General features: G+C 41.0%; 1 protein-coding gene across 5 annotated transcripts; it reads left to right on the top strand.

Annotated features, from left to right (window-relative positions):
- The first annotated feature begins 51248 nt into the window (after positions 1–51248).
- Positions 51249–114982, top strand: PXYLP1 (2-phosphoxylose phosphatase 1). Of its 5 annotated transcripts, XM_041126826.1 has the most exons (7): positions 52009–52052; positions 61766–61825; positions 69242–69373; positions 98384–98545; positions 99465–99591; positions 109952–110091; positions 112632–114982. In XM_041126826.1, exons 3-7 carry the CDS (start codon positions 69295–69297, stop codon positions 113561–113563), a joined length of 1440 nt encoding a protein of 479 aa, XP_040982760.1. In that variant the 5' UTR covers positions 52009–52052; positions 61766–61825; positions 69242–69294; the 3' UTR covers positions 113564–114982. The 5 variants fall into 5 exon arrangements, with proteins under 5 accessions (XP_029884571.1, XP_029884572.1, XP_040982760.1 ...); XM_030028711.2 differs by lacking the exons at positions 52009–52052; positions 61766–61825 and adding an exon at positions 51249–51348; XM_030028712.2 differs by lacking the exon at positions 61766–61825 and having other exon boundaries at positions 51946–52052.
- The last annotated feature ends 17994 nt before the right edge of the window (positions 114983–132976 follow it).

Raw genomic sequence — 132976 nt, 5'->3', positions numbered from 1 at the left:
GCTAGGCTGGACTGCATATCCCATAATGTTTGATGGATATGGATTCTTGCAGAGCATTTCCCCTTTCATCCATCAGGGAGAGGTAAGTGTGGAGAGGAAATGCCATGTGGGATCACACTTGACAGCCCAGAACATAAATAAAAGCATCCGGGTTGCATGAGGTCCCATTTTCAAAAGATCTTATTCATCTGAGTCTTTGTAAGATTCTATTTTTTCCATAATTTTATTGCAAGACCTGCATATGTCTTCTGCTGAATCCTCTGTCATTTTTACCTCTTGTTTCTTCAGAAATAATAAAATAAAAACCCAAACATTCTGTTGGGTTTTGGACTTACTTTTCCTACCTGCTTGGTGTAACTAAGGCGTGTAATAGGACTCAACAAAGTTGCAATAAGGAGAAAAATGCATGACAAAAAATGAAGCCCTTGTTTCTATGTTTTCTAGCTCTGAATTTTTCTCAGGATACTATCCACATAGCATGTACTGCACTTTTCCTCTTGTAGTCTTTGAACAGAAAACACCCTCTCTTAAATTTCATCAATAGCTTTCTGTGTAAAAAAGAGCAATACAGAAACTTCTCTACCTTTCATGATATAGCTATTTTTTCCTGTTCTTTTATGGTAGCTTAAGGTGGGTTAATATATTTTTTCCATGCAGCAGAATTTCTGCTGCTATTTTTCAATTAGGTTTCTAAAAATTGCATTTGTCTTTCTATTTGGGACTACTGTGTTGCATTCTTCCTCTTATTATTATGGTTGTAATGACCCCCTGTTTTTCTAATATTTATATGACAACATCACACAAGCTTAAAATACACAGGAAATGAGATCATAACTCCACATTTGAAACATAGATTTAGTGTAGTCATGGCTCTGTTTACCCTTTAGTGTACTTTAAACAAGCACTTGCTATCTTTTGCCAGTGCCAAGGTTAGCCCTCGTAAACCAATAGAAAACAATTCCCCTGTGAAATAGTATTTGTACTAAGCAACTTATTTTAAAATATTTAACATTCTTAGACACTCTGTTTATCTAAGTGATACATTATTCCCTTTCCTAACCAAGCTCACAGAAATCTATTTTCTCCCTTCAAGAAATGTGAAAACAAGGTTCTTTTAGTTGGGAGTTTTGATTCTGAACCATTTTAATGCACTTCTTTCTCCTTCTACAACATTTTCCTGCTGTGAGATAAAATTATTTATTTATATCATGCTGTAATGGATGTATGTATTACATGGTCATGTGGAGAAAGGGAAATTTGTATCCCTGGGGGACTTGAAAAGTAGGAAGGATCCTTCAGTCTGACAAATTCCTGAAGTTGGTGTGAATGAAAAAAACCAAACAAAACCAAAACAAAATAAAAAAACCAAACTCAAAACCCCTTTCATGTTGATGAATGGAGAACTGAGGTTGGGGAACAGAAGACAGTGACACAGAGCTCACCTAAGGCCCTGGCTCAGGCAATAACATATGAATAAAGCATACTGTCTGTGGCCTGTGGTGCTCCCGAGAGCTGGAGGCAGAGGTCAGCCATGCTTTCAGGGCCTCATGAGGCACAACGTATGTTAGCAACTTGCCAGCCCTGAGATGCTGAGTAGTGAGATGGAAGAAACCAACTTCCCTTGACCAAGGCAATCTATGGAAGTTGCTCAAAACACAGTAAGAGGCACAGTTGTGGTATGCTGCTTTTCCTCTTCGTAGGAACTACTGTTTCCTAATCTCTTTTATGCCTTCTTCAAATGACCATTCCATCCACCATGCTCTGTTTCTCTCCAATCATGTTGAAAAGCTAGAGGAGATTTCTTAAGGTATTCCATCTAAATGCATGTATTCAGGAATTATAAGATGTGTAGAATTAAAAATTACAAATACTCAGAATTCAAGCCTGTGAAGTTAAGTTTTTATTCACTTCCTTTAGTCTTCCTAATACTTCAAGAGCATGTAGAAGAATGAATGAATGTAGACTATTCACAGAATTGTGGCCACTAACTTAATTTTCTTCTTTTAAATTATTTTTTATTTCTAAGAACTCAACCCATATGATTTGAGACATTTTCAGAGCACTTTTCATTTGGTAGAATACACCATATTTTCTTTAAATTTCACAAAGTAATACTTTGTGTACTCGCACTTGGTGTGGGCTATCCTGAGGATGTGAGAGGTTCTCCTTTGTTTCTTTCAGCAGGAATAAGACTGAGCGTATCATGTACTGCACAGGGAATGAGGTGGGAGTGGAGAAGGAATATGCCTGCTGAAAGGCAGGGTTTTCCAGGGCTTGAACCCATAGGTACCCTGTTGCAGGGCCAGAGTCAGTACAGAGTTACAAAGTGTCTATGCCTAAAGTGTTACCACAGATGATTGTGTTTGGGGTTTCCAGGGGATTAAGTACTGGGAAGCTATCCCATTAGGGAATCCTCGCATTTGAACTTTTGTAATGTTCCCCTCTCATGGATGTCATTACAGAAGGAGGCTATGCCTGCAATTCCCACTGCTTTCAGCAGTAATATTATTAGGAATGTTGTTTCTGATGTATTTGTTCTTCATCTGAATACAATAGATTTTCATTTCAGTCAGTCATGTATAGCATTTCTGGGCCCAGAGTTATTCTCCTTCCTTTCATTATAGCATACATAGCACAGAGCAGGCATGTCCAAAAGGTATTCCCCAGCAGCATTCTTAGCTACTTGCCTCCTCCAACTACTCTTTAGATCAGCTAGGCAAAGCAAAATGCCTGCATCCTGGAGGGTGAGAGTAGGTATCGGTGGGAACTAAGATGGGCTTGAAGGTTCATATGTGTTCAAGTCTATTTTCACTGCCTTGTTGGTGAAAATAACAGAGAACTTGTCTTCTTGCACAGTCTTTGTGCAAGTTAGTGGGCCCTTGAGCTGATGAGGTCCCTTCATGTTTATCACCTGTGTGTTTAACAACTACCTTTCTGCTTCAGTATCAATTCATTTACAGTGAATAGTGGTCAGTTGTGAAGTGAAGAATTGCAAAGAACAAGGTAAGGATTACAAGCTAGATTAATTATAAGAAGATGAAAGACAAGAATTGTGTTCAAGAGTTTTCCATTGAGGTTTTTTTGAGCAGTAGGCATGTTTTCATCAACTTCTACAGATTTATCAGTTTTGTATCAGAATTTAAATACTGAGTAGTTCCTTTGTGGAGGAAGGGTCTAAACTAAGCTAAGTATAAACTTGGAGCCTTAGAGTGCAAGAGTCCTAGGTTAAAGAGAAGAGGGAGATGCAGGTGACAGTTTAGCAAGTAAGGTGTCAGAGACTGCAGATGGTTCTGTGTGGTAAAAACACTAAACAGCAGAAGTTACTGAAGAACCTAATGAGGAAATTGGTAGGATAAACAAAGTGGGAATGGCTAAAGGTAGCTGGTACTGCAGGGTGAGCTGCAGGTCAGATGAGGTACACACAAGTATGCTAAGTGAGATAAAGCCTGAGGACTTGGTGGCAAGGAAGTGTGAGTGGGGTGTTACTCCAACGGGGAAAACAGTGAGCTGCTCTCACTAGGAAGTTAGAAATGAGACTTTAAATTACAACTTTTGTGCTTTGGAAAAGGAGTAGTGGGTGACTAGGGCTTCCTGTTTTCATACTGTTTTCTCTGTTCCATTAAATGCATTTTTAAAAGTAATTGATTCAAGATTTGTGAATGGATGAAGTACAGCTCATTAAACAGCCAGCATCAATTTCCCTATGTGTCTGGCTAAGAAATGAGACTTGACCTAGTGTTTATTAATGACACTGAGAAATTGAACTGCTTCATTACTGCTAATGAAGACCTAGCAGAAGGGTTAAATTTAGATGTAAAGTAAGCCTCTGGGAAGAAACTGGATGGGTTTCTTTAGTAGATGGTATATGAGATTAAGGGAGTTTGTTGTTTGGGTTTTTTTCATTTAAATACCATTTTCCTGATGGTTTTTGTTTCCATAAACTGTTCAAAATGGGGGAAAATGATGGTTATGCTTTCACATACAGTGTTCTTTTTCTCTACTAATATGTTCAGAGAGCTTTTCAATGAAGGGAACTTTAGTCATATAAAACCCAAAATCTTAAGATTGTACCATAAATAACTCATTTTCTGACTTGTGCAACTCAGACTTGAGTGATAAATACCATCAACATAAATGATGAGATTAGTTTTTTTGTTGCCAGGAATTGGGCATATTTTAAGTTGTGGATCTGGAATCATAGCAAGACTTTACAAGAAATGTTTTTTAGCTCATAAAGTGTACTGATTCTGAAAGTGAATAAAAGGAGTGTGTTTGTACTGCTCTTGAAATGATAGGAGTGAATTTGTGTAATGGTGTAAAGTTGGAGGACCTCTACTCCATTCTACCTAAAGCTGACCACTTAACTCTGAGAAATTAAAGAAGTGCTCTGATTTTATTAATACTCTTCTATCAATCTGTATATGAATATATTTTTAAGTCCATTTCACAAGTTAGTACTTGCAGAATGAGACAAATCGGATGTTTAACTGAAACCATTGAATAGATCACTGATGGGTTTAGAAATAACCTTTTGACCAAGAAAGCCAGTATGGATACTGTGGTAAACAGCTTCCTCTATACTTTGTGTAGGCCTTCTTTTTCTTGAGAATGGAGCAGCCTTTGTTCCTTGAGGACACATATATTTGTATGTCTATTGCTCGGTGGCTTGTTTGTCTGAAGTTTGTAGCTTACAGAATCTCTTTAGAACTATCCAGAAGATAAAGCACAAGAGGACAGGGTAAAGGATAATAAGTAGGGAAAAAAGAAGAGAGGAGCAGCTGATCTTCAAAAAAAAAAAAAAAGGGGTGGGGATATCAATGGCATGAAAATGAGGACTGGGAGAGTGGTATATGTAAGACTGAGAAAGAATAGAAGGCAGGATGGTTTGCAAACAAAGAGTGAAGGCAGGATAGGTCATATCAATACCTGAAGGTGCTTGTTACGGAAAGTATAAGCCCTATGTGTTGAAAATGGGATTTTAGATTTGGGAACATCCAGGTACTTACTGGAGAGACAAGGAAGCAGTTAATTCTATTGTACTTGGCCCTTGTGAGAGCTGTGGAGAACACGTTGCATGACTTAGGCTGTCAGTTTTCAAGACAGGTGTATTCAAACTGCATCAGGTGTACAGAAGAGCAATTCAGGTTATCTGAAAAATGGATGGCTTATCATATCAGAAAACACTTAAGAGATTTGTTTTGTTTAGGCTGGGCAAATAAAGGCTAAGACAAGATATGATTGCTGCCTATAAATACGTCAAGGGAATAAACTACAGGGACCAGAAAAGTAAAATACTACATAAGCTAAAGGTCAATATTAGCAGAGTTACCAGAGGTCATGAATAAATCCAGGTTGAAAAGAAGTGAGTGGTTTTCTACAGCATTTGGAGTCTACAGTGGAAGATTTAAAGTGCTGTATGCACCCTATGCTCAGATGAGTCTCAAACTGTGACAAGACAGGTAGGTTACCATGTGAAGGCATCCTTCTTTTGAAAGATGCAAATCTGTTGGGGATTTCTTGGCTGAGTGAGAACGAAGCATAAACATACAAAGTGCTGAAATGGACAAGGACGCTGTGTCCTTGTACGCTGGGAAAAGGAAGATAAGAAGGGCCTGACAAGCAACTCCTGGATGCCGAAGAATGAGATAAGCAACCGCGGGACGCCTCGTGAAGAGGCTTGAGCAGCCAACAGAAGGATGAGCCGGGAGCGTGATAGAAAGACATTAACCAGTGGTGTTTTAGCTTATGGCGCGTGGACAGCTGATGCTCAGCTTAATAAAGTATATAAGCACGCTATTTGGGCAATAAAGGGAGAACAACCTTAACCGTATCGGTGTCCAGTTGTTATTCAGCTCACGTCTCCGGGTGGCTCCTTGCAACACAAATCCATCATGCAATTCTGCTTCAGCCCATCTCTAAAACATGGACTTCTGTCCTTACCTTACTTTGAGAGTGGTGCATAAACCATGTCCGATGGATCAGAAATTAGCTTCCTGATGTCAAAAGTTTAAAAGATTTGAGAAATTTACTCACTCCTGAATAGAATGAAGCAGAACCTCTGCAGTTTTTCATGAAAAGGCAGAAGGAAGACCAACTCATTTAGAAAAGGTGTATGTGTGACTGCATAGGTTTTGCACAGCTGGAGTAACCAAAACCAAGGAACTTAGTAGTACTGTGGTTACTAACTGCATCTCACTGTTGTATTTGTTGGAAAAGGCTGGGTATAAGTGGAGAGGAGGGATCACAGCAGCACATGTTGGTCTCTGTGGTGTGTTGGCCTTTAAGGTTTAATGTAAGCAGCGTGATTTGGACAACTGAGCAAATCCAACCATCTTGGACATGCATGAAGGCTATAGAAATGTTTTCAGGCCACTAGCAGTTGCCTAGCGAGTCAGCCACCTTGCTGCCCTCACTTGATAAATGTGGCTTAATAATTAATTTCCATCTGGAGATGTTATTTCTCTAGCTTGTCTAAGCCTGGACAAGGAATTTGCTGACTCAGGTGTACATTAGGGAGCTAAGCTTCATTATTGGTAATGAACCAATTAAGGAAGTATTGCAAGGAGGCTTTGCTTTTTTCAAGAGATAGTACATTTAAAGTTTTGGTTCACAGTTGTACAGTATAGTCTTTTTTTCCTGGGTTGTACCCTGGATATTAAGCATATGACACAAAGCTCAGAGCCCCAGTTTTGAAGTGTAGCAACTATAACTAAAACAAAAACTGGTACATTAGCTGCTGCTACAAATGGAGGATGTTGAGCATTGTTGATAGGTTGTTTATCCTAATGAGGCACATATTGTTTCAAATTTTATTTTCAACATATGAAGTCTTCATTATTTTCTGCAGGCTATGGAAATAGCTTGTCATGTTCCAAATTCTTCTGACAGTCTCTTCATTTACTTCCAGGAAGCAGGGGGCAACAAAGTTTGTTGTGTTGTTTTGTTTTGTTTTTTCTATAGGATGATAGATTATCACATTGTAGTTGATTTTCGGCCCCCAAAACAACCTGTGGGAGTGATTCTTTGCCTAGAAAAGGCACTTGTAAGAAATTGAGATAACCTACTTACAGTGTAAGCAATGCCAGTTTAAAAGATGTTTAACAGTGCAAAAAAATGAATTTTATACGTTGATCTGTTTTATTCAAGACTTTATGGAATACTGATTTACTTGATCTTTGAGAGCAGCTCAACAAGATTATGATGAGCAATTAATGGTAGCTCTAGGACAGGGCATCAGGTCAAACAGATGAAATCCTCACTTGTTCTGGAGTTTATGTAGCAGACGTAGGCTCATGTAATTTTGTGGGGATACATCACGGCCCCAGATACAAAGCCCCAGTAACTCTTCCTTTCTCAGAGCTGTTATTTCCTCTCCTGTGAAGCACAAACTCACCTTTTTCTTTTTTTTTTTTTTAACCTGTTCTCTAATCAAACACAATCCAATCAAATTACATTTCTTCCCCTATTTCTTTGAAAATACTCTGGAAAATCTTTTGCACACTTTTTTGTAAGTTTAGACACAATGAGCCTCAAGTAGTTGCATTCATATCATGCTGTGAGTCCCTTAGCTTTGGTGAAACTGCAGCTTGCATGAATTTGGCCTTGTGGAAACAGCAGTGGTTTTTGTGATGCGATAGCAGTGAGGTCTAATGGAGATGGTTTTAACAAGTTACTCTTTCAAGTCTTGACTGGACTTGGAGTTAGGTTGTTAGTAACTGTGGTTGGACGAACTATATTTAATTTTTATCTATGAAAAAGTGATGAGGAAATTTCATTGATTATCTTGATTTCATGATAAAAACATATGTCTAACAGGATGTACTTCTCCCCATAAATGAAGTAGAAATTCTGTATAACTGTCGTGGTTTCAGCCCAGCCGGTAGCAAAGGACCACGCAGCCGCTCGCTCACTCCTCCCGCCCCCCTCCGGTGGGATGGGGAGGAGAATCAGAAAGGAGAAAAGACAAAAAAAACGGAACCTCGAGGGTTGATATAAGGACAATTTACTGGGACAACACAAAAAGAGAAGTTACAATAACAACAACAGTACTAATAAAAGAATGTACAAAACAAGCGATGCACAGTGCAACTGCTCACCGCCCGGAACCCAACGCTCCACCACTTCCCCCACCGAAAGCCGAGCGAGAGAGAACCCCCCCAGCCCGCTCCCAGTTATATACTGAGCATGATGGCACATGGTATGGAATAGCCTCTGGGCTAGTTCAGGTCAGCTGTCCTGGCTGTGCCCCCTCCCATGTTCCTGTGAAAATTAACTCTATCCCAGCTGAACCCAGGACAATAACCCACCATGATTGGTGACCTATATTTCAAACCCCGTATTTTTAATCATACTATGAAAGTTTCCATCTTTCTTTTTAAAAAGAATCTTTTCAATTTCCATCTGTCAAGAGACAAGAATTTCTGCCTAAGAATATACTCTTTATTCTTTCCCACAATGTTCTTCCAGTTATATTTGAATGTTACCTTAATTCTAGTTTGCCATGTGAGTGAAGCAGCAGTCAATTACACATTCACAAAGCCATCTGTGTGTGATTGTATAATATACATGTGCTTCAAGTATCTCCAAACAATACAAATGTTCCCAAATCCAGCTGTGTAGTACAGTACTGACTTTATTTCTTGTTGTCCTTCATGTTCTGAGGATAGATCAGTAGAAGTTTGATTCCTTGTCTGTTACTGTTTTATCCAGACTAGAGCACAAGGTTGAAGTTCTGAGATATTTAGCCACATTTTCACATGAAGTGGAGTCTAATGGGAGGTATGCTCTGTAACTTGAGGTTTATGTCTTTCTTCCATTAGAGTAGATGTTTTGAATTATTTTTTATATAATTTACTAACAGTTACTATAAATCAAGTTCTAGTTACTAACAACCACCTGTTGTTGCAAAGAAAGGAAGGAACAGCCCAACTGTAATAATGGTACAGACTTTTAATTAAGAGAGTGGTTGAGAAGAGCCTCTGTATTTGAACTTTATTTTCTTTAGAGGTGGGAAAGTGTAGTGGGGTTGACGCTGGCTGGACACCAGGTGCCCACCAAAGCCATTCTATCACTCCCCCCTCCTCAGCTGGACAGGAGAGAGAAAATATAACAAAGGGCTTGTAGGTTGAGATAAGGACAGGAGAGAGATCACTCACCAATTACCATCAAGGGCAAAACAGACTCAACTTGGGGAAAATTAACTCAATTTATTACCAATCAACCAGAGTAGGGTAATGAGAAATAAAACCAAATCTCAAAACACCTTCCCTCCACTCCTCTCTTCTTCCTGGGTACAACTTCACTCCTGGATTCTCTACATACCCCCGCCCAGTGGTGCAGGGGGATGGGGAATGGGGTTTACAGTCAGTTTATCACACATTATTTCTGCCGCTTCATCCTCCTCAGGGGCAGGACTCCTCACACTCTTCCCCTGTTACAGCATGGGGTCCTCCCACGGGAGACAGTCCTCCACGAACTGCTCCAACATGGGTCCTTCCCATGGGCTGCAGTTCTTCACGAACTGCTCCAGCATGGGTCCCCTTCCACAGCGTGCAGTCCTTCATGAGCACACTGCTCCAGCGTGGGTCCCCCACGGGATCACAAGTCCTGCCAGAAAACCTGCTCTGTGGGCTCCTCTCTCCACAGATCCACAGGTCCTGCCAGGAGCCTGCTCCAGTGTGGGCTTCCCACGGGGTCACAGCCTCCTTCAGGCACCCACCTGCTCCAGCATGGGGTCCTCCATGGGCTGCAGGTGGATATCTGCTCCACCGTGGACCTCCCTGGGCTGCAGGGGGACAGCCTGCCTCACCATGGTCTTCCCCACGGGCTGCAGGGGAATCTCTGCTCCGGCACCTGGAGCATCTCCTCCCCCTCCTTCTTCACTGACCTGGGGGTCTGCAGGGCTGTTTCTCTCACATGTTCTCACTCTCTCTCCGGCTGCCATTTCTGTGTGCCCTGCAACTTTTTTTCCCCTTCTTAAATCTGTTATCACAGAGGTGCTACCACTATCGCTGATTGGCTCAGCCTTGGCAGGTGGCAGGTCCATCTCAGAGCCGGCTGGTACTGGCTCTGTCAGACATAGGGGAGGCTTCCAGCAGCTTCTTACTGAAATCACCCCTGTAAACCCCCCCGCTACCAAAATCTTGCCACACAAACCCAATACAGAAAGGCACTGAGGCAAAGATGGCATTAAGTACCTCAGCCTTTTCCTCATTTCTGGTGGCAATGTTCCCTTCTGTATCCATTAAAGGATAGATATTCTCCCTGGCTTTCTTTTTATGGTTAACATATTTGTAAAAACATTTTCTGTTGTCTCTTACAATAGTGGCCAGACTGAGTTCTCGCTGAGCTTTTGCCTTTCTAATTTCCTCTCTGCATGACCTAACAAGATCCCTGTACTCCTCCTGAGTTGCATGCCCTTTCTTCCAGAGATGATAAACTCTCCTTTTTTTCTTGAGCCCTAGCAAAAGTTCCCTGTTCAGCCAGGTCGGTCGTCTTCCTCAGCGGTTCATCTTGTGGCGCGTGGGAATAGCCTGGTCCTGAGCCATTAAGGTTTCCTTCTTAAAGAATGTCCACCCCTCCTGGACCCCTTTGCCCTTCAGGACTGTCTCCCAAGGGACTCTCTCAACCAGTGTCCTGGAGAGGCCAAAATTTGCCCTCCGGAAGTCCATAGTGGTGGTTTTGCTGACCACCTTCCTTGCCTCACCAAAAATTGAGAATTCTATCATTTCATGGTCACTAAGCCCAAGATTGCCTCCGACCATCACACCTCCCACCAGTCCTTCCCTGTTCATAAACAGTAGATCTAGCAAGGCTCCTCCCCTGGTTGGCTCACCTACCAGCTGTGTCAGGAAGTTATCTTCCACAAGCTCCAGGAACCTCCTAGACTGCTTACTCTCTGCCATGTTGTACTTCCAGCAGACGTCTGGAAAGTTGAAGTCCCCCATGAGAACAAGGGCACACGATTCTGAGACTACTGCCAGCTGCATGTAGAACGATTCATCCGTCTCTTCAACCTGGTTGGGCGGTCTATAACAGACTCCCAGCACAATACCTGCCTTGTTGGCCTTCCCTCTCATCCTCACCCATAAGCACTCCACTTTGTCATCACAGTCGTGTAGCTCTGTACAGTCAAAACATTCCCTAACATAGAGAGCCACCCCACCACGTCTTCTACCTTGCCTATCCCTTCTGAAGAGCTTATAGCCATCCACTGCAGCACTGCAGTCATGGGAGCCGTCCCACCATGTTTCTGTGATGACAACTAAGTCATATCTATCCTGCTGCACGATGGCTTCCAGCTCCTCCTGTTTATTGCCCATGCTGCGTGCATTGGCGTAGATGCATTTGAGCTGGGCTATCGAAACTACCCCCAACATTGGCATGCCGCCCCCAGGCTCATCTCTGTTGCACCTAGGTTTATCCCCTCCCCCCTCCAAACCTAGTTTAAAGCCCTGTCTATGAGCCCTGCCATCTCATGAGCGAGGAACCTTTTCCCCCTTTGAGACAGCTGGACAGCATCTGTCACCAGCAAGCCCAGTGCCATGTAAACCTCCCCATGATCGAAAAACCCCAAATTCCACCAATGGCACCAGCCTCTGAGCCACGTATTAACCAGGTGTGCTTTCCTGTTCCTTTCAGTATATTTCCCTGCCACTGAAGGGATTGAGGAAAACACTGCCTGTGCTCCCGATCCTTCCACTAATCGCCCCAGTGCCCTGAAGTCCCTTTTGATTGCCTTTGGATTTCTCCCTGCAATTTCATCACTGCCAACCTGCACAACTAATAGTGGGTAATAATCAGAAGGCTGAACCAGACCAGGGAATCTTCTAGTAATGTCTTTTACCTGGACCCCAGGGAGGCAGCAGACTTCCCTGTAGGATGGGTCAGGTCTGCATATTGGGCTGTCCGTCCCCGTCAGAAGGGAACTGGCTACGACAATTACCCTCCTTTTTCTTTTTTCAGAGGCTGTGAGAATGCGTGGGGCTGCCTGACTGAGCCTAGGCACCCCCCCAGATAGGCCCTCACCTACACCCTGATCTTCATTGACCTGGTCCTCAAGTTCCAGAGCCCCATACCTGTTGTGTAGGGGCAACTGGGAAGGTGAGGGAGACCGGGAGGGGATTCGCCTGCCTCCCCGAGCAGGGACCTGTATCCATTCCCCTCCATCTCTCAGGTCCCCTCCTGCCTGGTGGCAAGAGGGCAGGGGGTCCTCTGCTTCTTGCGGAGCCTCCATCTGCTGCCTCTGCCTCAGGGATGTTAGGGTGTGGGTCCACCAATCTATCTCCCTCTCACACTCCCTGATGCTCCTCAACCTTTCCACCTCCTCCTTCAGCTCTGCCACCAGGCTGAGCAGATCATCCACCTGGTCACACCTCACACAGGAGGTGTCCCTGCTGCCCTCCAGCACTGGTGATAGACTCAGGCACTCCCCGCAGCCAGAGACCTGGACAGCTGCATGTTTACACGGGAGCTCTGTCTCCGTCGCCACATTTTTCCTAGCAGTGGCTTTTGCCCAAGTGGCAACCATACCTGGGTCTCCCTCTGGGCCAATGCCCACCGCTTGAGTAGCCTTCTTAAACTGGGAAGAAGAGGGGCTGCGCCCCACCCGCGCAAACTGCCGCGCCACGCCCCTTCTTTCTGAAGCGCCACGCCCTGCTCGCCGGCGCTCCTCAGGGCCGTTTAAATCTCCCGCGGTTCCCCCGTAACGCCCACGCCACATCAGCCTGTCTCGCGAGAGCCGCTGTCTCTGGACGGGTCCCTCCGCTCTTCCCCGGGAACCTCCCGGTCCGCCTCAATCTAACACTTATCCGCTGGCTGAGCGCTGCCGCTGCTGGCCTCGCCATCGACATATGTTTGAAAGAAATACTTAAATTTGAATAAATCTGAGCTAACCTAAAACAATGTGCCACTTCTAGTTCATGAGGCTCAAAATTGAACATAATTTTGCTATCTCCTACATGGCTTTGTCAACAATGATAATTTCTCCTGTGGGGTGGAACTACAGTATTTATCCACTGATCTTTATTATCCAGGCTGTTTCATATAAATATCCTTTTCTCCTCCACTGCCTTGTAATCCAATAGACTTGGGAAATACCATGGTTTAATCTCCTCAGATGCAGTTTTGTTCTGTGTATCTCTTTCCAGGGCAAAGGGGATCTTTTTGTTCCCAGCCTTGTTTTTTAGGCCCCAAATAATGATGCCTCCAGTAGTCAGAAGTGCCATCATTGAGGCTGTTGTTTAACAGGTAAAGTATATGCTGAATCAGAACATCTGTTAAGAAGTGGTTTGGCAGTAGATAGCAGGTTGGTTGCTCTGATTATAAGAGCCTATAGTGTTGGGCTTGCAGAGGAGGAGGACGTACATAAGGGGGTTTATGGGGTCGTGTTCTGCTCCACAAGAGAAGCGGTCATTTGGTTGCAGCTCAGAAAATTTACAGATATCTTATTAGAAAAGTGAGCCAAAATGCAACGCACTCTGGTAGTTGATGGTGATTTCTTTGTTTTTGATACTGCACAGTTATGGTGCAAGAAGGCATAGCCGGCTGTGAGACAGATGGAGCCACATACGTTTCCTAGTTCAAGAGGGAGGTTTGTGTAGGGAGCTACAGTCAGGAATAATGCTGACCGAATGATACCAAAGGGTATTCATACAGAGATGTCTGGATTTGTAGATAAATTCACTTGGATTGTGTGGGTGATTGGTTGTTTTTTGTGTTAACTTTCTGACTACAACAGAGGTTTTTCTTGCATTGAATTCTACAAAGCACTAAATAGTGAACAATTACTTGGAGATTATTGCAGTCAGCAGTCTATTCAAGAATACTGTATGACGTGCTTTTCTCCCTGGGTGGGAGTGGCTGTGGCACCTTCCTCCTCCTCCTCCAGTAGCTTGTCACCACCTAGAACAGTCTAGTGTGAAAAGAGATACCATGTTCTTTTCCTCTCGCTGCAGCACTGAAAAGCTGCAAAATGAGACTAGAGCTGCTGTGCTGAGCCTTCAGGTGAATGTGAGGATCAATCATTGTTTACTTGCGGGGCCGCCTTTTCTCCCCTAGATCAATAAGAGCACAGAAGAATTACAGAGGCAGAAAAGCAGAGAACACTCACCAGCCAGGTTCCTGCTTGCTTGCAGTACGCTTGGGCACTGGTCAGGGCTATAAGCAGGCAGATCAGGGCTGTGCCAGTATTACCCAGGACGGCCGGAGTACACACCATATCCCAGCCAACATGTGTAAAAGCAGTGCTTACTTCAGTGTGAGTTAGATAAAGCAGATTTTTTAAAAATAAGTGTTCAGATTGTTATTAGCAGTTATAACTGCCCTCTTTAATCTTTTGCCTTTTTGGAGAGAATGGGACTAAGAAGATTTGTCCATGTTTCAGCCTTATTAACAGCCTCTTATACCAACATAAAATTAGAAGAGTGCTGTGGAGAACTGAGCTCCCAGAATGCGTACAGTTAGGCACTGTCAAGGGCTGAGTGAATGCACCAAAGTTAATTTGCAGATAGATATCTGGATCTTCCTTACAAATCCCCCTCCCCTTTAACAGTCAGTCTAAGGCGCCAGACTACTATTTCTGCCTTTTGTAAGTAAGAAAAATCACTGCTGGGATTAAAGCAAGCACAGAGAATTTCAGATGAGGGTGAAGACAGTAAAGTTTATGAAGCCAAATGTTCTCAGTAATCATAACTGTAAAGATTCCATTCCTAGGCTATTCAGTCATTTCCAAAGTGACTTTTAAAAAGAATAAAACATTTGAGGACTTTTGTTTTTTATCTTTTCTAATTCATCCTAGAACAAATCACACACATATGATCTAAAATTTGTTTTTATTTCTCTATTATGTATCACACGCAGCTCCTTGAAGAGCTGTTAGTCTTCAGAAATACTAAACATATCTTCAGTTCAACATGAAATCAAAGCTGCCGATAACTGTCACTAGAAAAAAAAGCAGGCTGTATTGTCTTGGCTAAGACTAGTCTGCAACGAATAGATATTAATGCTATCAACAAAAGTAATTCTTGAAAGTAGGGAATCCTATAGGCTTGTATGGTAAAACATCTTCAAGAAAAGTTACTAGCCGGGTAAGAGGTTGAAAATTATTTGGGTGGGTTGTAAATATTAGCATACCTAGGCTATTAGTAAGTCACTGTTGAAAAGTGGCGGCACAATTCGAGAGGATGAATTAGGTAATGGTGTCCCAGTTTTTCTGTGCACTTCCTTCCAGCCACAGCCCCACTAGAAACAAAAACCAATGAAATACAACAATACAAGAATACAGATTCTGCTATGTGATGTTACGCACTGGGTCTCTTAGATGATTTGGGAGGAGCAGGGGTCCTTCCTTCTGTTGCAGTGTTGTGCTAGCCATCTAATTGTGCTTTTTTTCACTATATCCTGTAAAATGATTTATTAAGTGCTTCTGGGCATAAGAGACCAGCTATAATGCTGCATTACTGCTGTGGTGATTAGCTCACTTGATTTTTAATCAGGATGTGTTGAGCATTCTTTAAATTGCCTAATATTAAATAGACACTATACTATAAGTTCTCTAGATACATGGAGTTCTGCCTCCTTCAGAAAGAGCTGGTTGAAAGGTACTTAAGCAAAAGATACAATTCCCTTTACTCCAGCCTATAACCGAAAAATAGGGGGCGGAACATCTGCTATTTTGGCTTCTATCGCTATTGTTGCATAGACCTTTTTTTGGTAGACCCTTTTGGCTTCCTTTTTTTACTGCTGTGGTCCTGCAGTGACAGTAGGAGGTAGAAGAGCTGTCATATTTGTTCCCACTTAGCCTTCCTGGTGGCTGAGCAGAGTAGCTGTTGCACCAGCAGCAAGTCCCCCAGCTTGCAGCCTGTCCAGACAATGGAAAAGGCAAATCAACTAGAGCTATTAGGCGCAGGGTAAGAAACATCTTCAACATACTAAGCAATATATTTCAGCCTAAATGTATTGTAACATATTTACCACAATGTAATGGGAGTTTTTAATTGGGTTTAAGGATATACTTGAATTAGAGAGTTGCAGTCAGGAGTTATGTCATCTGCAGTACTCTTTGAATGCTTCAACAGAAATATGTTTGACAAAGCTATACCCTGAAGGCCAACTAAGTGATCAACCTTCATAGGGGCAGTGGGAGAAGCTAGCTCTTTACTTTGGAAATTACTCTGTCCTTTGAGCATACAGACACTGACAGCAGAGAATTCCAGTAACACCAATGTAACATGCTCCTGCATAACACTGCTCCTTAGGCTGGCTGCTTGGTTTGTTGCCACCCTCAGCTTCCAAGGTGTGGGCACTATCAGCCCTCATAAAGTGTGAGGCAGCTCTTCAGTTTTTAATCACAGATAACGGGCAAGGCCCAGAACAGAAACAAGGCCTTGCTCTCTGCATGTTATATATGGAGGGAAAGAGGCACTGTGAATAGTTAGTAGAGTCTAGTAGCTAAGGGAATACCACTGTGATTCTTGTTAGAGCTTTCATTACAACAAAAATGTGCCTCCAGCTCAACTGAGCTGAACCTTAGCTACCTTTCTGCCTGTCCTAACATGTACTGGTGATATGCTACACCATCTGTATTCAGTTAGAGGGACCTACATGAAACTGATGTTGGCATTGCCACAAAAATGTTGCTCAGCACCTTAAACCCAGAGTCTTCAAAAGCTGTAGTGTCATCAGTCAAGTGTGGCATTCAGCACAGTACAAGTCAGTAACACCATTAGCGGTGAAGTATTCAAGGCTGATGAGACACTTTTGAGTCATCACCAGAATGCGCAGTTATTTATCTTCAGTTACTGAGGGGACGGTCAAGATTACAAGGCCAAAACGGCCTTTTTACAATACTGTTGTAGCAGTTCATTGTGGGCATCAGGGAATGCCTATAGAGGTAAAACTCGCTTCTCACTAGCATTGCTTCGGACTAGCAGGTTAGAATGACATTGCTAGTGCTGTCAAATATTTAACATGAACGTCAGAAGGAAATGAGTGGTAACCTTTGCAATGACTAAATTATCACCCAAAAATGCATTTGGGATTTCTATATGAAAAAAACATTTGGCAAGGTGTTCAAATACTTATGGTGCCATACTACAGGTTAGCTGAGCCATCCATGGCAAGACCTGTTCTGCTGGACAAGACTTTGTGTCTGGTATTGCCAAAAGCTTCTTCCTCCTACAGGAATCACAGTGCAGGAAATTAAAAGCTACACTTGGTTCAAGACAGACTGCAGTGGCTGCCATAAACATTTTGTATCATTTTCAGGCACTGTAACGTTAAAAAAATGGGAACATGATAGAATTAGATGTATGCAGGGAGTCTAACCAGTTAACTTCCAGTTTTGCCACACAGAAGAGCAAAGAAGTTACTAAATCTCATACAAGAAGAGAAGGACAGCTTTTAGGAAGTTCTAAATTTACAGAGATTTCAGGGAAAAGTGGGACAGCTAAGCTCAGGCCTGACACACTGCCTGTCCTCCTTCCTTGGCATTTAGGCTCAGATAAAGCCCGATGGATTAAAAAAGTCATTCAGTCCTGAATGCTTCCATGACCCAGAACTGGAGCAGTTATAATTGGTAATAGTTCGCTTTCTTGTATTTGCCTTGATAAGCAAAATCCATTTCCTTCCAATGATGTTTTCAACTTATCTAGGTATATTGCTCTCATCAATATGAGCGACTGGTTTGTCTGCTGGAGCCCTTTGGACTCTGCACCACTCCTATTCCATGATGCTTTCACATTCCTCCTGGAGGCAAAAATGCATTGTTATGCTGCTAGAGAGTGGAAACTTGCTGATTGTACAGAGGTTAGCAGAAATGCTTGTTTCTACCTCCTGACAGGAGCAAAGAGACAGGCTGCATTTCTGCTAAGCCAATAAAAGCCTTCCTATCTCTGCACTAATGTGTCTTCTCTTCCTGCCTGTCTGTTCCTCCAAACACACGACAAGTATGCAAAGAAAGAAGACTTCTTCTTCCTGCGTCCAGTCAGTGATGGAGGCAAGGCTTGGAGCAAATGGAGTCCCGGTATAACAATGTTTCTTTTAGTGCCCTGCAAGTGGAAGTGCCTACAGCAAGTGTGCAGATTATGTTTAATGTCTGACACATCCATTTATATTAACGTATTATAGCAGAAGATGGAACTGTTCCTGCAGAGTCCCCAGGTGAATTAGCACTGCAAACTGGATTTCTGGTGTTTGGAGCTCTCTGCACACTCCTTGTTTTAACTCTGTGGTAGCCACAATCGAGACTGTGGAGAAAATGGCAGTGAAACTGTGAAGTGGCTGCTCTGTGCTATTATAACTCAATAAATGCATGAACTTTTGTTTTAACTGTAATATTGATCTACTTAAGTTATTGCTTGTAGTGGAAGTAGATACCTGTATATTGCAAAAGCAGTATGAAGTTGTGGCTACATTGGACGAGACTAGCTCAGTGCATAGGATATTTTTCCCATTTTCCTTTTTAAAACATTCCTACTAGTAAGCTTTAAGAAAGTGGTTCAAACACACCTGCTGACTCCAAAGCCGTAACTATGTAGGTGCTTTTGGAAAAGGCTTTTTGAGTTATTCCTGAAGGTTCAGTGCAGAGGAAGCCAGTTGCTACCTTTCTTTCTATTGCTTGATGCCCTTTTTATGACATCCTGTAAAACATGCATTTTTAAAGGCAACATACTTTGGGCACTTACATAGTCAGATATGCACATTCATCAGCATTAAAGGTATGGCTCCAAATTTTTGTCAAAATATCAAAGACTAGATTGTGATAATCTTATTTTTTTGCAGGCATGCATTTACATGCAGTATGCCTGAATTTATGCTACATATAAACGTAGCAGAACAAAGTCTTAATGACATGCAATTTTGCTATTAAAACTGCCAGTCTGATATTTGGAAATTTAAATCTAAAAGCAGATATTCTTATAATTCCTACAGGACAGTAAGGAACAGTAGAGAGCTAAGTCCACGTTTGGCTAAGTTGTAGTGCAGTACTGAATACACTGCTGTACCATTAGCTATGTTGAGATGTACTTTGAAGAATTAAGAATGTGAAAAACTATTTCTGTTATCAGCAAAATCTGTAAGGCTTAGGTTCAGTTAAAACCTTCTGCTTTTCCTAGAAATATTTAAAACCTTATTTAACACAGGGACCCATCCTGTGCTTCCAGGAAGATAGGGCAGATAAGCTAAGACTTTTCCCCTCCCTGTCTCTTTGTTCTCCTCCCTGGCTGCTGATGATGGCCATACTATGACTTACTAGCCATTCTGCATGAGGTGGAAGTGAGCAGCGGACAAGTGTGTGGTTGGAGACTGTCCCCAAACTTGCCAGTCAGTTTCTTCCTCACTTTGGCGCAACAGTACACAGCAAAAAAAGACCATGTGACTTCTGACCAAGGTTATTTGAGTCATCAGGAAGGAAAACAAGGCAGCAGTTCATAAGCTAGCAATACTTCAGACAAATACAGATTTTTATGCTAGGTGTGTACAATGCTTCCTGTTTGCCTTGTTCTTTTGCCTTGGTGAATTGATGCCTTGCTCAGGTGAATTTCTCAAGTAGCCTTCATGAAATGAGGGATGCAGGCACTAGTTGACCAGTAATGCTGGGTGTAACCTCAGTTGCTATTCTTTATCACCTCATCTCATTTGAAAAGTCTGTAAGATAACTCTTCGGGCAGGGAGGGATTGTGCTTTCTCAGTGAAACAGGACAAATGATTAAACCTGTCTGAATGTGAAACAGGTGAAATGCTCTAGATCTTGCATTCAGATCCCAAAGCAATAGTGCTTATTTGGTCATGAGAGCTTCACACATTTAGCTGCAAATGTTAAAAGGGCATGCATCAACGTTAAACATGACGCATTTGCATGAGAGATGGAAATTCATAATCAGTTTTAAAACAGCATTACACTGGTGATAGAGAGCAGAATCATTTATAATTTGGAGTGCAGAAGACTCCTTAGTCTTTGGAAAGTGTGGACTGAGCAAAAATCACGCTGCTAGCATTTGGGAGAATGCCAATATTAATGTAGATGTTTGGACCTCAGGAGGAAATAGGGTTGAAGCTTATGAGGCTCTGTCACCAGAGGCAGCTGCACACAATGGCAGGAATAGGTGAAATAAATAGAGAAATATGTGTGCCCACATCGTGCATGACCTCATGGTGCAGCTTTATGCTACTGTATGTGATACTAGATCTAAGGAGATCAGCCATGCTCACAGTTAAATAGACCAAGAGTACTTTAGGACAGACGTAATTTGTAAGAGTAAGTAGGCTCAACCTACTTATACATCCTGTCATAGAGGATGAATAAATATTTGCAAGTATATAAACGGAATTACTTTCAGCTGCTCACAACTTAGGTTTGACCCTCCCCTTTCTGTAAAACAGACAGTCTAGAAGAGACATTTGACATCATGCATTCATATTCACAGAGCTTGCATTGACCAATTTCTGACTCAAAAACATGCCTCACAGCATGTCTCCAAGTAACCAAGAAGATAAAACAATATTACATAAATTTTTTGCCTTCACTGGGATTAGCACCAGCATTTACAAGACAGGTGTTATTGCAGGTGTGTAACTGGAGGCAAATGAACTAAGGCAGCTGCACTACTTATTGAAAACTTCCCTGACTCAGCCTGAGATCTGCTTGACTTGCTCAGTTCTTGGAATGAATTAATAGCAAGGCAAGGAAAAAGATGCATTTTTGGTAAATCAAGGATTAGCAACTTGTCCTATTTCCCTTCAGTTCTATGGGAATAGACAGAGCGGAATAGGTTGGTAATGTTGATGTATGTAGGCAGCGTATTTGGTGGTACTGCTTGCCTGCCGAAAAGAGAGGGAAATGTAATACTGTAGCTGGTTCTCAAAGTGTTAACAAAATGAGACCCCTACTTCACAAATCCCAAGGGCACACTTAAGTTGCTGTGACAAGAGCGGTTTTGCTTTCTGGTATAATCTACTCTCACTGATACTGGTTATATTTATATTACAAACATACTTTGTGCACAAAATGTGCTGCTGTGACGGCATTACCAGGCCACCAGAACGGGAAAGCAAGCAACCCTTGTTAGAAATTAGTATGGGAAGAATGGCATTACTTCAGTTACATTTTTAAGAGTTTTTTGTCGCCCTAGTTCCCTGCTCTCTTCAGCTAGAAATCAGAAAGTATGTTTAGTTTTGGGATAGGTTCTCTTTTTACTTGTCTGATCACCAACACCGGTTACAGAATATATAGAGTGGCATAAATCCTATGAAGGAAAACAACTACCAAACTTTGGACTTTGAAACAAACAACGTGTGTCTGCAACCCCTGAACCTTCTTCACTTTGCCTGCAATAGTTTCCAGCATGCCCAGATGCTGATGTTATGATGTTCAGCTACAGTGTTACTGAAATTGGCCTCACAGTTCCAACACCACACCAGAGTGGCCAGTGTGCGTTTAGCACTCTGTGCAGCAATCCTCATTTAAGTACCTTGCCTAATTCAGGTGTGATGCCTGGTTCTTTGTATTGAAACACTTTCATCTCAGAGTAGGACCAGTGTTGGTCGGCTTCCCATGAGGTAGAGAAAGCTAACACATTATAAAAAAGCCACAAAACAAATAAACAGTAAAAATGAAGATCCTTTTTCAATATTGTCATATCTGTTCTATAACTTTACTTTACATTAATGGAGGATATTAGTGAGCCACATTCTGAGTAGTTGCAGATCTCTACTTTGGAAGTTTTGTCCAGTTCACAGTGATGAAATAGGCCTACCTGTATAACAAATAGTTGTGCATATGAATTTTTGTATTGTTGAAGGCGGGCTTAAAAATGACATCACTGACATTAAATCCAGTTACAAGCATGTCTACTCAGAAAAGGCAGGATAATTTTATACAATTTTATGGCTGATGCTATGGGCCCTGCAAGCATTGGGTTATTACATTTCACAGTTCACTTTTTACACCTGAGCTGCTGGCTAACAGACAGTAGAATTTCCTCTAGTGTTCATAAATCCAGTCCTCACTGGAGAATCTCTGAACAATTCACTTGACAGCTTTCCAGCATTTTTTTTTTCTCCATCTGTGGTGGGTTGACCCTGGCTGAACACCCAGTACCCACCAAAGCCATTCTATCACTCCCCCCTCCTCAACTGGACAAGGGAGAGAAAATATAACAAGGGGCTTGTGGGTCGAGATAAGGACAGGAGAGATCACTCACCAATTACCATCAAGGGCAAAACAGACTCAGCTTGGGGAAAATTAACTCAATTTATTACCAATCAACCAGAGTAGGGTAATGAGAAATAAACCCAAATCTCAGAACACCTTCCCTCCACTCCTCCCTTCTTCCCGGGCACAGCCTCACTCCTGGATTCTCTACATACCCCCGCCCAGTGGTGCAGGGGGATGGGGAATGGGGAATGGGGTTTACGGTCAGTTTATCACACATTATTTCTGCTGCTTCATCCTCCTCAGGGGCAGGACTCCTCACACTCTTCCCCTGTTACAGCATGGGGTCCTCCCACGGGAGACAGTCCTCCACGAACTGCTCCAACATGGGTCCTTCCCACGGGCTGCAGTTCTTCACGAACTGCTCCAGCATGGGTCCCCTTCCACAGCGTGCAGTCCTTCAGGAGCACACTGCTCCAGCGTGGGTCCCCCACGGGGTCACAAGTCCTGCCAGAAAACCTGCTCCAGCGTGGGCTCCTCTCTCCACAGATCCACAGGTCCTGCCAGGAGCCTGCTCCATTGCAGGCTTCCTACGGAGTCACAGCCTTCTTTGGGCATCCCCCTGCTCCAGCATGGGGTCCTCCCCAGGCTGCAGGTGGATATCTGCTCCACCGTAGACCTCCCTGGGCTGCAGGGGGACAGCCTGCCTCACCATGGTCTTCCCCAGGGGCTGCAGGGGAATCTCTGCTCCGGCACCTGGAGCATCTCCTCCTCCTCCTTCTTCACTGACCTGGGGGTCTGCAGGGTTGTTTCTCTTACATGTTCTCACTCCTCTCTCTGGCTGCCATTTCTGTGTGCCCTGCAACTTTTTTTTCCTTCTTAAATACGTTATCACAGAGGTGCTACCACTATCGCTGATTGGCTCGGCCTTGGCCGGCGGTGGGTCCATCGTAGAGCCGGCTGGTATTGGCTCTGTTGGACACAGGGGAAGCTTCAGAGCAGCTTCTTACAGAAGCCACCCCTGTAACCCCCCCACTACCAAAATCTTGCCACACAAAGCCAATACACCATCATTGACACACAGCCTAAAACGTTACACATAATTTATTGTAGCCACCAATTTTGGCTCAAGAAAATCAGTTATGAGACTTTTAGAAGCAAGCACACCTATCTTGGATCTCAGAAAATCTCCTGTAATTTTTTCTCAAAGTAAAATAGATGTCACTTCAAGAAAGTTAATAACTTTAGCAGAACAGGTACTTTTTGTGGAAAACATTCATCACTGAAGGATTCATGCCAGCTCGGAGGAAAGTCATACACGCAGGTTCAGTATGGAAGAATGGAAATAGCAGCTGATAGTCCTGAAAGTGCGAGGCACTGAGAAAGTGTTGGAACAGGATATCACAGGTATCTAGACACTATCCACTTCTGTGCATGTGAACCTTTGATTTCTTATATCCACCTTCCTGAAAGCAGAATCAGATTTCCCCAAAAATGTGGAAACATGCAAAAATACATGTTGTAAAAATAAAGTGAGAGCAAGTCTATTTAACAATCAGATTAGTGATAGTATTACTTCCATGGGAGTGGCTGTCAACCCAATCACTTGTATTCTTCTCTTTTTTTTTTTGATCTGAGTCATTAATGTTAAATACTGTAATTTATTTGGAATTAGAAACAAAAGGGACACTGTTGGTTCAGGGAAAAAAAAATCACTTTACTCCAACATTTCTTGTTACCGCCCATGAAGGTAGAGTAGATTATATGGATTAGAACAAAAAATCCAAGATTTCTATTTAGTTTGCGTGTTTGGAAGAATTCTGTGTAGACACCTTCCATTAATTTTGCTTACAGTTCCCCACAAAGAAACATGGAGGAATTAAAGTTTGAGTCATGTAGTCCTCAACTTTCCCCAAAGAGAAAATACACTCAGAGTGGTTGAATGGGAAGAGTTTTAGAACACCCTGCTCTTCTTAATTGATTTAAGCTAATAAGATGATCTAATTTTCAGGAAGCAACCACAATAGTTTGAGTCACTCACAGGCAGATATTTGTCAGTCACCGTTCTTGCAGATACACTGCATAAGGAAAACCACATAGAAACAAAGAGGACATGGAAAAAGAAGGAATTGGGAAAGTTAAAATATAAACTCAGTCTTATGCTCGAGGGAATATTTTCCTTTTGTGAAGTAGTAAGCAATCCTTCCTGCCTTGTTTAAAGAACAGAGGGCTGTGGTGCTGCTTGTAAAAAACTATATGTGAAAAGTAGCTCTATGAAATCATGCACATCTAGGAAGCAGTAGCGCACATCCTTCTGATCTAGTTTGTCTTTTATTTACGTTCTCTTAATTCATCTATGGCTTTAGGATGCAGATACAATAACTGCGTACTGTACTTCTTAAGACTTGGGCAAAGGAAGGATTTATATAGCAGCAAAATAATACTTTCAATATCTTAGGGTTTTTTCAGAACAAAATACTTTGCACCTTATTTCTCTTTATATTCCACTCATAAATCCGAGTCCTAGAAAAGCAGTTGTTCACACATGTTTATTTCCTCTGATTCAGATCTAGGAAAAAAAAAGCATCTAAATATATCGTCAGATTGAATTCGTCAGCAGTTATGCCTCCTGTATCGTAGGCTATTACATCAGTAATTGGCAGGAAGAGCTGAAACAGCAGGTGCATTGTTGCTGTTCTTGAAGTGACTGGTTCCTCAGGAGGGCCAGTGGTGCAACGCATTTTCTACCTCAGTATATCCCTGCAAGACAGTCCATCTGATGAGGTATCTGGAACATAATAGATCGGTTTTAGTATCCTACATAAATAGGACATCTAGGTTTATGGCTGTTTTGTGTTGTTGAAATAGCATCCAGCACTCTCAGTGTAAATTACCGGACCCTGGATAACTGAAGCTGGAAGTCTTTGTTTGCACAGGCTGTCTTGATGGAGCTGTGGCTCAATTATCTCTCTGCTCTAGCTATAAGTAATATACTAGAAAAGGGCTTAGTACCAGCAGTTCCTGAGAAATCTGCCAATGAATTATAAAAGCAAGTGTTTAATTAAAAGATTCGTTCAATCTCATGCCCAGAGAAGCTCAGAGAATGAGCAGGAACCCGTTAAGACCAGTTTGCTCAGCCCACTACTCACAAAAGCATTCGTAGGGGAATTATTCTAGCAACACAGCTTTGTAAAGAGAAAGAAATACCATCTGTTCTTATCAACGCAGGGCCTGTTGTTTAGCAACTTTTGAAAACTGTTTGACCATTTCATGGAACTAATATACATCATGGCACAGATATGGTTTATTTTTCCTTTTCCATTACTACAGGAAAACACTTTAAGTGGAAAACTTTACTGAGTTGGACTAAAGAGTACTTCATCTCTGTCCAATCCTCCACCTACCTATATTGCCCACATCTGAAACTTCATTGTAACTCATCATTCTAACTCATTCTTTTACACAAGTTGACTGCCCAGTGAGACATGACGGACCATCTGTTTCAGTTCCAGGCCACTTTCTACTGAGCAGAGATCAATGCATATCTTTGTTAAATAAACTCTTGCTTCACATCCTAATTCTTGATACAAATCTGGAAGATCAGTCATTGCTTCGCTTCCTACATTCCTAAGCTACATGTTCCACATGATATTAGTCATGGCGAACTTAATCCTTCAGGATTTGAGCTACATTTCTATTTTGCCTACACAGATTCCAGTATAGATTTCAAAATTAGAGACCAGTGATTTACTGAGACACAGTCTTCTGCAGCAACGTTTCCTCTGAAAGCATATTGGAAGTTTTGCTTGAAAAACTGATGATACAGTTTGACTGAGTAAAAACTGGTAGTTTCGTTATCTTTGGCCCTAAGGTACTCCTTCCAATGACTACGATACACAGTTTTTTGTTATGTGTTCACAATTCTTCTACGATTTTTTCATATGCGGTACATTTAGTTATGTTAGAAGCCTTCCTGCTGTCTTTTTTCCAGTTTTTAGGATGGAAAAAGGAGGAAGATTGCACTTAATCTGCAGCTCTGGATTTACTTTTATATGTTCAAAGTCTATGTAGAACTTCAGGTATAGATACAGAGAAACTAAAAAGTTTAAGAAAGGAAATTCAGTCTAATGGCTAAAATCCCTGTATTGTTTTTTACATTGATTATAGAAAAGGAATGAAGCAATTATTCAATGAGGACTCAAGCCTTAAGATCATGAAAAATATTTTTAGGTAGCATTGGAGGAAAAATTTCCAGGATAGGTGATATGTACTGAGTTACTATTTGTGTCAGTGGTTTCTCACTACTTCTAGCCATAAATATTTATTGGCTTACCTTCATCTGGGGGGAATCTCTTTTTTTGAGGTGAAAATATAGGCGAATTCACATTTTCATTCATTCATTCGTCAACCTTTTGATACTGCCAAAATGCCACACATTAATGCTAATTGCAGTGGAGGCAATTTGTCTCCTGAAAATTGGGTTTGGAACATGAATGAGTTTATCAAGGTTTCAACATCAGCACCAAATTTCGTAACTCTGATTTTCAAGTAAGATAAGCAACAACCTTTTCTCAAAGTAGCTGAGTGCTTACCAAAATCTGAAAAGGCCCACTACCTCATTGTGATGCATTTTAAAAACCTGCTTTACAGACCAGTGAACTGAAGCACGACAAGTTAAATCAAGGCCAGAGTAAACCACAGCCATAAATAAAGCAAGACTAGAAAGCAAGAGATGTTTACGTTGCATAAACAAATTTTAGAAATCTGGATGCTTAATCTGCCTCTATGGTAATTTCTGTAACACTCTTCCTTTTACTCTGTTAGGTTCCTTCAATGACAATATTTGCAGCAGTAATTCCGAGTGGTGTGAATTCACTCCAGTGCACCAGAATTAAGGGGAGGAAGTGAGCTCCTCAGAAGCCCAGTGCCTTATGGTGATTTAGGTGGCTTTGTCCCAAGTCTCTTATGGTTTGTGTGCCTTTAGAAAATCTGGGACTGGCCTTTTGCAATATAATGTGAGAAGAGCTCCTGCTATTCTCTTTCTGAGTTAAGCATAGAAAGAACAAGAACGTTCTGGCCTTCATCATGAGATGTTGTCTGAACATTATTCACTGTGTGTGCCTTTTATAATTTAAAGCTTGCTTTTAGATAGGATGGTTTAGCATCTCTCTTATGAACTACGCAATATATCTACTTACATGTGCATAGCTGCTCGGTGGATATAGAGCATAGAAACAAGATGTTGCATATTTCTTTCCTCTTGCATACGCTCAAAACTTTCACTGAAGAGGTACGTTTCCTCATTGCCAGTGGTGTGTGCATGGGGAGAAGAGAGCTCTAAAAAAGGACAATTTGATATTTGCAGAGGAAATATTTGAAATCGCTACTCTTTATGTTCCCAGTTCCATATGGAATACAAAAAGCTAATCGTTTTGCTCATCTAGGATAACCTTTTAGTTATAAAAGCTTCACAAGATTTTGCCATATCTGCGTCTATAAATATGGATGTGTATTTAAAGTTTCTATTACATGAATTCAAAAAGCAAATCTATTTGAAAAAAAGACAATACGTTTGCAAGAATTTCATCTGCCTTCAGGGGTGTCCTGGGTTCAGCTGGGATAGAGTTAATTTTTACAGGAACCTGGGAGGTGGGGGGGCATAGCCGGGGCAGCTGACCTGAACTAGCCCAGGAGCTATTCCATACCATGTGACATCATGCCCAGTATATAAATGGGGAGTGGGCCGGGGGGAGGGTGCTCCTGCTCTCGGCTTTCGGTGGGGGAAGTGGCGGAGCGTCGGGTCCTGAGTGGTGAGCAGTTGCACTGTGCACCACTCTTTTCTGTATACTCTTTCATTAGTACCGTCGTCGTTGTTGTTGTAACTTTTTTTTGCGTTGTCCCAGTAAACTGCCCTTATCTCGACCCTCGAGGTTCCAGGTTTTTTTTCTTTTCTCTCCTCCGTCTCCCCCCTATCCCACCGGAGGGGGGGCGGGAGGAGTGAGCGAGCGGCTGCGTGGGCCTTTGTTACCGGCTGGGCTGAAACCACGACAGGGGGTTATTACTGAACAAATAAAATAAACTTCCCACTCCTCGTTTCTTTTTATGCTTTTCCTGTAACGCAGTGTCTGCTTCCAGTTGCACCATCCATATTGTTGGTAAAGCTAGTCCTAACTAGAAAGACTTTTGTTTTATTTTTCTACTACCTACATAAATGGAATATATACAGATATTTTAATGTCTTTAGTGCATCCTCAAGCATTTAGAGAGAACACTAAAAAAGTCCCTTAATCTTTTTTGGTAACTAGGTAGACTCTGATTATGAACTGCTTGACGGTGGCACTTTTAACTGTTCTCATTTATTTTGAATTGTGTTATTTGAAAACACATTCTTAGCTCCTTATACATCACTTCTCAGTCTTCATTCACATTTTCTGCTTCAACGTTCTGGTTAACACATGAAAATTTAGGTGAAATATGTAAACAACTAGTAGGAAGCAGGTGCTTTGCTTCTAGGTAAAAGAGGTTCGTACTTTAGCTAGAAAGTAGTTTTGCCACTTGACTTGTCAGTATTGTTAAGTGTTTCAGAATTCCTTGTTTCATTGCTTCTCTCAGACTGTGCTCCTTGCTGTGACGCCTATGCCCTCTCATTCTCTGGCAATCAGTCAGTTTCTAGGAAATTACTATAAAGTCCTAAATTGTCATTTTATATTTGTTTTTAATCGAAAACAAACTCAAAACCAGTCAGTGCCGGAGATAATATAGTGTAAAAAATGCTATGTTTCATTCATTTCCTATTAAATTGTAGAAGAGCTGTTCAGTAAGGATATTACTGTGCGAGCTAATAGTTCTTTGATTTTAAAAAGTATCTGCAACTTGTAATTTTTTGCACTAATGTATGATTAATTCTGGGAATTAATATTAAATTATATCTCTGGAAGTGAGATAATAGTCCTTTAAAACATTTCTATCTGGGAAGGATCATCAGTGCAAGAGAAAGACATGACCAATAACAGAATGCAGCCCCCAGTGCTAAGCGTACCTCTAAGCTCCACGTTGCACTTTGGGCCTGATGGTGCTTTAGACCTTTTGTGACACAGTCTTCCTCCGTGCCTTTCCTCTGGGGGTTCTGCTGGAAGAGTTGTGCTTTAACTGCCATTTAAAATGGCAATCCACTGGAAAATGGTCTCTAGGAAAGACCTGAAAATGGAGATGCTAATGACACCTGTATCTCACAGCAAGTAGCTGGCTGATAGCTCTTACGTGGGAAAGACTGCACTGTACAATAAGCAAGCTGGTGCCAGAGCAAGTCCATCAAAGTATGCTCAAATATAAAAACCAATATAACATTCACAAACCGTTAGAACCTTAATGTGCTTGTTCAGAGGACAATCATTCTCAGACTGTAGTTGTGAGAGAAACTTGAAAGTGCTACTTGTTGAAAGTCAGGCTGTCTAAATATCTGAGAGGCAGGGAATACCATCTGGAAGGACAAACCCCCTTTTTTATTTATTGTGGCCTTTAAGCAAATACTTAATAAACACATGGGGGGGAAATCTCCTTACATCTGTGCAAATCTGATTTACACTCATTACACTGCTTTAACACTTAGGAGATTGTGCATAGAAGATCTGTTTATTCATGACCTATTGCTATTTGGGGCATTAATTCATTAGCAAAACCAAAAAATAGTTTACTAAAACTGTTTTCTTGATGTTGAGACACAGACATACATCTCACAGGGCATTGCTAGTTATTTGTAGTTATAGAAGAATTTTGTTCTAGTTTGATAATTCTAGGATAATCGAAAAATGCAGACAGGATATCAGGCTAAAGAAGAGATTATATGGTTTCCCAAGATAATGTTTGGTTTTTTTCTGTACCACTGTTAACTATTTAGTATTGTCTAAGTTTTGGGGACTATATTTATTCTTTCATTTTCTTATTTGTGTAATCCTCTTTTTTTCAGGAACGTTTAGGTACTGTTAAAATTAATGACCTGTGTACTTCCCCCCCCCCCCCTTTTGTTAAACTATTCTATGAGAACATCTTGCCCTCTAGTGGCGGAGGGAAGTAAGACTAGGCTCAGACCTTGCAAGAGCGGTTAAAAATTTTAAAAGCCATATCTGCACTATTTAAACACTGAAAAAATCAGCTGCATAGATGATCACCCCCTGTGACCTGTGCTTCAATGGTCAGTCAGCAAACAGAATTAATAAGTTTTGAAAATGGTCTAAATACAAGTGATTATTTTATGCAAATAATTAAAATTTTTCTAAAGTGTCGAAGGAAAGTGTTTCAGCATTCATACTTTTTTCATTGAAGTGTTCTTTGTTGTAAAACAAAAGGAAAGGCTAATAATAACAAATGCCCTTTAATCTATTCTGGAAATCAAACAAGTATACTACAGCAGTGTCATAATCAGCCTTTAGGCTGCAAAAAGGTTTTAACCAAATTCTAACCAAGAGATTTAGAAAACTTTCCTTTTAAAAGCCTCACTCTATGAGATTAATACGTTGAACTGAATTAAAATTATTCTAAATTGTTGAACTCAGAGTTCAGCTAATTTACAGTAGAGTGTGTTTTATTTGGTATTTTGTAATATGTCTTCATAATCAGAGAGGCATTAGAGAAACTCCAGGATGACTGACTTGCTAGTTTGCCACTGATGATGCTTTTGGCTTCCACAGTACACAGAATTCCCTTTTGCTTAATCCAAAATATTTTCAGGCTTAAAGAAGTCAGAGAAATGAGTTGCTGAGCTCCTGGAAAGCTATCCACTACTGTCCTAGTTTCAGCTGGGATAGAGTTAACTGTCTTCCTAGTAGCTGGTACAGTGCTATGTTTTGAGTTCAGTATGAGAAGAATGTTGATATCGCTGATGTTTTCAGTTGCTGCTAGTAGTGTTTAGACTAATGTCAAGGATTTTTCAGCTTCTCATGCCCAGCCAGCGAGAAAGCTGGAGGGGCACAAGAAGTTGGCACAGGACACAGCCAGGGCACCTGACCTAAACTGGCCAACAGGGTATTCCATACCATGGGACGTCCCATCCAGTATAGGAACTGGGAAGTGGGGGCGGGGAATCGCTGCTCGGGGGACTTGCTGGGTGTCGATCTGCGGGTGGTGAGCAATTGCACTACGCATCATTTGTACATTCCAATCCTTTCATTATTGCTGTTGTCATTTTATTAGTGTTATCATTATCATTATTCGTTTCTTCTTTTCTGTTCTATTAAACCGTTCTTATCTCAACCCGTGAGTTCTGCTTCTTTTTTCCGATTTTCTCCCCCATCCCACTGGGTGGGGGGGGGAGTGAGTGAGCAGCTGCGTGGTGCTTAGCTGCTGGCCGGGGTTAAACCACGACAACTACTCAGCCCCTCGGCAAGCCATGCAGCACAGAGAGAGGAGCTGAGTGTCTAGAGAGCTCTTTACAAATTGGGGGTGGTGGTGTGTGTTTCTTTTATGCAAAGCTGAGCAGTAGCTAGTGTATAAAGGAAAGGGCTCAGATGGCGCATTGACCACGCGTGAAGCGGTTGCAGGAGACCACATATGCAGTCACATAAGTAATTTCTATTTACAGGCCTGGCAGCCTGTTTGCCGTGCTAGGTGTCTGCCTTTTCATGAGGTGTACAGGCCATGACTTCAGTAGAAGTTCTCTCTATCCAGCACCAGATCCTGCTAAGCCAGCCCTCCCTAAAGAGAATCCACGAAGAAATCATGGGCTGTCTGCAAAGAGCAGATAAAACTGCAGTCTTTAAAAAAAAGCTGGCCAGGCAACCCTTGCAAGAGGGGTTTTTCTTTCAACCTGGCAGGGAGTTTTAGGATGCGTTTCGCTCTTCAGCCCTGCGATGGGCTATGGAGGACACTAACCACAGGGAGGCAGGGCAGGCAATATTTAGTTATCGCGAAAATTTTTCAAAATGCCAAGTGTTTCTGGGCTTACCATACCCTGAAGGCGCAAAAGGTTGCCCCTGTTCCTATTAACGGTGTATTTTGCTTGTGCATGTAAGAAAGACACAGAAAAAAAGATATAAACAAATTGTCAGTTGTCTACTGAAACAGTGAGAGATGGGGCAAGGCTGCTTGATTTCTTTTTTTTAGCATAGCTGAACAGTAGCTGGTGTGCAAAGGAAATGACACACATGAAACAATGGTGATGTGCGCTGTGTTTTTTAGGAGACCACATAAGCAGCCCCATTTATTAATTTCCATGCCATGACTTTCAAAAGGCATTTAAAGTTTACATGCAACGATAGGCAATTAAAAGGGAGCTCGAGACTGGGGGAGTTCCTCTCCATGCACTTCCTTCATTTTTTAAAGTCTGTTCTCTGTAGGGTTGAAGCAAACAGCAAGGTCCCCCTCATACAAACAACTGCTTTTAGAAGTTACAGTTCATTGTAGCGTCCTCTTAGCTAAATTAGCTATAGTCCTTGTGTTTCCAATTTTAAATTGCACACAATCCAAGATCTGCAACACATTCCTCTCATGACACTAAATCAGATGCCATAAATCTGACAGCTTCTTCCAGAGCAGCCTCCTTCAATATATTGTGAAATGACACCCCCATCTGTGGACAGTTCTGTGCCATACTGCAACAAGGGTTTTCACTTGTAACCAAGTAAGAGACAGAATTTGGAGTGGTCTTCAGCTGATTCAGCCTACACTTGCTGTAGACAGCAAAGTTTAAAACAAATTAGACAGGCAGTCTGAATGGACTGAGCCATATAAACACATTTTGTCCTTTGTTATTTTTCTAGAAGAAGTAAAATGAAGGCAATTTGGGGATAAAAAACTAAACAGCTGCATCTGGCAATTAGGAGAATTAGAGGAATGGTGGAGAGTCTGAAAGAAAGCCAGTTTGATGGTCATATTCATTACCACTTTCATTATGTTGCTGTTATGGAGATGGGAGGACAGGTGTGCTTAGCCCTTGGTTACCAACTCAGATCCAGCTGGGAAAATGCAATCAGTGCTTCCATGAATGAGAGGTAAATTTTCTGGGTTTGGTACCTCTTCTTTGCAGAGCGCTGAAGTTCTAAAATGCATCTCTCGGAGTTATTTTCTGCTTTTCAGGTGAATTACACCGAAGAGTTCTGAAATCCTTTTGAGGGTTTCCTGCAGGAAAGATGACATTTCAAACCTGTATGTTACCTGGACCTTGATCACATCTTGTCTGCTATTGAAATATATGACCCAAAAGTGCAGCCTGATGAATTAGGCACTCATCATGCATTTTAACCTCCTTGGAGAAAATTATGCAGACCTCTGAGTTGCCTGCATAAGTTATCTTTTATTCATTAGAATCCTAAATGTTATTGAAATATATTCTTAATTATTCCGTGCTGAAAACAAGTATTTTGCATTTGTTATGTCCTGCTGCTAGCATAGTTAATAATGTACATAATAATAAAATAAGGAACTATCAGAGCATAATAAGAAAACTTACTAATATGATTCAATTTAAGAAAATTGTTACTTTTGGCTTTCACAGCCTGTGAACAACACTGTCTGAATACTTCAAGCATGCAGGATCTTTGCTATAGGTCTAGCACAGAAATAACAACATTGCCGAAAGAGAAGTTAGTAAGACATCACCTGCTATCCCTGCATTCATACCCTCTAAAAATCACTTATTGCAGTAGTACTTTACTTAGTGGAACTGATGTTACGAAAGCTTTCAAAAGCTGTCTTTGGACGTATTTCTGGAATTAATGGCTGATTAATCAAACAGAAAATCACAAGCCCTAAAAATTATATTTTTGCTTCAGTGTTTCCCCATCTTCTTTTTCGATAGGTCTCCCTCTGTGCACACACACGTAGTTTTCATTTGCAGTTCTCTGTTTGGGAAACCAAAAGGTTTCTAAAAATTCAAAAGCTAGTTCTGAAAAACTGTACAATATTCAGGGTCACTCTCTGGTAGGAAGTCCAGAAGCATCAAAAGAGTCAGTAAAAAATTACAGCCTTTTGTTGAGTTGTATTTCTTGTGCAGCTGCATCATACCCGTTTGACTCACCATGCAGAGTGTGGGTGATTTGCCTGCATGTCCAGATCCTTTTCCGTAGTCATTTCCAGCTGGCTGCAATTCCTTAAATGCATGGCTTTGCATTCTGTGCAATTACATATCATCCAGGTCCTATGCTGTCATCCCCAAGATCATTCATTTCATTCTGTAGGTTATTTCAGTCCTCTCTGATACTGATAATATGGCTGACCTTTGACATTGACAAATATTACCTCCTGCATCTTTTTAATGGCAATGGCAAAATTAAGTATTAAAGAGAGAGTTAGTCCCAATTTCAGACCTTGAAAAGACCAGCTAGGAACCAATTTTCAGCCTTCTCTTTTTGGCACAAATTATCAGTTCCGTAGTTTTATCAGATCTCTCACTGGTTTATACTTTCTGCACTAAATGTTTTCCTCAGAGTGAAAAACTTAAAGTGCTATTTAAATACAGCGTGTCTAAACTATGTGGAATTTCTTATCAAAGAAGATACTAGGATGATGTGAATGATGGGCTGCTGGTAATCTGATATGGGATATTATCTCAGTGTCCATTCACCACTTGGTCTTCATTTGTCCTTGTCTTTAAAATGTACCATAAAGTCTTAAAACCTGTTGAAGATAGACCAACAGGCTTAGATTGCTTTTCTTCCTGTTATTTTCCAGCCATGTGCAGGTTAGCTGTCAACAGCTCCCTGTAGCATTTCTTTCTACATCTAGGAATCATAGTGTCATAGAATAATTTGGGATGGACAGGACCTCCAGAGGTCATCTAGTCCAACTTCCTGCTCAAAGCAGGTCTAATGAGATCAGGTTGTGCCACCATGTATCCAGTTGAGTCTTAAAACGCTTCCAAGGAGGGAGGGAGATTCTACAACCTCCTGGGCAGCCTGCACCAGCAGTTGACCACTGTCATGGTAAAAAATGTTTTCTTTATAACTATTCACTTTGCCATGTTCCAACTTGGGTCTGTTGCCTATCGTCCTACCATTGTGCACCTCCAAGAAGAATCTGGCTCCATCTTCTGCATACCCTCCAATCAGATAGCTGTAGACAGCAGTAAAGACTCTCTGCAAGTGTCTTCTGGGCTGAACAGGCCCACTTCTCTCTGCCTCTCCTCTTATATCATGTTCTCCAGCCCCGTAACCATCTTGGTGGCCACCACTGGACTCACTCCAGTATGTCAATGTCTTTCTTGGACTGGAGAGCCCAATACTGGACATCATATCCCAGAGAGGTCTCTCAAGTGCCAAATAGAGGGAATAATCACTTTCCTCAACCTGCTGGCTACACTAATACAGCCCAGGTTGAAGCTAGCCTTCTTTGATCCAAGGGCACACTGCAGATTCATGTGAATGTGTCTGCTTGGACCTTCAGCTCTTCTTCTGCAGACCTGCTTCCCAATCAGGTGGCCCCAGTCTGTCTGGGTTGCAAGGAGCCATTCCGTTCTAGATGCAGGAATTTGCCTTTGCTTTTGTTGTACTCCCCAAAGTTCCCGTCAGCCCATTTCTCTAACCTGTTCAGGTCCCTCTGAGAAGCAGCCCTGCTATCCACCATGTTGACAGCTCCTCCCAATTCTGTGTTGTTTGCAAAGCTGCTGAGAGTTCAAATCATTAATGAAGACATTAGACAGTACTGATCCCAGCACTGATCCCTGACGGACACCAGTAGTTGCCGATTGCCAGGTAGACTTTGCATAAATAGGTATTATTGAAGCCCTGCATGTGCTTTGAGCAATTTAAGTTTTGATTCTGCCAGAAATGTGTAAACTGGCAGTCACCAGGGAAGACTTCTACGTGATCCTACCTTTTCCTCTGTGTCCTTTATTATAGACATTACCAAAAGCTGAGGTAATATTCACGTGTTTTTTCAGATAATATTCAAAGCACTCAGTTTGGTTTTTTGGCACATCAAGTCCAGGGCAGTATTCTTTGCATAGGGGCTGTTTGTACTGGGTTATTTCACTCTGCACATGCTCTCAGAGTGTAATAAAACATATTACAGTGGTCACAGCACGATTGCTGTATTCGTGATAACTTTAATTTAGCTAGCAGCAGTAGGAGTGCAGCAGAGATTTGGTGGCATGCTCTCCAGCACAGAATAGCAGCCATATTAGAGCTTGCTATTGTCATAGCTGGCTGCCACATCTTCATGGTAAGCTTTAACAGAGTCAGCAAGGTAAGTGCCAGTGTAATGATATCCCTATTTTGCTGTATAGACATATCTCGGCTGCTTATGTCTGTTGCTATTAAACTGTTCAACTGCAGCTCGCCTACACATGACATGCCTGATATTAGCGAGTTTTACCTTGTCTTTTGCCACTTTTGGGAAGTAGGACACAGCAGTTCCTCTATTTTTCCCAGAAGCAAAACAGAAAACACAGTGCCTGCTGAAACCTGACAGCAGCTGATCAAGTTACCAATTTCTTTTAATGGCTATTATATCCATAATTGATAAAGACTGACAGTATAAGATGTTTAAATCAATCAGCAGAAAACAAACAAAATCAACTGATGGAAGCAGTGGAAAAGATCTTTGGTGTGGTTGTGTTTTTGATCTGCTTGCTTGAAGTTGTGAGCAGAACTTCTACCATATACCTCACTTATTTACATCACAGAACAGTCCATTTTATTACCTCAAGTATTACTTGGCTCCTATGATTTCTCTCTCAACATGCCAGAAGCCAGCAGATTTGACAGAGATTCGTGTATCGTATTCAGCCTTGTAATGAGATCACCTGTGGACAAGACAGATACAGTCTACAAAAAGGATTGATTACTTTACTAGCAGTTTCCCAGTGGAGCTTAGTTTGAGTACAAAGTTCGGGGAATACCATTCAGGTTATACAATTTAAGTATGCTGGAACTGTAAATCATTGGCTAAAACTGAAGAACTTAATACTGAAGAGCTCTTTCCAATAATGATTTCTCATATTCCACATATAAGTGTTTTTTTCAAACAAAATATGTACAATTAAAAACATTTTAACAGAATCCATCTGGAGATAATTGAAAAGGTCATCAAAATAAAATGCAGCAGTGGACTGAAAAAATATTTTTGTAATTGGTAATACTAAATGATCCTTTCAACCGTTGTCTCATGAAGGAAAACCAAAAGATAAAAAGCAATAAGCAAAACTGAAAGCGCAAAATATTATACCATTGTAGACACTTAGGGAAGTTTTGAGAGTTATTCTCACAGCCACAATAACTGGCTGGTGGTGAAATATTTGCTGGCAAGAGTAACAAGAATCACTAGCCTAAAAAAATTTTTTTTACAGCACACATTAATATCAGCATTATTGGGTATGAGACTTGTGTTCTGTCACTAGTTTTGACAAAGAAGAGAAAGCAATTACAGACCTGAAACATGTTTGCTATCACTTGCATTTAAAAAACCTTTAAGATAAAAGTCTGTATGGCACCAGACCAGGTAATGTGTTAAAAGATGTTTAAAATGTACAGGAATAAAGACTGAGTTCAATTCTTTTCTTATAATACTCTTTAACTTCAAGAAGTAGTTAAGCTAATCCATATTTGATGTTAAGTAATATTTCTGCTCTTCATCCATTCACAAATTACCTGAAGATAAAATTCTGCAAGATGACATAGGTATAGGGAGTTTGTTAACCTTATAGGATTCTGGGTTAACAAAATAATTTCTCAGCTATACCTGTAACATGTATCAGAAGAGAGAAACACACGAAGAGAAACTGAAGTAATTAGAGGCAAGGCTGAGATACTAAGTGCAGTCTTTTGTTACACTGCCTTTTTGGAGAGAAAATTTGTAGAACAGCTGTTTCAGAGGCACTACCTGGGATCATATAAGATAAAACAATAATCCTGTGGGCAGCTCTGTCTGACCTGATAATTTTCAGATTTTTAGAGCAGACAGACAATGAAGTTGTCTATTCCTCTTCAGGCAAGAAATTCCTCAATATACAACTGCTGTTTCAGCTGATTTGAGTCTGATGTTTCATTGGTGTTTTATCAAGGGTGCTCACTAATGAATGCCTCTGTGCCCACATTCTGTTGACTTTGAAGGTGAGAACAGTACATAAACACATGTGACATATGGGCTGCAAGTTCAACAGGAGTTTTTCCTGTAATAACAATGATATGCTGAGGAAACGCAGAGGCATCAAAATTCAGACTGTTTATACTTGGTGGACTGAAGTCTGATCCTTCTTCCATTTCTCTTAGGATGGTTTTTTTTTTAGGAGGGGGATGCTGGTTTACACTAAACTGTACAACTTTAAACCTGCTTTGCTAGACTGCTTTTGTAATCTTTGTGCGCTGCTGCCAACTGACACATAGCAAAGTCTTTCAGGGGATGAGATAAAACACATCATGCATCTCCAGTTCTAATGAAAGCTCCATGGGCACACCATTAGGATCCCTGCTACTTTGCTGCAGTCAAAGTTGTGTGAGGCCACGTACCATCCCTTTGTGCATTAGGGAGACAGCAGTATCATAGATACAATGCAGAGTATTCTGCTTTCACGCTTTAGAGCATTCATTGCAAAGAATAGTGATGTTTTCCTCCTGTCCTCAAAGCCACTTGTTTACCCACCTCTTTTGTTCAGAACTGAAATGTTTAGCTTTAAAACCAGAGAGGAAAACTTCCATTTTTTATCAGCGGTAGGAAACCCACACGAAATCACTGTCTCTTTTAGCAAGCTTATTTTTTAAGCATCCAGGGTGTTAAATTAGCTGTCTCATCTATATGTGCTTTAATAACCCACCCATCTATCAGCTGAGAACAAAACAGGCCTTAACACAGTATTGCCTGCTGTGACAAGTTATGCGATGAGTTAGATCTTAAAAGATTGTTTTATGAGACCCAGTATCACAATGGCCTAAAGTCTATCGAACACTATACTGATTGGACTATGAACTGCGTATTTGTTACAAGAGTAAATAATTATATGCATGAGAGAGAGGGAAAAAATATGCCCAAGACTGCTGATGCTAAATTTTTTGGGAAAAGATACATTTTACCAATTCTGCTGCCTCTTTACCATTTTCAGTGAGAAAGCTGTTAAGAGGCTGCAGGCTACTACATTTAATCAACAAATTATTCAGTGTAAGAGTGTGAATTTGTTACTGAAAGTCTACAGTTAAGTATTTTCCCCCCTGCAGGGGACTTCTAATTTGCCAGAGTAGAAAAATCCAAAAGAAAACATACTTTCAATGCATTATAAACAGAGGCCTCTAAACATTAGGCAGTACCCTTAGAGAAACAAAGGTTGTTGTATAATCTGTTAAGAAACAAGCATTTGCTCCTCATGTGCAAGATAACAAATAAACACACACATACAAACAGTACAATGTCACTTTACTCACAGAAGGTTTAACCCATAAACCCGACTGAGATTTATACACTGGTTTTACTTTTTTAAGTACAGGCAGCCAGAAAAAAGCCATTTAAGTTTCATAGCACAGCCTGTGTAGGTCTGGTTTTAGTTGTCCTCTTTCCCAATTGCACATGGTCCCTTCTAAAGGGCTATACAACCTTAAAAGGATTTACCTGAGTTACCTGGCATAGTTGGCCTGTCTGGTTTTGATTGTTCCTTTGAGACACCTCAGCTCATCTTCATAATTCCCATCTGGCTTTGTTTTACAGCTCATGCAGGGAGGTGAAGTAAATCTGACACCAGCATTGCTGAGAGCAGAATGTAAGAGGCAGTTTGCTTTGTATCTGTGCCAATTTAAAGAAAATTTTTAAAAAAATATTCTTTAAACCTGTACCTAATATTAGCAGCAGTTCAGTGGAACTCAAATATGTATTAAATCTAAGAATGCTTTCCTCATTCAGAACTTGTACTTGACTGTGGGCAAGAGGCATTCATTCCTATCTGACTTTTAAGAAGGGCTAATTCTCCTCCTCTTAGTCATGCTGATGTAAATGTGAAATAACCCAACTGAGGTCACTGGGGAGATGGCAGAGTCCTCTTTGTGTGTCTGAAATCAGCCTACAAAATAAGCACAACCAATATAGGCTACTTTAAAAGCTCTAAGAATCTACTAAGACTGCCATTGCATACAGGGAAAAAAATTACTGAAATGCTGTTTCAATTTCAACTTCAATTTTAGAACATCAGTTTTTGAGAAAAAAAGACAAATTTCAGTGGCTAATATTATTTTCAAGCTTCTGGAAAGGAATATCAAACTATTGGAAGAGGGGGAGGGTAATGAAAGTCTCAAAATAGAAAACTCTTTTCACTTGAAGGCTGTCAGGAAAATAGCCCCCTGATTTCCTGCAGCTGTGAAAGCAGTGAGAGCTCACTTTAATAATTATCAGTGAGAGAGAGGCAAGTTGCTCTATTTTCTCCACACTTGGGCTACAGCTTAGTGCTCAGATACAGATCCAAACCCCAGTTCTTCCATAGCACAGATGTGGAGATAAGGTTCCAAATTGGGAGATGATTGTAGACCTTTGAACAAGTGACAGACTGAGAGTATTCACGCTCTGCCTGTCTGGTTGGTTGATAAGGTCCGTGGCATGTATTCCTTACCATGTTATACATCAATAAGTAGTTTGATGGGTCCCTCAGGCCTTGATCCCTAAATAGGACCTGTGCTCCGTCAGGTATGATCCCTAATTCATATTTAAGGGGGCCTGCAGCTTTTTCTGGGTAGCAGTAGTAAAATTCTTCCTGTCTCTCCTATATCTGAAAATGAAGGTCTTAAGACTGCTGCAGCTGGGTCACTCTTCATTTGGGATCGTGGGATTAATCAGGTTCTTACTGACAGCTGCATTCATATGAATATGTTTGTTTTCAGACACGTACTTGCGCTAATAAGCATTTGGGCCTTTGCTTGGTTGATTCTTTTCATTATGGACAATATGATGCTCATGCATACAATTTGTGTTATTTAGCTATTCTCTGCAGTGCCTATTATCAAATGGTCTTTTTTTATCATCACAGAGTGCACAACTCATTTGTCTCTCTCACATTCCTGACTCAATACCCTCCCATCTTTTCTTGATCTTGTCCTGCCCTTGAAACATGCTAGTTAGCTGTATGCAAAAACTAACAATACAAAGAAGTCGCAGTTTTTCTGAAAAAAACCCCCAAGCCCATGAGTTCTCACAGTGACAATGACAAATGATTTATACTGGCAGGCACTCTTCATGAACACTGAATGCTGAGAGCCTGTATTCATGCAAGATAGGGGTGACCTCTAAGGTGATCATTTGGCCTGTTTTTTGTTCGTTTAAGCTAAAAAAATTATGCTGTCTTTAACACTCTAAAAATAAAAGTATTACATTTCCCCTTACAACATATGCAATAAAGGGTAATCTCCAAGTAGCCTTTTTAGCACCTATCATTTTACAGAGCACTTCAAAAGTTACAGTTTTTTCCAAGCAATCATCAGACTCAGTGAAGTAGATTTTGTTGCCATCCCATTGCTTGTACTGGATCTTCAGCTGTGGGAAGGCATCATTCTCCTGACCTACTATCACATTTCAGCTTCGCATCCTGGCCCTTTGCCTCTGTTGTTTGTGTTTGCCACACTTCACACATATCTGAACTGATAGTGGAAATCTCCTAAGAGCCAATTGTTGAGAGCCAGTGATGCTATTTGTAGAATACTAAAAGAACTGATTAATACACAACACAGTTCACTGAGGAAGGTGTCACTAGGCATGGCTGTAAACAAGAAACGCTGTCAGAGGCTCATATGGGAAGGAAATACGTGTTATGGCCCTGAGGGTGCTAACGGGTCTTAATGGTCCTGACCATCCTCACCCACTGCCCCCAGCCAAACCCCTGCCTGTGGCCACAGGAGCCCATTTAAGCTCAGTCTGGGCCCTCTAGTCCTGGTGTGTACTATGCTGTTGGGGTGCTAGTGTCTAGTTCAGCTATAGGTCTGCCTTGCCATGGACCACATTGATCTGGACCCTGAATTGACTTTGGGCATGTCTTGTCGCTGTGGACCTGCCTGTCAATCACTTGGTCTGATTCTGACCTAGGGATTTACTTCCTGGCTTGACGTGGGACCTGCTTCCTCACCATGAACTCACCCGAGGATCTGGGCTCTTGCTCAAACGTGGCCCCCACCTGCGGGTCCGCCCTGCTCCCCTTGCTGGAGTAGTGTGGGGCTGGCCCCGGGTGGCGAGGCCCCTGCCTGCTGGCTGTGTTATTGCTCCCTGCCCCATAGGGAGCAGCTGGCCCTTTCAGTTCCCCAGTACGCAGCTGAGGTTTAGAAGCAGTGTGAATGGGGTGTGCGCCAAATGGAGTCGTCAGCATCAAAGGTACTTGACTCTAGGATTTCAAAAGCCTGAGGTAAGTACATCTTTTTCTGACATCATTTATACAGTTTTAAATCAGCAGTAACTCTACTGATGGCAGTGGAACTATCCCCCTATGTAAGAAGTGCTACTAAATTGTATTTTCAGAGGAAAGAAGGAGACCCTTAAAAAAAGGAGCATGGGGACAGCTTTAAGAAATAGCCCCAGAGTTCAGGAAAGTAAGGACACTTACGATCTATGAGGCTGTAGTAATGTATTACTAATTCATTAACAAAACTTGAATGGCAAGAAAGTGTAAACGCCTTTCCAAATCATGATTCTGGGACCTGCCAATTCTGCTTCATGTTCTAGCAAAAATAAAGATCTGTCTAGGGCTTTACTAGCAGGATTGGACCTAATACACTTTTTCTGCTAGGAAAAATGATGTCAGAAATGGGCGCAGAAATTAACATCTGGGAGAGAGTGTTTGATGGTTTCTCAGCTGTTCTGAGCTGCCTAAGCAGTGCAGAATACTCTGGCCCATCACTTCAGTATTTAAGTAAGCTTATTGTGATCTAGAAATTCTTTCTTAAAAGTCCATGCATCTGACTGTGTGCATGTTTATTTTCAGCTGCTATTTATTTCCCAGCTTCTGTTCTATTTCAGTTATATTGTCAAAACCTAATTCTGATGAAGCTCTGGCTTTGATCTGTGAAGCTTCAGCTGTGCAGTATCTGAAAACTGTAAGTGGAAAAGCAAAGTATTCTAGTCCCTTAAAAAAGGCAAGGGAAGGATTAGGAATTAACTGGCTAAAGAGTCCATAGGTATAGAGTAGAATGGGGATTTTTTTTTTTTTTCCTTCCCACAATGTACTAGGGAAAGATCTGCAAGACTAAAAGGAGCTTAAATGACCTGAAAGGAATTGGGCAGTGCTACAGTTGCAGTTTGCTTATCTAGATCTTCTCAGAATACTGTCTCTTGCCTGGTCATCACTGGTGTTCATGGTGGGCTCATCCAGGCTGACTCAAATATTAAAATATGGCTTTTTCTCTTCCCTGTCTGAAAACAAGCTATCCTAGGGTTGGAGCTACTCTTGTTCATTTGACAAACCTTGAAGTAGTGAGGACGAAATGAATACTTGAAATACACACCCTGTGTGGGCGTAGAAACAGAGAAGCCTGGCTTAGCCACACTGCTTTTCCTCTGTCATGCTGAGAAAATGCTACACAACTCATTCACTCTCTACATTCTACCCACTTTCTTATTTACTCCTACAACACTGGCGAAGTGCCTTCTGTATGTTAATGCATAAGAATTGAGCCCTAAACATGAGGTGTATTCCTGACATGAATATTAAATAAAGTTGGAAGTAAATGATATTGAAGTGTCTGGCTTTATATCTGCTTAGTAGGTTACTATTCCTGCCTTGAAGCAATTACATGTGTTCATACTGGAAGTTCATCTGATACAGTAGTATGTGCGTGTACGTGTGTAGAAGATGCCTTCTGCTGATTCTCAATATATCAGTCAGTGTTAATTTTAAGCAGTAAGAATTAAAAGTTTGGAAGGTGGGTCTTGCAGTACTATTTTTACTCAGACTACGATATGGGTCCAGACTACACGTCTCGCATTCTCAGCCAATAGATTTGTTCACAGAAATAGGAAGCTAAGATACTCAGCCACTTAAATTGTTTGGTGTTATTCGTATTTCAAGTAGCAATGACTTAATATTCTTCTTTGAATGTTGTTTCTGCTGCACCCACCCATGTTATCTGTATTCATGTACATTCTTTCCTGATGGAACATCAGGTCAGTATGCCAAATGCAGCTGTACCTGCCAGCATTACTAACTATAGAGACTGAGATGTTCTGTTCCATATGAATTTTTTGACTCTCTGGTGACAAAGGGTACAGTATGAATAATATTTGTATGTCAACATGAGCTTCTGTGTATGTCTCCATTAACTATTTCAAGGCTCTTCCCATCTCCAGATTTTGGACAGCAGTGTGGGACATATATTTGCTATATGGGTGCCCTTGGTATTGGTTTTAATAGAAGGCCAGTGACTAAGGAGACACAGCCATCCCTTTTCATGTCTGGCTGAGGTCCTGCATGAGCAGGTTTGAAGCGTATCAGAGAATGGGGGTAATAAGGAAGGTGGCAGTGATAATGTCAGTGCCGAGGGCTTTTTTTCTAGGTAGATTTCCCTTATTAGGCTTTTAAAGTTGGCAGTTTCCCTGAGAACTAAATATAACAGGGAAATAATACAATGTGCTTAAAATTCACCTAGCTTCATGGACAACTCTTTAGTTCTGCCCACCAGAAGGGTCAGAAATCTTCCCCAACAAGGTACCTGGGCAATCCTGAGGCACCAGGAAGCCTTCAGATACTCTAAAGCCAGTTTTGCTGCCATCTAACCATCTGGTCCCAACTCACCCAGCAACAGAAGGGCTGTCACTCTGAATAACTTTACTGCCTACCACTTTGGCAAGTCGAGTCTGAATTTAACTAAAATCACACCTTGCAGCAAGAATATTTATGAACTAGGAAACCCTCCTGTGAGCGTAAAAGGGCAATTATATGTGTGTATATATATATTTCCACACCCCCTCCCCTTCCTCCTATCTACATGTAAGCAGCGCAGCAATGCGGCCACCCTGGTTGCCTAGGAAGCCAATTGCTGCTCCTAAGGGATCTGTTTAAAATTCCAATCCAAATTCTAGTCAGGTTTCTGAGACCCTGGGAATGGAGCTCTTGAAGTGGTGGGTACTTTCCATTTTTTTCCCCCTCTCCTCAGCTCCTCTGGACTGAGAAAAGGCAGCTGTGCTGCTTTGCTAAACAGAGCAGCTGGACTTGGTTACCCCTAGAACCAATTAAGTGCTATAAGAATGGCTTGCCTTATTCCAGGGAGACAGAAGGAGCTGTTTGGGATCATGAATGATACTGGAGAATAGTTGTGTATGTATGCAGTTTTTTTAAGGGTTGTTTTTGAGGCTTTTTCTAAGCACCTGCTGCCTTTTTGGGCATTTGTACTTTCATTGAAGTTGTTTGAAATGCAAATAAAAGCAATGATACATATTCAGATAATCTGAGACCTGTGTTTTGGAGGATTATGCTAAACCCTTTGTGGAGTTTCTTTTCAGAAGCTAATCCTAGTGGAAAATTACCAAATGGAGTTTTAAATAGGTGAAATAATAAGCTAGGCAAATAGTGCACCTACTAGAGTGGCAAAGGTGGGTGCTTTCTCCAAGTCTGTTTCCATCTCACAACCCTACACTGCTGACTACCACTGGGAGAGGCAAAGCAGGGTGATTTAAAAGCAAAGTTCCTTAACATTTAATTTTGGTTCAAGGCTGTTGTTCAAGAAGTTGTCACTTCTCATTATATGTGCTACTTAAACTTAAATAGGTGTTCAGAATAACACCTGGATAAAAATCTATGAATAGGATAACTGATTATCAATGTAAGCAATACTCATTAAAAGAGATCTTATAAGGTAACAAAAGCTAGAGTTTGTTTATGCTCTCAGATGAGTGTAGGATCTTATTTAAAACTGCTTTGCAGTGTGAATTATGAACAGGAGCTCTTTGATCTCCTGAATGAACTGATGTATGATGTGTCATAAAGCACTATGCCAAAAAAAAAAAAAAAAAAAAAAAGCCACTTAAGCTTCCTTTCCAGTGGCACTGAGTGAAATGGGGGCTATGGTTCTCATATTCTGTCTTATGCTAGCATGTTCATACTGAAGAAATTTGGCTACAAAGACTACTGCTGAACCTCTGCAAAGTGGAAACAGGTGTCTGGTTTTCTGTTGGGGAGAAATCAGCAATGCATGATATGGGTATTATCTTAGCATACTTATAATGTCTATTTATATTGCACAGATTCCTCCATGAGCGTGGTCCCACACAGACTTCCTCTTTCGAAAACTTTAGCCCCAAACTTGGTTCGTGGTTTCTGCTGCTTGCAGTAATTTCTCCATAAAGAAGTGACACAAGGTCTTTTCTTCAGAATATGACCCCCTGTTTCCACATTTAGGAAAAGCACAACTGGAATGTGATGTGCAATACTGCCATTTGGTGATACCTATCCCATGAATATTAAAACTACCTTTGTAGGTAGCTGATGGCATTGCTGTTCAATGACTTGGTTAAGTGGTCTTTGTTATTCTGATATGCACTGGCAATGCTCTTGTGACCAGGTAGGGTCCTGCTGGGATAAAATGTGGACCTGCTGGGATGAGATGCCTGTATTTTACTACCATGGTTGGTACGCATCCAGCTGCATGATAGTGGGCCTTGGAAAAGAAAGGAGAAGGAAGTTATATTTGTTCAGATGTCCTAATTTATTTTTGAAAAGCCTGCAACTAAATTAGATGATTTTCCAAATGAAGGAATATTAGATACCTGTTTATACTCCAGGACATAGAGTCATGTGCAAACAGCAATCTTTTGTTCACTCTGGAAAATAAACAGGGTTTTTTTTCTGATGCTAGCCATAAGAAAGGGGAATATCGGCAAGTACAACCAGATAAGGCATCTTCTGCTGTGTCTGTTTTAATACCACCTAGAAACAATGTAGAATTTGTAATTATTATTTGGGGTTTAATCAACCAGTGAAAGTAGAGGAAAATTATGTGGTAATATTCCTAGTATCTACTTTAATTGCTGATTGCTTGATTACTGCTGAAACTGATGAGGCTGAGTGTGATGATATTATCAGGAAGTTAAGCCTGAGAGCAAGAGATGAAAACATAATATTTAACATGAACACGATACACTGCAAAATAGCATGTCTGAGGGTTGAACTGAGTGACTCCCTGCAGAGATAATTTAAATGCTGTAAAGCCATATACGTAGAAATGCTGACGAATAAGATAACAGACAGCTGTCACGGTTTAAGCCACCCGGTAACAAAGCACCACGCAGCCGCTCGCTCACTCGCCCCCCCCGCCCCGGCCCCGGCGGGGTGAGGAGAAAACCCAAAGGCAGGCTCGCGGGCCGAGATGAGGACCGGGAGGGATCACTCGCCGCTTACGGTCACGGGCAAAAGACAGGCCCAGCGCGGGGAAGAAACAAGATCAATTTACTTTGCTACCGATCGAAGCAAAACGAGGGCGCCGGGAAGTGCGCCCGCCCCTCGGAACACCTTCCCCCCGGCCCTCCCTCCTTCCCGCCTCAGCTCCGCTCCCGGTTCTCTCCGCCTCCTCCCCCCGGCGGCGCAGGGCAGCAGGGGATGGGGGTCGGGGTCAGCTCGCCACACCGGGTCTCTGCCGCTCCTTCCTCCTCAGGGGGAGGAGGACTCCTCGCTCCTCCCCTGCTCCGCCGGGGGGTCCCCCCGTGTTCTCCCAGAGGCGCTACCGCCGTCACCGACGGGCTCGGCCTGGGCCGGAGGCGGCTCCGGCTTGGAGCCGGGGGAGCTCCGAGCAGCTCCGAGCAGGAGCCGGCCCGGCCGCCCCTCCCCCGATGACAAAAAAAAACCCCGAACCACACAAACCCGTAACAGCAGCCTCTGGAGAAAACAGAAACTGCTGTAATGCAATAGAAGAGTTACAGAAATCTGGGTGAGTGGCTGTGGCGCGATATCCAGACCAGTGGTTATGACATTATTAAAAGATTCCAAAAGGTCCACGAGACTTGGAGTGAGGTAATTTAATGGTAACTGTCCCAGGACGTTATAGGAATATAATGCTGAAATACACACAAGTCATCAAAGCTATAAAACCAGGGCTAACTTTGTCAGGCATTGGATAGAAACACCACATGACACTTGGAATGACGCAGGAACATGCACAAAGCAACTGAAAGAGGTGGCACCAGACTTCAGGTATGTGGTGGCAAAAAGCAGGCATGAATAACTTTTTAAAGGGGTTTCCTTCCAGAACTGTCAGCAGTTTCTTTAAATACTTAAGAGCAGTAGACTGAGACAGAAAACATCTCAGTCAGTAATTAGCAAACTGAAGACAGTGCTTGCTAAGCACTGGGGTATTGTCAGAAGGGACCTTTTGCTAGATGAAGAGTAAGGATTCTCTAAGGCATTCAGGCATGTAGCTGAGAAATCCGGCCAACATCAAACAATGGAACTGAAAGAATGATTCAGACCGCTGAAACTCTTGTGTTCTTAAAAGAAGAAAAAACCCTGCAAATGTACAGGGACTGAAACTGTTAGAGTGAAGAAGTAACCCTAGAACTGAAACACCTTATTCAAATATTACCTTGTATAAAATACTCCCATAGTTCAAATGTATAATAGCTTAGAAGTGCCTGAAACCCTCCTTTATGAGCAAAACTGACTGCAAACTTGTCTGTAGAGCAGTGACTTACCTCTTTCTCTACCCGCTCACTTGTGCTTATGTACTGTGCTCCATTGCTGTCATGGCTTTTGGGAGCGGTAGCTGGGATATGGCTGGTATTTTCAGTAAAGTCTTTGGGCTAACTTCCTGATTCTCATTTCTTGTGAAAGTATTACCTGTCGGATTAAACAGAAAATTGAATTAATTTATTCAGTAAAACGTAACTGATTGTGTATTATGTGTGTTAGAATTTGCCTGCAGGAGAGCCCCGATCCAACCCTTACCTTCTCCAGAGAATCTCCTATTCAAAAACTCTGGCAAACAGAAGGATGTGTAGTTGCTCCGACTCTGTGTGACTAGAAGTGAAGGAAGGGGAGGGGAAAAAAAAGCAACAACCCACCACCCAGTTGGAAACTGTTTGGGTTTTTTCGGAAAAAAAAAAAAAAAAAAAAAAAAAAAGTGGGAGGGAGGAGGAAAAAAAAAGCCAGGATGAGGATCAGGAGCTTGGAAATCTGAGTAAACTATAAAATTAGAACTGTCCTCCCTGGGTGACGAGGCTGTGTTTCACCATGACCTGTCCTCTAGAATTCAGGTTGTCAGTTTACCGCTTGGGGTTGAGGTCAGGCAGAGGACACTACACTGTTTTGACTACATATAATCATGGATTGTCTCAGTACCACCACACAGCTGGTGGATGCTAGTGAGCAAGCTCAGTTTTAGCGTCCATAGATGCTCGGTTACCATTTGGTTAAAGCAACAGAATTTTTGTTAGTTCATAGCTCATTCACTCTACTGTAAGGACATCCTTACAATACTTGCTGGAAAAGCAAATTCTGATGATACAAAGTAGTATTTACACGATGAGAAGTTCATTGGATGCATAATGGTATGTATAGGAGAAGGTAGATCCAATTGACGAGAATATGAACCGAGGCGATATGGTGGGACTGTGGGTAGCTCCAAGCCTCCTCCAAAGACAGTAGCTGCAGTTGCTCTGCCCTGCAAGTACTCAGTTTGTCTCCTCTAATTTAATCTTTAAAATCCAAGTGTATGGGGTTTCTGCAGAGAAGTTTTCAGGCTATTAACAACTTTTGAGTACATAGTCTTTTGTATTATAAATATCATAATGACTTTATCTCTAATGAAGTTGATTTCTTTTGTGTGTATAGACAACTGTTTTTTATTCTCCAAAGGAAAAACATTCTGTGAAGAAAACCAAATCCTTTTATTACATGGAGAACAGATTGACAATTCCTGAATCCTGACTCCTTTGTGAATTGCACTTTGTTCTGGATGGAGGTGGAAATGTAACTCCCCTGGCAAGCATTTGCTATCATGGTAAATCATTGTCTCCATACGGAGATTATTTTTCTGTAAAGTATGTATTCTGTTTTCTGGGTAGGGAAGGGCCAGATTTCTCTGTGTTGATGTTGGGCATTATGCGATCCTAACGTGCCCTAAAGTGATCTAGTGAACGACAGTCTCAGAAGTCTCACTGTTCCACATCTGGGGTCCCATAATTTGTCTTCTACTCTTCTGCAAACCATTCTTTTTCAAATGGCTGGTACTGGTTTTCTAAAAAGTAGGAAAATCATTATGATCGATTAGCTCTAATCTGATGTGATGCTGGTAGCTGGGAAGAACAGCAGCTTCTGTGTATTTGATGTGTAGCCGTCAGCTGGCAGGCCAACCACCGTGCTGCTGAGCATCTCTGGGTATGGTTTTTTAAAGAGCAGCAGTTGGTAAAGGCTCCAGTCTTCTGATCTGCAGCTGGATGACCACATCCCACATCACTGTGCAGTCTCAGTTAAAACTAGATTAATTCCTACTTCTTATGCCAAAAGGAAAGAAGATGGAGAACCTCAGTACTCTTCTAGGTGAAATCATACCAGTTAGGCAAAAGTACTAGTCTAGCTAGAAAAACGTGCCCACTCTTTTTGTGCTAGGTGTGTTACCTCTGTGGATGTGCAGTATCAAAGCAAGCAAATCTGGCTCCATGCTGCTATTTACGGGGCAGTGACCACCAGTCACCATGACCGAAGAGCAGAGGCCACACAGATAAGTAGCTTGGCGGGCAGAGCAGCATGACAACACAGTCAGAAGCTGGCTGAAGTATCCAGGGTTTCAAGTGGAACTGTGGGACTATGTGAACCACACATACTCTTTGAGGTGACTCCAGACTGCAACAAAAAGAACCTGCAGCCATTTGTCCATAAACCCTGCTGCCAAATGTTTCGTGTCAGCACCTCTACTTTGATCACCCAGTATTTGCTTAGGTTCTGTATAGACATGTCAAAGGAGGTGTCTGTAAAGGGAATTAAGGCATTCCCCAAATCTGCAGAATTAATTTTGGCATCTGTTTTAGGGATACGTGAAAAACTGATGTATTTGCAAGACGATCAGTTTGTAGGATTAAACAACTGCTCCTGCTGGTAGAGCAGAATGAGCCCCTATGACAGGAAAGGCTGATTAGCTGGGAGCTTCTTTGCTGGCAGCAAATCCAGGCGAATACTTCGCAAGTTATGAAATGACTTCACTTGGATAAGCTATACAACGGAACATGTTTGCTTTATCTTTTTATTGAGATTTGTGGAATTCTCCTTTGACAAGGACTTGAAATCGGCTTTTCTTACAAAGGGCTATGAGAACGTCCAGCTGTGCTTCCTGGTAAGTTAAGCACAAGAAGAATTTGCGAGCGGAGTCGCTAGCAGTAACCATTTTGCTTAGCTGCGTTAGATGTTTCTGCTATGCCTCCAGGGAACTAACCGGTGGCCGTCTACTCAAACGCTGGAAGCAGCACGAAGTTGGAAACACAGGGCTCTGATGCGGGGGAACTCGGACTAGCTGCCCGCTGCTGGTCCCGGAGCCTCTCGCTGCTCTCCCGCAACGGTGGTCAGGAAAGAAGCCGTCCTCAGAGGCCTGAAACCGCCCAGCCCCTCGGCGGGCGGCCCGAGGACCGCAAGTACGGCGGGCAGCAACGGGCGTCCCCTCCCCGCGCCCAGCTGTGGGAACGGCGGACGGGCCGTCCCCGCCGCGCTGAGCGCCGTCCCGTCCCGTGCCGTCCCGTCCCCTCCAGTCCCGCGCCGGGGAACCCGAGGGCAGGCAGCGGGGGAGCGCGGCCCGGGCAGGTTCCGGCCCAAGCTCCGCCGCCGCGCCCTCATGTCGCGGGCGGCACGGCACGGCACGGCACGGCACGGCGGGGCGGGCCCCGCTCCGCTCCGGGGCGGGCGGCAGGGGGCGCCGGCGGGCGGCGCGGCCGCTCGGGGGCGGCGCTCGCAGGAGTCGAGGCGCTCGGCGGGCTGCCGAGCCGGAGCCGTGGCGTGGCGGCGGGCAGCGGCTCCAGCTCTGGCACCGGCGGAGGCGCCGAGCAGGTGAGGGGGCGCTGCGGGCGGGGTGTCCCCGCGGGCGGGACGGCGCCCTGGGTGCGCTGCCGGGGAGCGCTCGGGCCGGTGCCCCGGTACGACCCGGCTGTATCTGCGGTGCTTCCTTCCCCCTCGTTAAATATTCGGCGGCTCCGGCGGGAGGCCGCTGCCGACGCCGGGGGAGAGAGGGGGCGCGGCGCGGCGCGGGCGTTTACGGCGCGGCTGGACCGGCTGCCCCGCGCCCGGCTGCGAGGGCCGGGAAGGGTCCGCCTCGGTCCCGCTCTGCGCCGCGCACCGGGGAGACCCGGAGCGGCAGAAGTGCTGCGGGCGGCGGCGGTCTCGGCCGCGCGGGCTGGCGGTCTGCGGCCGGCGGCGAGCTGCCCCCCGCGCCCGGCCTGGCCGCCTGCGCGGGGCCTCGGCGGCATGAACTTTGCCTCCGGGTTGGTACCCGCGGGCAGCCAGCCGGCTCTCGGCGCTCACGGGCTCCGTTCCGGGTGTGTGTGTGCGAGCGGTCCGCGCAGCTTAGCGCCTTCAGACCGCGTGTGCGTGCGTGCGTGAGCGCACACACGTCGTGCGAGGCAGGAGCCCGAGGGGGGCTCCTCAGTCCCTCTGCGGTGACCGGCTCCGTGTCTGGCAGCCTTGGCTGGCGAACCCAAGGGTGCTGTCGCAGAGGTGCTGTGCTTCTCCAGCGGGCTGCTACTTTGTCATCTCTTGTTGGTTGATACGCTGTGGCTGGAGTGGAGTAACTTACTTGAATTTGCCTTTTTTTGATGCCTGTTGTCTTTGGTGTGTCTGATAGCAGTCCCTTTCGTTGTATCTACTTTAACCTAAATATTTTTAGAGCCTTGAACGGGCTTCTTAGTGTATTTCTGCGCTGCAGGTTCCTGAAGATAATCGTGAACCTTTTGACAAGCATGGACTTTTCATCGGAAATGTGTTCTGACAAGGAGATCGTCTTGGCCTTCATGCAGAATGTTGCACTTAACCCCCCGCCCCCCAAAAAAAAATATCTGTGAAAGTCTTTTTAAAAATGCTAGGAAGTAAGGGGTTAAACAATGTATTTGTAAATACCATAACCTGATGACTTTACATAAAGGCTGGGACAATGGAAATGACGGGGTGGGAAGAGTGCATGTGATGACCTTATAAGCCTTTTATTTTGTCTGGCATTATAGTGTGAGATGAGCACCTAGTTCAGACCTTAAATTTTCTCTTCTACAAATATAGTTTCATGAGGATGAATAAACTACAGCGTAAGTGGCTCTATCCTTGACTAACTGCAAAAGCTGTCACATATAATAAGTTATTGTGCCAGTATTACAATAGTAATGGGATATTAAACCAACACATTTTGGCAGTAAGTAGCTGTAATACTTATGCCCTGTTTTGACGTCTGTAGAGGGAGGATTAGCTCAGACAGAATTTGTAGTGGGAGGGTGTGAGTGGGATGAAAAGCAAAAGCTGCTTAATTTTAATCTTCTCAGAAAGGTAACTAAAAGTAGCGCATGTGGTTAAAACACATATGCTCCTCTTTCTAATGGCTTTTAATTGTAGTCTCTTAAATATTTTGTCAATTCAGTAGTGCTGAAACATTAATTTTTATAAGATTCAACACATACTAACCAAGCTCCCTGTTCTGCAAAAAAGGAAGTATTGAGGAATAGCAGGGTCTCACGTGAAGGTCTGACAACAACAGAGCTATAAAACTGCATTGGTGTAACTAAACCTATGTATCTGTACCTATGTGCCTAAACAGAGGTGTACCTCTAATATTTAGTTATATTGTTTCAGTTTCATAATGGTGAACTTGCTTTTCTCTAACAGCCCTCATTAGTCTTTTGGGCTTTTTTTAGTTTAAAAAGCAGGCGTCTTGGAATGAATGCACACAAAAAGGAATGCTTCAGGATGTGGAAATCTACTGTCCCCCATGAAGTTTGCTTTCTCCAGTGGTTTTACAATGGGGTGTATATTTTTACATACTTCCCTCGCAACCTCCTTAGATGAAAGAAACCTTAAGTGTCCTGTGAGGTTTCTTCTGTAGGTGGTTGTTAATTTTCATAATCTCACAGGAGACCTTTGAAAACTAGACTTTGGTTGAATTTTTCTGCATGCCTTTTCTGCTGAAGTTGCAGATTTTTTTATTTTTTAATGTTTTTTTTTTGTTATAAAAGGCTTGTATCTTACGTGTATTTGCATATTATTGCCCGAAAGATGAATGACGCCTTCTTGTGATCCTAAGTGTGGCTTTTATCTGGATTTATGGTCAGTTCTAGTTGCATATTCTCTTCCTCTCCCCAAGTTTTTTATTTTCTTTTAACTAATAAACCCCCCCCGGTAATTAATATGCAAAAAACCACCGTGAGGTGTGTGTTGCTCAGAAACATACATCAAATGAGCCTAGGAATTAAATGTTAAGTCACCTGATAACATATGCTTTATGATCTAGATATGATTAGATTTATGGTTTATGGTGGCTGCTACAAAGGAGGTGGTGGTACCTTAATTGTTCAGGTGGGTGGAGTCTTCAAGGCTGCCTCTACCAAAACGATGAAGGTGCTCTCTCAAGGAGTATTGGGAGGCACACACAAAACATGCAGCTATGGCTTTAGGTGTTGAAGGAATAATTTGGTAAAGGTAGTATGAGAGGATTAAAGAAGATGGAGTTTGTTACAGGTAATACAGGAAGGTTTTGGGAGTTACTGGTAGATACACAAGATAGTTACTGGTAAGATGGCCAAAAAGACAGCATGGCAGCTCTACTGTGCTGGTAAGCACTTGACTAGCGCACACAAATGCTGCTAGGCAGCAGCCTCAAGGGTGAGGAAAGATTTGCTTAAAAAGAACCTCAGTGGTCCAAAAGTTGGACAAGCAGCACGGTTTGGGTCAAAACTGTTCAAGCAGTGCGTTGCATTTGGGAAGTGTTTGAATGTAGCCTTTAATCTTGACTTGCTGGGAGAGGGAGTCAGGAAGCGAGCTGTGCATTGATTCACATTCAGAAGGTTATATTTAAAAATATTCTAGCTTGGGTGGTAAATTATTTATAAAAATGAAAACTTAAATTGTGTAACAAAAAGGGAAGAAATGCCAAATGCCTGGCAGGAGACTTTAGATATAGATTTCATGCAAGATTTCTACTTGCATGGGTTTTAGTGTCGTCATAATTTTGCTGGAATTGTACTAACATATTGCAGTACTGATAAAAAGATTGTGCTTGAAAAGAATTTTTTTTCTTCTTTGAAATGCTTTCCAGAATGCTTTCCGTAAGGAATGCAGGCCAATGTATGGTATAAATTACACAGAAATAGAAATGGAAACAGTTGATCATAAAGCTACATATAGGATGCTGATGACTAAAGGTTTATGTAGCAGCTTTCCAGAAAGATACTAGAAATGTCATACAGACTGTGGAACACTTTATGTTCTGTTAAAATCAGGCTGTGCTTTGGTGAAACCCAAATGGAGTCCTTTAGGGCAGAAAGTTTTGGAAATTTGATTGTCTAAAAATTGTAGCAGAGGATACCTGAGGGTTGACTTATGTCTGTGCAGGAGCATGTGAACTTTGCCCATGTGGCTTGCTTTGTGGCATTGGGTTAGGTTAGAATTCAAAATTAACGTTCTTGTTTGTTTTGAAAGTGTTAGGTGGTCTCTGATTACAGCTGGATGAGGCATTTTCTTGCTCAGTGAAGAAATAAAGAGTGGGAAGGTGTACTGTGAGAATCGGTGTTTACGATTCTTTTTAAAAAATCAGATAATGTCGTTTTACTGTGTTCAGATAATGCCTGAATCATAAATGTAATAGTTCCTCCTAAGCAGCAAAAAAAGAGCATTTTTTTTTCATTGTGCAAAATGATAACAGGAACATTTGCCAGGAGGGCTGCAAAGGTGGATGGTAAGTGTGTTTCTGATGACAGGCAAAGGATTCAGAGCAAGATTGACAGGCTATTTTGTATTGATTAGGTAAACTGGGCATTGAACAGCTAGATAGCTGGCATATTTCTTAAAAATAACTGATTTTTGGAAACTGAAATAATCAGGCTTATGTGTTTGTCCCACATGGTAAAGACGTTGTTCAGAAACGCTGTTTGGAAATACTAGACAGTGACTGTTACCCAGCTGTTTCATCCATAGTTTCTACAGCAACCTTAAACTTTTTCAGGTACCAAGAATGAAGTCAGTTTCCCCTGGAAAGTTGTCATGTGATTTGTGGCTTCCCTTGTGAAAATAAAAAAATAAACACCATAACTTTGTCTCAATGTCCACTATGATAAATTCCACAATTACTTACATAGTGGAAGGTACCGTACTATGTTTTCCTAATGCTGATAGTCTCTGGTGATAAAAAGGGAGGCCCTGTGAATACCTGGTACACTCTGTTGTTGATTATTTTAAAAGGACGAGGCAATGCTGACACTGGATCTTGCACTTTGCCATATTTTTCATGCTTTGTTCATTTTCCTCTCATCTGTGGTTATGGCATTGGTTTACTGATTGCCGCTGAAGTAGAAGTCTGAACACAGGCTTGCATTTCTATCTGTGAAGACTTTTGGGTGCCTTCATAAGGAGCTTCTGTTGGGCCAGTAAATTGTGAAAACAACTTTGTGGAACTAAGCAACAAAAATGTGGGCAATGGGCCTTTCAAGTTAAATGCTAGGGCATCGTGTTTAATGCCAGTGCTGTTTACCTAAACCTATTTTTATTTTTCCTTTTGAAGAAATAACTTGCCTGCTTGCACCTTTGTGTTTGGGTTGTCTCTAACTGTACGATGGTGTGTTTCTAGAGGTTAGCTTGTGCCACTGCCATGAGGATCAAGGAAAAAAAAAGGCATGCCCTTTTGCCAGCAGCATGGCAGTTTTTCCAGTATGTTGCCCGTGTTATTCCCCATTCAGCTATCCAGGAGCCAGGCAAGTTGGCAGTTGTACGAAGTGTTGTGGGGAAGAAAGGGCAGCAGAAAATGCTGTCTACTGATGCACCTGCGTAATCACCATTCTAGGGTTAGATTGCAGGAAGATGACAAAATCGCTGAATAAAGTCTGTTTAGTCTTTTTTTTTTTTCTTTTTTCTTTTTCTCTCCAGTATGAGCTGCCAGCTGTTGGTGCTGCAACAGGTAATAGCATACCTGTGGAAAGAAACAAAAGTTTTTCATTTGGAAGACAGGAAACATAAGTGTGTACCTACCCCATAATTTTGAAGCCTTGTGATTGTATAGAGGTGGTTGAAGATGGAAGTGTTGGGTGACCTGGCATATGATGATAGGTTGGAACAGATCTCATAGCAGGGCCGTAGTCAGGAGAAAAAATATTTTGGGATGACGGTCAAAATATAGCTTGAGCGCAAGGATAGAATAGAAATGTAATCAGTAGTGAAATAAATGTCAGCCCTTCCATCCCCCTTGCACAAATACTTCCAACATCACGTTGTTGCACTGCCGTTTTTCATATGTATAATTTAGATAATTTAGTAAAATTGTGTTTTACTTCATGGAAAGCTGTCAGTAATGGCTAAATCACCAGATGTGAAGTTTTAGGGTAAGCTGAAGGCGTGACTAGCTAATTGTTACGGGTGGGGTTGTGGGTGAGTTGCCAGGGGAATTTAGTGGATTCAGATTCTGGCAGTTTTTCAGAGGGTGAGGGATAAAGGACCAGCTGAAGAGGGGATACAAGGTGGGATGGTAAGTAGGCTGAAGAGCTTGGAGTAATTAAGTCAGCGAGCTCTTATGACTTACCTAGAATCTCCCCAAATCCATTCAGTTTGAATACTGCAAGCAAATCAACCTAACTGTGTGAACCCCTGAGAACTGTGGCTGTGTGACCTTTCAGCATTAGAATATATACATGTACAGGCAGGTTATAAATGGACCCAGCATAAGGTCATCTGGAATTAAAAGAATAAGGACAGATTTGGGAGCTCAGGTCCTATTCTCAAATCCATCTAACCTGAGTGGAAGGGCAGACATGCAGAGGAAAATATTGTCCTTCATACTACCATAATCTCAAACGTCGGACAGGATAACTTCGAGCTGGTGTGGGAAAGTAAACATTTTCCTACATTTATGAGCTTTCTTCACTGATCTATTTATTCAAATTGACTTCACTGGTTGATCACTACTAGGTTTGAGTGCATCCCTGCAATGTTTGCTTTAAAAGTTAGTGCCAGAAGAACGTATTTGCAGCAGAATACAACCCCTGACACTGGAGCAGAGGGAGGCACGTTCCTGTTCAGAGGCATGTTCAAAGGTCTGTATTGGAAATGCATGCAGAGGCGGGTGTTATAGTAGGGGAGGGAGTTGTTCAAAGAATTAAAACTAAAAAGTAAAAGCTTAACTAAAAAAAAAGTAACAATTCAAGCACATTAACTGCTTTGCCTTTGCGTGCTTTTTGGAGGTGTGTTGTTATCTGATCAGGCAACTGACTGTGATCTGTGTGCGATTAGGATCTATGCTCATACAATTATGAGCATGTGGTATATCGTTTTAAAATGGTAAGTTTAAAATAATTACATTCTGGTGCTGTTTTTTAAGAATTATTTAATTGTCTGTATGTTCTGGAATGGTTTTGCTGCCAATTAAGACTCAGTTCTGGCCTGGAGCCATCAAAATCATAAGGTTTCTTTCAAGTTTCATAATAATGTTAACAAAGAGTTGCTCAGTTTCCTTTAAGGAAGTAAAAGTACTTCCTTTGCTTTTGTTTTTACTTTCCCTGCAGTTCAGAGACGTGTATGACCTATCATTGCATAGGAAAAGGAGTAGGAATATGGTGACATTCCTGAAGTGGATGACGAAGAGTTGGGCTTGTGACAGATTTTCCTAGGTACTAAAATTTTGTTTCCACAGGGCCTCTAAAGTGACTTGCTGGACTGGTGGGTTGTTACTGACTTTGACTCTTTTCAGATTTCTGCAGAGTAACGTGTACAGCTGTAGGACACTGACCTTATTTTCAACCAAAAAGACGTAGTCAAGCCCAGATCAAAGCACTTACTGAGAAGTTTGTCTGAATGGAAGGATCTCTTGAACTAAAGGTTTAAGTGGACCAAAAGAAACCTAAGTTAAGGACACCTTACTCTTTGAAATATTTCGTGCTCTCATACATTTGCTGTTTCAAACAAATAAACCAAGTGAGACCTTTAAAATCATCGTAGTTGGAAAATGGAAGCCCAAAGCATGGAAACTTCCAACAATTCCTAAAAGGAATATGAAAATGAGAGAAGAGGTATTAAGCTAGCAAAGGAATTGCAGTAGTCTTTTCAGTACTTATGGTTTGGGTATGCCATGAAGTCTGACTTTTTAAAAAGGGGAATGGTTTGTGATCCAAAGTTATTTAAAGACTGTTTAAAGCTTTGTAATTGACAGTTTTTATTATAGACTGGATTTTATTGATAGACTTAACACAACAGTAAAGCTTCTCTTTGGTTTGAAAGGAAGTAGTCAATGCTATATCATGTTCTGTTCAAAATGCAGCTTCAAATTCAAAACCACATCCATCTTCAGAGTGTCTGCTGCACTCTGAGAGACCTTACAGCAGTGGTAGGTCTGCGGGTTTCTCTCTGTTGAATGAAGTGGCCTTTCTCAGTCTTCATTTTGGTAATCTAAAACGTGTAGGTTCCTTAGAGCTGGGGACTTCTTTTTTTGCTTTTTGATTCATCTGAGCAGGTTTGTAGCAGGTGTAGTATAAAATGAATAGTCCTGATAGGCTGAGATGAGAGAAAGGAGGTTTAGGAACAGAACAGCAAGAGAAACTTTGATTCTTGGAAATGTTATAAAAATGCACATGGCAGCAGCATGTGCTTGTTTTTAATGCTCTTGGTAGCAGAACTTTCATGGGGCTTTTTTTTCTTATCTTAGTGAGGTGCAAGGACACGTTCTAAAATCTTTTATCTGTAGCAGAGAATCAATCTGCAGCAAATATGTTTCTGTATAAACCCTGTCCTCAAAAAAGTGGTCAAAGGCAGACTAGTGTGTGACCTAGAAGATGTAAAGTTTTATATTTACCTGCAGTTTCTCTGTATTGTCAGATGGGAAACAAATATTTGTCAAAGCATTCCAATTTGTTTCCACGTTTTTTTCTTTGGTACCGAAGGGGATGCCATTAATCAGCTTTCAATGATGCTTTTTCCTGTTATTTGGTAGGCTTTGTGTTCTTTCTTTTACCTAACAGGAGTGTAACAAATCTTCATTATGTATTCATAATTAGAAAAACTGAAAAGTACTGCATACTGAGTTTAGATTTTTGTTTCTGTTAAAGTGCATAGGTGTGAAACCCAAGGGTGTATGAAGGCCCATGTTTTGCTCTCATGTTTGTAGAAATTGATTATGCATCCATTACAACTTAGAAAATGCAGCGGTGTAAAATGATTGTAACAACAGCTGTAGTGAGGGCATATTTGGGCTTAGCACCTGATCTCTGTAAACTCTGAAGCAGGAAAACCCGATGGAAATCTGCTCTAGCATGCTTTCATTCCTATGTTTTGGTGGCTTGCTTGGCAGCATACTGGTTTAGAAACAAGCATAACCCAGATATATTGTGTGGTATGATAGCATCTGTCGCCATTCCTTCCCTGGATGCCATCCTATGGATCCTATGCTGGATGCAACCAGCAATAGGAAAACTAAAACTTGGTCATATTTATTGCTTGCAAGCAGTGACATAAATACAGACTTAAATAAAAACATTTTGCTGGCCAAAAAATATTTAAGACTTGTTTCCAACTTGTGCACCTACAGCAATTTTGGCAAATAACCAAGGAAAGAGAAATACTGTGTGTGTTGTATATACCTTTGGTATAGGGACATGTTGTATATGTGATTATGTAGGTTTTGGGGTTTGTTTTTTTTGTGGTGTGGAGTTTTTTTTGTTTGTTTGTTTTTTAAATATACAGGTACTGACAGAATTAAGATAATCCAAAACCTACTACGGAGGGTGAGAAAAAGTAATCTGTTGGGTAGGTGGGACTTGAAAATATGTAGAGGAACAGAGTCTGTAAAGGGGACCGGATTAAAGGGTGGAGATGATTTGCAGTGGTAGATGACAGAGTAAGTCATCATGTTTTCCTCTGGGGAAAAGGGAGGGAAAGAACTGTGTGGCACCTATTAAAAGTAAAGGAATACTTTTTTACAGCTGATGGAAAGCAGGATCAGCATGACACCTGTAATTTGGAACCCAGAAGCCTTGTAGAAGGGCAGACATTCCTAGCTGGAGAAGTCAGTACTCGGACAGTTGTTGCCAACATGCATCTCTACTGAAGGACTGGAGTTCACAGGTTCCTGTGGGTGCAGCGTGGAGCTTTACCTGTGTGTTTCGCTTAATGTCGAGTAGAATTCAGCAGAGAGGTTCTTGTCTTGGCTCTGAGCCACCCAGAGTAAAGTGATATGGCAGAACATCAGTGACTAACAAGTATGATTAAAAGTACTAATCAGAAGAGAGAATGCCTGAGTTGGCAAGCATGAATTTTGATGCTGACCATCACTTTGTCCTCTGATCTAAACAGATGTCTGAATCTGGCACAAAGTAGAACATAAAGGAGACTACAGACAGGTTGCAATAAATGTTCTGTAATTGTTTCTGTGTGCAATCCTGCTTTTCCTCTTTGTTTACAGTCAGAGCTAAGTTAGACTCTTGTAAGTTCCTCCAGGCAGGGGCATGTCATCTTTGTGGCAGATGGGAACACTTGATGTACTTTATAAATAGGCTAGTGAAGCCGGTAGGAGGAAAAATGCCTCTGTCTTCCAGATGCTGCCAGAGCCTGGGCAGGAAGGCAGCAAACTGTCTCCAAGTTGAATCTCTAAAGGGGTAAGTGTTCTGGGGAGAAGGGGAAAGGAGACTAAATTTAAAGTGTTTATTTATTTTTAAGGGAAGTATGCGCAGGACATAGAAATTATATTTGCATTGCAGCTGTTCAGAACTTCTCTCACATACTGATAATTTTAGTAATAGCAGAGAGACTGGAGAAGAAGAGTGGTCTAGGGCAATGGCATCATCCCAAAGGAATTAGTTGTTTACAGTACCTTATATTTTGGCACTGTAGTTCTCTTCATCTCTAAGTTAGTTCATGCATTTACTTTTTTTTTTTTTTTTTTTCTTATTAATAGTCCTAGGAACTATTGATTATGTAGAAATAACTGGAGTACTCATACCCTTTAGCACCTACATGTCAAAAATTATTGTGCTTGGTCTTAAAAAAAAAATACTGTTTTGGTATTCAGGTGTTTTTAAGTGTGATTTTGAAATGTTATGGAATAAAAAGGATACTTACAGGTCACAATTACGGTATGTCTTCCAAAAATTCTTGTTTGAATTGTCAGAAGCATTTGGTTTTAGAAGTGGTTCCTTGCAAGGTGATTACTGGTCAGAGTACAGGGGAGGTAAGCTGATATGCCTAAATGGCATTCTGTGGAAGTGTGAAAAAGATAAAAGAATCAAACATTTAATGATCTTTTCATGCTTTTTAACATTTCCCACACTTCTTATTTTTCCCCAGTTTGTTCAAGAAAACATGGGTATAATTTCATCAGAAAACTGGTGTAAGTCTAAGGAAATTCCAGAAACTGGGAGATCTCTGGGTACAAAATAAGTCAACTTTCAATATTGGGAAACCCATAAAGGGTAGTTGTAATGTTTTAACGTTACATTACATTAACTACAACATTAATGCACTAAACATAACTTGAATATAGATGTCTCCACATGACTTGTCTTTATTGCCCAATTTTAAGGGATTCATAGACTTGTAGATTCTAATTTAAATAAAAGAAATACATTCTAAAGGACTTGGACTGACAAAAATCAAATGCAGACCTAAACTTTGTAAAAACTTTTTCTGCTTGCATCTCTTAGCTGCTGATCTCTGAAAGAAGGCAACTCATAATGGTGATTTGAGTAGGACAGCATGGAAAAGCTGGAAACTGTCCTTCGGAGGATATAAGCTGAAGTTGTAAGCTGAAGACTGCTTTCCCAGAATTTCCAGTATAAAACTGTATGACAGTCCTGCTCAAACCTGAAAGCTGGTTAGGAGAAAGATGTTTAAAATGTTCACCATGTTAGCTGCCTGCGCACCTTGAGATTTAAAAGCTAAGATCTCAGAGTCAAGTGGACCTTTTATTTTGAGAACAGCGGATTATCTTCAAGGTGTGGTCAAATTTCAGTATGGCTAATGGTCCCTTCATCACTTCTGAATGCTAAGCAACTCTTCACCTTTACTTATTAAATCCAGCAGTAAATTTGCTGCACAGTGAGAATAATGAGTGCTGTAGAGAGGGACAGAATTGTTTGAGGAAGAGCTCTGTTTGATCCCTTGGCTTTAATGAAGTGAGAGCTTGTGATGGTTGCCTTGACAGGCTGGGCAATACTGCTGTGCCATTTTCAATAGCTTTTGCACATCTCAAGACCAGCTGTGCCAGTATGAGGATTTTAGAACTGACTAGATAAGGAAGAAACTTGGAATAAGAAAAAAGAGAAATTTAGATGTAGATATTTTAATGTTCTAAATACTAAAATGTATTAAACTTTTGCAACTTAGCTGTTAGTTTTGGTTTTTTTAATCAGATGCTTGCTGCTAAAATGTTAAGTACTTTCAAAATAAAATTATCTTGTAAGTAGCTATTAGTTTTTACATATCAACATGTAGCTATGCTTTGTTGGATAGGCGCTGCTTCCTGCTGTTTCTGTGCATGATTACCATGGAGTGGTACATGTTGCCTTTTCTTACCATGGCTTTCCTTATCTTAACTTCTTTTTTTTTTTTTTATGAGGCTGCTGACCTGTTTGTACTTTCAGTCAAGTTCTATGTTTCTTGTGGTTTCTCACTTCCAGCTTAAGTCATGGGGTGGGCTAACATAAGTAACATTACTGAGCAGGTTTTATTTAATTTTTTCAATGATGAGCCGATTTTACTTTTTTAGAAATGTATTTTCTTACGGCAAGTGATGTGACCTATTTCTCATAAATGCTTTTTAAAAAAAAAAAAAAAAAACCGGAATGCTTGCTGCTTTCTGATGGGAAAATGAAGAATTATGATTAACAATATTGCAGATGCTAGCTTTGTTACTTTGTGATGCTATGCAAATGCAACTTCAGTGTTGCAGGAATTGTATGTCCAGTTTAAATTGCTGATGTTACAGTCGGCTACAGGGGGTTTGTGAGGGTTTCCTCAATGTGATGATTACAAGCACGAGTAACTAAGCAGGTCATGCTGATGGGATAATTGGTTCTGCTGAGTGTTCCCGTTTCCTCTCTGTTCTGGTGCTTGCTGTAGATCTTTGTAGCACTGGTCAACTTGGTCATAACCACAAGATCCCAGACGCTATTTTTCGTTCCTGCAGGAAAAAAATCAAATCCTTTGAAGCGCCAAAGAAAAGGTTTGGCTTGCGCCACTTGCTGACACAACTATTTTCTGCAGTTTCCAATTCAAGAGTATTAAGTTCTTCAGCTGTCTGAGAATGTCTGGATGCTGGACTTGCAGGTTTTAGTAGGTGAAAAATGTACTGCCTGGTAGTCTGCTGCCAAATGGCTGGGGAGTAATTGATGGAGCATCACAAAGTAAAGTGAAAGTAAAGGCAGGAGTCTTCATTATAATTGTATCAGGAGCTGTCACCTTCATTTCAGATGTCTTCAAAACAGGTTTTGTCAGAAAATAAGCCTGCAGATGTAGATGAAAGATAAAAGATGCATCAAAAAGCAATTACAATTAAAAACTCTCTTCTGCAGCGTGGAGACATCAGACTAGTAAGTGGCTCCCTGTGTTCTTCCATGACTTTTTCTAAAACTATCTATGAATGTTACTCCAAATCAACCTTATGTTGTCTGCATGCTTTTTGCTCTCCCTCCTAGGATCTATAAGCTTGTTGCAAAATATACCTCTGGACATCTTTGGCATATAGTTAGGTACAGACTTAATGCTCCCTTCCTTTTTGGGCAAAGTCACCATTTCTCTTTCCTGTTTCATTGTGACCACTTTCGCTTGCTTGTATTTCAGTAGACAATGTCATTTTGATGTACCAGATCAGATAAATAGAGTAATTTTATTGAGGCAGACTTTGAAGAGTACTATTGATTATTTATGGAGACATGCTATTTTAATCAAGTAAATTCATTTAAGCTGTCATGGTGAGTCAATGTAATAATGTGCTTATGCTTCATGCTAGATAGTAGGTTTGTATTCTAGATGGATATGGGTGATGTGGAGGATGTAACAGTACCAGTCAATTGGAATTGGCACAGAAATTTAGCAGTGGTGGTTCAGTGTCATCTCTAACCTCACAAGTGCTTTGAAAGCATCAATATCAAGTTATTTTCAGGGCCTGATTTAAAATAATCAAAAGAAATAGTTTAGCTAGTCAACCCTGCAAAAAATGTCGTCTTTGTATCTTGCACAGGAGGAGGGGTTTCCGGGGGCGAGGTTCCATGTGGAGCGCTAGCTAGCAATACCCAGCTAGTGCTGAACAAAAAGTAGGTTAGTCACGCCAGCTGGTCTGCTGGGAGCTGTGTGCTTAGTCTAGGCTCTTAGCAGACATGCCGCTCTCCCAGCATTTCTAGGCAGTTACTAACTTTTCCAGTGAAATGACCTAAAACAGAGAATGTGACTTTACCACATTTTTTCCAGAAGCCTAGCAGAGGCTTGGCTACTCTCCTGACTCCCTGTTCTGGCCTTCAATCATAAGACTGTTTTTACCCTTGTGTGAGCATGCAATAGCCTAGCGCCTTACGCTAGCACGTTGGCACTGTTTTGTGAGATTAGGTAAGAGCTGAGGGTGCTCTAAATGCTGTGAGTCATTCTGGCAGCTTTTGATGAGTTGAGACTTTTGGATCATGTTTGAAAGAAAAAGATAAATTCTGTGGGTAGGTAGGTATGCTTCAAAAAGTGGCTCGGAAGTAGGCTTTTAATTATCTGCATTTCGATATAGGATGCTTTATCAATGACTATCCTTCTGAACATCTAGACTGCTTATGTGTGTCACGCTTATAATTAGTGTTACTGAAATAAGTGTGGGGTTCTGTAGGTCATCTTTATCAAGTCCTGCATTCGTAGAAATACAGAGTCATAGAATCATTTAGGTTGGAAAAGACCTTTAAGATCATCGAGTCTGACCAGTAACCTAACACTGTCAAGTCCACGACTAAACCATGTTCCTAAGCGCCACCTCTATTAAATACCTCCAGGGATGGTGACTCAACCACTTCCCTGGACAGCCTGTTCCAATGCTTGATAACCCTTTCAGTGAAGAAATTTTTCCTAATAATCCAATCTAAACCTCCCCTGGCGCAAAAGACCTGTTCTCAGGGATAAGCATAAATCACTGGTTTTCTGGCACGCGTCAGAAGCTGCTGCCAGGACACTGCTGCTCCCAGTGCCGAGTTCCACCTCTTCTGCAGCTGTATGGTGCTTACTCGCCTTTAAAAGCAATAAGTACTTATCTCTGAGGCAAAGAACCAAGGTCCATACCTGGAGACTAGTGAGGTAGTGTTGTCAGTTGTTGATAGAATTGACCCTTGAGTACTGAGAGCTTACAGTGTGTGGAGATGGTGAGGCTGGGGCATGACCTGCACTCTGGCCTGTGGACAGAGTAAATAGATAAAGATCAATATTCTCTAAATCTCATGTTAGCAGCAAATGCTCTGCGATGTGCAGCCTCTTGCTATGTGGTAGGATATTCTGAAGACCCAAAATGACGTTTTGCTGTGTGGTTTGTTTTTTGATCTATCTGCATATAAAAATAGTTTTGTGGTGGGGAGATAAGGTTGGTTAGCTTTTTATTCCACACACCCCCCGCCACCCCAGGCTCAGTTTTCTCTTTTTTAGCTTACAAACCCTTGCTTCAGTGAGTGCTCACAATGCCGATTGTACTACCTTCACTTCATATGTGCTGGCTAAGTGCTGCGTTTCCCTCGGAGTACTTTGTGTGCCAGCACGGAGGAGCAGAGGCTTCAGTGTTCATTCGTACGTACGTTCACCTGATTCTCGGCAGCTTGACATCAAGTAGGAGCTGATGACAAATCATATTGACAAGCTTTTATTTAACAGCTACTCAACAGGAGCTGTTCCTACTCCTCATAAATTGTAACATAGCAACTTTTAATTTGGTAACAGACCAAAGTATATTTAAAAGAAAAATCTTTCTACCTTGTTTATAATTTCTTGAATATTGCATTTAAAACTAAATATAAAAACTTCTGATCTTGCAATTAAGGTTTAAAGCTAATTAAGCTTTTTCTCTAAAACATTTTGCTAATGAGATGTGTATGATCTCCTTTTTTTCCTTTTTTGTGGCAACTTTTTTTTTATGCATCAACAGTATTAATGAATGTAGACTGTGCACAAGACCTCTTGGTCCTAGAGCTTTTTAATAGATTTTACCTTCTCCTCCCTGCTAAGTCTAATTTTGCTTTTTCCTGTGGTTCCCTTCTGTTCTTCCATCTGTTTGGTTTAACTGCTTTATTCTCTCCTGGTGTTTTGTATACACTAATCCTTATACCTTCTACCCTTCACAGCTTTGTTTAGTTGATTTTGTGAAATTGAGACTGTTAAAATCGTCCCTTCTGTCTCTCTTTTTTTTTTTTTTTTTAAACTATTTTTATTACTGCTTGCACACGCCATTTATGGTGCTACTGGCATTTTGGAAAAATACTGTAATAGCTCTGGTTTCTTGCTTCTCAGAATCTCCAGTTCTTTCCATTTTTCCACAGTTTCCAAAAACTGTAAAGGTAGTTCTCCAAGTAAAATGAGCTGGAGAGACCCCCCCCCATCCTGCAAAATGTACATGCCTAATACTTTTCGCTTACTGCAAGCCCCACTGCCTTCATTTCTGGAAGAACACCACTTAAGCTCTGGGTCCCATTGCTTTGTACTATGGAAATCACCTTGGGCCAACTCGTAGATCCCACAACTCTTCTTAAGTCTAACCACAATAGATAAAATAAGTTCAGTGATTCATGAGACATTTTCAAATACTAATGAGAAAATTAATTGGGGAAAAAAAAAATTCTGAATTTTGAGATTGTGATTTTTACATGGTTTATCAGTGCTCAGAGACAGATTAAAATCTTGCTAAGATGGTTAGGTTTTGGAGTGCAGAAGAGATTTGACAAACAAATATGTATTAATTACATGTAATTGTAAGCCTATTCATTCTCGAAAGCAGGAAAGAAGCAAGAGAGATCTCCTTCCATGAGCAAATAAGTGCGGGGGCAAAAAGAAACAGTGGTGGGGGAAGGAAGTTATTTTCTGTCACCATGTTTGAATGTGCCATCATAAACAGAGCTCAGTTCAAAGGATCTGGGAATCTCAAAAGATTTCTTTCAAGACTAACCAATTTCCTGCAACACGCTGTCAGTGTTAGGAAAAGCCATCTCTTGCACATAAGAGCAGCTGGTTGTTTAAAAGAAGGAAAAAAAAAAAAAAAGTGTGTGTGTGTGAGAGCAACCTCCCTCCCATCCCTTATATAGAGCCATTTTCCAAGGGAAAATGGACATCTGTGAAAACAGGGCACTTCAGCAAATTCTGTGCACTCTGGGATGTCCTTTTGCTAGGAGAAGTGTGGTTTTTTACTAATGGTGCATGCTTCTTGTTTGGGTATTTTCAGGAGAGGGCTGGGTGGTTTTGTGGTTTTTAAAAATATTGTTACACAGAATTATTCCAGGTGTTAATCTTAAGTCAATATACTCTTCCGTTTTCTGTGTAGTCATATTGGTAATTTTTCTCACTCTTTATTCTCTTAAGAATTGTGAACTTGGTATCAGTAAAAGGGCTACCAGTTAGAGAAACTAATTTTTAACCTGTGTTTAAAAGTGTGTGTATATGTTTTTAACATGTTACAAGATTATTTCATTTCTAGGGATGTTTTACCAAATTGCTCTTGAGAGCCCTTAAATAATAATATTATTGTTGTGATTTACTTTGCACAGGGGTGAGAGACTTTTGTTAAAGGACTGTTGACCCATGAGCATTAACCCTGTGTTGGCAGGAGAAAACTTAATTTTATGGGAAATGGCAATTTTTTTTACTTACTTGGAAGTTCTGTCTTGTGGAAATACAGTTAATCTCATAACTAGGGTGAAGACAACTTATCAATACTGTTTTTGCCAATTTCAATTGCCTCATGTGCTTGCCTTTATGAGGTAACTTGACACTGTCAAAGAGATATTTGAATTTTCTTTGTTATAGCTGATGCTTCCACATCTGAAATATATTTGCCAATGTTTTGTTGTTTGCAGGAATCATTGATATACGAAGATGAAACAATGAAGAGAAAGCAGAACGAATAATAATGCTTTTCCGAAACCGTTTTCTGTTCTTGCTGGCTTTGGCAGCCTTATTAGCCTTTTTGAGTCTCAGTCTACAATTCTGTAAGTGTCCTCCCCTTTTGTTTTCTATATATAGTGGTCTGTAGGTGTGTTTAAAAATGGCAATGCTTACATGTTGTTTAAACATTCTTTCTGTATTTAAATATTTGTTGGGTTTTTTGTTTTGTTTTGTTTTTTGTTTTTTTTTCAAAAATAGGAAAATAAATGTAAGAATAAAAATAGTTTTGTGTGCCATCTAGGAAACTATACAATCTAGAGACTTTTCAAATCAAGCTATCTCAGAAAAAAAAAAAAATCTTAATTTTGTAGTGCAATTAAGTAATTGAATGTGATTGAATCCTTCCATGAAAGTTGACAAAACACATGTGAGTAAAAACTGCTGCAATTCCTATTTTACATTGCATCAGACCAGACGGGATTGAGAAAACTGCTGTGAGAGGATTGAGTGTTGGAAATTCTCCTTACTTGTACCCTCACATTAGGAAACTTTAAACAGTTGAATTGGCTCATCACAAGTGGCTGGTTTGTTTAAGAAAAGATAAATTATGCTGTGCTTCAGATCAATTAATGATGGGTCAATCCAGAGGGCGGTCATTTACTGGTGACTAAGCAGGAGGGTGGTGCTGAATGCAGGTTAGTGTACGTTAACAAATGAGCACTGTGCTGTATGACTGCTTATCACCTGGTTCATGAATGATAACATTTGCTAGGTGAAATGATGTTGTGTGTAAATCTACTATGTACTAATACACGTCGGTGTGATCAGTTGCTGTTAGCAGGCAAGGAAAAACACTAATCTGTAGTATAGGATAATATTATTTGTTGTTATTGTCTTGCATCATGTTTTAATGTAAAATTGTGGTCTTTCTGGTCTGTGCTTTCTTTGCATAGTGTAAACCCCCACCCCTCTCCCCCGCCCAAACCCAGAGGATTACTTTAGGTTTAGAATGTGTCTTTTGCATGTGATGGACAACATAAAAAAAAAAAAAGGGTGGGGGGAAGGGGAAAGAAACTTTGTGGTTTTATGTTATTTTTTTGTGTGTTTAAACAAAGCACGCTTTGTGATTTTATGTAATTATTTTTTGTGGGGTTTTGTGCGCATGTAATACAAGGACCTGTGGCTCCAAATTGCTTTTTCAGCCTCCTATGGGCACATGCCAGTGGGTCTGATTGCAGCTTGTTTTGCCCATTCAGCTCTTTATCTGCCCTTGACCTTATATGGTTGGTTATGAATTGTGTATAGGGTGGAGGTCCTAGAGGAACTTCAGCTGAAATATGAAACTGAATTGTTAACAAAAATGAGCTTTATTTAGAGATGAGGAGGTAGGCATACAGGAGAGTGAATCACATTTCATCAAAAGAGGAAGTTATTTTCCACTTAATTAGAAGATAACATTTGTGCAAGAGGAATTCCAGGAGATGAAGATGTTTGAGGGGTACTTTAAAAAGCAGCCATCATGAAGCTTAGTGCCAATACCAGAATACATATAGAAATTTTTACATAATGAGAACTGCAATACAAGGTAACAAGAACCAAGTAGTTTATGACATACAGGTAGCCTGATATTTTAGCTTCTGCCAGCTTCAGCTTGTAGAGAGACTAGTTCAAACTCACATCAAAGACCATCTTCAAAGTAAAGACAGAACTCTCTTCTTCTATCACCATATAAAACTATTATGGAAACCAGCTGGCATTTGGCGAATTTAAAAACCAAACCAAAGTCTTAAAGTCAAAAACAATTTTTCCTCTCCAACCACAAAGCAATCCACTACCTGCAAAATTGTATTATAGTCTACAAGTGCTTGGTGAGCTGCTTTCAAATTAAAGATAGCTGTAAATTTTTAGTCTTCTCCAAATTATAGTTTCTGACTAGTTTAACATTAAACTAAGAAAACACTTGATTCTGAACTTGAGCTTTTAATGAAATGGGCATGCAAATATTTAAGGAAATACTTGCAGTGCAATGTTAATGGAAGTGTAGTTTCAATGCTGTCTTACAGCAGAATCTTTGGTCAGTGTCCATGACTAATATAAATACATAAAATTGCTGTTTTGATAAAACTGGACCAAGTATTAGCACATGGTGACCCACAAGCTGACTCAATAAGGCAGTAACACCCACCTGAAAAATTTCAGAACATCCTTTGGAACACATCTGTCAGCCCCCTGATACTGCATGATATGGAGCACTTTACTGCGATAGAGCATTGGAGGACAGAAAATTTTAAGTGTCCAGCTCCATGGGACATAGACACTATGTACTTAAGTAGATCTCTATTTACTATCTGTTTCCTATTGCCGTGTTGAAGGTCCTTCCTTGCCCTGAATCTGTTCCTCTTAACACGTGACATAGTTCAGAGGCATGCATCCCTTGCAATTTAATTCTCACTATTGCACAAAGTGGTAGTAATGTAGTCTTGTTTCATGTATAAAGCTTTTTTCTGAAAGCAATATGCTTCTTTTCTTTGTCTTCAGACTGTAAAATTGAGTTTTCAAATTTTGATCCCTTCTGAGCTGCCTGGAGAAAAATTTTGGTTATACTGCTTTATAATTTGTGTCAGGTCATGGAATGAAAATGGGAGTTTATATGTTTAGACTCAGGAAAATGCCCAAGCCACTGACTTTTTGTTTTGGTTTTGTTTTGTTTGAAGGGAGTTACCTCCTGAAGCATTTGGAGTGGAAATGGATGGTTTATGATGTTGCGAGATTGATTCTCTGTTAGTAAGCAGTGTGCAGCTTTGTGGAGGAGGGCTGGTCCTTTTAAAACATCCTACTGCTTTTCTGAGCAGTGAATATTGAAAATGTCTCTTCCTTTCTGTGCTAAATTTGTTTAGAAAAGTGAAACAGTAACATGAAATGCATAATTATATAAATGGTACATATCTTCCTTTTTTAACTTATGCCTTAGGGCAGAGCATCACTTCCGTAAATGCTTCATATTTTATCCCCTCTTGTCCACACGTGGAACTGCAGTGATTTGAAGCCAGACTTGTGAGTTGTAGCTGACTCTGAAGCGAAGAGAGCAGTGAAGGCCAAGTTCAGCTGGTTTTCTGTAGGTTCTGACTCAATGTTACAAACAACCCACACTGGCATGGCTGACAAGATTACGGTCTGTCCTGTGCTTGAGCTGTGAGGGTTCAGGAATCGCTTGCGGCAGTTTGCAGCCCAGTCAAGCAGAAATTGATGCTGGTTTACTTTAATAGACTGTGCTGCAAAGGGTCTGGAACTGCTTTATAAGCAGTGATTTCTGCAGCCACGATGAAGCGGAGGTGATGGGTGTCATGTCAGCAGTCCTAATATAAGTCCGTCCTTCCTTGTAAGACAAGGTCCCAGGGCAATTGTTTTGGAGCCAATAGTTGTCACATCTTGGGTTTGGACACTAGCAGAGGAATGCTGGGGGAAACAACCAGTATTGGACCTCAGAGTCTTCAGTATTGGTAGGCTGGGGATGGACCCAGGACTGATAGAAAACTTTGCGTCCTGTTTTGATGTTTGTTCTTGGTCCCTTTCTCTTCTATTGCGGTTTTTGAGTTCCAATCTAAGCTAGTCTGCTTTCCTGTGTTGTTTTTTCCCCCCAAGGCTGGTGCTTTACATGGATACTAACACTGTTTAACTTACAGGGTAAATCATTGAGAAAGTTTCCCCCGAAATCTCTCTTGACAGCAGCCAACAGCTCTGAGTGCTGAAAGTATTTGGTCCCAACAGTTGCAGTGGATGGACATGGACAGGTTGGCGAGGATCACTTTTACTGGAGCAGAAGCTAACCTCTGCCTTGCGTCTGCAGTGCCACGGTACCACAGATACAGAAGGCAGCTCTGTGGACCAGTCAGTTCATGTTTGTCAAACGTTGTGTGCTGGATTAGCTTGCTGGATCAAATGCCAGCTGAATCTTCTTCATTTCCTTATCCTGAGAAGAGGGAGACATACAAGCAGACTGCACTTTGCCAAACAGTTGGAGAAAGGACTTTCTTTTTAACTGTAATAGTCATTCTTCAAGGTGTGTAGTTGTTGTGGATGCCATAAGATACCTTCCTTCCTGCTGCCAAGAGTCCTCTGTCATGTAGGTTTTGGGCAATGGGGGACTTGACCAGTTATGCTCTTTATGCCCTTGTACAGGAGCAAAAGGCACAGGATCTGAATACAGTCTTTTCGTATGCTGCTTCCCGCTGCATCAGGTGCCAGGCTTGTCTGCCTGCGGTGCTAGCCAGCTCCCTGGGTATTTCACTTAGAGCAGTAGGGGAAGGGTATTTCACTAGAGAGAACTTTCCTCAGTAAGTCTTACTGTTTTCATGCTATGGGTATATATTTACATAAATAATGCCTCAGGTTTTGTTTCTGAACGTAGATTTGAGACATGTTTCAAAACTTACCAGAATATTCCAAAACCTATTCATAGTTCTCCTGGGGTTGTTTACCATTTCTAGTAGGCACATAGAAGACTTTTAAAAAGAAGTTTATAATTGATGAAGAAGTGCAAGTCTTAATGGTTTTAGGCATCTTTTATATAATTCTGTGCCCTGGACTTTGAAGCAAAATACTGGGAGCCAGATGTGTTCCTCAAATTCAGTTTGGCTATTAATAAATTGTGGAGTGTGAAACCTGGACCAAATCAGCAATAGAGGGAAACACTCTTCAATGGCAAATGCCTCCAAATTTTCTAAGTGTTCTAATTTTTAAATAGTGTAGAAAAATGACAGTGTTAAAAGTTAAAACTCCAAAAATGTTCCACTGCTGACTGAAAGCATACTATGATGTCTCTGGTTGATAATTATAGCAATGAGAGGTTTTGTTTGGGAAAGCCATTGAATAGGGTGACTGGTTGACTTCCAAACCAAATATGACTGGCAGCTTAAACTTTTAGTAAGAACTGTCATTGTTGCCCTCCTGTTTTATGTTTGGGGCCAGATCTATGGAAAAGAGTGGAGAAGTATTTTCGTTATGGTATTTATCACTCCACATATGCTTTTATTTCCCCTGCTCTTTATGTAAATGGTCATGGTTCTAAAATGATTTAAAACTTCAGTACTAGAGACAAAAGGAGAACTGGTTTTGATAGACTTTTCAGTTAGACTGTTCTAAAATGGAATTTTGTTGTTTTTCTCTTCAGTGTTTTGCTTTGTTAGAAAAAAAACTGCAGAATGGAAAAAAGACCTGTGCTAGGTTGTGGACTGTATTTTTGTCTCTGTAAATATTATCTGTAATGCTGTTGACTAAAACAGGGCAGTTTACTTCTGTACAGAGCGAATGTAGGTTGGGATACTTTATTCTTTTTTGCCGGAGGAAAAGGTTGCAGTGGTTGGGGTCTTCCTTCCTACTCTGTGCTATGTAAAACACCCAGAGCAGTGCAAATGGATTGTAAGGGCAGTGGTTGGGGGAGTTCCTATAGTATAGAGACAGAAGATGGCAGTGCAGCTGGATTCAAGCGTGTTGTAAGGCATGTGTCAGAATCCGGCTGTGGTCCTGCAGCCTCACACTGAGGGGAGAAGGCATAATTTAGGACCCTGTCAATGTTAATTACACTTGTTAGCCCTTGGGTCAGCTCAGGAACAGGAGATTGCAAGTATGCCTGAAGAGCTGCTTTCTTTTTTCCCCTTAAGATTGGTGTAATACATAAGAACCCAATTACTGGGCAAGCACAGACCTTCCAGTGTATTAGAACATCTGTGACTGACTGCAGAAGCCTGAAGGTGGGTTTCCTCAGGATGTCTCAACTATTTATCTTTGAAACTACCTTGAATAGACCAAACTGAAAGGAAATTTAAAAGTTAGCTGTTAGGATGCCATTTGTAATCTCCATAAAGTTTACTTGACAAGGAGTAAACATTTTTTTTAATCAAATGCATGTAAATAATTTTTTTTTCGACAACATATATACCTTTGTTTACTTTGTTTTTTATTCTTGTTTCTGTTTCCTGACAGCCCAAGGAAAGAAACAGTCAACAGAACTAAAACTATAGTGGGAAAGCAGCTCTTTCTACTAGCTATTTAACCCTGTGGCAAGCATAAATTACAGACTTTCCTTTTGAGCCTGCCTGTTTCAGGCACTTGCAGAATCGTGAAGTCCCTGGCTCTCAGGCAGATCCAGCATATGGAGCTTCTCTTCTGGTTTGAAGTTTGTTTCCCTAAGTACTTTCATACTTTGGTCAGCACCTCAGACTTGTCTTTCAATAAAAAGAATTTTGGTATCTGCCACTGCTTTTTAGGATGTTGGCCGCTACCCTGGCAGGGTGCTGGTTCCCGTGTGAAGTGTGGGATTTTTTTTTTTCCTTTTAAATACTTTCTCTGCTGTGATGGTTCAGGCTTGAGTATTGGTGTTTCAGCCTGTCTGGAGATGACATTTTTCTTTGCCGGTAATAATTTCCCTCTACTTTCTGTCATCTTGTTTTGCACTGGAGGTTTTGGTTTTACAGATGAGTCATGGGAAACAGAAATCGGGATTCTCCACAAGGAAAAGCAGTAAAGTGTTATTTTATTGGCTTGAGTGCTGCGGGCAGCTCTTATTTTACGAGGATGGTGAGAGCACCATGTGCAAACCCGCCAGGAACGTTGACCGAAGGAGGTCATTGCTGTGTTGCTGCACAGCCCCTCTTGGAAGCCTGTTTGCTTTAATAACCCAGCCCCTCTGGTGTGATTGCTGCTGTTTGCACCCCTGCTTGATGGCCCAATACAGTTGCACGAGAGCATCACCGAAGCATTCCGGGCTTAGCTTGGTGCCCTTGCCACTGCTCGCTTCAGCTCCTGGCTCCAGACCAGCCGTGGCGCAGCGGGTGCTCCGATGGGCTGGTAAGCGTGTGCTAGTGCCAAACGCTCTGCAGGGACTTGCAGGTGGGAATAGAGGTGGAAGCCGAGGGGGTGTAGCATCCCTCTTCAGCCTTTCTGTTTGCAAAGCAGGATGCGCTTCCTCAACTTGCGAAGCTGTAGCTGTGGCACTGCAGAGCTGCCACCGTCCCCCTATCCCTACCCTGAACCGGAATGGGGGTGTGAGCTGCGCCCCCAGCCCCTTGCCCAGAGACTGCCAGTGGGATGCTGAGAGGAGCTGGGATATGCGAAGTCTGTGGAAAAAAAAAAATGGGTGAGTCAGGTTTTTCCAGAACTTAATTTCTGAAGGAGAAGGGTGGAGAAAATGCCAAGGTATTCAGTAAAAAGATAATACAAGCTTCTGGCTGTTCCTGGACAGAATACATATCCTTACCATCTCTAGAAGGTGAATTCCTTGCCATCTCTTACTGTTCTTTATGAACAAACAGTAACTACTCATGTTTTGTGTTTTAAGAATATAATTTCTTCAGTGGAAAAAAACCCCACGACCTAGATTTATACAACTATATTTAAAAAGCTGCAACTTTAGAATTCTTGATGCAGATAACTTGTTTTGTCATGTCTTAACCAGCATACAAAATTAAAAGGAGACCAGATATCTCCCTTCCTGAATTTTCCCTTCAAGCTCATAAGCATGGCAGATTTTCCACTAATGAGAAGTCTCTCTGGGTTTTTTGAAAGTACTAATTTAATCTGAATTTAAGATTAAAGGGAAAAACAACCCACAAATAATATATCCAAGGATGTGTACATTTTAGTAGTGAATGAAGAAAATTAACTGTAAATATACAGATTTTCATTAAAGATGCTTTTTGTGTTGTAACTGGAGATTTAAATAACTTTTTTGTGATTCTCCAAAGTGGTGGTATAATGTACCAGTCCAGAAATTAACCCTTGAAGGGGGAGGAGACACAATGAATACTTGAGAATGATACTATGTGACAGTCTTTTCTCCAACGAAAATAGAGCAATAATTTTAAAATATCTGCTATAGGTCAGGTGAAGTTGCTTCAGACAAGATTTGACTAGTAGAAGTTACTTGGCAGGCTACAGGACTTCATAAATCTTCTTTTGGTTTCATCCATGATGGTTAGTTGAACTGTATTAAGCAGAGATTAGTATGAGCTGTTAAAACATATGGTTGAAGGCTACTGTAAATAAAGCCTAATACTTTGCAAAAACTAACAGCAAGTTATTAGTTAGGCTTCTGCAAATCCTTACTACAGTGTTGGGTTAAATTCTAGAAGGAAGGAAACAAAACTGGAATATAATAAGCATTTTAACATAATTTCTCTCAAAATCCAACTCAAATCTTGGTCCTAATACCTGCAGGAAAGTTTGAAAGTATTGAAATTGTGCTTCAGTCTTTTAATAATTATAGTGATACATATTGCAATTATTTTAAACATGTGAAAGGGTCGGTGACTTTTTGTAGGGACAGTCTCATAGGTACATACCTGTCCTTAATTGTTTGAGTTTTGAATGGATAGTAAACAACAAAGGAAGATGAATATACTGAGTAGGAGAAAAAATGTTATGCTTACAGTAATGTTTCTGTCAGTCTCTACCTAGACTAATGCATTGATCTTAATTCCCTCTCTGTATATTTAACCTGGGAGTGAACTCTGTTGCTAATAGTTAAGCTTCCTGCCAAACTGGGCTCCTGCACTAATTGCAAATAATGCCACAAATAGATTCTACCAGAAGATGACTTGTTGTCCTAGTTTCAGCTGGGATAGAGTTAACTGTCTTCCTAGTAGCTGGTACGGTGCTATGTTTTGAGTTCAGTATGAGAAGAATGTTGATATCGCTGATGTTTTCAGTTGCTGCTAGTAGTGTTTAGACTAATGTCAAGGATTTTTCAGCTTCTCATGCCCAGCCAGCGAGAAAGCTGGAGGGGCACAAGAAGTTGGCACAGGACACAGCCAGGGCAGCTGACCCAAACTGGCCAACAGGGTATTCCATACCATATGACGTCCCATCTAGTATAGGAACTGGGAAGTGGGGGCGGGGAATCGCCGCTCGGGGACTAGCTGGGTGCCGGTCGGCGGGTGGTGAGCAATTGCACTGCGCATCATTTGTACATTCCAATCCTTTCATTATTGCTGTTGTCATTTTATTAGTGTTATCATTATCATTATCCGTTTCTTCTTTTCTGTTCTATTAAACTGTTCTTATCTCAACCCGTGGGTTTTGCTTCTTTTTCCCGATTTTTCTCCCCCATCCCACTGGGTGGGGGGGGGGAGTGAGTGAGCGGCTGCGTGGTGCTTAGTTGCTGGCTGGGGTTAAACCACGACAGTCCATTTGGCGCCCAACGTGGGGCCCAAAGGGTTGAGATAACGACAAACCTGACCAGAGCTCGTTAAACAAATCTGTTATAAGCATTCATTATATTGGTCTTATAGTCGCTGGTCATTATGTTGATTTATGTGTTCTTAGAGTTGTTGCTCTGGTTTTTTAAAGTTCTGTTATGTATCACCTCGCTTGCTGTATGTAGTCCCTCTTCTCCTGCTTATCATCCGTGGGAGGTGGATTAAGGTTTTTGCTTTGATGTATTGTATAACACTGGTTTATGGTATGATAAAGTCATCAGTTGTGGAATTAATCCGGTATTTGCACTCAGCATTGTCACCTTTATACTGCGGGAGCCATCTGTGGGAAACTATTAATAATTATACCATTTACCTTTCCTCCTTGGAAAACCAGTCTATGAGTGGGATACCTTCTTCCCCTCTCCTTTCTCCTTCAGTCCAGTTACAATGGTGTTTGGGAATTTTGAAAAATTTGAATACTCTTGGGATGTTGATACCAGCACGGTCCTAGCCCTACTGCTGGGAATTAGCATGCTTCTGAATGTGGTTCAGCTCTTGTTTAAGGTTAAACAACTATTTAAGAAGATCACCCAGAGGTCTGCCCCGAGGCTGGATAATTATGAGTGGCAGGGTGTGTGGGGTAGTATGGGCAAGTACCTAGAAAAGTGGGCACCTCCAGTGTTTTGGAAATTCACCCCTGAACAAATGCAGAATCCAGAAGAACTAGTAAAATATTTGGAAAAGGTATGCTGTCACCCCGGCAGCTCCAGAGAGATACAAATCACTGCAACGTGCTGGGGCCTGGCCCATGCCTATCGAGCCCTGTTCGACACAACTCAGCACCCCCAAGGGGAAGAGAAGGTCTCTGGACCTAACAACAAAGCAATGAGCACTGCGGTCACCCAAACCCCGGCAATGGGCGCTGCGGCCCCTCCAGCCCCGGCGACGAGCATTGCGGCCACCCAGACCTTGGTGACAGGTACCGTGACCCCTCCAGCCCTGGCAATGAGAACTGTGGCTACCCAAACCGCAGCAACGAGCACAGCAGCTACCCAAACCTTGGCAACAGGCACTGCGGTCCCTCCAGCCCCAGCGACGAGCACTGCTGCTACCCAAACCTTGGCGACAGATGCTGCTACCCAAACCTTGGCGACAGACGCTGCGGATATCCAAAACCCGGCGAGTGATACTGCAACTGAACCAGCGGATCAACCTGCACCAGTATCAGTTGCCCCCGTACAGAAAAAAGAAATATAAAAAATCAGCTCGCTTAGCAAGGATGAAGGTGAACCAGGGCCATCACGGGAACAGGAGGAAGAGGCAGAACCAGAGGTAATAACCCGGTCCCTATCCTTGAGTGAGCTGCGAGATATGCGAAAAGATTTTGGCCGCCGTATAGGTGAGCATATTATCACCTGGCTTCTCCGATGCTGGGACAATGGGGCTAATAGCTTGGAATTAGAAGGTAGGGAAGCCAAGCAGCTGGGATCGCTTGCCAGGGAAGGTGGCATTGACAAGGCAATTGGAAGAGGAACACAAGCCATCAGCCTCTGGAGGCGACTCTTGTCAAGTGTGAAGGAAAGGTACCCCTTTAAGGAAGATGTTATATGTCAATCAAGCAAGTGGACCACCATGGAAAAAGGTATCCAATATCTGAGGGAATTAGCTGTGCTAGAGACGATTCATCATGACCCGGACAACCCACAATTACCCAAAGATCCAGACGAAGTCCAATGCACACGACCCATGTGGCGGAAATTTGTACGGAGCGCACCATCGTCCTATGCCAACTCACTGGCAATAATGACCTGGAAAGACGAAGAGGCACCGACAGTGGATGAAGTGGCTCGCCAACTCCGTCAATACGAAGAAAATCTCTCCTCCTCCCTACAAGCCTGCATTTCGGCTGTGGAGAAGCTGTCCGAGGATTTCCAACAATTCAAAGAGGATATGTCCTATTGCCCACCTGTAAGGACCAATGTCTCAGCTATTAGGAGTGAGCGCTCCTCTGCCCAAGAGAGAGAATATAGAAGGTACACACCGCGAGGTGCCCTGTGGTTTTACCTATGTGATCATGGAGAGGACATGAGGAAATGGGATGGAAAACCTACCTCGGTCCTAAATGCACGGGTACGTGAGCTGCGAGGAAAAAACCACCACAAAAGGGGATTCTACTAGGAAAAATGCCGCTCCAGTTTCCAAACAGAGCAGAAGGGCTGATCTTATTTCTGATCCTCTTGAAGGGACTTCTGAGCCAATTTTACGAGAAGTGAATACCGGATACTCTGGCCAGAATTAGAGGGGCCCTGCCTCCAGCCAGGTGGAGGAAAGGGATAACCGGGTCTATTGGACTGTGTGGATTCGATGGCCTGGCACGTTAGACCCACAGGAGTATAAGGCTCTAGTAGACACCGGCGCACAGTGCACTCTAATGCCATCAAGTTATAAAGGGGCAGAACCCATCTGTATTTCTGGTGTGACAGGGGGATCCCAAGAGTTAACTGTATTGGAAGCTGAAGTAAGCCTAACTGGGAATGAATGGCAGAAACACCCCATTGTGACTGGTCCGGAGGCTCCGTGTATCCTTGGCATAGACTATCTCAGGAGAGGGTATTTTAAGGACCCGAAGGGGTATCGATGGGCTTTTGGTATAGCTGCCTTGGAGACGGAGGGCACTGAACAGCTGTCTACCCTGCCTGGTCTCTCTCAAGACCCTTCGATTGTGGGGTTGCTGAGGGTTGAAGAACAACAAGTGCCAATTGCTACCACGACGGTGCACCGGCGGCAATATCGCACCAACCGAGACTCTCTGATTCCCATCCACAAGTTGATTCGCCAACTGGAGAGCCAAGGAGTGATCAGCAAAACTCGCTCACCCTTTAATAGTCCCATATGGCCAGTGCGAAAGTCTAATGGGGAGTGGAGACTAACAGTTGACTATCGTGGCCTGAATGAAGTTACGCCACCGCTGAGTGCTGCCGTTCCAGATATGCTAGAACTTCAATACGAACTAGAGTCAAAGGCAGCCAAGTGGTATGCTACAATTGACATTGCTAATGCGTTTTTCTCAATCCCTCTGGCAGCAGAGTGTCGTCCACAGTTTGCCTTTACTTGGAGGGGTGTCCAGTACACTTGGAATCGATTGCCCCAGGGGTGGAAACACAGCCCCACCATTTGCCATGGACTAATCCAGACTGCACTGGAAAAAGGTGAAGCTCCGGAACACCTGCAATACATTGATGACATCATTGTATGGGGCAACACGGCAGAAGAAGTCTTTGAGAAAGGGAAGAAGATAATCCAAATCCTTCTGAAAGCCGGTTTTGCCATAAAAGAAAGTAAGGTCAAGGGACCTGCACAGGAGATCCAGTTTTTAGGAATAAAATGGCAAGATGGACGTCGTCAGATCCCAATGGATGTGATCAACAAAATAGCAGCTATGTCTCCACCGACTAATAAAAAGGAAACACAGGCTTTCTTAGGTGTTGTGGGTTTTTGGAGAATGCATATTCCAAATTACAGTCTGATTGTAAGCCCTCTCTATCAAGTGACCCGGAAGAAGAATGATTTTAAATGGGGCCCTGAGCAACAGCAAGCCTTTGAACAAATTAAACGGGAGATTGTTCATGCAGTAGCCCTTGGACCAGTCCGGGCAGGACAAGATGTTAAAAATGTGCTTTATACTGCAGCCGGGGAGAATGGCCCTACCTGGAGCCTCTGGCAGAAAGCACCCGGGGAGACCCGAGGTCGACCCCTGGGGTTTTGGAGTCGAGGATACAGAGGATCCGAGGCTCGCTATACTCCAACTGAAAAAGAGATATTGGCAGCATATGAAGGAGTTCGAGCTGCCTCAGAAGTGGTTGGTACTGAAACACAGCTCCTCTTAGCACCCCGACTGCCAGTGCTGGGCTGGATGTTCAAAGGGAGGGTCTCCTCTACACATCACGCGACTGATGCCACGTGGAGTAAGTGGATTGCACTGATCACACAACGGGCTCGCATAGGAAACCCCAGTCGCCCAGGGATTTTAGAAGTGATCACGGACTGGCCAGAAGGCAAAGATTTTGGAATGTCGCCAGAGGAGGAGGTAACGCGTGCTGAAGAAGCCCCGCTGTATAATAAACTGCCAGAAAATGAGAGGCAATATGCTCTGTTCACTGATGGTCCTGTCGCATTGTGGGGAAAGCATCGGAGGTGGAAGGCTGCTGTATGGAGTCCTACACGACAAGTCGCAGAAACTGCTGAAGGAGAAGGTGAATCGAGTCAGTTTGCAGAGGTGAAAGCCATCCAGCTAGCGTTAGACATTGCTGAAAGAGAAAAGTGGCCAGTGCTCTATCTCTATACTGACTCATGGATGGTGGCAAATGCCCTGTGGGGGTGGTTACAGCAGTGGAAGCAGAGCAACTGGCAGCGCAGAGGTAAACCCATTTGGGCTGCCGCACTGTGGCAAGATATCGCATCCCGGCTAGAGAATCTGGTTGTAAAAGTACGTCACGTAGATGCTCACGTACCCAAGAGTCGGGCCACTGAAGAACATGAAAATAACCAACAGGTGGATCAGGCTGCCAAGATTGAAGTGGCTCAGGTGGACTTGGACTGGCAACATAAGGGTGAGCTATTTATGGCTCGATGGGCCCATGATGCTTCAGGCCATCAGGGAAGAGATGCAACATATAGATGGGCTCGTGACCGAGGGGTGGACTTGAGCATGGACACTATTGCACAGGTTATCCATGAATGTGAAACATGTGCTGCGTGGTGCTTAGTTGCTGGCTGGGGTTAAACCACGACACTTGTATATTACATGTAGTTGTATGTTGTTGAAACAAATTTGACCTACATTTCTTTGAAGGATGTGGGTAATACCTTTGTTTTTCTGCATACCATGGAGTCCTGCTATCTCTAGATACTTGGGTTTATCACTAGAATGGGGCTGTAAAAGTAAATGAGGGTAAAATATGAAATGAGGAAGGATATAAATGCTGTACATCGTGACTGTGTGAGAGAGACCTATAGGTTTGTTCTGTGAAGATGCGAGTCAGGCCTTTGCTTCTCCTAAAGCACTCTTCAGACAGCGGCCCTCCTCTTGTATCTTGTACTTGTGGAGGCCCAAAAGGTGGGATTATCTCTAGACCAAGAGGCTTCCTGAGGAGTGGGTGTATTCCTCAGTGACCCGGACTACTTGGGTTTTCGCAAATCAGTGATGTGCCAATGTAACTGCTAGAAGCTCTGTTGCAGTTGAACTCTTACAACCACGTGCATAGCTAGTTTCCTTGCACAAAAGCCTGTGGAGGTGTAGTAGACTTTGGGGGGAGCTAATAGAAGATGTTCTGACCCAAATCTCCCTCCCCTCCTTGTTCAGAGTGCATATGCAGAGTCTCAACTGGAGAGTACCAGGAAAACTCTATTAACATCAGTGGGTATAATGCAGTTGTATTCCCCCTGTTTATAGGCCATGTGCAGTCTTCAGGAAAGCATGGACGACTACTTAAACTTTAGATTTGATGATAGTTTTGTTTTTCTGAGCTGTGCTTTGTGCCTGCCTTAATCCCCACTGTGCTGCTGCAAATTGAGTTGCAAACCATTGGTTTTATGGATGTGCTAGTTCTCCTGTATGCATCTGTTTCAGATATACTTAATATTCTTCAGATAGTTGTTCACATTTCTTCTTAGTCCTCTTAATTTTCCTCTTGCAATCTATCTTCCAGGCAGTTTTGTTTTTATCTATGCTTTCGTGGGGCTTTCATTGCTAAAATGATACAGTGATTTACTCAATCCAAAGTGTCTCATCATTTGACTGTGAAGATTTTTGAAAAATTTATTATGTGTTCTTGGGCTTGTGTGTCTTCTGTGATTAATAAGGTTTCTTAAGCTGTACTGATTTTGAAGATTTTAATGCCTGTGGGCAGTTTTTTATTGCTTTATTTTAAAAATAGGAGTAATCTCTGTTCCCAAAGTTACTTCGCTTTTAAATTTTCAAAGCTCGCTCACTGAGAGAAAATCAGTGCTTGCACTTACTAAATGGCATTGTGGTTTATTTGTTAATGGCGTGGGGTGTAAGTAGTTTGTATTTAAAAGACTGAGGCTTTTGTGGACTTGCTGCAGTGAAATATGAAGTCTTGGAAAGTGGAAGTGATCTCCCTTTATGATTTTTGTGAGATGGTTGGATTAAAAGAGCTGGAAACCCTAGGTACGTGGTGTAATTTTGGGTTTACCAACTGTGCGCATTAATACTGGATGAAGACAAGAAATAAGAATCACCATCTTCCTCTAAGCTGTTTTACAGCAAGTGTCCTAAAGATACCAATAATTCTCTGATCCAGAGAACGCTGCTTGGAATTTGAGATTAACGACTACGTCTGTCATTACAGGCTTCCCCAGCACAAAAATCTGCCAGGCTTTGCTGTATTAAATATGTTGTTTTGGCGTTTGCTGCTAGCAAATCCATGGCAGCTTTCTGTGCCCTGGTGTTGACAAGGACAAACAAGTGAACTGGCTTGGCTTGGGTAAGCAGTAGCATATGGTGTTGAGATCACTTCTCTGAGCAGGTCAGTTTGTGGACAGAAAGCAGTTGGGATTAGATGTGAAACAGAGAGGTGCTAATTTAATGCAGTAGTTAAAATATTGATTTGAATTTGTAAGGCTTTTTATCTTGGAAGGACACTGATGTAGAGAAGTGCCAGATGTCTGTGGATAGGGTTTGACTGATGACATTAACATATGAAACAGTTTGTGTCCTGTGCCTTTGCAGAGGCTATGGCTGAACTGTAGACATGGTGGGGTTTCCTGCCTTTTGGGTGGTGGCCCTTTCAGAGAAAGAGAGATTACTGTATCTGACCCAGGTGTGCAGACACAGAGATTCTGCTGAGAAGTGCAGAAAGCAGCTCTGTTGAGAGGTGATGGAAAGATGCTTTTACCAGTAAGTGGATGTACAGAATTTGTTGCAGCCCAAAAAGCTGCTGACTTGGTGTTCTGAAACCAGGGGAGCAACGCTTGTAAAGATGTAGCGGGCAGAGCAAAGCTGTGCTTTTAAGTCCTTTTATTTCTTTGTTTTTACCTATGTATTTTTTGATTTCTATTTCAATAGCTGGATGTTGTACTATGTGCCCTAATAAAAGTTGACTTGAATTTCAAAAGCCATTCTGCCTATTTTGGGATGCTGTCGAAGGAGAGCCCTAAGGAAAAGAGGCAACAACATGTACTTGAAGCTCTAGATGACTATATGCTCCTATCATTTGGTCATTTAAGGGGGGGAGGGGGAAGCCATTTTATCTGGGATGATAGAAAACAATTGTGCATACTTCCTCTTCATATCCATTTGAGGAGCGAGAGCTTAGTAGCAAGAGTTAGTGAATCCTTAAAAGAGTAAGTGCAGGGGAGCATGTGTGTTTTAGCAGCAGAGGGCCCTTGTCAAAGATGTGGAGTGTTTGTGACAGATTGCTAGATAACAGAACAGCAGCAACTGTTGAACTATCTTGAACTCTACTGTATGGGGCGTATTTTCGTATCGTTCTCAGCTGCCATGGATGAAGAGATCACTGAAGCCAGAGGATTTGCAGTCCATGTTCCTGAAAAAACACTTTCTGCCATGTTTTCTTCTGCTATGTTGAACACTGAGTGTAGTTGGCCTCTATGTTTGTGTTCAGTTCATGTGTGAAACCTGCCAAGCATCTTTTTTTCAGTCATGATGTAATCACTGCTGCACCACTCCAGTATTAGTGAGAACCAGAAAACATACAGGACAAAAAGAAAAAACAAAGGTCAGCACCACAGGCAAAATATGGCAGTAGCATTCAGTATGTTGTGTCCTGCAGCTATGTTTTTATGTTGACCTTTGTTTTGAGACAATACTATGGAAATGGGAAGAGTTGCCAACAGTTTGTGAACACTGCTGATAAAAGCTGTTTTGAAAATCTGTTCCAGGACAATTCAGCTGGATTAGTTCCTTTAGCAGTTGCTGAGTTCTGTAGACAGAAGTAGGAGAGAGCTTTAAAATCTTATTGTAATGCTCATGAATCTTGTTAGATAAGTAACAGTGGCTGGATCTACTGTATTTACAAAAATCATGCTTTCAGGCCATAAAAAACCCCTACTTAGTCTTTGTATACTTAAGCCTTGTTTGGTGGCCCTCAGGTCACTGATTTGATGTAGTCGAAGTCATCTCCCAGCCTGATGAGATGTGGCAGCTATGCAGAAACATCGATAGGAATGACTTGATCTATAGCATTGTGGTCCAGTTTATGTAACACTTCTCATTTGTGAATCCTAACGAGCCTGTGGTAGGCAAGAGACCAACGTAACTGCTTTTTCATAAGCAGTGGTGGGGGCTTTTTTTTGCATCTTGTCACTTAATAACCTGGAGCATGATCAATATCTGACCTGAGTAATGTGTTTATAGAGCAGGAAATCTGTCTGCCTGGCTAGATGTTTAGTAGGAACCTTCCCCATACCCTTCAAATGGACTGGAGAGGCAAGCAGTGAGGTAATTAGCGAGAAGCTGGTAAGGAAAAGCTTTATTATGCATATATATTTAATTTAAAGATAGGAGTGCATTTAATTAATGAAAATATAAATCTTTTCCATGTTAAACAATTGAGAGTTTCAGTGTAGTAGGAAAATAGAATAAAATATAGAGAGTAATTTTTCATTTTGGGAGAAGTGGAAAATGACTGTCTTCTCTAAAACTTGAAAAGGCTCGCACTTGCGGTCAGCATTGCTGTGTTATTGTTGTCAAGCTGAAAATCCTGGAAGCTATTTAAGCAGTGCCATATGCCCTTCTGAATTGTCAATTGAAAAACAACTCGGGGGGGAACCCTAATGTATAAAGCTCTTTTCAGAGCTACATCTGGACTCAATATATGCAAGCACCCATTGTATAATTTAACGTGTCTGATTAGATTTGGTTTCAAAAATGTAGCACTACAAGGCCTGCCATCTTGTGCTTTGGTGCAAAAAAGATTTTCTTAACCTGTTTATTTTCCCTGTGTAAGTCAGATGACCCTGTAAAAAATCAGCAAAGCCTGCAGCTAATGCAGCTGGAAATAAGAAACCTGTTCTCAGAAATCCTGGTGTGAGTTGATTAAAGCTGGTAGAGCTACCGTGCATGGCGATCATGTGTAGTTGTTCTATTTATTTTTGAACATGAGTACACAGACAAGGCCTGAGTCTGATAAGGAGTAAGGTCCTGGGTCAGTAACTGCGAGCTATGGCTCTGTGGGCAGAAGGCTACTTTTGGCAATTGCCCCAAGACAAGGAAAAGCTTTAAAGAACTTCCCAACTTGTGATCCAGAAAATAGGCAGACAAATAGGCCTTGACCCACTCCTGGAAGGGGGTAGGGAATTTGGCTATTTCTGTCCAGGTCTGTGAAAAACAGCTAAGAAAAGCAGCCAATTTATAGTAGTTCTCAATTGTCCACAGGGAGATTTGCATCTCCAGTAGAAAACTTTAGGAATGTGAAAACCAAGAAAGCTGAAAATTCAGCTAGTGTTTGACTGAAGAATAAGCTTTTGGTTGCCTTTCATGCAGTAAAATTACATCAATAATGATTAGTAAATTTAAGATGCACTTACAAGTTGCAGGTACAATCATATTGTGGTTGTTCCAAGGAGAAAGAAGGGACTGTTGTGAAAGCTCGTACTGGGGCGTATGTATAGGCTTCCATTTTGTTCAACTAAAATTTAGCTTATCTTGTATTTGAGCTTGTGCATGGCAGGAGACCATTGTGAAGTCTTTCGGTTTTTTCATCATAGCCTAGTATAAATTAGTTTTTTTAAAAAACACTCACATTAAAAAACCAAACACTTCAGTGCTCACACTCATTCCCCCTCAATCAGATCTGACTTCTACTAGATTAGCTGATGTACATCTGCAATCTCCTAGCCTTCCTGAGTTTCCATTTTCTGTCAGTAAACCTGTGATATACAGGATGCTTCTGAAATACTTGTTTTTCCTACACTTAAAACAGAGAAATAGCATTTTTATTTACGTAATTAAAAGTGGCTCAGACTTCCAAGTGGAAAATGGCCCTGTAGTACAGAGAAGTTATTGCAAAAAAATCAATCAAAGCTTAAGGATCCAGAAAAAAATAATGGAAAATAGAAAACTGTAGGTACCATTTCTTTAAATTTCTTATTTCCAGTAGATAATGTCCATCTCAGCCTTGGACAGGTGATTTTCCTGGGGTTACAAATGAAAATGTAGCAGGAAAACCAAAAAGAGCATTTGTTTTATTTTCACTGTGAGCTGAATAATAGTGAGTTGCTATAGCTGTTGGTCTTGTTAGTTGTATTGTCTGCTGCAATTTTTCCTCTAATGATGTCTTTGACAGTCTTTAAAAGATAGCTGAAATGCCTTTACTTTTAAGTATTTATTGACAGCAAATGTGGCTTGGGCTGATGTTTTCTAGCGGTCAGCTTGATGATGATAACTTAATGCTGAAGTTGAGTAAAGTTAGCACAGTAATAATGCGCTCACTCCAGTGGGCAGTGCAGAATTGTGCAAGCTGCTGTCTAGGTTTTGCTGTTCCTGGGATGCATACAGTGCTTCCGTAGTGGGACTCTGCCCAAGTGGGGACTGTGATTGACTGCAGCTTGTGTCTTGGGTAATTAAAATAAGTGAGGCTTCAGGTGAAGTTTTGGGGAACAGTCATTACCTATGTACCTAACTTGAATGGCACTGCTCCTCTCACAGACAAAACGTATACCAATATGTATGTCAGTTGTAAAAACTGTCATGCAGCATGTGTGACAGTGGGCTGAGCTTCCCTGCTGGAGGCTGCAGAATGCTTGTGTGCTGAAGAACAGTTGAGGCAATGCTGAAGTTCTCTCTTTGGCCATGAAAAAACAGTATCTGTTTATCCTAAATCTTAATTCAAATTTCCCATGAGTATTTTTCCAGTTGGAGGAGAGAGGTTCCTCACGTTGCCTGCCCTGCTCCCATCCCCACTGTGTTCGGGGCTGAAGACTGACTGTGGCTGAACTCTCCAGGTGGAGGGAGGGCGGCGAGGGAACTGGTGCTTCAGGCTCTGTGATGGCTGGGTCTGGAAAAGCAAAAGAAAAGGGAAGTCCACCTCTTGTCTTTACTAAATTGCAAGAAGTAATTTGGGAAGAAATGGGACTATAACTTCTGTGTCGTCACTTTGAAACAGAAGATGTAGTTTAAGGAACATAAGGAATTATAAACATAGCACTAAATAACAGGATTTTGAAAGCAGCACTTCTCTAATATTGACCCAGGTAATGCAGAAATTTACCATACAAGTATCAGTGCAACAAAATGGAAAAAAAAAAACAAACCAAAAAACTTTGTGAATTTAATCAATTTCTCTTGGCAGATTAATGTTTATATATAAGAATTCAAAATACGATGTTCTGTTCCACATGTCTGCTGCAGCATTTCTCATTGTCTTCAAAAGTAATTGATATTTTTGCTGTAGGAAGGGAGATATCTATGTTTACCTGATAGGATCAACGGAACTATTCTAGTGGGCTTTAACTTCTGGTGTCAGAATGCGCTGTAATGAAGGCTATTGCAGAAATCTGTAGCTCTGCAGTATGAAGTGCTTGTATTCAAGGCTGCCATAGCAAGCATTTTTCAGCTCTTTTTATTAGAACCACTGACTTGAAAAGAACTTTTATTCAATGATATCTGCTACTTGGTTACTACACTTATAAATACTTTTAATGAATATTTTTTAAAGTCTGTCTTAGAATTTGAAACATAGGATTGTGCTGTAAGTCAACAGACTCCTTGAAAGTTCTCTAAATTACTATGATCTGTCTTACGGAAGGCAGAACAGCAGCAGCAATCCAGAAACTGAATGTATGTCAAATAGGTATATGTGCCTGGGAATGTCTCGGTCCATAACTCACCACTAGTGCTGAATGTTTGCAAATTCTTGGAAAGTCAGAGGAAGGGATCTGTAGTCTCTGTTCACTCTTTGCTCCCATTTGACTGCTCAGTTGATACCATGAGGTTGGAAATTCCTGCCTGCTTCTGTAATGAGGTTGATGAATCTGTACTTTGGGTGATCCATTTTCAGACCTTTGGTTTGATAGCATTTGTAAGTATGTAAGAAGAGAAGTGCTTTACCTCTGCTGCCCAGCTACAATTGCGATCTGAAAGCTGTACCTATGTGACCTTGAAACACATACTATTGCTAGGTTGAAGTATTGTGGAGAAATTACACTCCAAGGAACCTTCCTGAGCTTGCTTGTCAGGGATTTGTCAAGGCAGAGCTTTTTCTTGTTGCTATTCTAGGTTAAATTTAGGTATGTCCCACCCAGCCCTGTACTGTTCTTCTCTCTGTTACCCACCTCCTCCCTAGCTCCCTTCACTCTTTTTTTTTTTTTTTTTTTTTTTTTTTCTTTTTTTCCCTTCGGTGTGGTGCTCAGAGAAGTAAGCAGCACTGTGGGAAGAAAACGTTAAACCTTGGAGCCTGCTCTGCAGTAGAAAGGGCAGCAGTTGCACAGGGAGCTGTCTGCGGAGAATACATCTGTGCTTCAGGGGCCCCCTGCTCCCCGTGCTCCCGGACAGGCAGAAGACACAGCAGAAGTGGAGAAAATGGAAGGGCAAATGCTAGGGGAAGCAGGGATGTGGTGAAAGAAGTAGGTTCAGATGTAGATGGTTGAGGGATAGAGACTGCAGAAGTACTGAGGACTGTCACTTTGTAAGTTCAGTGTGGACAGATTTTATATAAATATAAAATTTGTCATCAGGTTCTGTATGGCAAGTGGTTTGATTTAAAAAAAAATTACTGGAGGTTTTTTGTTTAATTAAACTGCACATTCTTAATAAATTAACAGACTGAAAATTTAAGGCAAATGTAAAAGTTTAGTAGCTCCATTTATATGCTATATAAATATAAAATCTGAAGCTTAGAAGCTTATGTTCACAGCCTTAGAAAGCCTTTTTAGGGATTTTTATGGTGGTTTTTCGTAACAGTACTTGATAGTTTGACCAGTGTGAGGCTAATAAGCCTTTTTTGTTTGTGTGATTACTCAGCATTCAAACACAGCACATTAGTGATTGTGGCATTGTGTGTTATGGATGAAGGCCCTCAGTGTTAATACAGATCTTACCTTTGAGACTTGCAAAGCCTTTATTTAGCTGTACAAAAGAATAAAATGAGAAAGGTGGATCGTACCTCACACAGGTATATTTGAACTTCATTGGTGTCTAAATATGCGTTTGTAATCCAGCAGAGCTCCAGGAGTGACCCCAGGGATGTGCTGCTCAGGTGTGAGCGCAGGCGGCCGGGATGAAGCCGGCAGGGTGTCGGAGCTCGCACAGCGCTGTGCCCAGGCTGCCTCGCTTCCACACCCACGGAGGCGTTGCGCTGTGTGCTTTTCAGCCCACGCGTGCCTTGCCTTACCTACTTTTTCCAGATTGTTTTTCTTGCTGCACACATCTTCACCTTTTTTCCGCCATCTTAGTTGTTTTGAAGCATTCCTGCCTCTTCCCGGTTGTTCTTCCCTACACTTCTCCTTTTCTAGCTTCCATTTTTTTTCAGAGAGAGAGCAACTAGAAGAGAAGTCTACATTCATCATCAGAATTTCAGAAGCCTGGGTGTTCTCCTCAGTGCTAGGCAGCCTTGTTAGTGCCTTGCTAGGAGCAGAAAGGGGAGGGGAAAAAAAAGGTGGAAGAGGGATAAATAACTTTTTGTGCTGACGTGCGCATTTGATTTTTCTTTACCCATTAGCATAAGGTTACTTACAGTGGTTTGCGTTGGTGGTTTTTTGGGGTTTTTTTTTGCATTTCTGCTGTGTGGCTTCATTTCCATGTGACTGTTTTAAATAGCATGTTTGCATGTGGCTGAAAGAACCTTCTGTTTTATAAAAGATTAAAACTTCAGGTCTCTGTTTAGTCAGAAAATTGAGACTAACGTGGCTACTTGTGCTGCTGCTTCTCAGGCTGGTTGGAGCTACATGGGAAAACAGAAGTGGAAAATGGTTTTATTGCCTATCTTTCTGGTTTTAGGTAATTTTTTTTCATGGATAAATCTTTTTCTTCTTGATAAACGGTGGTGATACCTTTTGCTTTTCAAGCTGAAACTAGAACTGCAGGAGGGAGAGAAACTGGTGATGGAGTGATTTAGCTTTTAATTTGGTGTTCTTCATGAACTACACTTTGCTTTGTGTTTGTTTTTCTGGTGTACTGAATTCTGTTAAATTCATGTCAGTTTTGTAGCCCTAATTCATATCAGACTGGCTCCCTGCTTGGGCTCCTGAGTACAATAGTTGATTTGATAAACTTGACATTCTTCCAGAGGGAATTAGTTGCTGAGTAGTAATTGTTGCAATCATTATACTGAAAGCACTTCTGAATGATTTTGTCTCTCGCTTAGAAACTACTTGTCTAGTATTTGTCTTTTTTGGTATATTTTGTGGCATTCGGGAACTGGGGGTGTATGGAAGTCAGATGAATTAGCTTCTTGCTCTTTAAATAGGTCATATTTAATGTACACTGAGAATAAAACCATATGTAATAATATTTCAGACGCCATTGGTTTTGTTTATAAAGACATTTCTTAGTCAAACTTAACTTTAAAATTTGGTCTTAAGGTGCTGTGGGTTGATTTAAAATAAAAATTACTGGAGGTTTTCTGTTTAATTGAACTTAGAGCTTGGATTTAATTTCCTCTGAATTCTGTCAAATTAAAAAAAAACAAACTTATCTCTGTTTGGAGCTGCAAAAATTCTTGAAGGAGTGATTCTACAGCAGTATTTAGCTCTTCTACCGTGTGATCAGTGCCCCTGCGTCTCTCACAGGACAGCATTTGCTGTTTGACTGTTCAATCGGGTCTTACTGTTGTCTGATACCAGCCCATGTGTTTAGTTTCACTTCATGTTTCAAACAATCTTAAATCGGTGGGACACAGAGCAGAGTTGCATTGAGGTCTCTTCCATTTTATTGTTTCTGTAAGCCTTCTACTTTTTTTCCTAAACTTTTAAAAAATTAACGTTTCAAAGTAGTTTCTATGTAGCTTCTTTAGTTTTAAAAATAAGTTTATGAATATCGGGAAATAAAATATATTTTCTTTCTCTTTTTGTTGTCAAACTACCTCTATAATAATATGTATGTATTCTTTATAGTTTCAGTGTTGGCAAAGTTTCCAGTTAGATCACCAAATATGTTTCAGATATAGTTTACTAACTGCCCTGGCTATGGGAAATGCACATCAAAATCATGTGTTTTGTTTCTGGTTTACGTTGTTGTCTTCCTGTCATAGTAAAACACGAGCTTTGAAAGGCACAGCAGTGTAAAAATCCTGTTCAAAAACTCCCTTAATCAAAGATATAAGTATGACTACATACACATTGGCAGACCTGTTTTCGGCAAGTGCATGTTACTGTGAACTAAGAGAGCAAGTCATATAAAATAGTGCTAATCTATAACAAGTCGTGTGGAAACTACATAGTAGAATTCTGATCTTGTAACAATTTACAGCTGAAAGCAGCACAGAATTTGGAAAAAAGAGGAACTTTTTTTTTTCCTCCTTTCCTCTGAGCTGCATCAGTCCAATACTATTTGTAGGTTTGCTGGTTACATATGGGCCAGAAAACCCATTTGGGAGACAGAGGTGGGATTAACACTGCAGAGGAGGACTTTCAGTAATGAAATACTTGGATACAGAGAGACGGTCAGCTCTTCAAAGAGCTTTGAATAACTGCTCTATGTGGTATAAGGGGTACCAAAATGGAGGAACAAATTGAGCCTTCTGCGCAGCAGGGAGCTGGGGAGGATGAGGCGTGCAAAGAAGGACTGGACAGCTAGGAAGCAGGATAAATGAAGACAGCAAGGGAGCAAGAAGCCCAAGGACTTGAAAAGGGAGGGAGAAAGGAGAAAACATAAATACACAAGGCATTAATAACATCCAGGGAATGGCAGAAGATGCAGAAACAATTGAGACACAATTGAGACTTTAGCTGTCAGTATGGAAAATATCTCTGTCATTGTTTGGACCAGGCAGAAGTATGAAGAGGGGCTGTGTTACTTGGTGTCCTCATCCCAAAGCACTGAAACGGCAGGATTGTTACAGCTTGTGAGGAGCTTTAACAAGGGGAGAGGAGGACCAGCTTTGCTGGTTGGGCTCTTCAGGTTCCCTGTGCTGATAAGGCTCAGCAAACAGGAGGCAGCTTTCCAATGGGAATTCACCTCTGCTTGGTCTTGTTTTCCCCCTTTTCAGAAATACTTGCTATTTTTATGTGTATATATTCAGTGGAAATTTCCAGTACACTGCCTAGACTGGTGCCCAGATCACATGTTTGGGTTTTTTTTTTTTTTTTTTTTTTTTCCTTTTTCTATTTAGCATAGTTAAATAGAAGACCCAGGTATTTGCATAGCTAGTTTGGTTGATTTTGTTATTATTTCCCCCCCTCCAATATGTGTTATTGCAAGTGCACTAGAAGTAAATACTACTTGTTATGACAGTGCTTATTTAGGGTGACTGGAGTTTTTTGACCTTCTTGATCATTTTCTTTGTCAAACCTACAGATAATTTGCATCATTTAAGTCGAATCATAGAAAGGTCTGTGTTGAAAGGGACCTTTTAAAGATGAGCTAGTCCAATTCCCCTGCCATGGGCAGGGACATTTTTCACTAGATCAGGTTGCTCAGCTATGTTCAGAAATCCAGACAACATGTTTATGCCCCAGGTGGGTTCAAAATTAGAAGCTCCTTTAGTCTGTCCCTGTCAGAGATACTTGGATGTGGACAGGGTGGTAGTGGTTTAGTGGGGAAATGCTGTGTCCCTTCTTTCCTGGTATAAGCCAAGCTTATTCGCTATACGGTAAGGGCAATATTTACCAGCTATTACTAAGTAATTAATAAACATAGTTAGCAGCAGCATTTAGAATATGATAGTTTTTAGGAAACTTTTTTTAATTAATGACCTGACCTATTGTTATTCTTAATCTCGATTCCATTTCCAGTCCACAAAATAGACTTATGTTGCACCCATAACTGTAGTGTTGATGTAAGAGTCTCCTTTAAGGGTGTTCTGTCTGTGGCTCTTTAAACTTCAAACACGTAATCTGATAATCCTGTAGGTGCTATTTTTAATATTCATTTTTAATATTGTAAATAGATTCTTAAGATTTAGTGCTTTTCCTTGTTCTTAAATTTGTCAGGCAGTGTTAAAGTATTTATTCAACTAGTTTGATTAGAAATGAGACTTGCTATCTGCAAACAAAATGTTTGGCCCTGTGAATTGTAGGCACTTGATCTTAATGAGATAATGTGTGCATCTGTTCACTGCTGTAGTTAATAGTCTCAGTGCAAAAATATGATCTGTTCAGGTTTTTTGTAGTTAAAACTGCCTTAGATAAAAAATTAGGTTCCTTATTTTGCTTTTAAATCTCTGTTATGGGTTTGTGTGGTTCGGGGTTTTTTTTTGTCATCGGGGGAGGGGCGGCCGGGCCGGCTCCTGCTCGGAGCTGCTCGGAGCTCCCCCGGCTCCAAGCCGGAGCCGCCTCCGGCCCAGGCCGAGCCCGTCGGTGACGGCGGTAGCGCCTCTGGGAGAACACGGGGGGACCCCCCGGCGGAGCAGGGGAGGAGCGAGGAGTCCTCCTCCCCCTGAGGAGGAAGGAGCGGCAGAGACCCGGTGTGGCGAGCTGACCCCGACCCCCATCCCCTGCTGCCCTGCGCCGCCGGGGGGAGGAGGCGGAGAGAACCGGGAGCGGAGCTGAGGCGGGAAGGAGGGAGGGCCGGGGGGAAGGTGTTCCGAGGGGCGGGCGCACTTCCCGGCGCCCTCGTTTTGCTTCGATCGGTAGCAAAGTAAATTGATCTTGTTTGTTCCCCGCGCTGGGCCTGTCTTTTGCCCGTGACCGTAAGCGGCGAGTGATCCCTCCCGGTCCTCATCTCGGCCCGCGAGCCTGCCTTTGGGTTTTCTCCTCACCCCGCCGGGGCCGGGGCGGGGGGGGGCGAGTGAGCGAGCGGCTGCGTGGTGCTTTGTTACCGGGTGGCTTAAACCACGACAATCTCCCAACCGAGTTTTAGCACCAGAGTTTGTAGTTGTTGCTTTTGGGGAATGGTTTCCGCTGTCTTCTGAAATACTCATGGGTCAAAGCTGAATTGCATTACATTACCTCCATGAGTACTTAAGCCAGCTCTATATGTTTTTGTGACATTAAGTGAGCAGTAGCAATGTTGTGGGTTGCTGTAGAGAAAATTGTTAACAGAAAGCTGAGAGTTGTTGCTCCTAACCTTTTCTGGCTAGGAAGCTTGACCAATGTAACACAACTGCTGTAATTTCCCATTGGTACTCTTTAGGCAACTACTGTCTTGTAATGCTGTTTATTTGCAGAGTCCAGCAACTGTTGTAACACATTCTTAAGTTTGGGATTTATACCCTAAATAGAAATTTGCTGCAAGCCCCCTTCAAGCCGGAGTTATCAACCTCTGAGAGACATTGCCAAGGCTCTGTGTTACTGCTAGTTTCTTGGTCAGTGCTTTGCAATGTCTCACAATCATGTGAGTCTTAGCATGGAAGGAGCTAAAAAATGAATCTGATAAATAAATGCTGGAATGGCAGCTGAGCTCTGCAGTTTGTGACCAAAGTCAAAGTTACAGTTTAATATTCTCACCAAGCATGGTCCTCTGGGCCGTTGTATGCAAAATCTGAAAAAGCTTAAGGAAAGGTTTAAAGGCACTGCACTTTGTGGGTATTAGCCATGTCAACAGTACTAGCAAGGGTATGGAAAATGCTTGAATTCTGGTTTTGGCAGGCAAAGAGAAACCACATAAAAATATTTAAAGTGTAGTGTAAGAATGAAGAGTCTGTGTTACATTAATGGCTACATGCTCTTAAAACCTTCGTGTGTTTCACTTCAGTTTGCTGTCTTCGTTGGTTTTCTTTGTCTGCACAACTCTCTATTGAGGAACAAATTCACCTCTAAAATTAGGACTGGGAGTCAAGATGCAACTGAGGAACTGACCCAGAAGAATTAGTAAAATTCTGCTTTGAAATTTGTTCTCCTGTCTGTCTGTCCTTTTTTACCTCTCACCACAGATGACTAATAGGGGTAAAAATACAAACACTTTTCCTCCTCATTTTCACCTCTAAATATGCCCTGGTTCAAATACCAGAGAATACTAATAGAAAAAAAAGTGGGCATTTGTTATTACAAGTGTAGTCTTGTAAAACTCATAAATGAACTGGTGCTTTCACATCAAGATAAGGTAAAGAGACATTGTCAATACAACCCTGGCCTTAAATTCAGATAGCTTCAGCATGCTTCTACATGTTGGAAGACTTAGTGGTGGCATTTCTGTTAATTTCCCTGCTGTGTGTAAGCATTAACTGCATTTCTTTGTATTTTAACATTTTTTGTGGTAGTCTCAGTTACATTTCAGCAAATATATTTTGTGTGTGTTTTCTTTAGATAAGTCAGATTATTTAAGGCTGGCAAGTTAGCCATGTAAGGGCAGGGATTAGTAAGGAAAATGATGGACAATCCAGCCCCTTCAATCTGAACTACTTTGTTTTCCCAGTGGTTTTGTAGTACAATCGTAGTAACTGTGCTGTGTCTTTTGCTGATATGCTTCAATGTCAGTTTTTAAGTTACAACGTTGAGAGGCAGCTGGCTTTTTTATGGCCCTTTTCTTCCTATTCATGCTCTTAGACCTTCATGAGAGACTGACAGAAAAAGCAGCTTCAAGAAGAGTGCAGGAGGCAGAGTTGTTCTACATCCAGAGGTATTTCTGTAGTCTTAGCGAGGTATTGACTTTGCTAAAGAGCTCTCTTGACTATGTAAATTGTGAAAAATTCACAACAAAGATCTGTACCGTACAGTGGCATCCTTTCATGGAAACCATAGTCTTTGTGCATAATTACTTTAAAAAAAAAAAAAAAAAAGTCACATTCCTATATGTCCTTAAACCCTCCTAAAGGTATATGGTGTATGTTTTGTATCTTTCAGTGCATTTAATCCCAGTAAACCCCATCAGGGAAGATGGGCTGAATCCTAAAAGCCGAAAGAGAATAATGCCTGATTTGCTGACTGAGCCTCCTGCAATAGATCCTGTTTATGAAGCTCGTGTTTACTGCAATATTCCCACCATTGCTGAACGAAGCATGGAAGGTAAGCTTTGTGAATGCAAATGACAGTTTAGTTGCTTGTTTCTATCTGCTGTCATTGGAAAGGATAACTTTGTGCACTGTCAGTTCTTTGGTGCTTGGATAAGGTACAGCAAACGCTAGTTGGTTGCTGAATTATGTTAAATCATTCAAAATATGCTCCTCTTCTTTCTTTTCCTTTGTATCTTGTCTGTTGTCTTGATGTTTGGAAGTGGTTATGTTATCAGTCAATGGTCAACTGGAGGCCTAAAATTGAAAGGCATGGAAGAGATATAGATATTTAATATCTGAATTGTAATTCATGTTACAAGTGAGCTGCATTGCAAACAGTTGACTTGGAATTCTGAAAAAACTTCAGAAATAACTAATTTTGGAACTCCAAACCATTAGACATAGTCAGCTAAAAGGCACATTTGCATTCTTCACCCTATAGCAGCTGCAGCAGCAAGTTAGTCTGAATGAATTCCCTTATTAGCATATCCCACTAATGCATATAAAATAAATTACAAATTGGTATATCAAAAGGCTCCAAATTAGACATGCTGCAAAACCCGTCACTACGTCACTACACTATCCTACTTGGATAGGGGTCTGGAGGAGAGGCATCGTAAAAGTGGGGTAACCTTATCATGTTGTCAGAGTTCAGTGCTTGAATAATGTCTTGTATGGTTGTTGGACTTTAGATGTACTATGGAGAATGTGCCAAGAACCTGAGTCTTGTATAAGTTGTCTTGCAATTTAAAGTGAAATCTTTCTTGGGACAGTAAGTTATCATTTCTTGTGGGGGCTTTCTTTCATTGCAATACCAAAGCTAGCAAGCTAATTATACGTGCTTTTTTCCTTAAATAAAACGTGCAGGGGAAAGATTTAGGTAACATTTACTTCACTCTTTATACTATTTTTTTTTTCTTTCTTCACTTTAGGCCATGCACCTCATTATTTTAAGCTAGTATCGGTTCAAGTGTTGATTCGACATGGCGATAGGTATCCGCTATATGCCATTCCCAAGACAAAGAGACCTGACATTGACTGTATGTTGCTGCCTAGCAGGTAAAATTCCTGGTTTTTATCATTAAGTGTGTGTTTTGCTTGATAATTATTTTGTTCCTCTTCAGGAAACAATTTGTGCAGCTTCAAGTACATTGTGACTTCTGATCTTTGTGTATTGCTGTGGATTAAAATAAACCAACCCTGTATCAGTGATGTACAATACTTCCTTTGAAACAGGAACTATTACTTGTTACCAGTTCAGACCAGAAGAAATTTTTGGTATTTCTTTAAAAAGCAAAAGCTATTTAATTGAATATTTTAGGTTACCATTTGTCTTAGATAAGCTTCTACACATTTTCAAAATTTAAGTGCAGTGTTTGAGAAATGTCTCTACCATTTCAGCTAAGCATGCTTCCTTTTGTGTGAATACAAAAAGGTCTCAGTTCGTCACTACCACAGGAAAATTAATATTTGTGTCTTATATTATTATTTTTTTCCTCTTACTTTATAGAAATATAGGTTATCAGAGTTCCCTTATATTAATGATTTGTGTCAAAGATCAGGGAAAAAAAATGGGGGTTGTACATTTAATTATTAAAGTAAAAGTTAAACAGAAAGTGCACTGTTTGCTACTTGAAAGCTTCCCTTTTCCTGTAGTTACCACTCACTGTTTAAAACTATCACATAAGTTATTTGTGTCTGCCTGCCTTTAAAACATGATTTACTGTTCTGTTTCAATATAGTGTGCTTCTGTCTAACATCATGTCTTTGTAGCTTGCTGATGCTTGTCTTCATATGTGAACCGGTCTGAGCTGTAGATATGATCTGAATTGCTTCTCTTCCGTGTGGAAGAACCTTTCTTTCTTGTTTAGAGTTTATTCACTGATAAAAATGAATTACAGTGTAGAGCAGTAGACATAAACAGTGATGATGTAAATCACCAACCTTTGTCCTAGCTTGCTTGATTACATGCGTTTTTTCTCCTTTTAAGTAGGATCTGTGGTATTATTATTATTTTTTTTCCAACTGAGGACTTTCCAGTGAACCTACTGAATACTTACAGGTAAAAGAAGAATATCGAGAAAAACAATGAAATATGTTAGCAAAACCTCTAGGCAACTCTGCACCCACTCGGCAGAGTCAGTGTAGGGTTTCAGTGACTGGGGGCTGCATCTGCTTTGTGTAGCTGCATACATTACTCAGGAAAATAGGCATAGTAGATCTCCTGATCTACTGGTATACAAAGCAGTGTACATATACCAATAAATACCTTTTTCCAGGATAGCATGGAATCTCCTCTGTCTTTAAAGAAATAATGTTCTTGCTTTTCTGGTGTAGAATTACTCAGAACTAGCTTTACTCTGTCATGCTGAAAGTGTTAATGGCACACTGAAAGTGCATTTCTGACTTAGATATATCAAATGCGTGTTTTTCGTTTTGATAGATTCATGGGCCATGTTCCTTAAAATTTTAGTAGCTTCCTGTCATCAGTAGCATTTATGATTTTATCTTTTGTATCTGGAATACTCTGTCCTTTCAGCTTTTCCTCAAGTGGGCTTATAACAAAAGAATCTCTCTGAAGGAGAAGGTGAATTATGGTACACTTTAGGTTTGTGATTAGCTCGTCTATGGCAGTTCCATTTAAAAAACCAAACCAATTTTCATATCTGGTCCTGTGTCCGTTTCTGCTTCAAGTGTATTAAAACCCGAACACAGGAGTAATATTGCCCAGTAGGAAAGTTGCTAAAATATGCTGAAGTGACATGAAAGAATACCTGAAACTAATTATTAAGTATAGCCTCATCTCATACTTGTAAAGGTGATGGGAAGATTGATGAGGGAGGCTTGCTAACTAGATACATTCGGTAGTGGACACAAAGGCTGGCAGAAAATGATCAGCAAATTGGATCTTTCTCTGAAGAAAGCTGAAATATATTGCTTTGCTTTTTAGATATCTGGCTGCGTAAAGGAAATTGCCCTTGTTATTAGTAGATGTCCTGAAATTTGCAAGGCTTGCAATGCTGCCTTCAGTTGTAGTCAGTGTTATAATGCTATTCTGGCATGAGTAATTGAAAAGTAACCATTATTGCTGAAGCAAGCTACTGTTATGGTGGTTGGTGTAACCCTATGGAAGTTTGAAACCATCGTCAGTTTTAGCCCATCTTTGTGTCTACCTGGTCATAGGAAACAGATTTATGGGCTCCTGAGTTATATTCAGGCTACCCTATCTATCTGCCTGCATTGTGTATGAAGATCTAAACAGAGGAAAATTCACAACTTTTTTTTCCTCTAAACAGAGGAAAAATACAATATTCGACATAAATACACATTTGTCTACAATATATACAAGTATACATATAAAAGTGTATGTATACCTTTTTAAGAGCAAAATGGGAAGAAAAATAGACATGAGGAATCTGCTTTTTGTAGCTAACATGGCATTGGAATTCAGAAGATTCAAATAGCTTCTAATTTCACTGGTTTTAGAGTGTATATATGTACTTAGATCTTTCTTAGCTGCTTGGTACAAGTATCAAACTCAGAAATTGAGCAAAACCATATCCTCATTTTTGAAAGGAGGCTACTCTTTTGGAATGCCTGTCTATGAATACAAACCAAAATACCTGATTTTCTGACTATACTGAACAAGTTTTCTAAGTGGTTGTGGTATAGGACCTTTTACATAGTGCAATTTTTTTTTTTTTAAAACTTCCCTCTGCTATCATGTTGGCTGCTTCTTTATTCATACTTCAGATTCCACCAAAAGGCTTGTTTTGTCAAGAAGTGGCATTCAGTAACCTCATCTGACATCCTCCAAGGGAAGTTTGAATTCTTTGAGAGGTGCCCAACCCCAACAGTGTTCTGTGCCCGCTGCAAGCTGGCTGGCTTTCTGAAATTAGATATGCAGCCCTGAGATGACAGACAGGAGACCAAACTCCAGTTATCTCTGCCAAAGAGTTGTGGGCAATTAATTTCTTGCTAATAGCTATGATAACATTTTTAATGACCTGCCTTGAAGGGGTGAGATTATTTTCAGCATGAAATACTAAGTAAAGAAATATGATCCAGATTCCTTTCAGAGTTCTTAAAGGCTCTGATCTTCTGATCTTGCTCAATACCTGTCACATTAGAACGTATGTAAGAAAACTTTATTGCAAAGATCTTAACTGCAAGTGACAATGGATGAGTAGCTGTATTTCCCAATATTACAGTGCCACACAAAACCTCAGTTTTGTATTTGTTGGAGAAGCTTTTATAGCTATTTCCACTCCAGTTTCAGGCAAGGAATACAACATGAAGGCCCTGGAGTCAGGAAAACTATCCATAAAAGGCAAAGAAGTAGTGCAGCTTTTTACACTGCCAACAGAATGACCAAGTCAAGCAGTTAAGAGGGCATAGTGCCAGGACGTGAGGAGGCCAGCAATGTCGATACCCTTGGCTGTTACTGATTTATGAAGCATTAGAACATCAATGTATAGATGATACATTCCTTACCATTCACAGCTGCTAAAAATGAGTGGAGAATCAAAAAGACCTTGTCTCCTTGAGAGCAAGGTTTATGTAAAATAAAATCTCAGGGCCGACTTTGAAAGGGCAGCAGAAAGATTAAAGGAGTTGGCTCTGTACCATTCTGTCCAGATGTGTTAAAGCTCACCTTTCTGAATAAAGCTGGAATTATTACTGTTTATGCCATTGTTTTGAATGGAACATTTATTACTTTAACATCAGGAAGCTATTTGCTGCGTTTGGCTGTCAAGCTTATATTCCTTCCTTTGTGATGTAAATTTGGTGCTTGATTGTAAATGTATTTATATTGAGAGTATTACAAGGTATATAATTGCTACCTTTGAACTGAAGTTTTTTTGATGCTGTATAATTAAGTTGAGATGTCTGATTGAAAGCCTGGCTTGTTTAAGCTTTCTGGACTTTAGTTTCAGATAAGTATGCTGCTCATATTCAGTCTGTTCTTTATTTGTCTTGGCATTCAGCTAATGGAATTCATTAATTAAGCAGATTATGCTACAGCCCCATGGACTTCTAATGGATATGCAAAATAGCCTTGAGGTCACGCTTTGGTTTTGTGAATTATGGATTGTGATGTATAGGTGTGGCATGAATATAAGCAAATGGATTAAATGCTTTGGAGGTTTCTTCCATCTAAAACTTCAATTAATATTATTATTATTATTTTCATTGTTCTGGATGCAAATTTCCAAAGGGAACTGAATAATATATACTTCTTTTCCCTCAAGAAAATTAATTGAATGATGTTATGAAAATCCTTTCATTGTAGTGTGTGCTTATGGGGGGAATAAATTAATCTCCCACTTCTTTTTCCCTTTGTATCTTACATTTATAGCGTCAAAAGTAAAAAGATATGCAATGTTTCTTCATTGAGTTTGTATATGAGATAAAGAAGAAATGCTTTTTGGAAGATGCTAAAATGATTTCAGAAGACTGCTATAATTTGATAGTATGCTGGGTTAATTAGCATATGCTTTAAGGCATTTTGAGAGATGTTGATGGTAGTCATAAGAAGCTTAGTAACAAATTTTTGAATTTTAGGTTCAATATGCACATGTCTTGAAACTGCCAGAAAAATGAGAGAGACAATTGTGGGAGAGGCAAGTATCATACTGTGAGCTAAAGGAGGTGTGGATTTGACTTGGAGTGAGGTCAAAGCGTGATCCAGACCAGAATTAGGTGAAGACAGGTCTCCTGAGGACTTTTCTGACTTCTGTAAAGATTCAGAAGAGCAGTCAAGTAGACTGGATCACTGTAGAGTTTGTTATAGAACTGTAAAAGCTGTAAGACCTTTATCAATAAATAAGCCCCAACAGTACTAATGCTGTATTTAGGCTCTCTTTTGTAGACTACAGTAATCTATTGTTGTTTTTAATGGCTCTTTCCATTCATTTGCCTTCTAAAAAGGAAACAGTGTAGTCCTTTGATCTAATACTTTGTCTACTTGAACACCACGGAAAACACATGTTATTTTTGCTTGAAGTTATAATATCATTTTTTGCACTTTGAGTAAAGAGAAAAGGGGCTTGCTTTTGGTACAGTTAGCAGACAGAATCTGGTATTATATCATTACAAAAAGGTAATGTTCATTTGTCCAGAAGCTTGGTGTGTGCCTGGTGTGGTCACCGAATGACACACTTGAAGGTTCTGCAGCTCCTTGTGAGAAGTTTGGTCCTCTTGGCTTTTACAAATTCTGCATTTACTATCAAAAGTGACATTTGCATAGATAAATGCTGTTTTGGAAGGGAAAAAAAAATAAAAAATCAATCTCTCCTTTGTATCAGTGTCCACCTCAAGTTCTTTCCTGAGGTAATCTGCTGTTAGTTTTCTACTTGATTGACTATTCAATTTTAGCTTTTAAATAAATGACTCCTAGTAATTGATCTCAATAATTAAAGTATTTCTTCTATCGCAGTTTCTCTTTTAATCATAACCTTGACAAACATACTTCTTTTTCTGTAGCATCTTATGTCGTGGTGAAGGTACATTATTTATGCCACTCTTGAATTTTTATGAATATGTAAATTATTAAACAAACTGTAGTTGCATGTAGCCTTATCAAGATAATGTCTTTCCACATCTGTTTCTTAAATTCTGTACTTCATCTTAATTAGATTAACGTCGCAATTTTTATAGATATGTAGTCTTAGATTTGTAAGTGTTTCAAAAGAGTATTCAGTTGACTGAGTCAGAGGACAGATTGAATGCTGTGGTTTGTTGACCTTCAGGTTGGTTGAAGAAACAAGGCTTACACTGTACTTCATTTTGCAGTATCCATAGTAGAAATAAGGCAATCGTTCAGTGGTCCAGTAGCTTTGATAGGAAAGAATGTTAAAGGAATCTCAGCCTGTTCCTGTCCAGGAATTAATTTTGATCAAAAGTAGTCCTAAAATTAATAAACGTAAGGATTGAGGGCTGGGGAGTTTTTACCAAAAATGACCCTGTTGGTTCTGATTTGCAGCTTAGGCCTAAAGGAGGAACAAAACTCTGCTCTAGATCTGATTTCTATTTATGCTTTAATTCTTTAATAAAAACAGTTTCTGCTCATGAGGATCACTAGGTAAGAAAATGTTTCACAAGTAGTCAATATAAATCAATAGCAATGTTTTACTGCATGGTCCTGAGACAAGTAGCCCTCAGAAGCAAGGATGATTTTCTTCTTGCTCTGTGAATTAACTGTCAAGTCTAGCAATGGTCTTCATGCTGTGATTTATTATTATTATTATTATTATTATTATTATTATTATTATTATTATTACTACAAAAGCAATTGGCTTAAAGAGCTAACCTCTTACCAAAAGAGGCTTCCATGCTCTCAGCCTGAGAATCACTTTATCCAGGGACAGAAAGCCCCACTGTCTCCCATAGCAGATCCTAAATACTGACCTTGAAGTCTGGAATTTGGTTAGTATCGTGGGGGTGGGGTGCAAAACCACCCTATAACACAGTTGCTGTGCTGCTATGTGAGATTTGAGGCTTTGCTGTATGTTTGACCTTAATGTTGAGCTGCATGAGTTATATTTCATACCTTTGCACGTATATAATAGATGCAATAAATATATATTCATGCATGTTTCTGATGCAGTATTTTGTGCCATTATAGCTAAGCCATCCAAAATCTGCCAGCAGATTTTCTGAGGTGTCATGTGCATATGCTCCCTTTGGTACTATATTTCTCACTTGGCTGTCCTAATTCAAAACAATCTGCAAGTTAGTGTTTGCTTCTCTCAAAAAAAACCCAAGACAAACCAAAAAACAAAAATGAAGAAAACATCTACATTTTTGTATCTATAAACTCCTCAAGGGAAAAGGAAACTTAATGAAGGATGTCAGCTCAGTTGCTGGCAGAAATACACATATAGTTCAAATAGTTGCAGAGTATGATTTCTTTCTGTGTACACTGGTGACAGTGTAGCAATAAAGAGATGACATTTCGGTATCAAAGCTTTTTAAGACCTTTACAAATAAGATATTTAAATTTTGAACAAGGATTTAAATGTTGGTCCGTTTTAATGCTGATGCATGGAAACTACACTATTAAATCTGGGATCTACTATCCCAGTGTTTAGTTTGTAAATAACAAAAAGATAAGCTGATTTCATTATTTGAGAGAAAAGAAGCATTCTTGGTGTTGTTACAGATAAAATTAATTTTATTTTACAAAAATAAAATCATTAAAAGGCAAATTAACAGACATTAAAAATGGGAAATAAATGTTCAAAATTAGGAAAAAGTATGGCTATAACTAGTGATGTTAGGTGAAAAGCCATTCCATGTTCTGACAAAATTTGAAATATTTATTGTATTAATACATTTCCCAAATGTGGCAGCTTACCATCATAATGTTCAAAAAATTACAGAAGGATGTCTCTTTAGCTCTTTTTTATTTTCTGGTTACTTTCATGGAAATAAAATTTTAAGGCTATTTCAGTCTTTTCAACTATACAACTTAGTAATTTTCTTTGCTTCCTGCTCAAACAGTCCCAGCAGTCTTAGCTGTGTTGCCTAGATACTCCATCTCCTGCAGCATCTGTAAATTGGCCAATTCAACAGCAGGATTCATATTCTAAATAAAAGAGAAATCTTGGGGTGGGGAGGGGGAATCATTTGTTAGCTAGTAGCCTGAGTGGTGCTGTAAATTTTGCTGTTGAGAAAAATAAATTTTTATTTGCTCAGTTGTACAGGGTTCATCAGGAGAATTGCAGGTATGTTCAGAATTTGGTTACATACATAGAGATTACATTCAGGATAAAAAATACATTGTAGCCTGAAATGTCTGTCCCCTTCAAGCAGAATGGTTCTTATTTCTATCGTTTGATTTTTATTTTTTTCTTCCCCTGGAATATATTTAACAAGTAGTAAGCTTTGAATTTATATTCAGAAATATGTTTAACAGTCATATTTTGTAATTCACTTCTGCAAGCCTGTGCTTAACTTGTGCTCACTTTAAAAATAATATAATTCAAAGTTAAGTAACTTGCATCTACATATGTGTATGAAAAGCTATATTAATACATTAATATATAATTTTATGAGTTACTGTACATTTTATTATTATATCTTGGAAGTTAGTTTATCTTGCCTGCCATTTTTTAGCTGAAGCTTTTTGCAAAGCACTGATAAATACTTTTCTTTCTTCTTTCCTTTCTTCCTTCCCACAAGTGATTGCTGACAGTTTCATCAGTACAGGTTTGATTCTACTAGAATTTAGGTTTTTGTAAGCAAAGCAGCAAAAGAAGCAGAATGGATAATGCAGTTCTTTTAGTTTTCTTGCACATGTATTTGCAGAACTTGCTAATTAAGTAAACAGGGTTTAAGGAAAATTATGATTGACAGTTTATTTGTGTTTAGAGTTTTTTGAAGGACAAAGTTTAAAAAATTGGTAGTTCAGCCTGCTATGTCTGTAACACTAAAAAGCTATTTGCTAATGAGTTTAATTTTTGCAACTTAGTTCTTCCATTTTTAGATTGCACTGCTGGGCTGTGAAAATAGTGACATGTACAGAAAGTTCTGTTCACATCTGGAGCTAGATTAAGCATTCTAATGGATGCTTAAGACAACAGGAAATCTCCACTGCTTTAGAAAGGAACAAAGCATTTTTTATGTACCTCTGCTTCTCAAATATTAATCTTCACTTGCATTGTTAAAATTACAATACATAGAAGCAGCTGTGGATTTAGAATGTCATAAATTGGCTAGTTTTCCTTTCAATTTAAAGTAAAAATAAAAAAATTACTTTCTTTTTTTTCTCTCATCTTGCTTTTTGTCTCATTTTTGCATTTTTTTTTTTTTTTTTTCTTGCTGGCAGTTATACCATAATTTATCCTAACCTTTTCCTCTCAAGATTTTTTTTTTTTTTTCCTGAGGGTAAATTAAATACCGGAAAACTCCAGTTTTATAAAATGATATGACAATGAGCTACCTTTCTGTTGACAGAGGCACTGATTCTTATGAGACCTCCTGTATACACATGCTGTGAGCATAGCTCTGCAAGAGGTGCCTTCTCAAATTTAAGAGAGTTTCTCAGTTGGCTCTTCTATTTAAGCATGAATGTCTTTGTCATAGTAAACTTGATTCCTGACACTTATTCATACTTTAGTAGTGTTATTGCTCCCTCTTGTGGTTCTTGCAACTCTGGAAGTTTTTTTAGACCTGAGGTTTTTGTATCAAAACAGTTTATCATTCTAGCAAACTGTAAATATGAACAATAAACACAAAACTCAGACTTCTGTAAAAGTTCTCTGAGAAGATTTATCTTCTTTTTATATATATATATTTTTTTTTTGTGTGAGCAACATTAAAAAATATTTACCGTATTCAGGCTGAAAGTCCTATTAAAATGAGAACTGTCTGGGGCAGAGTTGGGTTGCCAAACAGTTTCTGATTCAGTTCTGCACAAAAGTAGAGAGGTGACTGTGTGACATTTGTTGAACGTTGACATTTAACAAAGAAATCCCTACTTATGTAATGTATTTCTGTTGTAGAAGTGTGATCATAGATTTTTTTTTTTATTTTAAAGGTTTAAATCCCTTTTGATTACATTGTTTGTGGACTCTTTTGTATATGTAGTTTTCAGCACAGCCATACAACAGTGAACTGAGTCTATAGTGTATTTGAAATTTGCAGAGCAGTTTAGGAGATCTAAACATTCTTTCTCCGACTTGAATTATGTTTCAGTGAGTTAACCTAGACTTTTTTGCATGTATCTCTTTTCTAGTTGTGTTCATTACTTCCATTGTGGGGTTATCTTATCTGTTTAAGTGTCCAGCAGTGTTGGATTCTTTCTTCCCGGGGAATAGTACAATACCCAAAACAATGACTTCCAATTTTAATGGGGCCACTGGATACAACTTTCCGGGTACCACTTAATTGAGGCTACATGTGCTATTTGATTTGAAGCCTGAAGTAATTAGAAATAAAGGCTGAGACTGTAGTCAGCATTGTACATTACAAAACTTCCTTCAAGATCATCTACTTAAAATATCGGTTATTTGAACCCATTTATACCTTTGGCTGTGGTGTTAAAATGCAGTGGTACTTCAGAAACTGGAGAGAGTATTTTTTTGGTAAGGATTTTTTTTTTTTTTAATTTACAACAGTATTGGTAACTGCATTCGGAAAACCCCCAAAAAAATCTTTCCAAATTACTTACTAAAAGGTATCATAATTTTAACATGACAAGATATTGGTTTCCCTATAGGTCTTTGGTAGTTAGTAAGTAGTTAGATTTCTTTTGCATACTTGCAGAAGTCCTGACTAAGAGCAGATGTTGTCTCAGTGGGAAATAATCTCACACCATGAAATTTCCAAGCTGACATACTTACAATACTTGACTCTCTTGAGCTGTTTTCCCATATGCTTTTGCAAGTTTTCACATTTTGGTTTACCTCTCTAGGAAACCTTCTCATCCTCAGCTTGAAGCTTTCATTAAATATATGTCCAAAGGGTCTGCAGCCCAAATGGATGGTACCCTAAGTAGCCTGCCTCGTTACCCTAGTCATTCTTTGTGTGAAATGGGAGAGCTTACACAGACAGGTAAGTTTTCATAGTAGCTTTATCTTTTCTTCTGCTCTGTTAAATACAGTCTGTAGGAGGAGGGATCTTCTGTTTTTCTTTATATTGAAATAAATGCTTTTTTATGGGAAGCTTATAATGTTGGTCATAGCCTAGGTTATGCTGGGATATGAATAAAGTATTAGACTCTCTACTGTAAAAGTGTTAACAGTTCTAGAAACCATGCTTGCCAATTCTGTTACAGATTGATCACGCTTTTAATTTGTAACAAGTTCGAGCACCTTTCCTTGTCACTGTTGTGAAAAATGGCATTGCTCAATCCCTCCTGAGGAAGATCTGGTACTCTATTGCTGATTGGTTTGTAATTCAGAATGGCCCTGGAACTGAAGAACACCTAGTTGCCAGTTTTTACCTGTGATGTAACTACTGTGTCCCCTGCAAGAGATTCAGATGTAACAGATACATTTGATGCTTGTATTATGGAAATAGAAAAACTGTACATATCTGATGCTTTTTTTCCTTCCCCCCCGCACCCTCAAGCTTTGTAATGAAGTTCCAAGAGTGTGCTTTCTGGCATAATTATTTATGTGTATTTTCACCACAGGAAAATGAAGTTTTATTTTCTTATTCCATCTATTAGTTCTGCTGAGCTAGTTATTGGGAGAAAATGTGGAAATATCAGCAATTAAATTCCAAAGAACTTTTTCAAAAAATGAAATTTTGAGACTTCATCAATACTGCCACTGAGAGAAAGGCTGCTGAACTCTGCTAGTGAGCATACTGTTTAGTTTATCTGTACAAAAAGGGTAGGGGAGATGGGAGGTAACTGGAAGTGTTACAGTCAGGGATTTGACTGTGTAGAAGAAAGTATGTGGAGAGCTGGGAGTATTGTGGTGCTGGGGGTATTGGGAATATTAGAAAGAGACAAAAGGTTTGGGATTGGAGAGGGAAACAAGGTAGTGCTGGATCAGAGCAGTGATAAAAGGGCTATTTGGAAAAGATCTGGGGCTGCTGTCAGCAGGCAATAGAAAATATGAGGGGAGCAAAAGGTAAGAAGACAGAAGTATAGAAACAAGTTGCTGATTTGTAAGAAACACATTTACCCAGATTCCACAGCTCTTGGAATTGTTTGTGTTCTCCACCCAGAAGAGCCAGCTGAACTGGTATGAACTGAAGTCCCTGTGTTTGTTTGCTGCACGTATTTTTCTGCATGTGTTCATATTGGTGCATCAAAAACGAAAATACAGAAGTGCTTTCCCACAGACATGTGGAAACATACTGTTGCACAACTGGGTAGAAATGTGATTGTGAAAAGTGTTAGTCACGTGGATTTTTCTCTTCAACATTCATTAATTTAATTTAAAAATTCACATTAATAGTACTTTTCTGTTCTCCTGTGTCTTTTCAGATTTTACCATTGATCCATTCTGTTTTATTCCTTGCTTTTAACTGTGTTGCTCTTCTTATCTTAAATACCAGTGACTGAAAGAGCATATCATAGTGGTTCTGGGTAGTCAATGGGTTTGGAGACTGACTAGAGAGAATGAAAAGAGCGTTGAATATTTGGGGAGCTAGCACCATTTTTCTCATGCCAACTGTCTTTCAAGGAATCTATTTTTTAGTCCAAAACTTGCCTGTCAAATCCTCATATGTTTTGGGATCCCATCAGAAGAAATATTTGTGTTAGGCCAGTGTCAAGTCTCGCAAAGTGACATCAGGAGAAATCTAGCCAGGTTACCAAGGAGCTCTTCCTAATACAGCATGTTGTGTGTGACATGGGATTCATCACTGCACATGGCTTGTAACGGAGCTAGTATTTGGGACTCCTGTTGCTTGTTCCAAGTTATATAGGTGTTCTAGTGCATAAAGGGTTCATGCCTGTTGCTTTGCTGCTTTGGGAGGATAACACAAGTAAGGTAGATTCTGGAGTAAAGGTTTTGGCATGTGAGAAGGATACACACCCTCTTCCAGCTGGGTAAAGGCAGAGCATTAGTTTAAGAATTATCAAGCAGTTTGAGTATTTCCTGAAGGAAGATGGAGAAGGAAGTTTGATGTGATTGGCACATCTCACCACTCTGTTTTGTGAGTTTTACACACTAGTTTACATTCTCTGTATTCATTTCCTGACTGCTGGTAGTTTTACTGGCTGCCATAAATTTGCAGCATTCACTGCCTGTCTGAAAACCTGACTCAGGTGCAGTCTGGATCCATCTTCATAGCCATCTTTCTTTTATAGTGATGTTAGACCCATTCAGTCTGTGTCTCTAGTCCAAAGAACAAATATTAAACCACTAAGGTTTTAAACAAATTTTATGGAACCAGCTTTTTCTATCTGTATCTCAGTTTAGCTCCTAGAGTCTGAGAGACTGAAGAATAGCAGGTATCTCATATTTCATGCAATTTTCCTAATAGTCAAGCATAGGTGAAGTTCAGTTTTTGAAGTTCATAACCTTTTAACTAATGGTTCATTTATCAATAAGACTGCTAGCTGTATTTTCTTTTCTCCAAAACTAAGAAGTTTCTAATCATGTGTTGTGATTTCTTAAAAAATTCTCTTTCAGGGGTTGTACAACACTTGCGAAATGGACAACTATTACGAGAAATTTATATAAGCAAACATAAACTGCTTCTGAGCGACTGGACAGCAAAACAGCTCTACCTGGAGACGACAGGAAAAAGTCGAACCCTGCAGAGTGCATTGGCGCTGCTCTACACTTTTTTGCCAGATTTTGACTGGAAGAAAATTAACATGAGGCATCAGTGGAGCACCATTTTTTGCTCTGGAAGCTGCGACTGTCCTATGCGAAACCACTACCTAGAAGAGGAACAGCGCAGACAGTACAGTTTACGGGTGAAAAACAATGATTTGGAGAAAATATATGTGGATATGGCAAAGATTGTAGGCATTCCCACCAGGCAGTTGAGAGCTTCTAACCCAATAGATTCTCTCTTGTGCTATTTTTGCCACAATGTCAGTTTTCCGTGTACCAAAACTGGCTGCATTGGTATGGAACACTTCAAAGTAATCAAAAGACATCAGTTGGAGGATGAGAGAGAAAGACAGGAAAAGAAACTTTATTTCTTGTATGCACTATTGGCTACTCATCCTCTCCTCAACCAGACTGTTAATCGGCTGCAGCGTATTGCAGAAGGCAAGAAAGAAGAAGTGTTTGTTCTTTACTCTGCACATGATGTCACGTTGTCACCCGTTCTTAGTGCCTTGGGCATTACAGAGGCCAGATTTCCTAGATTTGCTGCCAGGTTAGTTTTTGAGCTGTGGCAGGATGGGAAGAGACCCAAAGAGCACTTTATCCGCATCCTGTACAATGGTGCTGATGTCACATTCCAGACCTCGTTTTGCAAGGATTATTATAAACGTTCCAGCAAGCCAATGTGCCCACTAGAAAAATTTGTCAACTTTGTCAAGAGGGATATGTTCTTAATTTTTAACAGCACTAGTTATTATGATGCATGTCGTAGAAGACCACTGTAGGGAAGGAAAGTGAAAAGGAAGCAACGTTAACTTGTGTATCAGTGGAAGTCTGTATTCTGGTTGAGGCGCAGTTAACTTTTGTGATTTCTTGTACTTGTATGTGTAAGTACAAAAGGGTATTGCTTGAAACATTCTTTGAATAGTTTCATTTTCATTCAGACTGCAGATGGTCTCCAACAGAGGAACAAATACTGAGGGAGTGTTATGTGTATGTGTATGCTCACATATGGTGTGTTAACTGTAATGATAAATCATATGGGCTACTGTAACCCAGACGTCGCGTGATGAAGAGTGAGAGAGCACAGACTTTGTTTCTCTGTATTCCAGAGCAATACTTGGATACCATAAGTTTAAAACCAAAACCATTATTTTTTCACCACCATCTCAGTCATTTTAGGCAGTTTGTGTCAAGGCCTTTATGAATTCCAGGCATCTGCATTAAACAATTTGTAAGGAATTCTTGAAGCTCCCTACTCAGAAAGAAGCCTTTTAATGTTTAGGAAAGGTCTTTAAAGCAAAGTGCACATGTGTATCTGGGCATACTTACCTGAGCATGTACAAATGAGCGTGTGCCTTTTTGATCTCGCAGACCTATAAATACTTGGCTATTGTTGCCAGGGCCAGAGAAGGGTGTACTGGAAAAAGGATACAAAACTCTATTCTTTGATTGCACTTTCAGCACTTTGAATAGTTCAAACACAGTGTAGAAATATGTCAAGGTCTTGTGACATTAAAATAGATAGCAAATGCTAACATTACCACTAAACCTGAGTGGGAAATTAGAAGTCAGTTTTATGGTGAAGTGTTGGGCTCTTTCCCATTGTGAATGTGTTCAAGCTGTTGTGTGTGGTATGGAACAAATCAGTGTTTTAGGAATTTGATACAGTGACTGCTTGAGACAGCTTGACTGAACACTAAGAAAATTTTGTAGTTGAGTTAGTATTTTTATGGACTAGGAAGCTCTTCTTTTGTAAGATCAGACTTGTACATATTGTACTGTGTATATTTATAACACAGTAGATCTTTCTTACTTATTTAGTTTGTAAAGACTTGTGAAGCTCACTTTTAGACATTTTTTTCCCCTTCATCAGGATGTTTAGACTTAAGAATAAACTGTCTTTTATGGGTAACTTGAAAAATGAGTAGATATGAAAACTTGTACTTCAGACTGCTTTCATCTCTTTAAGAGTAGTAAATTGAGAACCAATTTTTAATAGAACTCATGGAAATTTTATAATGGTGAAGGTTTTTTACACTTCTAGAAATAATTTAGTCTGTGACTTGTGATTCAATGGTGCTAGTTTATCAAAGAAAACATAACTCAGCATAAGTTTTCTGACTATTGGCATTCCACTCTCTCTGTTTTCAATGCTGCATTTGAACACATTTCTTTAAATAAAATTTTGGGGACTCTTTGTATACTTGTGTGTTACATTTATTGTGACTCAGCTGTTTGCAGTAACAAGATAAGCGTGTATTGTTAAGCAGCTTGTTTCATTAGTAACTTCTGCACTTAATATGTTCTGGTTCCCAGTCTGAGAAGGAGCAGGTAAATGTTTCATGAATATGGAAATAAAAATCGTGATAGAAAATTTGGGGCTTTTGTACCACATTAGAATGTGTGACTTTGGGAAATGTTCTCTTTCTGTCTAAGAGACTAGCTCTGTTAGTCATCATACATGTTTGTGTTCTGGAGGGCAAACAGGAAGAGAGAATCTGAAAGTTGAGCTTGCTTTGTCTAAACTACATGAACTGGACCATTTGTCCAATATAAGTACCAAATACTCCAAAGAGCTAGCTGTTGAGCTATCAGCAAAAGGCAGCTATAGGTCTTTAGAGTGTTATCTGTTGGAGCTTTGATGCTGTTTGGTGACCATTTGCAGGAATGATGCTGAAGTGCAGAAAACATTACCATGGACATACCATTCGTGTTTCAAGTGTGTTATTTAGAAACTTTGAACCCTTAACAGCTTCTGCAAATGCCAGTCTTGGCGTCTTCAAAAGCCTGTGCTAGGAATAGCATCTAACCTTGCATCTTCTTCTGAAGGCAGACCATGGAATTGTTTTGTTTTGATTTCCTTGTGCAGAAAGATCCCCTTTGTTGTAGGCGTTTTGAGATGCAGCCATGAATTGGAGGAGATGTGAATTTGGGTGGATTTCTCATTTGTTGGGCTCAAAGAAGCTTTGAGATCCCAGATATTAATGGACATTGCAGCTGTTTTCCAAACTTCTAGCTTAACTTTTTTGTAGAGCAGCAAAAATGCACTGATTTTATGGACCTTTGGTTGCTGGTCAAATAGTAAGCTTTCTGCCTGAAGTCTTAAGTAAACCTTGGGGTTAATCCCCCTAGGTAAATCAGTTAAGTTGGGTGCTAGGAAGTGTCTTCATCTTGTTACCAAAATCCGGAATAAAACTCCTTAACAGTAATGAGAAGTTAAGAAGCAGGCACTCCTTTATTGCAGCGCTGGGCACACGGGGGATCGCTCCGCCTGTCGTGTGCACCTGTCTAGTCTAACTGTGCAGGTTAAATACACACCTGTTATACATATTCACTAAATTTCTAGAAAATGTTATACATAATCATTAACTTTCCGATAAATCATTAGCATATGTAAATGTCTCTTCACGCAGGCACAGTGAAGGTCTGTGGTGGTCTTCAGAAGCCCTCTGGTGGTCTTCCATAGTCTTCCTCACTTGTCCGCTTCTTGACCTCTCTTAGGTGATTCTGCGCAGTACAGTTCTCACCATCATCTATATTAATTTACATAAAAATGCATACTATGTCTATTCTTAAATGTAATTGGTCCTTCAGTCAGACCATCTTATTAATATTCTTATGTTAAAACAATCATTGGTTAATCTCACTTAACTCTACTGATTAGAATCCTCGATAATTAGATCGAGGTGGGAAGGATAAGGGGTTTCCAAGCAGCAAACCGGTATCCATAACAGTTTCCTTAGTTTCCTAAAACAAACCACTACAAATCAACAAATCTTTGTCAAAGTTTCTGTGGTTAACTGATTTTAGACAATAATTGAATTCTTATGGTTACACATAGTACATTTTCTAAAGTTCCTAATTTCCTATGACTACATTTCAAACTTAACACTCCCATACCTATGCTTCACAATTTTCTACTTCTTAATCAAACCAAACTCTTTTATGTGATTAAATTTTTATTTCTTTACCAGAATATTTGCAGCAATCTGTGTAGGCATACCTCAAGAAGAAAGTGAGACAGGTGCCGAAAGATCAGATTCTATTAGTAGCTGCAGTTCCTCAGATTACCCCAGATAAATATTTGTCCATTATGGATGTCTGATCTCAATCAATGCTGCTATGTTGAAGGGTGTCCCTAATAATGGTGATAACGGTGAATATGAAGTATTGCTATCCTCTAGCCAGAGTTCTCTTTATGCATAGAGAGGTATGGGAACTGGTATTTCATTCCTCATTTCTGTTCTCTCTTCCTCAGCCTTTGCTTCCCCATTACCTGTAAACTTCTTTTGTGTTTAAGGAGGGTGGAAAAGTGTGTGTAGGAATACTTCATGCTCTTTCCAGCATTGTTGATGCCAAGCACTCCCCCTGCTGTCACTCCTTACTGCACGGTCTCTGAATAAAAGAATGATCCTTAACAACGTTTTTAAGAAAGTCAGTGTGGTGCAGAGTGACTTTAGAAAGAACAAGTATACGGTATATAAATGGAGGAGCACAGGCTGAATGTAACCCTTTTGCATAGAGAAACGTATAAGAAAAGAGGTGTTTGGCCATAACAGAATGTATCAAGGTGAAAGAAGGAGTGCACTTAATAGCTGTTGATGTCTTGTCTTTGTCAGTTTTTCTTGTGGCATCCATGTGGCAGTACACTTCCCCCCTACCCCGCGCCCAGCAAGAAACGAAACTTCTCCAGGCAGGGAGAAGAGAAAAAAAGCCTAAATGCTAGAGGCCACAGGTTGAAATTTGAATTGACCGTTTGAGACGTGCCAGGTACACTGAGGTGACCTTCTCGGCCAGTAGGGATTAAATGCGCACAGGTCAGATTCGACAAGGGTATAAACGGGGTCCCGCCGGAGGACATGTGGGAATCAGTCCTCCTCCTCGGAGCAGCGGGTCTGCAGTCGGGGACTCCCCCTTGGGTCGGGGCACTGCCCGAGGTAACTCCTCAAGGGAGAGAGCCCTCAGCTTTTAGGTGAGTGATACGCACATCTTGAGTCATCACTTTTAAGGATTCTTAAGTCGGCTGTGTAGTACTAATTCCCCTTACATCATTGAGCCTGTGGTTTACAAATGTTACCGGAGTTCTAACTAACTTTACTACTGAAGAATAAATCTGAGCTTTAACACCTGTTGGATTTGATTGTGTGTGGCTCCGTGACAATCCAATCTATAACAGTTTGTACAATCAGGGCCACGTACGCACAGTATAGTGAAAAGGCACTTACGTTATTTTGACTGTTTCCGGTCGTTGATCTTCCTGCATGCTTTTGTCCTTCCTTTGAAGGAAGAAACATGATTACATGAAAATTAACAGGGAAGTAACTTTTCCTGTTTCTAGGGGAAATGGAGATCATTGCGGTGTATTCTTATGGTTTGCTTACTTTCAACATATGTATACTTCACTGTTAATGAAACTTCTCCAGAACGCCAACAGGAATTAATACCTTTATAATATTGCAGTATCTCTGCTGTCCAGACAGCTTTTGAATATCTCCAAGGTTAGAGACCTCACAACCTCCCATGGCAACCTGTGCCCATACTCAGTCACCCTCACAGTCCAAAAAAAAAAAAAAAAAAGTAGTTTATGTTCAGGTGGAACCTCCTGTGTTTCAGGTTTTGCCCACTGCCTCTTGTCCTGTCACTGGGCACCACTGAAAAGATCCCTCTTATTTATACCCTCCTTCAGATATTTGTATGCATTGATGAGATTCCCCCTGCGCCTTCCCTTCTCTGAGCTGAACAGTGCCAGCTCTCTCAGCCTACCCTTACATAAGAAGAGATGCTCCAATCCCTTAATCATCGTGGCCCTTCAGTGGGGTCTCTCCAGTAGCTCTGTCTCCCTTGTACTGGGCATGATAAAGAGTATAATAGCTGTTTCGGCCAAAATGGCCTTCCACTATGGTCAGGGCAGTGGTAAGAAACCTGGATTGGGGAATTTAAGGATGATCTGGAACAAAATTTTCAAGGTACAGGAGGGTCAGAGTCTTCGTATTGTTCAGATGACTGAAGATGCAGATCAGTTACAGCAAAAGGTATCTTTTCCTGTTTTTTCATATTTTTGTGCTAATGTCATAAATAATTTTCCTTTTTTTCCTGTGTCAGTGTGAACAAGAACTAACTTACCATGTTGCTAGCACCTGCTTACCTGTATGTCTGAGGGTCAGTGGATGGGCATTACCAAATCTCTAAGGTAAAAAAGAGCTAATTATTATTATAAAGAATCTTATTATTCTTCTGCATATGCATAAAGAAAGAGCTGCAGAGCTGAGATCCTTCTTGCAAACCTCTGACTTGACTATGGAGACAAAATGATAAGCAAACTGCATTATCAAACTTGACTAATTATTAGATTTTAAAGTTCGGCCTAATTTATGATACAATTTGCAACTGTGAGTGGATTTATACTTGGGCTAAGGTAATAAATTTAACTACCTGAACAATGGAAAGAGGAATTGGTGGGAATTTATGTATCCTGGAATTGATGAATTCCCTTTCTATAGGGATGCATTGATGAATTAGACCTACCAACTGGGAAAAATTGACTTGTCCAGTTGCACACTTCAGTCAAATGATAGAGCAGAAATAAAAGCTTCTGCTTTAAGGAATGCTGAGATCTTCTTGTTGCTTTGAAATTGATGTAGGAGTGGGATGTTTTGTTTGTGTGGTAAACACAGTATTTAGAAACTGATGTTTAAACATGTTGAGTACTTGTGGTGTGAGTGAAATGTTTCCTCATAAAATTCAGCTTATTTTTTAAGTGCAGTGCTGATGTGCAGTCTCTCCCCCCCCCCCCCCCCAGCTTTTGTTTCACTTCTGGTAGGTATAATAGCTTTAGTTTTAAATGCTCCTTGAACATTATGAATGCCAAATGGCTTGGTTTTAGCTGTCATATTCTACTTTTATATTTGGGAGTGGCTGAGAAGGCATCTAAATGCAAAATACTCGGGTGCAAAGTAGTACAGAAAGAAGGTTCTCTTTGAAAATGCTGTCTGAGAGCAAGAGATTTGAAGACAGAAAGAAGTAGGATGCCCTCTCGTGGCGGTTTTCTGTTGTACAAAAATGGGTTTGTGTGAATTACACTGGGAAAAAATACACCTTTGCTCTGAAATTGCAGCACTGTGGAAAAGTAGAGTTAAAACCAGGTAAGTTGTAGATGGATTTCATCCTGCAGTCTGAAAAAGAGGACGACTCCTCCATGATTTAAGTGGTTGTTTATTTATAGAAGATGCTCGAAGCCTTGTGGGGTGAAGTAGGAATAATGATGACAACTGTGATGGTTATTTTGAAGCAAGTTGTTCACACAGAACATACCTGAACACAGGTATATTCTCCAGGTCACTATAGCTTTGCTATCCTCTGGACCAAATTCAGTCCTACTCTTTTCAGCAGAGCAATTTCTGAAGTTAGTAAAGCCTATAGTATATGGAATTATAAAGCAGAGTATTTATTCCCTGTCAGTTTGCTGTTTTGGTCTTGGGTAGTTTGCTTGCCTTGTGGTTTAGTTTCTTCCTCTTTTCTACATGAAAGGAGCTATGCCACGTGTGTATACTATGTCATTATTCAAGTAGTTGAGGTATGACAGGCTCTGAACTTTGCAAAGTTCCTTCAAATTGAAAACAAATACCATTAAGCCCTTTGTTTCCAAAAGTCCTGGACAGCCATTTTCAAAAGTGATTTAGAACTACTCTTAAGCTATTCCTTTAGGATCGATCCCCTGACAAAAAAATCATTAAAAGTTTTTCTTCTGTTGAAAGTAAAAAAGAAGGATGAAAAAAGAGTGATGACATTTGAAATGTAAAGCAGTCCAGATCTCATTCTAAGAATAGTCTTTATGGTAGAGGGGAAAAAAAAAAAACAAACATCTGTTTGTCAGTCTTTAAGAGGTCATTGGAGAATGTGGGGAGGAAAAGTTTATGAGCTGAAGTTGTTGCTATTGAAGGTCCTTGCAAAACAGGACTCACAAGATAAAAGAAGAAAAATACATGACAGAAGTAGAAAATGTGGCCTCTGTTGCAAATTCTTGCATGCATCTTCCCTGGAGCAGCTACAAACAGGCAGCTGTTTTAAGCATACTAGCCAGGAGACTGAGGATCCAGGACCAGCTATGGGACAGAATGAACGCTGAAGGCCAGTTACAGGGGTATCTGTAGCGCGTATGTGTGAGTGCTGGCATGTACGCATGAGCGTGTGAGGTAACTGGAAGATTAAAGGGTCCAGGGTGGACTGGCTACTGGCTGGACCTGGGTAGGCAGAGCTGCAGCAGTCTTGCTTCTGTAGGGCTACTGGATTTGGCAGCTCCAAAGAATTTTGCCGTCAGAAACAATGTGATCTAAAAAGGGATTCTGCAGGTTTAGGTGATGAGAGGGACGACTGTAATACTGATAAAACTGTTTCTTCCTTAAAAAATTTGTCCACCCAAAAGCGGTGAGCGACAGAGAGGGAACCAAGCCTAGTGTCCGATGAACTGGTATTGGCCCACTGGTTGCTAATTTCATTCTCCTTTTTGAACTGGTCACATACTTAATGTTCTCCTTTGATAATGCTAGTTATAACAGGCTTTTGACCGATTCAGTGCCTCTTTCATTTAAAATACAACAAAAACCTTTGTGAGTAACAGGCTGTAGTGCTGTTCTGCTACATTCATACAGGCATAGTTCAAGCATCAGAAGGATAATGAATGGCTACTGACATTACTGGCTGTCCAGTGGGCAACAATAATGTCTTGAGTGTGTTCTTATTCCTATCTCAAGTGCCAGAGAGGTATGTTTTTGCTTAAACCTCTTCCACAGGGGTTTAAATGATGTCCATTACTATGTAATAGAGCTGGGATAAGATGACATTTGTCAGTAATTACTGTGCTCTCAGCTGTCTTCCTAACCCTTTAGACGTGAACCCACAGTTAAGTAGGTTTATGTAAAGTTTTACCTGTTAATTATTAACTTCTCCTTCGGTCTGTGATGTGGTAATTGGGTTTTTGGTAAGAAACAACACTGAAATGCATCAGCCTGCAGAAGAGTGATAAAAGTATTTTTGCTTTTAATAGGGGAATGGAACCTCACAGTCATGCCCTGAAGTGGTGGTTGTAAGGAGGAAGGCAGCCAGCTTAAACACATAGAGATAGACAGGGTCTCATTAACTCTAAGGACTTGCTGTGCATCTGTGCTGCTTCTGACAGTGCTTATTCTGACTGGCATAGAATGGGAGTTAATTGTCATGGCAGTATCTGTGTGTCCCGAAATCCACGTGAAACCACAGGATTTGACTGAATCTTGCCTTTTCATGAAGAACTGACTGCTTGCCATCGTTAATTTTTGTAAGGCGCTCCATCGGGATGCAGACCTTAACTTCTGTCTGTTGGGCCAGCAGCCGGCTAGGAGGAAAAATTGCTGCAAAGGCGGGAAGCACGTGGCAGGAGGGGAAAGAGCCTTTCTCTGCCCTTGGTGTCTCCTCTGCAGGGCAGTTTCCCGTGCCACGGGTCTGACCCTCTGGTGTAGCCAGCGCTGGTGTGGTTCGCAGCAGCTGCTGGGGATCTAGCCCTGCATCGCCAGCTTGTCACTGCCGCGCTCCTGCTGCGGACACAGCTTACTCGCTCCTGCTTATTTTCGTAGCTGTTCTCCTTTTCGTTTGTCGTTCTCTGATGCCTGTGCGGGCGCTTGAAAACTGCCTACCTACGGCCCTTGTAACTGCAGCGTACGTTGGCCGCTTCTCTCCTTTAAAACTGCCGTTTTCCTTTCTGCGGTTTTCCGTTCTGGGGCAAAGGCAGCCCCAGAGCCGTTTGGCTGCGAGGCTTTGCCCCGCGCCCCTCTGCTGGCAGGGGGAGCGGGATTTTTGCCTGACGGGAGAGTTCACCGGCCGCGCTGTGAGGGGAATGGCGGGGGCCGCCGGGGCCGGGCAGGGAAGAGGCCGTTCGAGTGCAGGGGCCCACCCGGCCCCGCCGCTGTCACCACCTCTCCCGGCCGGTACCTCTGGCCCTGCGGGTGCCGGCTTGAAAGTCCTGAGGCGAAACGGGGGAGGAGGGAGGCGGCAGCCCCTCCTCAGGCGGGCGAGGCGGGCCCGCGCCTCCCCCTGGTGAGCAGCGCCGGCCGCCCCTGCCCCGCTCCGGGAGCTCCCTCCGGCAGGAGGCGGCGGTGACCTCCTGGGAGAACGTGCGGAGAGAGTGAACGCGAGAACAAAATGCGAGTCCTTCCTCCTGCTGTGGTCGTGGTATGGGCATACAGTGATAGGATGACGGTAACCCGAAAGGCGAAGGCACGGGGAACGTGGAAAGTTGTTGCTAAAACGCGAGAGCGCCAAGTGGGAGCTGGGCCTGGGCAGACCTCTGAGTCCTCGCTGTGCCCGGCGGTGCCAGCCCCAGCGCTGCTGCCAGCCGCCATGGGCGAAGGTGGGCTGCGAGACCCCCCTGGTCTGCTCCCACCTCTCCTCTAGGGCTTTGAGCATCTCTCTGGGGTTGGCACAGGACTTTGAGTACCACTGCAGAGACTGACACGGCTTTGCCAAAAAACGTAATCAGCAAAAAAGCTAAGGTCAGCCAGGGTTTAATTTTTAGGTATGAAAATGGTAGTAAAATAATGTCGTAATGTTATCAATTGATATGTATAATATGATTGAAATAACCAGGGAGCTGTTGCAAATAGTCTGATAAAGAAATCAAAGTTTAATCCCATAGAAGAGTTAGGTTTGATTAAGAAGTAAAATTGCGAAGCATAATGTATAGGATTGTTAAGTTTGAAATGTAGCCATAGAAGCTTTAGGAACCATGTTATGTGTGACTATAGGAACCTTAATATTGTTGATGTTGAAATAGCTAACCATAGAAACCTCACCAGGAAGTTACTGGTTTTTCTATGTTTTGTTTCAAGAAACTAAGGAAACCATCATGGACACCAGTTATGCTGCTTGGAAACCCCTTACCTTTCCCATCTCGATTTGAGTATCGAAGATTCCAGTCAGCAGAGCTAAGTGAAATTGACCAATGTTGATTGTTTTTAAATAAGAATATTGATAAGGTTATATAATCAAAGGACCAATCATTATAAAGCTTAAATTTAAGAGCGAGCATAGTATGCATTTGTATGTAAAGAGCTTATGTAACAATGACCCGACAGAAAAAGTCTATAAAAACTGATGGATTTTGATATTAAGTTGGACACGCCTTTGGAGGAGCGATCCCCCGTGTCCCCAGCGCTGCAATAAACGAAGTGCCTGCTTCTTAACTTCACATTGGTGTTAAGGAGTTTTATTCCGGATTTTGGTAACAGAGCTGCTGAAGTTCTGTGTACGGCCCCCATCAGTTAATATTTAAAATAGGGGAACAGTGACTAGACATGATTTAGGGCTTAGGAACTAACTACAAGACAATTGGGCTTTATGTTTATGTCAGAAAAGGTAATGGATTGTGATCTGGTCAATAAACCTTGAAGAACCACTTGAAACTACCGAGATCAGGGAAGAAGTAGGTAAAAGGTAATTCCTACAGGGGAAGATCACGACCACCAACTCATTGACCACCGATTCCAATGAGACCACCTACTCAAAAGAACACAATGAAGGAAGAAGACAGGGTCTGTGCACTAATTTACATGAGGGACAAAGAAGAAAGAACCAATCATTAAGGAAAATAACAATGAATATGTGTTTAAGTGTATAATTATGAGGATTTTTGAGACAAGGGTGTGCTGTCTTGAGACAGGCACCTGTTCATGCGCATCAATGAAATTAGTTTGAAAATATCTCGACTCTGGGTGTTATTGGCTTGCACACCAGGTAAACAAACCCTGTTTGTGGGACATTAATAGAGCACATTAAAAAATTGCTAGCATTTAAGTTGTGGCAGTAAAGAAATTGTGGAATGTGATTGTGTAAGTGGATGACGGGCTAAGATGCATGTTCCTTTCAGTTGTATTTGCAGTCCTGTGTATTTGTGTTTGCTCACTTGCTGTGCGAGCAAAATCTTAGCAGCAATAATTTGTGATGGAAATGTGCAAACCAGGGATTTATCTGGAGAGAGAGAATCTCCTCTCCTTAACAGCAAATCCCCAGAAGGTATTTCCTCCAAGTAACTTGAATGCCACCCCAAACAGCCTTTTGCTTCATCCAAAAAATCTGGATGCAGGCTGAGTTCCTGTCCTGTGCTGATGTTGTACTCCAACTTCAAATGATTTTTTTAATTGCCTGAGGGTATTTATGCTGTATCCATAGAGGGAGTAAACCAGCACTGGAACACTTTGACAAAGTTGTCAGCTTTTGTACAAATGTCTATTTCCCTATAAATATGGGTATAGACTTAGATCCAACTTTGGCTGTCGTGAAGGTATTTTCGTAGTTGTATGGAAGGCTTGGAACCTGTCTGATCAGGGACCAGAAATAACAATAACATGTGAATGAGATGAGAAAGCTACAGAATGTGAAATACTAAGAACTGGAAACAACAGGAGCAGGGAACAGTTTGCATGAAAGCTCAAAATTGAAATATGTCATGGAATCCCTTTGAATACTTCTGGATGTTGCACTTCAAATTAAAATATGACGTTGGATTGTGGTTAATTTGCGGATGGAAAGTTGATGGCTTAATAAATGGTTCACTGTGAGTACTTCCAGCTCTCTCTCGCTAAGCAATTTACTTACTGCTCTGGAATAGGACTGTCGTGCTTTAACCCCAGCCAGCAACTAAGCACCACGCAGCCGCTCACTCATTCCCCCCCCCCCCCAGTGGGATGGGGGAGAAAATCAGGAAAAGAAGTAAAACTTGTGGGTTGAGATAAGAACGGTTTAATAGAACAGAAAAGAAGTAACTAATAATGATAATGATAACACTAATAAAATGACAACAGCAATAATAAAAGGATTGGAATATACAAATGATGCGCAGTGCAATTGCTCACCACCTGCCAATTGACACCCAGTTAGTCCCCGAGCGGGGATCCCCCTGCCCCCACTCCCCAGTTCCTCTACTAGATGTGACGTCCCATGGTATGGAATACCCTGTTGGCCAGTTTGGGTCAGGTGCCCTGGCTGTGTCCCGTGCCAACTTCTTGTGCCCCTCCAGCTTTCTGGCTGGCTGGGCATGAGAAGCTGAAAAATCCTTGACTTGAGACTGAACACTACTTAGCAACAACTGAAAACATCAGCGTTATCAACATTCTTCTCATACTGAACTCAAAACATAGCACTGTACCAGCTACTAGGAAGACAACTCTATCCCAGCTGAAACCAGGACATGGAGATGTAGTGTTGCTTTAGTTTCTTTTTAAAATGACATTCTGTTTCATCAGTACAGAATCCAGGTCATGTTTTCTCAGTCTTATGTGCTTTTAAATAATGAATATGGATAGGATGAAACATGGCTGTAGTTTCATTCTCCTTCTCTTAAGCTTTCAATTTATCATGGAAACAGTCACAATTCCTCTTCCCACTTGAAGCTGTTGAGCACATTTAAATATTATTTTATCAGTATGAAATGGTGTTCAACTAACTGGTGCAATCTTTGAAGATTTCTCTCGTACATTTTTATTAAAAATAACTAAGGATAACTTTAAATACTCTGCAGATCATACTAATTAAGACAAATAATTTTGTCTTAGCAATAAAATTGACAAGGAAGGACAGTTTGGGAAGAAGGAGGGTCTTCAGCAGAGTGGGGATGGGGTGTGTTCTTGAGGACCCTGAGAGTTGTGTGAGAGAAAGAGAACCAGAGCCAAGTGATGTTACTGTCTGTGGACTGCATGAGGGAGAGTCAAAGGGAGAAAAGGATGGTACACTAAAGCGGTAGAATGGCCTACAAAATGCCTGGAGTAATCCTTCCAGTTTCTCAGTGCTGGTGAAGGACTTACCTCAAGTAGCATGTTCACTTTTGGACACAGAAACTCAAGAACAATGAGAAAGCTCAAAAATATGGTTGAACAACCTAGAGTGAGAGACTCCAGAAGAGAAAACTGAAAGGGGAGGAGAGTTTAATCAAATGCAAATATGGTTACTACGAAAAGGAAGGAAACAATCTCTTCTTCCTTATGGTTAGGACAAGAACTAATTGTAGTAAAAAAAGACTGAAGTTCAACATTTAAGAAAAGAAAATTGCAGGAGTAAGCCTAGTGGAATGGTGAAATGAACTGGTAGGAGGGAGACTGAAGTCACAGGTCTTCAGTATCTTTAGGAACAGGAGATACAAACATCTCCCTGGGAGCATTTGTTGATTTTTGTTTTGCAACTAGGAGATGAACAGGTGACTTCCAAGTGTCTTTCATTCTTTATTTTTCTCTGATTCTATGGAAATATGTTCCTAATATCCACCACATAAATACTGCTGGCATGTATTCATGGTAGTCTCCTGGCAAACTACTCACGAATTCACATATTTGGAAATTGTGCACTTCTTCAAAGTCTTCAAGTCATGTACAGCTAGCTGTATGACGACTTCTCATCCATCAAAATGAAGAGACAGAATTTGGCAGGGCTGGGTTTTCCTCTCAGTTCCCCTCGGAGTGTGCAAATACAGATTTTGTTCCTGGGTTCCTGCCAAAAAGCTCCTCAGGGAAAAATCTATATCGTCTTAACCTACTACCTTTCATTACTTCCATTTCCCCCTCCATTTTCTCTCTTTCTAAAGAAGTTGAAATACTGTTCTGTTAAATCAGTGACAGCTCAGGCAACTTCAAAATATTGGCATGTGTATGGGGGCTTCTTTTCCATACACAGAATTTAGAAGGGCTTATTGCATCTCTGATCCACTATTTTTAGAAATTTTTAAACTTCTTATTTAAACTTGTTACAAAGTTTGGCTTTTCCAGAATCCAAATGGTGCCTGTGAATTCATGTGCATTTGTTTGTGTGTCTACATATAAATGCAGATTTTTATAGGGCATTCTCATAAATAAGTACACGGGGAAAAAAGCTTTACCTCCAGCTCTCAAATCTGTCAAGTCAGAATCAGGCTTGAATGGTACACTTTGCTCTGCGTGTACTGTTCTGTTTCCTCAGGCTCTCCTAAATGTGAATTTTCAAAATTTCTTTATGTGATTTTTCAGCAGTGTTCCCTGTAGGGAAAGTAGTTTTTGTCATGAAAACACTTCCCTGCAAGAGGAGATTATAGTCTGTCCCGTTAAACATTGATCTAAATTTTCAAGCTGTTACAGCGTTTATCAATTCAGTTCCTATTAAAACTACTGGGAGGTGTATAGTTTATCAGCACAAAGCTAGGCAAAGATGCTGGTCATTACCTTCTTGAGATGTTAGGAACAGAAGATGACTTTTGCCAGTAGAGGAGATTTAGGTGCCTCTTATCAAACACTTTTAGTAGCTGTCTTTCTATTGAAGAGGTTTTCTCAGTCTGACGGAATGCCAATATGTTGCTGTTACCCTGGTATGCAAGGTAGGCAGGGTAATGAAGTGAGGTTTTTTTTGTAATCACTCCTGGCATTGGTTTGGGGAGAGGTCTCCCCTTGGTAACTTTTGAACCTGGGCTGATTTCAACAACATTTGACAGGAATGTAGAAGTTGCCAAGTTCTACAGATTTTGTGACAATATATGACCAGGTGGAGGAAAGAGGTCCTCCAATTGCTCCACCTGTGGGGAAATTTAAAGCATATTCTTCAGACACTGAAGTTGATCAGAAATGAGATAAAAATGCACAGACACCAGGCTTCTTAAAGCCTGAACCTACTTTTTTTAATTCGTTGTTCTCCATCAATAGACATTTGTCTATAAAGGTAGTGCAACTAAGCATTTCCAGATTCATGCCTGTAGTCTCAGATAGCTGATCTGCTCTGAAGAGTGTCTGTAGGGAGAGCAGGTGGGTAAGTTCCAAATTATTTTTTTGACATGGCAGTCTGCTTTCTTGGTGTCAAGAGAAGAAGCAATTTCAAATGAATCTTGCTGGAAGCATTAACATGGTATTTGCATTAAAAAATTATATATGCCATCCACCTGATGGATGCTAACAGTATAGGCAAATGAGCATGGCCCCTTCACAACTGTGAGCCAAACTTTGAAAAGGCTCACCTACACCCCAGTTGAAAATCCTGAACTCATTTCAGCATGCAATGTCTGTCGGGAAGCTCTAGCTGAGAATAAGATTCCTCTGTGATTTTTCTGACCACTGAAATTGCCGGTTGAGTGAAGAAATGTCAATTCAAAATAAGAGTGGCTAGAGGGAAACCTTTTTATTAATTCAAGTTCTACAGTCTTTTACAAGAAGTAGTGAAAGGAATTTTAACCTTAGTGTTCTGATGAAATTCCAGACCCTTTAATTACATTGGCTCTGAACTCCACCTGCAGTTTTAATGTAAAAAGCTGTTCTGCTTCAAGCTGTAGCCTGCTGTGCAGCTATGCTGCTCAGTGTCAAACAGTGTCTCAGGTTCATCTGAGAGGTAAATGATAATATAATGTACATAATTTATAAAGTGCTTTGTTGCATTTTTCAAAGCCTCTTCAGGATTCCTCAGGATAAAATTCACAGCAGAAATGAGATACTATTTGAAGAGAGACTTTTTTATCAACCTGGTTGATGGGTTAACTTTTTTGGGATGCTAAATTTTTATGCTGAATTGTGTATAAACATACATCAATCTAGCGTCCTGGAACTTAGGTTGACTCTACTTGTAAAAGTACATCAGCGAAAAGGTCTTACTGATTGAATAGAGAACCTGTGCTACTCATTTAGGAGCAATTGCTGAGTTCTGTTTGCTGATCAGGTGTGCATAAGCTCTGAAAGAATGTGCTCCCATTGCACAATTATGTTGAATAGAAAGGCTTTAATCCTCTATTTTGAGAAAAGGCAGTGAAAAAAGAGGTAATCTGCAGTTGGGTGATGTCAAGCCTGTGCCGTGTCTCATTAGTATTTTTGTAAATGCAGGCATTACCCGGTATCTATCATTCTGTAAGTCATGGTGTAAGAGGGCTGATCTGCATGGTGGATTGCTGAAAGACTGTTTGGCTTTACCAGATTATTACAGGGTTTTTTGAGGATTTCTCTTCAAGGAGCTGGTTTGTAATTTATGGTGCAGCATAGTTAAGAGATTTGCATTTCTTTCTTTTTAAGTAAGTGTTCACTGTTCTGTGGATAGGGATTTACAAATTGAACACTACTCCTAACACAGCAATGCATAGGACTTAGAACATCTATAGCCTGAGTTTTGGCTTTATACTGGATGTGTGAAACATTACAGACTGCATTAAATTCTTGTGTGTAACTGAAAAAATTTCCTCTTGCCCTGGACTGATAATGGTTTACTCTGTTGGTTCTTCTCCATTAATCCAACCTGCATGATGCTAAGAATGATAATTTGAGTTCCCTACTTATGATTGCCTTTTTAAATACAAGTATTTGTATTTTTAGTCATGAGACTGTCAGATGAGATTAGATTCCACTGCCATAACGCCAGTGTGTATACTCTGAGAGATGACCCTTTTGCCAAAATGAACTGGACAAAGTGCTTTGACTAGACAGTAAAAGAAAAAAGTCTTGGCTGTCTGATCCTCACCAGAACCTCAGCTATTTCGCCTAGTGCCAGCTTGATGCTATGAAGTCTACAGTACAGGAGCATCGTTGGAGTGGTTGTATTTAATTTGCATCTTGCCTCTCTGATTCTTGCACCAGAGCTATCATATCATTAAGCTTCATTTTTACAGTTTATAGACCAAGCCACTCATTCTTAGGCTAGCACTTACACAAGAAAATGCTGAGAACTTTATTATTTTTTTTTTTTTATTAAACCCCCAAATGTAATTGGATGTAGAACTGTTTGAAGTGACTGGAAGGCAGCTGCTGAATTTAATCAGGACTTTAATGTATGTTATATATTAATGTAAATCTCACTGCTTCCTTAAAGTAATTCAGTATTCTGTTAATGCTTGTGTAAGAAACCACTGTGTGTGTTGGGATGGAGAGGGGAGAGTAAATGATTTGAGTAGAACTCCTGACACTGTAACATGCTACTCAGTGTGAAATGACAGTTTCAGCTTGCAGGTAACGATTTAGTGTTCAAGTAACTTGAGGGAGGGAATATTTTCTAGTTTGCCTTGGGGACCGAGAACCTTTGTGCTTAATGCATATTAGAAGTTTTCTCTGCTGACTTCGTAAGGGCTGCAAGGACTTCTTAGGGGCTGCAGTGCCTTACCCTTGCTATTCATTCCTGCCTTGAGGTAAACAGTGACTGACCGCTCCTTAACCTGTGAGGAATAATTCCCCTTTGATCAGACATAGCCTGAGCAGTGTGCTACTGCTCTGTTCTTCTGACTGTTTCTAAATTGGGCTGCAAACCGAGAGGTGCCTGGCATTTGATCATTTGTATTTTATTAAAAACTTGTCATAGCACAGGAGGCTGTGGTTAGAAGCTCTCCAAATGAGAGAAATATGTTACCAATGTCAAATGAAATTCAAAATTCACATCAGTGACCACACTGAGGTGTGACTTCTTGTCTTCCTCCTCCCATTCATTGTTGCATCTAATTAAGATACAATTCAGCAGCGTCCAGGTCAGAAACTTCACTGAGCGAGCTGTCCCTCTTTATGCACGCAGCATAGCAGCCAGCCACCCCAGCATGTAAAAATGAATCCCCTAGGTGTTCGTTCCACAGTATCATATAAGATATCGCTGCCAATGGAAACATGCTGTGTTGGAGGCCAGGCTGCTCATCTGGGAGCCCTGTACTTGTAGAGTTCTTTCATTTTTGAAGGCTACAATCAGTCAGGAACTTACGTTCTGTCACGCTTAGTCCTGGTTACTGGCACCACAAATCCCTGCTCTATTCACCTTCTTTTAAAAGGCCATTCGTCCACAGGCAGTGGCATACTGATTTTTATTTTCAGGTTGCCTTTTGCAGGCATCCCTTTAAGATGTTTCACAGCCTTAACTTTTATAAATTTTGCAGTTGACATTCTAAGCAAATATGAATGGATCAGTGAGAATTACCATAATCCATAAAGATATGAAACCATGTCATCCTAAAGAAGTGGGAAGAGGCAATGTCTAGGACTCGGACTTGTAGCCAGACAAAATGACCCTGTGTTTCAGCCTGAGCTATTTTAATTTTTAACTTTAGGCACTAGCCACCTGAAGGGTGATACGCTGCCAGGTTCAAAGTGACGTATTTTGAAATGTAGGGAGTTGGTCAACCAATGTGATCCCTCTTGTGGAAGATCTGAATTTGAGTCAATTCACTTCATGACTGATTTCATCTAGAGATTCTTCTCTTCTACTGTGATTCTAATATAGCCTAACACTGTTAATTGTTTAAATGTGAATGAGTGATTTTTCTGAAGACTAGTGTAACTAACAGTATCTTTGCCAGTTCTGGGAAGAATCTTCTGTATATCAAGGGGAAACATTCCTAGTTATAGTCATCGTATCAAGATTTGTTGTGGCTGTTTGGCGCCAGACCCTAGGAATATCACGTGTTTCCTATTCTTAAACTGATATAGCAGGGAAAGTGTGTCTGTTTCTCCAGAAGAGGGTATCCCATCACTGCGGGTCAGAAGGATCTTGCTCAGGGCTTACGCCTACTTTGGTTTACATTTTCCCGTGGTATCTCCCAGCCAAAAACAGCTCGGAGAAGTGCAAAGACAGTAAATCTTAGTGAAAGAATAATGTGTTTGAGAAGGTTGATGGAAAGACTATGTGTATGGCTCTTTCACTTAACTTTCAGGAATATCCGTACTGACGAGACCTGTTAATAAGCATAGAACATAGCTTGAATGCACTGGGGGCAATTGTACCTATCACACCTCTTTTTCCTTTTCTGTTTATGTAACAATCTATACTATATGGTGTATTTCATTAATTCCGTACTGAAATCTAACCCCTGGTTTGTGGGACATATTTCTGTCCTTGTCTGATTTTGTTTTCAGAAACAAGGTGTGTTCTGTATAACAACTACTATATTATACACACCTGTGCTGTGAAGTACCTTTATTTGATTTTAGCTTCCTCTTCAACATGAAAGCAAGATGCCTTTTTTACTCTTTTCTGTTTAAACAGTGACTCATTATTCAAATGCATGGCAGCTTTAATGAAAATTTGCATGAGGCTGTAGAAATCAGCCTAGCTGATGGTTATGGAATGAATGTGTGCAAAATTTATTTGGGACTTCAAGTTCTTTGTTATAGTTTCGGTTGTTATTGCTCTTCCAAAATTCTGGCAGCTGAAGAATGAGATAAAGAATAAGCAGAGAGAGGATCGATAGCAGGAAAATTAACTTCTAA

The sequence above is a fragment of the Aquila chrysaetos genome, chromosome 10, assembly GCF_900496995.4.
Source record: "Aquila chrysaetos chrysaetos chromosome 10, bAquChr1.4, whole genome shotgun sequence".
Lineage (NCBI taxonomy): Eukaryota > Metazoa > Chordata > Aves > Accipitriformes > Accipitridae > Aquila > Aquila chrysaetos.
Note: the sequence above shows the minus strand (reverse complement) of the source record. Positions and strands in the feature narration are given on the sequence as shown.

What these genes read in the sequence shown, in the direction of transcription:
- PXYLP1 (XM_030028711.2), top strand. Translation starts at nt 69,295, where the DNA reads ATGCTTTTCCGAAACCGTTTTCTGTTCTTGCTGGCTTTGGCAGCCTTA. An exon ending in GAGTCTCAGTCTACAATTCT is followed by an intron (nt 69,374 to 98,383) that starts GTAAGTGTCCTC and finishes TGTATCTTTCAG; the next exon opens with TGCATTTAATCCCAGTAAAC. An exon ending in GGGAGAGCTTACACAGACAG is followed by an intron (nt 110,092 to 112,631) that starts GTAAGTTTTCAT and finishes ATTCTCTTTCAG; the next exon opens with GGGTTGTACAACACTTGCGA.